The sequence below is a fragment of the Corylus avellana genome, chromosome 10 (genome assembly GCF_965113065.1).
Source record: "Corylus avellana chromosome 10, dhCorAvel1.hap1.2, whole genome shotgun sequence".
Classification (NCBI taxonomy): Eukaryota; Viridiplantae; Streptophyta; class Magnoliopsida; order Fagales; family Betulaceae; genus Corylus; species Corylus avellana.
Genome location: NC_142499.1, coordinates 22089239 through 22230069, shown reverse-complemented (window position 1 = coordinate 22230069; position 140831 = coordinate 22089239). Strand labels below are relative to the sequence as shown.

General features: G+C 35.8%; 12 protein-coding genes, 2 long non-coding RNA genes, 1 other non-coding gene and 3 pseudogenes across 22 annotated transcripts; 8 read left to right on the top strand and 10 right to left on the bottom strand.

The window, feature by feature from the left end:
- Positions 1–4539: 4539 nt before the first annotated feature.
- Positions 4540–5765, bottom strand: SDR2 (NAD(P)-binding Rossmann-fold superfamily protein). Its single transcript, XM_059572317.2, has 3 exons — positions 5635–5765; positions 5125–5522; positions 4540–5034 (listed from the first exon to the last, which is right to left on the bottom strand). The coding sequence occupies exons 1-3, from the start codon at positions 5718–5720 to the stop codon at positions 4595–4597; spliced, it is 924 nt and encodes a 307-aa protein (XP_059428300.1). The 5' UTR covers positions 5721–5765; the 3' UTR covers positions 4540–4594.
- A 21572-nt stretch (positions 5766–27337) lies between these two features.
- On the top strand, positions 27338–36872 carry SCAR2 (SCAR homolog 2). 2 transcript variants are annotated; one of them, XM_059606449.2, is made up of 9 exons: positions 27338–27665; positions 29383–29546; positions 30577–30700; positions 30829–30958; positions 31665–31726; positions 31839–35733; positions 35825–35911; positions 36033–36137; positions 36230–36872. In XM_059606449.2, exons 1-9 carry the CDS (start codon positions 27511–27513, stop codon positions 36281–36283), a joined length of 4776 nt encoding a protein of 1591 aa, XP_059462432.2. In that variant the 5' UTR covers positions 27338–27510; the 3' UTR covers positions 36284–36872. The 2 variants fall into 2 exon arrangements, with proteins under 2 accessions (XP_059462432.2, XP_059462433.2); XM_059606450.2 differs by lacking the exons at positions 27338–27665; positions 29383–29546 and having other exon boundaries at positions 30584–30700; positions 30806–30958; positions 36230–36871.
- A 1161-nt stretch (positions 36873–38033) lies between these two features.
- LOC132191952 (Sel1 repeat protein) lies at positions 38034–41814 on the top strand. 3 transcript variants are annotated; one of them, XM_059607097.2, is made up of 5 exons: positions 38034–38236; positions 38355–38626; positions 39021–39090; positions 39201–39288; positions 41013–41240. In XM_059607097.2, exons 2-4 carry the CDS (start codon positions 38444–38446, stop codon positions 39248–39250), a joined length of 303 nt encoding a protein of 100 aa, XP_059463080.2. In that variant the 5' UTR covers positions 38034–38236; positions 38355–38443; the 3' UTR covers positions 39251–39288; positions 41013–41240. The 3 variants fall into 3 exon arrangements, with proteins under 3 accessions (XP_059463080.2, XP_088367245.1, XP_088367244.1); XM_088511119.1 differs by lacking the exons at positions 38034–38236; positions 41013–41240 and adding an exon at positions 41331–41814 and having other exon boundaries at positions 38361–38626; XM_088511118.1 differs by lacking the exons at positions 38034–38236; positions 41013–41240 and adding an exon at positions 41265–41814 and having other exon boundaries at positions 38361–38626.
- A 12447-nt stretch (positions 41815–54261) lies between these two features.
- Positions 54262–58091, top strand: LOC132162631 (solute carrier family 40 member 2). The gene is made up of 8 exons (XM_059572909.2): positions 54262–54466; positions 55004–55154; positions 55809–56005; positions 56317–56793; positions 56862–57033; positions 57190–57327; positions 57498–57608; positions 57733–58091. The coding sequence occupies exons 1-8, from the start codon at positions 54348–54350 to the stop codon at positions 57853–57855; spliced, it is 1488 nt and encodes a 495-aa protein (XP_059428892.2). The 5' UTR covers positions 54262–54347; the 3' UTR covers positions 57856–58091.
- A 24-nt stretch (positions 58092–58115) lies between these two features.
- LOC132162632 (uncharacterized) lies at positions 58116–59319 on the bottom strand. The gene is made up of 3 exons (XR_009438238.2): positions 59258–59319; positions 58560–58626; positions 58116–58460 (listed from the first exon to the last, which is right to left on the bottom strand). It is a non-coding gene; the product is annotated as an uncharacterized LOC132162632 (long non-coding RNA).
- An 8235-nt stretch (positions 59320–67554) lies between these two features.
- On the top strand, positions 67555–72089 carry LOC132162034 (RNI-like superfamily protein). 2 transcript variants are annotated; one of them, XM_059572280.2, is made up of 8 exons: positions 67555–68414; positions 68842–68967; positions 69382–69486; positions 69582–69972; positions 70055–70184; positions 70384–70678; positions 70775–71026; positions 71610–72089. In XM_059572280.2, exons 1-8 carry the CDS (start codon positions 67758–67760, stop codon positions 71661–71663), a joined length of 2010 nt encoding a protein of 669 aa, XP_059428263.1. In that variant the 5' UTR covers positions 67555–67757; the 3' UTR covers positions 71664–72089. The 2 variants fall into 2 exon arrangements, with proteins under 2 accessions (XP_059428263.1, XP_059428264.1); XM_059572281.2 differs by lacking the exon at positions 69382–69486.
- Positions 72090–73530: 1441 nt separating this feature from the next.
- TRNAQ-UUG (transfer RNA glutamine (anticodon UUG)) lies at positions 73531–73602 on the bottom strand. Its single transcript has one exon. It is a non-coding gene; the product is annotated as a tRNA-Gln (tRNA).
- Positions 73603–74801: 1199 nt separating this feature from the next.
- LOC132191820 (putative WRKY transcription factor 26) lies at positions 74802–77685 on the top strand. Its single transcript, XM_059606929.2, has 5 exons — positions 74802–75154; positions 75259–75447; positions 75928–76553; positions 76663–76824; positions 76992–77685. The coding sequence occupies exons 1-5, from the start codon at positions 74897–74899 to the stop codon at positions 77455–77457; spliced, it is 1701 nt and encodes a 566-aa protein (XP_059462912.2). The 5' UTR covers positions 74802–74896; the 3' UTR covers positions 77458–77685.
- A 922-nt stretch (positions 77686–78607) lies between these two features.
- Positions 78608–79796, bottom strand: LOC132191315 (CASP-like protein 4B1; annotated as a pseudogene).
- Positions 79797–83542: 3746 nt separating this feature from the next.
- Positions 83543–84328, bottom strand: LOC132191362 (CASP-like protein 4B1; annotated as a pseudogene).
- A 1397-nt stretch (positions 84329–85725) lies between these two features.
- On the bottom strand, positions 85726–87133 carry LOC132161865 (CASP-like protein 4B1). The gene is made up of 3 exons (XM_059572071.2): positions 86683–87133; positions 86439–86574; positions 85726–86043 (listed from the first exon to the last, which is right to left on the bottom strand). The coding sequence occupies exons 1-3, from the start codon at positions 86958–86960 to the stop codon at positions 85852–85854; spliced, it is 606 nt and encodes a 201-aa protein (XP_059428054.2). The 5' UTR covers positions 86961–87133; the 3' UTR covers positions 85726–85851.
- A 9778-nt stretch (positions 87134–96911) lies between these two features.
- On the top strand, positions 96912–98991 carry LOC132162080 (methyltransferase). Its single transcript, XM_059572327.2, has one exon. The coding sequence runs from the start codon at positions 97252–97254 to the stop codon at positions 98791–98793; it is 1542 nt and encodes a 513-aa protein (XP_059428310.2). The 5' UTR covers positions 96912–97251; the 3' UTR covers positions 98794–98991.
- A 2124-nt stretch (positions 98992–101115) lies between these two features.
- LOC132161591 (putative protein phosphatase 2C 65) lies at positions 101116–103679 on the top strand. Its single transcript, XM_059571744.2, has 5 exons — positions 101116–101331; positions 102189–102557; positions 102795–102912; positions 103010–103233; positions 103331–103679. Exons 1-5 carry the CDS (start codon positions 101116–101118, stop codon positions 103628–103630), a joined length of 1227 nt encoding a protein of 408 aa, XP_059427727.2. The 3' UTR covers positions 103631–103679.
- A 134-nt stretch (positions 103680–103813) lies between these two features.
- On the bottom strand, positions 103814–105708 carry LOC132161592 (aldose reductase-like; annotated as a pseudogene). Its single transcript, XR_015909334.1, has 8 exons — positions 105519–105708; positions 105278–105328; positions 105119–105195; positions 104947–105034; positions 104634–104839; positions 104472–104543; positions 104132–104374; positions 103814–104044 (listed from the first exon to the last, which is right to left on the bottom strand). The product of XR_015909334.1 is annotated as an aldose reductase-like (transcript).
- A 4599-nt stretch (positions 105709–110307) lies between these two features.
- Positions 110308–113177, bottom strand: LOC132161941 (SEC14 cytosolic factor family protein / phosphoglyceride transfer family protein). The gene is made up of 4 exons (XM_059572165.2): positions 112128–113177; positions 111925–112049; positions 111410–111551; positions 110308–110831 (listed from the first exon to the last, which is right to left on the bottom strand). The coding sequence occupies exons 1-4, from the start codon at positions 112854–112856 to the stop codon at positions 110547–110549; spliced, it is 1281 nt and encodes a 426-aa protein (XP_059428148.2). The 5' UTR covers positions 112857–113177; the 3' UTR covers positions 110308–110546.
- Positions 113178–123378: 10201 nt separating this feature from the next.
- LOC132191396 (influenza virus NS1A-binding protein) lies at positions 123379–130303 on the top strand. Of its 3 annotated transcripts, XM_059606389.2 has the most exons (12): positions 123379–123501; positions 124749–124924; positions 125306–125487; positions 125974–126094; positions 126206–126570; positions 126680–126757; positions 127719–128046; positions 128128–128327; positions 128530–128606; positions 128970–129071; positions 129547–129733; positions 129836–130303. In XM_059606389.2, exons 2-12 carry the CDS (start codon positions 124750–124752, stop codon positions 129932–129934), a joined length of 1914 nt encoding a protein of 637 aa, XP_059462372.2. In that variant the 5' UTR covers positions 123379–123501; position 124749; the 3' UTR covers positions 129935–130303. The 3 variants fall into 3 exon arrangements, with proteins under 3 accessions (XP_059462372.2, XP_059462371.2, XP_059462373.2); XM_059606388.2 differs by having other exon boundaries at positions 125974–126570; XM_059606390.2 differs by lacking the exons at positions 123379–123501; positions 124749–124924 and adding an exon at positions 125131–125190 and having other exon boundaries at positions 125974–126570.
- A 43-nt stretch (positions 130304–130346) lies between these two features.
- Positions 130347–131316, bottom strand: LOC132191398 (uncharacterized). Its single transcript, XR_009441275.2, has 2 exons — positions 130828–131316; positions 130347–130720 (listed from the first exon to the last, which is right to left on the bottom strand). It is a non-coding gene; the product is annotated as an uncharacterized LOC132191398 (long non-coding RNA).
- A 22-nt stretch (positions 131317–131338) lies between these two features.
- On the bottom strand, positions 131339–136847 carry SIEL (ARM repeat superfamily protein). The gene is made up of 8 exons (XM_059606386.2): positions 136037–136847; positions 135596–135673; positions 134696–134929; positions 134379–134570; positions 133747–133887; positions 133555–133644; positions 132938–133476; positions 131339–132480 (listed from the first exon to the last, which is right to left on the bottom strand). Exons 1-8 carry the CDS (start codon positions 136703–136705, stop codon positions 131562–131564), a joined length of 2862 nt encoding a protein of 953 aa, XP_059462369.2. The 5' UTR covers positions 136706–136847; the 3' UTR covers positions 131339–131561.
- Positions 136848–140831: the final 3984 nt, after the last annotated feature.

Genomic DNA, 140831 nt, shown 5'->3' with positions numbered 1-140831 from the left:
CCTAGTTAAATTTCATTCATTGACTTAACGGATTCTGTTAGTGTGCCACATCACATCCAATAAAATTATGACACATGTCATATTTATTTATAACTTTTAAAAAGCTCACTTGAATTTTCCAAGTCATATTATTATGCAAACTACTCCCACCTCAGCTTTTTTCCAAGCTAAACACATCAAGTAAAATATTTAAAAAAAACCTAACTCTACCAAAGTATCGATATGTCGTCATCTTCTTTTTCTTCTTCACGGGTGTCATGCTTCTTTAGCTTCTTCACCCAAGTTTGTGCCTCCACTAGCAGGCATGGAAGGCAAATCATGACGCCGCCCCTTACTGCAAAACTTCTTTGCCGACAACCCTGATCAAGACGTAAAAATTTAATTTCCAAAATTACTAATTCTGTCAAAAAAGAAAAGAAAAACAAATTGAATAAATCAAAACAGCAATTTGAAGTTTCTATTGGTTTTCCGACGTGAACTATAAATCAAAACAGCAATCGAAAAACCAACAGAAACTTCAAATTGCTGTTTTGATTTATTCAATTCGTTTTTCTTTTCTTTTTTGATAGAATCAGTGAATTCTTTTCAATGGAGTTTGGGTTAGAAAAATTCTTATTTTGAGATTTAATTGTTGTAAATAAAAATTGCTCTAGCTTGGTTTTGTAGGAGGAGTTTTGATTATACTCGAAATGGTCTAAATCTGTCACTTTTTTCATTTCAATTCCTTAAGCATTCAATCCATTTACATCGCCATTCTCCAATTCATACAATTATATCAATTTCCATCCATTTGTTCTTACAAATCAATCTTCTTCTTTTTTTTTTTGAATTACTTACAAATCAATCTTATATCACTGGCAAGGGCCATAATCAATCTTATGGCACGACCAAACACACATTCTTATACAATACAATATTTCGTACAACAAGATCATTAGCTCTGTATCTTTCTTTGATACGCAATCCATGATTTGCTCAATTCATTACTCATATTTAATTGGATATTATGAGCTCTTTCAATTAACAATGTAGCAAATCAGATTATATTCGACATCCAAATCTTTGCTGGATATTGAAACGTACATAGGTATAAATATGAAAATATTCAGCAAATGGCTTCTTGGAATTTAGTATTACACTTCTGGGCAGTATCGAGGTTCCCCTGGATACGAGTATCTTCTGCATTTTTTGTCTGACCCATTTCTTATGTCTAGCTGTTCCAGGATGCCGGGACAGGAACCCTCTTTTTTTCTTTTTTCTTTTTTAATTTAATCGCAACCCACGCTTTGAGTTCTATTAATACTTTACAATTGGGTAATGTCATTTTATATATTTTTTTGAATATGCCAATTATAAAAATCATTAATATGACGTTCAATTATTATATTTATAATTTTAATTAAAATATAAAATGTTGATATATCATTTCGAATGCCGGGATGGCGATGGACCACCTGCAAAACAAGGAAAAATTACGGGGTCATGCCAGATGGTGAGAAACAGTTAAAAAAACCCTAATAACTAAGTCAGTTGGATATTTGAGAGAGAGAATGCAACAAAAAGAGAAAAATGTGAGTAAAATTTCATTTTTTACTGTCCTTCCCGTCAACATCTATGTTCGGTAAGTGAAATTAAGTGAATGGTAATTTAACTGTCACAAAAGAAGAGAGATTATAGTAAAACTTAATCTATAGGATCGTAAAGTCGATAAGGAAGGCGACTACCTATGATATCATAATTGAGTTTCTTTTCCTAGGGCGTCCCATGCTGCTTTTTTTGACGGATTAATTCCAAATTGGCAATGTAATGAAGAACAAATTAATCGTGTTACCTTAAACGGTCAAGATAGTTTCGAGGAATGTGTGGGGTGTCAAGGATCCAATTCGCATATATACAATGAGTTTATGAGTAATTTTAGAAGTCTCTCTTATATCACTTTTATGTCCCTAAAAAAATGAGGTGCTTTTAAAATCATAATTTGATCAAAATTCAATAATAATTAATTACAAACTAAATGATGATTTTAAGAGCTACATTATTCTTAGAGAGACATAAGAGAAACTTGTAGCATTTATAGCTTCAACTTGTAGCATTTATAGCTCCATAAAATACAAATAAAAGTTCTTATAAGTTCAATAAAAAATAGGACAAGTTTTACTTTAAACTGAATTAAAGAAATTCTTCTAAACTTGAACGCAAGAATTTGCATTTGAAAATCAAATACTTGATTAATCTTATTAAAAACGTATATAATAATCACATGCCCTAAAAGCAAATATCAATATAATAAATTAATTTTTTTTTTAAAAATATCTTCAACCCAGAAAAAACTTTGCCCAAAAATACCTAAATATTCAGTATACATATATAATACGTGCGCAAAATCCAAAAAAAAAAAAAAAAAAAACATATAATATAGCAATGTAATAAAATAGTTGCATGTCTTGCTCAAGCGTTACTTTCTTTTCGTGCAATCCGATCGATGCTTGAGCACATGACTTCTCTGACGTGGAGAAAGACTATTGGCCATCCGCTTTGGATCTTTGGTGGCTTCCACTTGGTACGGTTCAGATTAATTTAATCCAAGTTACGCAACGGATGAGGACACAAAATACCAACTCATTCTGCAGTAATATCAGACCATTGACAGCTTCCAAAGTCCAAAAGGGTTTCCGATTGTTGAATTTCAAAGCTTGATCGAGCTGTCCATGGCGACCTTTCAGAAACATATAGATATAATAAAACAGCGTCTACAGTGCTTGCCAGTAGAGAGTTGACGCAGTAATTGATCTTTTGCTTTTTTCGTGTCAAGATGTCAACTTGTCAAAATTCTTCTATATTCCATTACTTTATGATCCCCTCACTCTCTTTCCTAAACAAACTTCCAAGGGAGCTTTGGAAGGCCTATGGAAGCTAGATGCTTTCACTTATTCAAACTTCTGTTATTTTGAGTTTTATAACATCTCCAATGGCTTATGAATCAATTATAAACACATGGTGTTTGTCTACGAAAGAGGAGGATAAGATTTGAGGTATAAATATAAGATTATGTAGTAATTATTAAAAATTGTTAGTCTTTTTTCTCGTCAAGTCATGTCAATGCATACGTATATAAGACGGATTGAAATCGTCTAGAATTTTCTTTAAATTTGAGATTCTTAAATTCATAAATTTCAACCGTTTATCTCATCTAAACGTCTAGAATAAGTTACGTTTTAACATTTTATGAGCAAGCTACCCTCAAAGAATTTAATAAGTCATATTTTCTCTGACTTATTTTAGACGTTTAAATGAGATGAACAGTTAAAATTTATAAATTTAAAAATCTCAAATTTAAATAAAATTTTAAGAGATCTCAATCCATATAAAACTATATAGACACATAAATTTTAAATTTTGACCATAAAATGAATATTATAGACACTTTAATAATGGTTATATAGGACCCGCAGGATAATGAATAATATTGAATGCATTAAAACTTGCATAGTACATAGTAAAATTTATGCATCAGCCATGACGATGGAACAAGTGTTTTCTCCCTGATTTGAATAGACATCACGGAGAAAATAACAACAAGATCTTCCTCGCGATAGGTTGGACCAACACCTACCTTTTCAAAAGGGAGAGGGCAATATATATATATTTTGGCTTTAAACTGGTGAACGTGTTGGCTAGTTTTTTCAAACTATATCTTGGTAGGCTCTAAACCGGTGAATTTGTCGGCGAAAATGATGGTCACTGGTCAGAGACTCCGATTTTTCTTGAACAAGTTCTTGGACTTTGGTCTTTGTTCAACCCAACCAGGCTGCTAAATTAAAGTGCCTTTTGATTTCTCCGGCCAATTTAATTCTTTTCAAGAAAATCTCATGTTTCAAGAGATTTCCATGAGATTCATGGCATCAACCGTACACATGCAGCTCACATATTTTTAGAAGTCAAGGCCTTCCATTTCCATATGACCGTGACAGCTTTGATAACCCTTTTTGATTTGACCCATATTCTCCTCCCTCTTTGGAATAATGTATTATTCAAATCAAAAAAAGGTTGATAGTGGGCGGCTAATGCTTACTGTTTAAGCAAAGCCATAGCCCACATAAAAGGGTGCTAAGCAAAAAACTAACAAGTTCCATTAGCAGATCATTAATCATATTTATTTTGTGTTTTCGTTGTTTGAATAGTTGACGAGTCGGTGGGATTTCCAGTGAGTCGGATAGGACAGAAAAACTTTAGCTACATATGCCTTTTTTTAAGGAATATTAGGAATCCAAATTTAGACCAATAATTTTTATTGGACAACTGCCATACAAAATAAATTACCAAACTCTTTTGACTTCTAATACAATATCTTGTTTAGGTATATTCAACGGTAAATATGATGACACGTCAATTATTCTTTTTTAGAGTCATTGGCATAGGTTCGTAGAGATGAGATTTACTCCCCGAATAATGTAGATTTTACACTAGAAATTCTAAAAAATTAAATGAACAAAAAAACAATCTTGATTCAATCAAACCCAACAATTTTGGTGTCTTGAATTTGATTCTCAATCTGGCATCAATTAATTAATTAATTTACGGTACAAAGAGTTTATCACAGGTTTACACAATTTCTTGAGGCGGTAATGCCACCATCCACAACAAGATTATGGCCACTAACATATTTGGATTCATCGCTAGCAAGGTAAAGAGCAGCCTCAGCAATATCTTTAGCCCTTAGCGTTGGACCTTTCAAGTTGGCAAGCCCTCTCACAAACTCCTCCATTTTTTCAACTTCTTCATCTCTAGGCATCCCAAAATCCATGCATTGATCATCTTCTTCTTCTTCTTCCCCGCTACTCCTCCATGCATTAATTAGCATGGGCGTCGCCACTCCGAAAGGAGAAATGCAGTTTACCCTAATCCCATATCGGCCGAGTTCGCAAGCCGTGTTCTTTGTGAGCCCGACAATGGCGTGCTTCGAAGCTGTATAAGCATGCGGTCCAAGGCCTCCCATGACTCCTGCGACACTCGCCGTAGAAATGATGCACCCACCTGATAAAATATAAATAAAACGATTAGATTTATTTATTTTTTAAAAAAATAAACAATAATTTTAACATTTTAATTAAATATTTCACGCACATCCTCTCGGAATCATTACGCGAGCTGCGAGCTTGATTCCTAGCGCCATGCCTCTGACATTGATGCGCATGACACGGTCGAATTCATCGATGTCGAAGTCAACGATGCTCTTGTGCGCCTTGGACTGATTTCCGAGAACCCCGGCATTGTTGAAAAGGATGTCGAGCTGTCCGTAGCGTGAGACGGTGGATTCAATCAAATTCTCCATGTCTTCTTCCAAGCTAACATCGCAGTGAAAATAAGTCACAGAAGGAGCTAAGGAATCTGCAAGCGCAGTTCCGAGAGTGTCCTCCACATCAGCAATGACAACCTTAGCTCCATGTCTGGCAAAAAGCCGTACCGTTGCTTCTCCGATGCCTCTGGCGCCGCCGGTGACGATGGCAATCTTTCCCTCCAATCTATACAAAAAAAAAAAAAAAAAAAAAAGTGGGTTTTTGTTTAATTTCATCAACATTGCAGACAACCCATTTATGTTAATTAGATGTACAGAAACGGGAGGAATTGAAGTACCTTTTAGGAGAAGGAGGAGCACTGTTTTCCCTTCCTAAGACATTAATCCCCTGAAGGGTTGTCTCGGACATCACTTGGGCAAGCATGGTTGATCACAGTAAGAAAAATGAAGAGAGAGTGGGAGAGAGAGAAGCGAGCAAGCTCAGAAAGGATGGGCTGCTGAATGAGGTGGGGAAGGGAATTTATAGGCAGTGGCCTTTGGCAGGTAGCCTAATATATATATATATATATATGTGCATTAGGTGAGTGAGTGGGGTTGCGTGAGTGGACCGTGTTCCTTCCTTGAAGGTCTCTAAGATTTGAGAGGGATATTCTCGTCCACCCATTTATCACACCAATACGGCCCGACGACGTGTTGCATTCATTTTCTTTCAAGTGATTGGTATGAAAAATCATATATGGCACGCTAATTAATAAAATAAACATGATAAATAAACGAGAATAGTAATATTATTTAATGTGAAATTAATAAAATTCAGGCACGTTAAGAGATGGAGGTCCATTCAACTGAATCGGACGAGCGTCATAGTTCTTATCTACCTGAATTTCAATAAAATTCACCTAATTTCGAAGAATCTTCATAAATTTATGATTAGAATTTACTATTGCGAAATAATTTATAAGAAATCCAGCTGTTCAAATAAATTTTTGGGAGTTGAATCCTTCTACTGCCCAAATTAAAACAACTGATTGTTTTGAATTCCTTAAAAATAAATCTAAGCCCCATTTGCTAAATTGTAGAGTTTCGCATCAGAAATTGCTGTTTTGGGAGTATTGCTGTTGGATGGGAATCTCAAACACCAACTCATTGTTACCAATTACGTACTCCGTATGGCGTATAGATTATATTAATTAACATCCTCGTGGAACACCACGTGCTGACATATTCTTTTGTCTGAGGGATAAGATTGAACAGTTTTTTTTTTTTTTTGTAGGATGAACAAAAGTTTATTTATTTATTTTTTTAATTGAACATTGATAGTAGTTGACAAACAAATTTATATACGAAATTCGTTTACAGAGATTAAAAAAAACGAATCAATCGATTTTCGCCACGTCTTCACACTATGATTTTGGGATTCCTCTTTGAAATCTTAATCTGATTTCACGGGTGACTATTTAATTACATCTACCTGCTCTAAGATTCTTTTCATTTCAATTTTTTTTTTTTTATAAATATTTTCTAATTTAGATTAAATTTTACGTATCTAATCTAAACATTTAAAATTTTTAAATAATATAACACTATGTATGCCTTAGATGCAACAAAACAATGTAAAATAAAGGGTAAAATTCACTTAACCCCCTCAAACTATCACTCATGACAATTTACCCTTCAAACTATCAATTGCAACAATTTACCCCTCAAACTACCAAGACAATGACAATGTACCCTAAATTTTAACAAAATGACGAAATTATCCTTACTAAAATAAAAACTAAAATACTAAAATTTAATTTTTTTTCAAAATTTTTAGGATATTTTTGTTTTACTGAAAATTCTATATGGGTAATTTCGTCATTTTGCTTACATTGGGGGATAAATTGTCATTGTTTTGGTAGTTTTTGGGGTAAATTATCGTAATTGATAGTTTGGGGATAGATTGTCATTGAGCTGGTAGTTTAATGGGGTTAAGTGAACTTTATCTTAAAATAAATCCTCGATCTCCATTTTGCTTCTATTCCAAAAAAAGTGGGATAAAATAATTCTCTCCATTGCACTTTGACTGGTAGCTTTTTCACTGATTTGTGTTTTTTGTTATATATTTTTTAATGGTGATAATTTGTAATTTAACATGATATCATATTAAATTTTATAGTTTGAACTTTGACTATACAAATTTACCCATATTTAAAGTCCATTTAACTCCCTCAAACTACCACCCTAATGATAATCTATCCTCCAAACTATCAATTACGACAATTTACCTTCCAAACTACCAAAATAATGACAATGTACCTCCCTAATGCTAGCAAAATGACAAAATTACCACTATAAAATTTTCAATAAGACAACAATACCCTTAAAATTTTGAAATAAAAAATTAAAATTTAGTATTTTTATTTTAGTAAGAATAATTTCTTCATTTTTTAAAAAATTGGGGGTACATTGTCATTGTTTTGATAGTTTGTAAATTAAATTGTCGCAATTGATAGTTTAGTGGGTAGATTGTTATTGGAGTGGTAGTTTGAGGGGGTTAAATAGACTTTACCCTTAAATATTTCATGTTTTTGACCTTACTTATCCAACATGAATTTGAACTCACCTATAAAAGAGAGTGTTTAAATATTAATATTGTCAGCTCAAAAAATTATTAAAATATTAATTCACTAATTAAACTAACCCTTTTATTAGCTTTTAAGGGTACTGATGATTTAATAATGATACTTTCGGTGTTGTGGTACTAGATTAATTAATTATTCTGGATATTATTCATCAACAAAAGGATAATAATTATAGCTATTTCTAGCATAATTAAAATCATACTATATATATATATATATAAAAGTTGTACTTGGACCTTTTGCTTCACGTCATCGATTAATACATAATATGATTTGTTCTTTGATATGATTAATACATAATATGATTTTTTCTTTGATATATATATATATATATATATATATATATATATATCAAAGAAAAAATCATATTATGTATTAATCGATGACGTGAAGCAAAAGGTCCAAGTACAACTTTTTTATATATATTTATCTGAATTATTTTCCCCTTGACTGAATCAGGAGGCAGATGTTATAAGAAAAGGCATAGTTTTCACAAATCTGCCTCGTTTCTAGGCTCAAGATTCAACGATCTTTGAATATTTGGTATTATGTATATGAAAAATTCAATTATTATATTAATATTTCCTTTGGATACGTTATCTACTCGTACGTCTTTACTATATGATATATTCAACATGGTCAAGTAGCACATTCTTCCTCTTCTTCCAATTTTTCTTGTTTTTATAATTGCATTATTGCTTTACTTTCTTGCTTGCGATCATATCTTTTTAATATCTACTTAATCATTGTTTATTAGGACGATAAATCATTCCCGTTCAAACATTTTATTCATGTATAAGCCTAATGGATTTGGTTTAGTTGCTCTCAACCGTTTATATTCAATTTCATATTTACTCTTTTTAATGAAAAATTTGAAATTAAATTGTTCAAAAAATTATAAAAATATATCTTATAGTTTGTAAGATGATTATAATAAAAATTGTAATACTTTAAATATTTTTCTTTATTTTACGTATTTTATGCTTTCATCACCCCTCGGTGTAAGAGGGGGAACCAATTTGTAAGATTAATACTATTTGCATAATCACTTTGCATAAAGCACTTTATGCAAAGTGTTTATGCAAGTAGTATATATAATCTTACTATAAAGTCTCATTCATTGTCCATCTTTAATTTATAAAGGAGAGATTATGTGAATCATTTGATCGAAGGACATTATAGCAAAGTTTATACAAATAAAAAAAAAAAAAAATTTAAAAAAATCTATTTGTAAAATCTAATACAAGTCAAGTCTATGTGGTCATGGATATTAACGCAATAATCCTGCTTATTACATTCTCTAGTTTCTATTAGTGTGGCATTATAAAAAAGCAAATGATTGATATGAAAATAGTGGTATGTGTTTGGACAAAGTTTTCCTCTAAATGTGTTTAAATAATTTTTGTCCAATTCAATCTATCAAACCAAAACGTGTCCAAAGTGTCACATGCATTTTAAAATGTGCATGTGGTAATCCCTTGTTTTACTTAAAAAAAGTATGTAAAAATCACATATATTTTAGACACGTCAATTTTTTTAAAAAAAAATTCATCCAACGCATGTTAAAGTAGGGATGACAATTCATGTTCACGTGTCGAGATATGAGTATAAGACTATATAAAGTCAATCCTAACATAACCCATTTAATTTAACGGGTCAGACCTTTCAACTCTAACATGCTAATTTTATGTTAGGTTTGTGTTAAGTTCGTTAGTCGTGTCAATAAATTACCAACCATAAATATCACATGTCAGGTTTAGGTTCGGTCGTATATATAGGTCAATCATACCCTGACTCATTTGAGTTGTGAGTCGTGTAAAAAATTGACAGTTCTAATTTAGAGAAAAACTTTGTCAAAGAATAATGAAAGGCATTAACTTTTGATGGAATTAGTAGTGTTGCTAAATCAAGGGACCAAAGCATACAAGTTGCACTGTTAAATATATTGAAAACTCAAAGCACCTTCTGACTTAATTTTATCATTACCCAGGAAAACTTTTGTTGGCAGTAAATAGGACAAGATAAGATGCTTTGGGCCAATTTGTCTAGTGGCAACTCGATTTCCAAGTACAAATTGCCTTTCTTCTTTATATATAATCAATCGTTGAGACCAACAGATGCAGTGAGATGCTAAATATAATTAGGGTTTCTAAGAAAACTCACCATAAGAAGTTGGCCCATTAAAACTAGTGCAACTAAAAACTTGAATGACTTTATTTAGTGGGCATTCCATTCCATGTCAGAACTTTTAAAACTAATGGCTCCTAATCATTTGCTAATGTATTGACATCATAGACCCCATCAATGTTCCCATAGTACATAAAGAAAAATAGTTCCCCACTTAGTGCATAAAAAGAAAAAAGCAAAGAAACTATTATAAGGTCTCCTTTATCTTTAGGTTTTTGGCAATATTCACGTGGAGGAAATGAATTTGCGTGTAAATGAATAATGCTATAAATCATACTATTTGGATGGAATCTTTGACCATCGCATAAGAAAATTAACTGGCGTCTAGTGAGGGAAGCAAAGTTTTTGATGGCATGTGAAATTGCACTCTACAAGGCATGTTCTAAGAGTCATTCAAGTGAGCAGAATAGTATTGTTGCATCTCAACAATTCTTCCCTCAACATGATGCTCTTGTGACTCGAACCTATGACCCCGGTTCAAATACCATTTGTTAGATCGAACCTTTCACAATTTCATTTGAAAACCAATTGGTGTCTAATGAGGGAAGCCAAAACCTTTTATGACATTCGAAATCACACACCACAAGGCATATTCTAAGAACTGTCAAAGTTAGTAGAATGACATTGTTGCACCTCAACAACACTTTTATCCTATCAATATTCCATCTTGTTGGTGCGGCAAAAAAATAGATAAAATGACGGATTGACACTACCACATCAATAGAATAAAAATATTGTTTATAACATTATTTGCATATAAATATATACAGGCAGGATGGACCATGGGTGAATGTCTTCTTCATTTAATTTGCCCTTCAACATGGGCAATGCTGATTGTGAAAAATATGTGACATATCTATGTTTTTGTCTTCTTCACTTCCACTTGGAGCTGATTCTGCAGAACATAGGATTTGACTCGTTTACTAAGGTTTGGAACTCTAGTAGTCTTGTTGTTTCATGAAAATATTTATTGTTTTATGCAATGTCATAGAATTCCCAAGGAAAATAAGGAGCAAGATCTAAGATCTAGTCTTGTTTCTTTGTTCGTTTTCATATATGGGCTCAATTTGTTTTAAATCTTTAAAAATTGTTATGGGTTTTACAATTTTTACTATAAATATCTTACAAACTGATGTAATAATTTATGTGACACTAATCATTTTAGTTACTAAACAATTAAATTTAATTGTCAATTTACAAGTTTACGTAATACTTATCATATCAACCACAAAACAATTATATTTAATTATATTTGACGTGACAATGTCTATAAATTACCACCCCAATTTGTTAAGAAGTTATAATAAAAGGTAACGGTGGTTCCCTTGCTTTCCTATACATCACAAGATTGCAGTTTCCAAAGGACTCATGTTGGGCCAGAATGGTATCCCAGGTTTGCCGAATCTAGTTAATCATGGAGCCCAGCTCAAGAAATGGTGGGCAGTATTTGGGCCAAGTCACTATTTTCTATGGGCTACCAGCCCTGTTCTTGTGTTATTCTAATGCAATCCTGAAATGAGGAGGATTGGCACCCATTGGCTATGGCAGTTGGGCCAAAGCCCGAAAAATAACTGCTGTTGAAGACCTTGGGTTTAAGATCTTTATTAAGGCCCCAAGGTCTTGAACAAGAGTAATGTGTTAACATGTAATTGGAATCACCTTAGCTACTCACAAAATTTAATTTCCTCTAATCACATGTTGACACATGTAAAAAGGTTGTAAAAAAAAGTTATAAGTCTAGCATTGTTCTTTGAACAATTCATTAATTCCGAATAAAATACTCAAAAGTTCTAACCAACAATTAAAAAATTAGTAGAGATTGTCACGTTAATAGTTATAGATAAAGTTTCTATCGTTACTATTATACAGAATCCCCAATTATGGGTGGCCAAGAAAATAGGAGTGAAAAAAGGTTTTGCTCCACCCAATGGTGGTATTCTTCGACTAAAGCAAAAATGGCTCAATTGAAGAGTACATAATGGAAACGTGCCTAAATGCAATAAGCCGATTAATGTGATGCCCTTGATTTGGTTGCAAGCATACTACTGGCAATGCACATGAGCTCCACCTAAAACTCTTCATATGCAATCACTTTGAAAAATAATAAAAAAATAAATAAGATCTTATTATTATTATTTTTTGAGTAGAAATTAAGATCTTATTATATAATCATAGAATCACTTTGAAAATATTATTAGTGTTTAACAAGCTTAGAGTAATATTATGAGAACATCGAGGCATATAACATAAGTTCCTAAATATATATATAGTTCGATGGTATTAAGAGAAAATGCTTGAAAAGATTGAGAGAGAAAATTACATGCTTTGGAAAAAAATTATTCTAATTCAATCTATTGTATTGATTTTCGAATATGTGATTATCACGTTCATTTTTGTGAGAATCATATATTTTAATGAGAAATATTAGTTTAATATAAATAATTAAAAGAAAAATCTGCCAACTTAGTTTGCTAACCAAATACATAGCGGTATTCCCAATTGTACAATCACATTCAATGTGGTTGGTTTTGACACTAAAAAATGATTATCTTATTAGACTGTTCGAATAACACATATATTTAAATAGCCTAAGAGAAGGATGCAAAACTCACAAGCTTCACGCGAGTGAGTCCTGGAACCTTCTCTTTTAAACTGTCTGAATTTCTCTATTATTCAAACAACCTAATAATAAGAGATCCCAATCCATTGCTGACGTGTTTGGGGCAAACAAGCGGGCTTAGAAAGTTCCATAACTACACCAAACAAAATGGATGATAATGAAATTACCATAAAATAATAGACTGACTTTGCTTAGCAGTAAGAAAAATAGAGAGTATTTAATGGTGAAATTCCACTGTGAAGAATCATATTTCCTACATTAACTAACACGCTGTCCGTGGAGTTGTTGGGCTTTATATTGTTTGGAAGTGGAAACACTGTCGATTGCTGCAGCAGCTCAGATGAAAAGCACCCCACCAATGAATCAAAGCTTTAAAGCTAAGATTACATGATTATATCCACACCTCTGCTTATACAAGTCACCACACCATTATTATTTCTTTTTCTAGATGCATTGGACCTTTATTCTTTCATAACCAAATCTGTATATACTAATGTACAACATAAGAAAAATCGTCCTTTTATCTCACTTTATTGCTCTGCTTCATGGGATAAAAGTGTGATGTATATATAGTATGGCTAATAGCATAATAGTTATCATGTAACAGTGCAACTAGAGTAATGCTGCTTATTACATTCCAATCTCATTGGGGTTATTTGGCAATCCCTATCTGTCGTTGATATTTTTATTTTTTATTTTTTTAACAACGACCGATTTAATTAAGGACTAATAAGCGCTGACATATCAGCCTAGTGGAATAATGATAGAATGTGAGTGCCATATGTACTATATACCATTACTCATGTAACTATCTAATAACATCTCTTGTCAAGAAAAAAGAAATCAGACCAACTGATAATATATTGTACATGTGATGATAATGTCTTCTAAAGTGGATCGGAGGACTTCAATTGGGCCTATTAAATTAATATTTATTATTAGAACGTGTGATTATCTCATGCATTTTGAACTTACTTTCTTAATCTTATTAAAAATGCATTTAAAGATTATACATGTGAGTTAGTTTCCAAAAGTATTAAAAAGAATATGCTGAGTTAAGGATTTTAGTCCAACATAATTTAAAAAACAACAAATTTGTCCAAATTTTATTAGTCTCCGTAATAATATTTATAATTCATTTATTGTCGCATTCTTTATTTAGGACCTTTCATTTTTCAATTATTTTGTTTCCTTACAACGGTTCCAACTTCCAACAGGTGATTTGCCTGACTGGATCGTCACTAACCATAAATCCCTCCAGTTTAATAGAGCCAAATTATTAGCACCACATGTCACGGGTGTAATAAAGATAGGTTCTTTGACAACTTTTGAATCACTTTTTTTTTTTTTTTTTTTTTAAAATTTATTTAATGTTAGGGGGTGAAGGGGGAAAGAAAATAATCACTTGTGAACACATTATCCAGAAAATAGTGATTCTTAAGTTTTGCTTGTTTTGGCGTGAAATGATTTTCAGAAATCGTTTTCTGTATTTTTGAGTGTTTGGTGCGACATAAAATAATAGTTAACGAAAAATATTTTTCATTTGACCGAAAAATTATTCTTTAATTTTATGAAAATAGTTTATATTTTTGAAATTTGAACATCTCATTCTCAAATAGACAAACTTAGTTAGGACGTCATCGGGACCCTGCTGGGACTTGCTCGGAACCTGCCCGAGACCTTGTTGGGACCTGATCGGGAGCTCTCATAGACATGATTGAGACCCCGCCGCGACTTGATCGTGACCCGGTTGGGTCCCAGGCGGTGTCTCAATTGGGTTCTGGACATGTATAGGTTGGGTCTCGATAGGGTTCCGGTCGGGGTCCCGGAAGGACTCGGTTAGGACACCTCCAGTATTTAGTCGAGATATTTTCGTAATTTAGAGTTTAATATGATTGAATAAAAATATGCATATTAAAAACAAAAAAAAAACTGTGACTTTTCGTACACGCCAAACACTGTAAAATGTTTTCTAGAAAATTATTTTTTAGAAAAACATTTTTTGTTGAAATCATTTTCCGAAGAAAGACATTTTATGTCGAAACAAACAAAACCTTAATTGTGTTTGGATTGGACAAAATTTTCTTTTAAATTGCGTTGAAGGAAATGTATCTTACCTAATCTCTTAAATTAATATTAGTCCTTAGCAATATGAGAATCGTAAGTTTAATAGACTAGATCAAATCTCAGTTGTATTAAAAATGTTTGTAAAAATTACGTACTCTAAAAATATATGTCAATCTGAAAAATTAGATACCAGAAAACTTTGTTCTTTTTGATTGAGGAATATTTCTCATGCAAATGAGAGCTACATGATTCGAGATGGAGGGACCTGAGCAAAGCTGAGAAAGTATCAAGCCCTCCAAAAGGTTAGCCAACAACCTCATGAAATTTATGGAGACCGGAAAAGGAGCTAGCAGAGAAAAAAAGGGCATAACCAGAAAGCTATATACACCTAAAAAGAACAACTTCTCTTCCACTTCACTAACTACCAGACCAACCCCCCTTTGTTTTCTTCCTCACCAAAATCAAAAGAAATCAGAAGATTCCATGAGTGGGTTAAGGATTAAAAATCTCTATGAAGCTTCCTTAATCCCATTTGCTTAAAGGAAACAAATAAGAAGAAAAAAATATTCACAAGGTCTATAGTACATCCAAAAAGCATTAGAAACATCATAGAGTCATAGACAGTGATGGATGATTCTGCCTCTTCAATCTTGTTTCCCCATGTGGACCCTCTTGTATTTTGTCCCGTAGAGAAAAACACAACAGGGTCCTCGTATCATTATCATCATCGTATCGTATGAAAATTATAGTAAAAACAGTAATATTTTAAATATATATATATTTTTTATCATGTTTTAATCACTAAATAAATAAACTTGATTGTGACTAACGTGATCTAAAATTTTTACCTTAGTTTGTAAAAAAATATGATAAAAGTTATAAAATCTTTAATATTGTTGTGTACCTAAGTAATGATCATTGGATACAATGTTCTCGTTGTTATTATTATTATTATATATATATATATAAAAAAAAAACTAGGGAAACCCGATTGTGCTTGTGCGTGATGGCCATGTCCATTCATGGGCTCCACCTAGTTGGTCGATCAATTTACAATTTCATAAAAGATATATATATATATATATATATATATATATATGTTAAATAAGGTGATAGTATAATACAATATCTAAGTATGACACGTATTGCTACTAATTGGGGACCATGACAGACAGACAGAGTGAAACCAAATTCTACTGGGCTCCACATTAATTTTCTATGGCTGAACAGTCAATGTGACAAAAATTATCATCACCGCAGCTTTTGTTCCATGATCTCTTGGGTTGCAGGTCCATGTAGCAGTTAAACTATTGAAAAAGTTGACACCCATTTATTCCAATAGATAATTTTTATTAATTTTATTATTCAAATTGTTAAATAGTTTAGATAATAAATATAAGAGAGTTTAGTTTTCAAGAGGTAGTTCAATTGCCTGAGATAACGCCTAATGTAATAGGAGTCATTAGTTCGAGTCCCCTCCTCATTCTTGTGCATATATATATATATATATATATATATATATATATAAGAGTTAATGTAGTATATACTGTCAAATTATTTTCTAAAACCAAGAATAAGGGATGGCTATGCAAATCGAATATGTAATAGGTCTAGGCGTTGTTTGGGAACGGGCATGACCCAGACACTGTTCAGTGTCTGGGTCAAACGCCTTACTTTGGACCCAAAAAAACCCCCATTTTCCCCATCTCTCAAACAACATTGCAAAAGAATTCCCACGCGTCATGGTTCGGTTTCTCTCCCCCCCCCCCGCCCCCCCCCCCTGCGCTGTGTCTCAAACCTGCGCTGTGTCTCAAAAATTTCCCCCCCCCCCTGCGCTGTCTCAAAAATTCCCCCCCCTGCGCTGTCTCAAAAATTTCCCCCCCTGCGCTGTGTCTCAAAAATTCCCCCCCCCCCCCCCTCACACGCGTCTGCAGCGTGGGTAATGAAACACAGTGATGGAAGATGCCCCTCTCTCTTCCACAGTTGAAACATGCCTTCTCCCGTGAGTTTCCCACGCTGAGCAAAGGAACAGGCCGCCATCTTCCCAGCACAGTCCCCCCCACACGCGTCCGAAGCTGCCTAAGGGAAGCCATTTCTGATTTCTCTCCCCCCCCCCCCACCCCCTGCGATTTGTCTGAAAATTTTACCCCCCCCCTCACACGCGTCTGCAGCTGGGTTAGGAAATCCAGTTCTGATTTGTCGCCCCCCCCCCACCCCTGCGATTTGTTAAGAACGAAAAATTCCCCCCCTACCACGCGTCCGAAGCAGGCCCCTAAACCCAGCGATTTCTCTCGCACCCAGCCCCCCCTGCACTTTGTTTGCAGAATTTTGCCCCCTAACACGCGTCCAGCCCAAAGATTCAGGTCCCCGCACAATGCGTGGACCTGGTCAGATGTGTTCTTCGGCTATATTAGACGATTTGCCCCCCAATAATCCAAAGCACCCATTTAGAAACTCATCTGCCCGTGAAGCCAGGCGCCAATCTCGGTGGGCAAGAGCTCTAGCCACGGCTCCACGCACACGCTCACAGACTAAGGTATTGCATGTCCAGCTGTTTGTTATGGTTTTGTTCAATGTTATGTTGTTAGTTTCGTTGTGCTTATATTGTGTAGCATTTGATTTTTTGGGTTTTCTTAATTTGGATTATTGGGGTTTTCTTATATTGTGTAGCATTTTACAAGTATCTAATTTAAGGTTGCATTAGTTTAGGACTAAAGAGAGTAGTAGTACTGAAATGTCTTTAATAGGGGATTGAGAAAGAGTAGTAGTACAGACAATGGCGATAATCAGTTTAGGACTAAAAAGATTTTTGTGGTTGGTTTGTCAGCTAGTCTAACTGAGGACGAGTTTACGAATTACTTTAAGAGGTTTGGTAGGGTAACATATGTAGTGGTCATGCATGACAGCACAATTCATCGGCCTAGGGGCTTTGGCTTTATCACCTTTGATTCGGATGAATCCGTGGAGAATGTTATGCAGAATAGCTTTCATGGGCTGAATGGTCGGCTTGTGGAGGTCAAGAGGGCTGTGCCAAAAGAGGCAAATAACGGTGGTGACAGTGGTTTTAACACTTCATTTCTATTTGTTGTTGTTGTGTCGTGTTGTGCATCGAGTCCCTTATAAAAGAAAAGGAAAAAGAAAAGGAATATGGTAGAGAGCATTCATTAGCTTTTCAAAATGCATCCTCTCTTCTTGTGCTTGAGTATTATCAAGTTTGAATATGTTTCAAGTACATTATAAAGATTGTGCATGAAAAACTGCATGCTTTATGCATTTGCAATGCGTTGTTAAAATTAGAAGGGGACTTTTTCCATGGGATTTCCTCTCTATTGATCAGTGTCGAAGCTAGGAAGGGATTTGGGAGGGTGGCAGCTTTAGGAAACTACCAAAAACCCCATAGATTTTTACAAGTATCTAGTGTCTTAATTTAAGGTTGCATTTGGATGTGAGGATTTAAAATCAAGGGGTTTGAGTAGCAAATTTTAGTATAAACTGTTTGATACGAATTTTGACAGTACATGATTGTTCTGAGTTGGAGAAAAAAGTGAGTTTTGTTTCCACAAATTGTTTGTGTTATGAGTTTGAAATAGCATCTTACACCTGGTTATTTCAAATTTGTCCTTTACATACTTGGCGGGTCAACCCATTTGAATCAAAAAAATTGAAATCCAAATCATTGTCTTGAAATGCTTCTATTCAAATGAACCATAAATGAAATATTGGTATTTGCTACAAATATGTGGTACTCTGTTTATGATTTTTGCAGTCACCATATTTGCTCGCATTCTTTATCCACACATTGTCTGTTAACATTATAGCTTTATCATGCACCAATTGATTAAACCATTCCTGTTAGGTTATGGTATCAAGTTCAAATAAATGAGGGAAGAAATTTTTTCTTTACTTTTGAAATGCAAATGGTCTTTGGATCAAATGGCATTTCCTCTGTCCATAAATGATGGCGAAGGGTAAAGTCATAGGTTTAATCAATCTTGGGTGTTTGTATTTCCCTGCTTGTGTTTTCCTTCTTTCTATTTTTGTACAGTGGAGCATAGACATATTTTAACTTGTTTTTTTGAGAGTTGAATAAAACTGCAAATTGATAAGGTTAAAAATTGGCCAAGGGGTATTGGCATTCATATGGTTTTGCTAGTTCACCTTATTGGCCATGAAAAAATTTTAAACAATTATGCTAAATATGTGTATATGTGTGTTGTGTTTGGTAGTAGGGTATTTCATCAATTATGCTTAATATGCCACCACTTTCTGCTTAGTTGGCATTAATGTTGGCCTTGTTTAATTTTCAGTTCGGCGGGTATAACTTGCGTCACCGACAATCCAACAACTTCAAGGTACGTTTCTTATTTTATATCAAAGCTTCATTCATTTCCAAATTGTTTGTGCCTAACCTATTTTACTGCTTATTGTAAATATGTCATATCACACTTAACGTACTCGTATATATTAGTTCGAGTGTCTACGTAAAAGCTTAGTTTTGTGCTGACTATGGTTGGTATATAAGTATCATACATGATTTACGCACGTTCGTTTGTTGTTTTATATACTTATGCGTAGATGTCGTTCTTTACCACTCCCCGTAAGTCCCCTCGAAAGCATGGGATGCAAACCCCGTCCCCATCCCCACCGGAAGTGGCCATCCCACTGGCAAATGTGAAATGGGAAGAAAAGCACGACAATATCTTGGTGACTATCCTCTGTAACTGCCAAGATGACGGAGTTCGCCATCCCTTTGGGAAGCATATTCCGAACATCACGAAAAAATTAAACAGGCGGCTGGATGATGGCACCGCCTACACTCAAAAACAGGTGACCGACCATATTAAGCATCTTAGGGAGTTTTGGGTGCGCTTCTCGGACTTTGTCCGAGATAAGGCCGGCACGGGCTGTGGGTGGGATGATGATTTTGGGACTGTCACGGGAACTCCGGAACAATGGGAACACATTCGACTGGTACGCCACTAATATTAAGTTTAATACTTCCTTAATTATGCGAATTTCCGTACTTACTGACATTTTGTGTTTTATCTTGTGTTTTTTCGTTTGTTTGCTCTTCCTTCTCAGACATCGAACCTCAAGAAGTACTACAGATTCCGAAATGGCCCCCCGGCGAACTTCAAGTCCCTATGCTACATCTTTGAGGGCTCAACATCCACTGGAAAGTTGCGGTATGCCAGCACACAATCACCCCCGGGCAGTGATTGTGAAGAGAATGACATCGATCTCAACAACCCCGCGGCGATCATAGACCTGACGGAGCCCCAATGTGCACCATCTCACAAGGCAAAAGGAAAAGGGAAAGGGAAGTTGAAGAGGGAAGGTTCGCACTTGCAGGGATCGAACTCTAGCAAGCGTTCATCCAGGGGTGAGCAAATTTTCTCTGAGTTGCGAAGCGAGTATGATCTCTTGCGATCCGACTATTTACAGAGGTGCAAGCTTAGCGATGGCACTTCACCCGGTGATTGTGGTTCTTATAAGCCCCCTCCCAACCAGTACCCTGAGGAAGCCATCATGGATCGTATCAACTTGTTGGCAGCTGAAATGTCATTGCCCACAAAAAAAATATGTCAAAGCATGCGACAAGGTTGGCGATCTGACTAGGGCAAGGATACTGTTGAAAATGAATGACGACGGTCTACGTCAGTGGCTAAACGATATTGATCCAGACAAAGACAATTGAAGCTGATGTTTTATGTTAATATTTTATGTTGTATTTTGTGTGTTTCCATTAACTAATTTCCATTTTGTAGGGATTAAGTTAGTTTGACTGGAATATTAGAGACTCCTAAGTTATGCTATAGTATGGATGCTTATTATGTAGTAGGATAACAATTTATGGTAATTAATGATTAATGTTATTAACCCTGTTTTACTTTCCAATCTTAATTATCCGGTCGCATGTTATTAATATAGACTAAATATAGCTTGACGACGTGTACGCATGTTATGACTAGAATGTGACGTTATTCATCTCATTTAAATGTAGGCCTGTTGACATGTACGCAGCCGGCTCGTCTAATGGTAACATTGGTAATGGACGTCATTGGACGGACAGTATCGACGAATTGCCCGACTCAGATGCATCCGACACAGACGACGAGGATGAGCGTAATTTTGAGGGAATACGATTCGAGCTAGAGAATTTGCTGGTGCGCATGGCAATGATCGTGGAAGAATGTTACCATCATTTTATGCACCCGAGCGTAAGGGTTTGCATTCCACAGCGGACTTCCAAGCTGACTGGCGCAATGTGGGTACACTGGGTGCTTACCAATCCGAACCCAACTACATGCTATGAGCAATTTCGTATGTTGCCCAAAACTTTCTTAAAATTGTGCAACACACTGAAACACAACGGTTTTTTACAAAGCAGCCGGTATGTAAAGATCACAGAACAAGTTGCGGCATTTTGCCTAGTGATGGCACAGTGCCACACGCAGCGGACGGTAGCGGATAGGCTACAGCGCTCATTGCACACGGTAATCGTTTACGTTAATCGGACAGCTAAAGCGCTGTGCAGGCTTGGGAAAAATATTATACGTCCAGCTGCGATGGAGTTGCCTCACCCATACGTTGCACGCAATGGCCGCTACTATCCATGGTTCGCGGTACGCCATAGCATATCATATCGCATTACTTCACAAACACCAATGTCATGTATCTATTGTCTTTTGTGTCATATATCATTTTATGCACGCTTTCGGTAATACTGTTGTTAACAGAAATGCATTGGAGCGATTGACGGAACTCATGTTAAAGCGTGCGTTCAAGGTGAGAACATAGTGCCCTACAGAAGCAGGAAGTCCACAATAACACAAAATGTCATGTGCGTCGTTGACTTCGACCTTTGCTTCACATACGTTTATGCTGGATGGGAGGGCAGCACGCATGATGCGCGGATTTTCCAAGAGTGCATCGAGGATCCCACCGCTCTTTTCCCCATGCCGGTCGAAGGTACTGTACAGAGACATGGCTTTGTGTCAGGTTCTATTGATTTGTAATACGTTTACAATTCCTTTGCTATGTTTGAACCCTATGTGATATAATGTTGTACCTTATTATGTTCAGATTACTTCTACTTGGTTGACTCGGCCTATGGATGCTATAAGGAATTTTTACCCCCGCATCGCAATGAGCGATACCATTTGGAAGATTTCCGCCGCGCTCGACGTCGTCCGAAGAATGCAGTAGAATTGTTTAATTATAGGCATTCCTCATTACGATCAGCTGTGGAAAGAACGTTTGGAGTTTGGAAAGCCCGATTCCCTATCTTCGACAATATGCATCCATACCCGATTGAGAACCAACGACTATTTGTGGTCGCATGCTGCGCCGTACACAACTTCATTCGCAAAGACTGCGGTGCTGATGATCCACTATTTTGTGCTGCCCTAATGACGCATTATGGGCAACATTGGATCGACGTCGCGCAATTGCCTACCATGACACCTGTTCCATACGTCGCGCATGGAGCGCCACCAAACCGAACCCGCGAAAGTAAGGAAATGATGATTATAGTCCGAGAGGCAATGACCTCTCACATGTGGGAAACCGCGAATGAAGAGTAATTAATGTTATTTTGTATGGCTTCTTCGTTGTTAACAAAGAAAAATACAAGTAATGTAAAAATTGCCATTTATAAAATTGTTGAAGGTTAGGACTGTCTAATCGGAATCTTAACCGATCTCGTTTATTTAATCTTAATTGATAACCATAGGATCATATGTATACCTCTGCATCTAACTTATAGTTCTTATACTTATATTTAAAAATTAATAGTTTATTAATTAAATAGTGAATTATAAATAATCTAAATTAATATTAAAAAAGTATTTTATGTTAATATTGGAATTACTCTGGAAAAAAAGAGTATCTGTCGAAGCTCTGCACAAATAAGGTCGCTACGTTGTATATCAAGAATAAGCGGATATAAATTACAATGATTGCTTAAAAGGAGTAGCACAATTAATACAAACCAGCAAAAAATATATAATACAACGGTTAAGTATACCCTAAACTTTAGTAATACATAGTTCATTTTAACATCAACTTGCTACCACTAGATGCATTGTAACCGCTAACATAAAGGAACACTAGCAAGACAAGCAAAGCTAACACTGCTTGATACGTCATTTGTCTAAACTGGAACTTCACCGCTCTAGACTGGTTATTCGATACCAGAGATTTCCACATCTCATCCCTAGACTGAAACATGGCTTCTAGGTGTGTTCTATACTGTGCTTGTTCGGCAGCCAACAATTTTTCAAGTCTATCAATTTCTGCCCGGGTTTGCTCTTCTATATCCTTCAAGCGTTGCATGATTCTTCTTTCGTAAGCCGTCATCTCGTTGTCAGCCCAAAGAAAGAAGCCACAATCACCAACTTGCTATAACATACAAAATTTGAAAAAAGTCAATAATATACCCTAAGCCAAATAAAACTGGTCAAACAATGCAAACATGGAAAGTATGTCATCATTCAATACCTTATACTTTTCGCACCCATACCACTTTCTGCTGTAGTTATCATTTGTCCAGGAATACCTTACGAACGCTACAGCTCCACAGCGACATGATGGACGGCCACTCGATGCATCACTATTTGCAGACATACTCAACCCTGTCATATTGTGAAGAAAACAAAGATGTAACAACAGAAAAAGATCTGGTGACCCTAAACCAAAGAACTTGGATGCTCAACAACCTCTTAATTGTAAACAGTAAGTCAGAAATGAGTACTTAGAGAATCTAAAATGAGTACTTAGAGAATCTAAAATCAACAGTAAGTCAACCGCTTGTCAAAAAATTCGATGGTGATTTTTACTGCTAATTAAATGAAGAAATGAGTACTTAGAGAATCTAAAATCAATAGTAATTTTCACTACCACAACAAAGAATCAACACTTAAAAGTATATGTATCATTTATGATACAAAGTGAATTGATCATCGTCCAGGGTGGGATTCTTATCAACATAGGAACAGTGAAAGGAAAAAAGAATCACAATCGGTGCTAGGTATAGAGAACATATATACATATTCTGATCCCACTCTACACACTGAAATCCCTCGGCTTTTTACTCTTTTAACAAAGTAGTATACGTGGCCACACATTTACAAAAAGAAAATGAGAGAGAGAGAGAGAATGAATCACTAAGTCTAGGCTCAATTTCATTAATTAACTTCCAGGTTTTAAAACAAGTTCCATCTTCATTAACATAATATTCTCAATTCAACTACGATCTACTTTTAATATAATCTCCATGAAGTTTAAACTTCAAATTATAGACATCATATTCATGTTTGAGCCACCAACTTTTAGAGCCAGTAATCAGAGCAATGATACCCCAAATGGGCATAACCATATAACCATTTGCATTCTGCAATTAATCTCAAATCACCCATAATCAAAATCAATTGAAGATACAAAACCTGTTTAAGACCTCAATTCCATAGTAGCACACACATTAGGGTTAATACAAGATCAATGAGATTCCATAGTCTATGGCATACGTTGCAATGAGACATTGGAAAAACGTATAAAAACACAGACACATAATGGTTATACAATATCAATGAGATTGCATAGTCTATGTCATACGTTGCAATGAGGCATAGGTAAAACATTAAAAAAACAAAAACAAAAAAAGCCATGCAGAAGACATGAAAAAGGAAAACAAAAAACCAGACACATACCCGCCTTTGGACAACCACGTGTTGATAGAATGAGGCAATGAACTGCAGGTTGTATCAGTATGCAAATTTCAGAGAAGAAGCACGTAACATTTTTTTTTTGTTAATAAGTAAAGGACCCCAATGAAGAAGTGCATCTATGCTCGATTTTTATTTATGATGCATGACCTGTAAAGTGAAGAAGCACAGAACTTTACAAGGCACGTATCTGAAATAAAATCAACCGTAGATGCACTTAATTCCATGAAGCTTGGGAGGCATCAAGAGAATTATGTTGAATATGTATTTTGCAGGAGGTTGACCCAAAACTAATTCCATTGTGGAATATATCAAAAGGGGATCCATTCAACAACAAAAAATATATATCAAAAGGGGAACCATCGTTAGTACATTGACCCCAAGATAAAAATTGTATTGTTGTGTTGATATATTCTTCCTCAAGTTCCTATAATGTTGTATTATGCACAGACAGGGCCACAGTTGTAATATAAATTCCTCTCATGTGCACATTGAGTTGGGGTGGCAGATCGATACCCTCCCTCCACTCACATGTTGACTGGTGAATTTTAGCAGTTTATATATTCAGATGAATGGCAGCAGATCCATACCCTGCCTCAAGTCACACGTTAACCGGTATATTTTACTTTTTAGATGGCCACATGAATTAGACTGGTGGAGCAAAACATGATAAAAAGTTGTTCATATATCTACTTAGATTAGGTTGAATCCCAAACCATTTTCCCCATAAAGGACATTCAGGAATCATAGACTAAACCTTTTACCAGAATGTCATCTTAAATCCAACATAGATTCATTAAGCAATTACCCAAAATCGCAAGTAAACCCACACAAAATTGAACCGAAAATCAACAACTACAAATCATATCATAAACCAATCACAAGAAGTTGAACCCAAAATTAACAAAAAACAACACATCTGCCATTTCCAAACAAAACCCTCACCCAATGGGTCTAACCCCGTTAAACTACGATGGCAACCCAAAAAAATAAGCCCTAAAATGTTTGAACACTCACAACACACCCCACAGCCACTGAAACGCCAGAAAATGTGACGGAAATGCTGAGGAAAAACCAACCAAACCGAAAGGAATTCGCTACCAGAACAACACAGGGGGAGAAAAATAAATGGAAATTGAAGCTCTTACCTTGTGGACGCGCGATTTTCCCTCTGCTCGAAACAGAGCACACGTTGAAGCCACGGTGAAACGTTCACAACCGAGGCTGTACTTTCGGGAGCGGTGGGTGGTGAAACGGCAGCCGGTATTTTGGGAGGGGGATGGGTGATTCACCCGTTCAGGAGAAGCCAACGAGCTGGAGCGTGGGCTGAAGGACTTGGGAGATGCGGAAGCTTCAACGGGACGCTCCTTTCGACTGGTTTTGGGAGAAACAAAGCAGCAAGCGTGTAAAAAAATATTCAGGGGCAAAACTGTCATTGTCTGTTCAGATACTGCCAAGCACAGTGTCGAGGCCTCTCCCGAAGCCGTTGCCAAACGCTACCCTAAATACTATGCAAAAAAAAAAAAAGAAAAAAAAAAGGAGGGATATAAAACTCATATTCTAGTCAATTGATATCATTTTTCACCAATAATATAATGAATTAATTCCAAAAGCAAAATCAATCAATTGGCCTATGAACTTGTGATGTGAGAAAGTGTTCTCATGTGACTATTTTTTTTTTAGTAGTCATTAAACCGTGGAATTTTTTTTTTAACTCAATTATATAATAATCTTAGACATTACCCAAAAAAATATAATTTAATTAAGTCTATATATGTGCTAAACCATTCAACAATGCTAGAAGTTCTCTTTATGTTGTTTCTAAGGGGTAACTCAATCAGGTTCTCAAAGAGTAGCTCAATCAGTTGAAGATCACGCCTAATGAATAGGTAATAGGTCTAAATACAATGCAAAAAGAGAGAAAAAAAAAAGAAGGAGGGATATAAAACTCATATTCTAGTCAATTGGTATGATTTTTCACCAATAATATAATGAATTAATTCCAAAAGCAAAATCAATCAATTGGCCTATGAACTTGTGATGTGAGAAAGTGTTCTCATGTGACTAATTTTTTTAGTAGTCAAAGCTCCCACCTTTATGAATGATGTTTTGAACATTAAACCGTGGAGTTTTTTTAACTCAATTATATAATAATCTTAGACATTACCCAAAAAAATATAATTTAATTAAGTCTATATATGTGCTAAACTATTGAACAATGCTAGAAGTTCTCTTTATGTTGTCTCTAAGGGATAACTCAATCAGTTCCTCAAGAAGTAGCTCAATCAGCTAACGACCACGCCTAATAAAGTGGAGGTCACTAATTTGAATCCTCCATCCCCTATTATGTGGACATGTCCAAAAAACAAAAAAAAAAAACTCTGTCTTTTTTGTGTCCCTTTCAAAATTCAATATTAATATATCACAAATTCAATCAATTTCGAAGAAATAAAAAAAAAAAAATTACAAAGAGAATTTATAGAATTACCCTATTCATAGAATTTTGGAGAGGAACTTATTCCCTTTTTTTAAAACTAACAAATAAAAACAAAACAAATTAGCCGGGGTTTTGACTTATTTGCAACCTCGGAATGACTTCACCGTGGTCATGGAACCACCGGATTGCAACCCAGGAGGAAGGAACAAATTAACAAGTGAGATAACATGATCCAATACAACGAGCGCATCATAAGCCGCATGATACGCGCCGAACAGAAACACGCGCTTTATTAATACACACCGTTTCTTTCATTCCAAAATTCCCAGTTAAAAAAGAAGAAAAAGTTAAATAAATAATCTCTAAAACTTTGCTTAAATACTCTCACTCACATACACTCTCTCTCTCCACACGTACCTGAGGCTCTGACCACCGTATATTCATTCGTTCATTCACTCGGTGCTCAAATTCCCCAAGCCCGGGGAAAATCTCTCCTCTCTAAGCTTCGTAGAAATGCATATATCTGAGAATTAGGGTTTTGGATTTGAAGAAAAATGCCGTTGACGAGGTACCAGATACGGAACGAGTACAGCTTGGCGGATCCGGAGCTGTACAGAGCGGCGGACAAGGATGATCCGGAGGCTCTACTGGAAGGCGTGGCCATGGCCGGCCTTGTTGGAGTCCTGCGCCAGCTCGGCGACCTTGCGGAGTGAGTTTCTTTTCGTTTTGCCCTGTTTGGTTTCTGGTTTTACTTGCGCTTGCTTTGGGTTTGGGTGTGAATTGCGGTGGTGTGTGGTCCAAATGCTGGCTGTTGGGGCTTGGATTTTGGGGTTTCTGGGGTTTTTTCTTGTTTTGATGATTTGAGTGCATGTCGGATTTGGGGAGGGGGGTGGGGTGGTTTGTGTCGAATCTTGGTTTCGGATTCGAGTTTGGGACCGCGTGGAATGGAGTGAGCTTTAGTGATTGTTGAATTTCTGATTGTGGCGATTGTTGTGTGTGCTGAATTTGAAGATTGTTTGGAATTTGACTCGGAGAGTCAATGGATTGTGATTTTGTGTCGAAATTGGCATGGCTATGCGACTTCCTTGATCTATTTTTGTAGTTTCTGATTCTTGATACGGCTTGAGTTCTAAATTGTGGTGGTGACCCCGAATGGAAAATGATCATGGTTAAATTGAGATTCTTAAGATTCAATTGGAACTTAGTGATTGAGTACTTTTAGATGCTGAATTGGGAGTTTTATTTGCAATTGAGAGATTGGTGGACAGATCAACTTCGATGGTAACTAGAATTATCTTTTACTTTTGGCATAATTGATTTCAAACCTGTCGTTTGCCTTCTAATGTTTTGGCTAGTATTCATTCTTCTCTCTCTCTCTCTCTCTCTCTCTTGATTTTTTTTTTGGGGTGGGGGGAGGATTTTTAGTTGAAATGTTGTAATTGGAGAAGTATGCTGTTAGCGAGTCTGTGTAAGTCAAGACTCTGGCCTGCTTTGCCAAAATAAGGTTATATTCATGTATTGACGTGATTGGGTAGGTATGAAACCATTTAGCATGGTTTCCTCTTCTTTTTTTTTTTTTTTTTCCTTTTCTTTTTTTGCTAGTTAGAACCCAAACCTATTGTGACAAGTCTCAGACTCTTATGTAATGGTATGGAATTAGATGTTACTGCTTTGAGAGAGAACTAATATCAAGAGGAAAGCATTACAGGAACTCCGAGCCATCTCATTTTGAAGAACTTCTACAAACCGTCTTGATGTCATATACCTTTTGACAGCCATTTTTATTTTATCTTTTTTACATCATTGGGTTGATTGAATAACTCTGTCAACTAGTAGAAGCTATCCATGATACCCCTGTTTAATAAAATTATATAAACATCAGTACCATCAAAACCAATTAAGCTGGTTCAATCATAAGCATGCGCTGACTCTGGGTAATTTAAGTTTGGCTTGTTGAGTGAAGAAATTCTAATATCGGACTTGAGGTAGGCAGCCTAATTGGCATACAAGCTCTAATGAGCTGAAGCCAAAGGTGCTTTTTAGTCATAAGTATGTGGGAAATATTGATTACATAGCAAGATGTCTTGCAAATGTCATATGCACAAAAGTTAATGTCTAATAAAACATGCAATAGTTAAGGTTTATCACTTTTGACTTTAACATTATTGCATATGCTAGTTCATTGATAAATCAAATCATTCTTGAAAAAGTTGTAATATTGCATGACATTTAGAGCCATGCATATGCTTTGAGTTTGGCGTATAATGTCATCAATGCTGGTAAGGTGAAAAAAGGCCTCTTCCATTTGTCCTCTGTACTCAAACCTCGATATCAATATGATCTTATTTTGATTCTCTTCCACTTACAACTTGAAGTTCTAACTTAATAGCTACCTATAATTGTTTGTTCTTTTGTGGTTTTTATAGGTTTGCTGCTGAGATATTCCGTGACTTGCATGAAGAAGTAATGGTAACTGCTGCAAGAGGCCATGGTCTTATGGCTCGTGTTCAACAGCTCGAGGCAGAAGTTCCTTCAATTGAGAAGGCATTTTTGTCCCAAACAAGTCATTCATTATTCTTTCCCAATGCAGGTTAGATTTACTTGTCAAATGGTTATATTCATTTGTTTTTTTCCCTACTAAGCTTGTATTGAAATTTATGTGTACTTTGAACAGGTTAGTAAATACTTCACAAGTAAGTGGGCATTATTTGTTGCTCTTACTGTGATGTTGTAAACCGTTACAATATTGACAGCAAACAAATTCTATGCACTTTTTCCTCTTTTTGAAATCATTCTTTTGACCCCAATTCTTAGGTCCTGGAAAAGTCTTCCAGCTTCCCCCCTCTTCCCTCCTTTCTCGACAAACACAAAGCTTGCACAAAGTGTATTCATGTTTATATGCATTTGACTACATAGTGAAGGTGCTTATACATATTTCTTATAGGAATGAGGCACGGTTTCATATTTGCCTCTGTTTCTTGAGCGAGTATTACATTGGTCTGTTCTAAGCTATATGGGGATTGTGGAAAAGCAGCACTGTATTAGTTTTTTAACTGACACGCTTAGGTCCTAGAAGGTCAGTATTTATCAGAAAAAAAGGTCCTAGAAGGTCAGCGTATCTGCTTCTAGAAGAGAGGTAGCTGGAGTGCAGAGTTATATCTTTTCTGCCTCCAACTTCTTGTCTGTATGGCCAATTTCATCCTGAAATCCCCTTATCAGTTAGCAAAGAGAAAATATTTTTTTAATTACCTTTTTACTAAATTTTTTTTATTCAGTGTCCCTTTTATGGTAAAATTGTTCAATACAGTTTGGTATGGGGTTGGCATACTGAAGAGTGTCCATGTGATTATTCCAGTGGGACTTTGTCAGTTTGATTAAGTGATGACATGGACTCTAGCAAGTAATGACGCAAATAGATTTTATTTTGATCCTTATGCACGCATACACAGGCATTTTGTTTTTACATTTCTACCAAAGGACTCATATCCTGCCCAACTCATGCTTTTTCTCTAGTTTGTTTCTGCAAAAAAATTTAATGAGCTAGTCTTTAAATTATTCTTGTGTTTTAAAAGATTAGCTACTAGAATGCATGAACAAGATAAATACATATTCAATTGCAGGTGTTGATTGGCATCCTAATCTGCGTGCGGAACAGAATCTGGTAACTCGGGGGGACTTACCTCGCTTTGTAATGGATTCTTATGAAGAATGCCGGGGTCCTCCACGGTTATTTCTGCTGGACAAGTATGATTCCCTTTTTTGTATTGATTTTTTTTTTTTTTTTTTTTTGTGTTTTTAATGACTTGAGTGATTGTAAGAGAGTTTTGTTTTATAAATGTGGAATTTTAGTATGTTCAGATGGCTTCTAACAGGTTTGATGTTGCGGGGGCTGGGGCTTGTCTAAAGCGTTATACTGATCCATCATTCTTCAAAGTGGAAGCAGCATCCTCTACAACAGCAACAGCAGAGGTTCAGAGGGAAAAGAAAAACCGCAAAATGAAGGTATCACAATGAAAGGATCATCATTATATTACAAACTTTTCTTATGGCAATTCTTCTGACAATTGAAATTTGTGGGTTGTTTAATATGTGATACCCATCTTCTCATGGCTTTTACCTATAAAAGGCCAACCTGTTTGCTGCATATCTCTCCATGTGATTTCACTTTGTCCTAGGGGAACCCACTTGGGACATATGGGAAGGAAGGAAGTCATATAATCTTCTGCTATTTGCCGGTGTATAGCATAAAAGGAGATTAACTCCGTTATCCCATCTTGCCCTGAGTTCTTTTGAAATCACCTGCTTTTATAGAAAGGATTAATGACAACCCATGTAATGTTTTACATGTCCTCTGAGATCAAAAGTTTCAACCTGACCCTTGATTATGTTTCTGTTTAGTGATTTTCAGGCATCTTTGAAATTTGCTTTCTTTTTGATTGGACTCTTGATAAGGCCTTAAAGAGCTCTTGGACTCAACCTTTAGATTCTCCCTTTTTGAAGTGTGAGAATCTCATGAGGCTGTGCAAGACTATGATTAAGATGTTGTTTCTCAATTAATACATTATGGCTACGAAACTTCTTTTTTCATTGCCAATGCTGGCTGTTCTCATTGTGGTGCTGTGATCTGCATATTAGTTTCTTCTGTTGTTGATGGAGACTTGTCACTGTACAATACGAGCTTGTGTAATTTTATCTTATATTTCTGCAGAAAAAGGGATCACGCTGGAGGAATGGAGAAACACCTGAAGTCCACCTCCCATCACATGCCAAGTGAGGGCTCTGATCTCATATTGGTGCACTCTAGTTTGTTATTCTAGTAGTTGTTTAAGTCTCACACTTTTATTTGTTGATTGATGACTTAAATTGCTTTCGGATAGTGCAGATTGCATCAGTTGTTTCAGGAGGAGCGCATTGAGAATGGTTTTAGCAACTCTGCACGTCTTGTGAAATTGAAGAGAAGGCCATTGAATGGATCTCCATTTAACTCAAAAGCTGGGAAAAGTATCATGGAGAAATTCCTGGAGACTCCCACTCCAGAGCAGAAGGTGCTTCATGAAATTTATGTCACTTCACCCATGAATTTGACCATAGATGATTCTAGTGAATCAGGGCTTGAAATACTTGAAATCAGGACTGTGAGTCCTGGAAAGAAGTCACCTCAAGGAAAGGAAAGTGTGTGTTCCTCACCTAATGCACCTAATGCACAGGAAGTAGTTTCAAAATCATACATGGACAAGTTTAATGCACAGGAAGTAGTTTCAAAACCATACATGGACAAGTTTAACGGCAATGTCATTGGTGGAGAAATTGTGAAAGTGCCTAAACCAGCCGATGGTGGTGATATGGATGATATTTCTCCTTCCACCCTCCATAACATAGCAGTTGATGGAGAACTCAAAACAGAAGGCACTGTAGATGGGTACCATTCTGATGATTTGACAAGTGAGATAGACAATTACGTGGATGCTCTTACCACCATGGAATCAGAAATGGAAACAGAAAATGAGTATAGACCTAAGAATGAGCAAGGCTTCTTGACTGTTAAAAAACGTGGGAGAGATTCTGATGGAAATGAAGAAAATCTGGCTCAACTTTCGGATTCTCAATCATTTGGAAACTCCTCTGCATCAGATTGTGGGAATAGTTCATTCAAGAATAACAGATCCAGTTTTTCCGACTCTGATACACTAAGCAGTTTGGCCGATAATACAGCATCTGGTGGTGATGGAGCAGCTAAGGTGTCCCCTTCTGCTGAAACTTGTGCAGCTGAGAGTGCGGATATGCCACCCAGTCAGCTAATGGATGAGTCTATGGGAACCAAATCTGATGAGCTTGCAGTGCCTAACGGTACATGCATTAAGGAAGACAAGATCCCTGGTCTTGGAGAAGCATCATGTAGTTCATGTCTTACAGATTCCATACCTGTGCTACTGCCTTTGGATCATGGAGTACACTCGTCATTAGATACATTACTGGGTCCTGAAGGAAAGGAAGCAACCTTCGACTCTCTTAAGCTTGGTTCCAAGTTATCAGAAACTGATGAAATTAGTGAAAATCTAGCTTATTCTAGAGCTGTTGGCTCTGATGTTCCCACCCAACCTATGAATGATATTCAACTTATAGGTTCTGCTGAAAGCCATCTGGATGGTGAAGATCCAAATGTTGTTTCTGATGCTTCGCTGCATTTGCTGGACATTTCAGAGTTGACTCCTAAAAATAAAAGGAGTGACAATTCTCTTAATAAAGTGCTTCAAACAGAATCTGCGGATGAAGATTATTCTGAAAATTTGGTTGATGGAAGGATTGGTTCTCCGCCTTTAAGTATTACATGTACAGAAAAGCCGCTCCTTCGCTCAGTCTTGCCAGAAGTAAAAGCGGGTTCAGATGTAGTACCTACTACTTGTTCTTCAGATGTTGTAGATCAGGATGACATAGTTTCCAAAGCCGGTGGTGCTCTTATGGAGAATGGAATCAACTCGGAAGACTTAACTCCCATGGTGGAAACTCAAAAGGTACAAAACGTAGAGGAGCAGCACCTGTCAGTTTTAGTAGACAATATTGCAGAAGTTGAACTTGATTCTGCAGAATTGGGTGTTCCATATTCTGATGAGAAATCAGATGTTGATGAGATGCTAAGGGCAGAAGATGGTAAGGAAATTGGTATATCCACCTGCAGTATGGATGCAAGGGGAGGTGATGCTGTTCCTCTTGAAGTTCCATCTAATTATCAAAATTACCCGTGCCATGAGGATCACGTAAATTTAGACGCTGTAGTAACTGAGCCAGTTATAGCAGATGTATCTCTGTCTGCTGCCACTGTCACCAGCACAAATGATGACGTCAATGATGTGATTTGTCTGTCTCCAGATCTAGCTTTCTCTCCATCAGGGAATCATACAAATTTGCAAGAGTCTCATTCTGGATTTGTCGATTCTCATGAGAAAGGGACAGAATTTAATGAGGCAACTTCTCCAGAATGTCTTGCAGAAACTGAGGAACACAAAAAAGTGAATCAACTGGAAGTTGCTCCTCCAGATACCCCATGCAAACCAGTCTCTTCCGACCATTGCAATTTGAAAACATTTGATAATGATCATGAATCATCTCTAGCCAATACTTTGTCTGACAATGATGTTATAACATCCCCAACATATTCAGGACTAAGCAATCAACAACCAGAATCAAAATCTCACCATCAGAGTCATCTTTTAGAGAATAGTGAAGATGAGGTGTCTTCACCTACCGGATACCTCCCAGAGGCAGAAGCTCCTTTGGAGAAGCCGTTGCCATTTGCAGCTGATCAAGCTGATGTGGAAAGATTTCAAGAAGATGAACCAGCTTATAACTCTCCAAAAATTCAATCTGAACAGATACGATCTCTGAATCTTGTAGATCAGGAAAGGTGTGAACAGATACAATCTTCAACTCACTTACATGAAATAGGCTTTGGTTCTCCTGAATCTTGTCCAGAACACCTTCAATGCCAACCTTCAGTGTTGGAGTTCTTACCACAGTCAGCTGATCTGGAACTTGATGGTTCTAAGCAAGCAATGGATCCATTAGAGTCTGCCCTTCCTAGCTTTGGCCTGCCCCCTGAGGCAGCTCAAGTTAATCTGGAGGAGATGCCACCATTGCCACCTCTACCTCCTATGCAATGGAGGATGGGAAAGGCTCAAAATGCATCCCTAGCTTCTCAGAGTGATTTGGTTGAAGCTAGTCAGTATGCTTTCCCACTGTTGCAGCCACTCGATGATCAGAAAGCTCAATTTGGCTTTCCAACAATCAAGACAGGAATTTTGCAGCATCAGAACCCACTTTTACCCATCATGCCTGTAGAAGATGAGAAATCCCAACATGCTTCTGAACAATTAGTGAGTAATTTGGTGCGGCCGATTCCTTTCTCTTTGCAAGTGCCAACCATGGTTAGTGATGCAGATAGTCAATACAACTGCCTCTCTTTGAAGGGAACACAAAGCATGAATCCATTCTTAACGTCCCCAGCAATACTTGATGAGAGACCTGAATATGGTTTCCTTTCTTTAGAGGGAGAAAAGGCTCACTCTAGTTCAATCCCATTTTCGCCGATACCAACCACTGAATATACAACTCTTAGACATGATCCTGAATCTTCACAAGAGAAATTGATTGGGCATCTCAACCAATTTGGACCAGAAACAAGGTCAGAGGATAAAACACTTCAACCCACGCAGAAAAATTATTCTGAAGGGGAATGGCGAAATCCTTTTGACACATCTATGCCACCACCAACCTTGGAAGCAGAACGGCCTCAGCATGCTTCACTGACTTCAGATGGAGAAACCCCTCATGTACCAGGCCTAGTAGAAAAGCCAAATGTTCTTTTTGACACATCTATGCCACCACCAACCATGGAAGCAGAACAGCCTCAGCATGCTTCGCTGACTTCAGATGGAGAAACCCCTCATGTACCAGGCCTAGTAGAAAAGCCAAATGTTCTTTTCGACACATCTATGCCACCACCAACCATGGAAGCAGAACAGCCTCAGCATGCTTCACTGACTTCAGATGGAGAAACCCCTCATGTACCAGGCCTAGTAGAAAAGCCAAATGTTCTTTTCGACACATCTATGCCACCACCAACCATGGAAGCAGAACAGCCTCAGCATACTTCACTGACTTCAGATGGAGAAACCCCTCAAGTACCAGGCTTAGTACAAAAGTCAAATGGCAATCCACCGAAGCTTCCTCGTCCTCGAAATCCTCTCATTGATGCTGTTGCTGCTCATGACAAAAGCAAGGTAATGATCGTTTTCTGGTGTCCATGCTTTTCACAATTTTCTCCTTTGTTGCTTGGAGAGTACTTGATATGACATTTTGAACCTTTTGCAGTTGAGAAAGGTAGCTGAACGGGTTCGGCCTCATAATGTACCAAAGGTAGATGAAAGAGATTCATTACTAGAACAGATACGAACAAAGGTTAGATTTGATCTGTTTATTTATTTTTTAATATTTTTTGCATCATCCCCCCTCCATCTCTTCCTTTTTTTCCCCTAATGCAATTATATGAGCTGAGGAATGAGTATTTTTGCTTTCTCAGTCCTTCAACTTGAAGCCTGCAGTGGTGACAAGAGCCAGCATTCATGGTCCTAATACCAACCTGAAGGTTGCTGCTATTTTGGAGAAAGCAAAAACAATTCGCCAGGTTTCTCTCTCTCTCTCTCTCTCTCTCTCTGTGGGTGTGTATGTTTCTGTGTTTGTTGGTGCACTATATTAAAATGGCAACTCTTGAACTAGGCATTCGCTGGAAGTGATGAAGACAATGATTCTGATAGTTGGAGTGACGCTTGAAAAAAAACTAGGTCTATGGTACTGCAGCACTTGAAATGGTTTGGGAGATTTTGTTCTCTCAGCTTTAGTTAATAGAAAATTTCTGTTATCTGGTGTATTCTTTCTTTCTGCTTCACATTCATGTATAATACTCCCCTCATTCCCCCCTTCTTTCTTTCTCTCTCTCTCTCTCTCTCTCTCTCACTCACACACATTGAAGATGTATTCATTGGCTTGTAGCCGTGCTCTACCTTCAGAAAATCAGTCTGGAGTCGAATGTTTTATACAAGAATGACAGCTGAGGTTCAGTGTGCAAGTGCTGTTCCAATCAAATTCCAAGTATTATTATTTACAACCTTGGCAAGTGTAAATTGTGTTGGAGTGGCATGATTTTAATCTGTATTTTACTGATGCAATTTTGTAATCTTGTATGTAGTGCATTTCTGAGGCATATTTCCTCCATTTTTCCTTGTATTTGACCAATGTATGATTGGCCATCCATGTCCAGCTTTCTTCAGTACAGCTCAATTACGGTGTGAAATATCAAAAAATACAAACATATTTAACAGTGTCGATTATTCTATAAACAATTTATTCCAACTGTATGGTCGTTTGTAAATAGCTGTAGCCAAAGTTTTTGGAGTGGCAGTGCTTGGTTATTTCTTTGTGCACATTAAATTCCACCAAGAAACTGGGACAGGTATTAATTTCTATGTATCCTCCGAGATCCGGATACCCTACAATTGACTGTCCAGATTGGCTATAATTGGGGCAGTTAATTGAGAGAGCTCTAATGGGATTTACTTGTCCGAGTAGGTAAGCTTTGTACTGTGGGCTACTAAGGCATCTGCTTAAGTAGGTGGGTCCTATAAGGAGTCGCATTTGTAGGTCGAATAGGCAGTAATTTGGCCAGCAAATTGCAGCCAATCTCTTGCCATTATAATTAGCTCATCATAGGTTTGGCTTTTAGAGAGCTTTATGTTTTTTTTTTTGAAACTCAACTGGGGTTCATTTGATTCCTTAAAATTGTCACTGAAGATCTATATTAAAACCTGGATAGCTGCTGGACAGCATAATGAATTAATATTCTCGCCTTGTAGGTTTTGAACAATTCAGCTGAAAAAAGTTTTTATTAACGAATATTTTAATAGATGCATTCGAGTTTACTCCACACAAACAACTTGAAAATAATATATGTTTGAGTGGGTTCCTCCCCTACTTAAACAAACCATCTTCCCCCCACTTATAGTGGACGATTTGGATAATGCCAAGTGAATGTCTGGATCAAGACAGCACATCCTACGATTTTTATTAAGTGTTAAATATATCGATATCCTACTTTTATCCCAGTATTAATAAATGCTATTATTTTAACAATTTGTTAGCACATTTAGATAAAAGTGGAATACTTGTGTTGTATATAGAATTTCTCTAAATATACATTAATGCAAATGAGAATTACATAAGCATACTATTGCTATGTTCTATACAAACAAAAATATATACCAACTATATCATATATTTAAACGTGAAATAAATGTTAAAAGTAATATTATTTTAATTAAATTTAATAGTGATTAATGTGACAGTACTATATTAATCGTCACATCAATTTGTAGATTCACATCATGTTAGTCACTTAATTGTGATCAATGTATTTGTGATTAACATGATTAACGACACGCGGATGACTAGGACTGTATTATTAGTTCAAGTTTAGTGACACCTAAGAAATTGCTGTTGCCAAGGGAGTCAAGGCCAACTGGCCAAGGCAATTAAATCAAATCAAGTCTCCTTTCTTGCCCTTCAACTCCGTCTTCTCAAAGTCGCTTTGCAAAGTTGAAGTTCCCTTTACCTTCGTAAACCCTCCTTGGAACCTTCAAAATCTTCCACTTTCATATTTCCCTGAACGTATAAATACCCCAAAAATTTTCCCAGTAACCGAACACGTCCTCAACTTTGTGCTACCAATAGGTAAGCAATAAACAAACCAAAGTTTTTCTCTCTGCATATTAAAAAAAAGAAAAAGAAAAAGAAATTCAAACTTTATATAACTCTTTTCTATGGAAAAATCGTTTCCTTCTCCGATCAGGTCTCGTCTGCTCGCCAAAGCCACGTCGCAGCGTATTAAACCCCAGAAGCACACTGAAACGACGACACCTGCGGAGTAAGGAGAAGGACATGGAGAGCAGCAACAGCGATAGTAGCAGTAATAGGGTGCCGCTGTCGGAGGTAGTGTCGGAGTGCGTGAAGCGGTGGTTCAAGGACACGCTCAAGGAAGCCAAGGCTGGTGATATCAACATGCAGATCTTGGTGGGTCAGATGTATTACAGCGGTTATGGCGTTCCCAGAGATGCCCAGAAGGTTCATAATCTTTTTCTTTTGGTTTTTGGGGTTTGGTGGGTCTGGCGCTTTGTTTTTTTTAATATGAATTATGGGGATGTTGATTTGATTATACTTTTTTGTTCGTGTATTTTTGTTATTGAATTTTGTGGTTGGATGAGTAAAATTGGTTTCAAAGCAGGATTTGTTTAAATATTGGAATTTTATGTTGGGAAGAAAGTGGGGAAAAGAAGGATAGTGAAAAAGTTACGAATTTTATGTTTTTTCTTTAGTGATTTAATCTGCCAATAAGAGTTTTAGTTTGCGTCTATTGTATTGAGCCCGCACCTTTACATCTAATGTAGTCTTTGTTCTCCATAGTCTTTGTAGATTAAATTCTTTTTCCAAAACTTAGTCTGATTTCTTGGGATTTTAGGGAAGAGTTTGGATGACAAGGGCATCCAGAAATCGGTCTTCGGTTTGGAAAGTTAGTGATAAGCATCCAGGTTGAACTTCCATCTCCCATCTTCCCCCCTCCTCTTTTCCGTGTTGTTGTATTTGGTATTTGTTTTTGTTTTTAATTAAGTGTATCTGTTGGTATGGTGGCTTTTGGTAGGTTATAATGCGAGTGATTCAGATTCAGATGAATTGAAGGGTGATTCTTAAGTAGACCCTATCAGCCTCCATGTCCAAAACAATTAAATGTGAGTTGGTATTCCTATTGCTTTCAGCCTTGTTGTGCTTATTTTCTCTCGTTTCCTTCTTCTTAAATGGTATAGCAAGAATTTATACTTACAAAAGAGACCATGGATTTATCTTCATTTCGTCAGCTGTCACTTAATATGCATTTTGTTTCTAGTTTGGTGAGAATCAATGTTGTATGTGGATTCACATACAAATTTGTTCAGTAAGGCTTTGTTAAGATTTGATTAGTCTTCTTAACACCATATTTTACTAAGTTGTTTTACCTTTTTTGTGATCTCACTCTTGTTAGTTTTTGATAGATTGACATGCTTACATTTCGCCACTTCTTGTTTAATTCATCTTAGTAGTGCTCCTCCCCCTCTCTAATTGTTCACTTGTCCCATAAAATGCAATCTTTAGTTTTGTTTGCCTCTCTCTCTCTCTCTGTTCTTTTTTTTTTTTTTTTTTTTTTTTTTTGTGGGGTGGGGGGCGGGGGGAAGTGTGTGTGGTTTAAGATACTGATGGGGAAAGTTTTATTGCACTGGCTACTACATTTGGTGTTAAGACATGCACTTTCTTTCATGTTCACACAGGTAGAAGTAATTTTCCTTAAAAATGCGATTTGAAACTGATGAGACTGCAGAACATTTTGTAGGGCATTTGGATTGTTTCACTCGTTTACTTATTTGGCAACAACACTTTTTTGATAAATTGGCAACAACACTAATTTTTTATCTAACTGCAATGGGGTTTCAAGTGTTCTATAATAGAAAGTTACCTTAGTGCTTCTATTTCCTACAAATTAGATTCCTTGGGCTCTGTTTGTTAAAATTTTTGTTTATTGTCTTTTATTTTCATTTTACGAAACAAAAACATAAACAAACAACACAAACACAAAATACTTCTAAAATATAAAAAACATTTTTCACCTTAGGTCACATCAAAACACTTTTTCAAACCAAAAAACACACCCAAAGCACATTGACAAACAGAGCCTAGATTCTCTCCTGAAAAGTTTATTGTTGGATCTTATACACAAGAATTTTAGAGCCATGTTTCCTTTTACTCACTGATTCAGTCAGATGTTCTATTTATATTGTAGTGATCCCATTCAAGTTATCATTTTGTAAATGAGATTGAATGTATGTAGCTTTAAGAGAACCCCTGTTTATGGTAGAAAATACTGAGCAGTTAACAAGTAATATGTCACTGCAATGAACATAAATATAGAACAATGATTGAATTATAAAACAAATGCCTTCATGCGAAAGTCTAGATAGCGCGAACCTAGGTTGACATTAGAATTTAGAAAAGCAATGGTAGTCTATGATTTACAGAATGTGTTCGGAGTAGAACACATGAAAGACTCAAGTAGACTGCAGTTATTGAGTTTGCTCAATACTTTTTGTTTTGCATATTCAGCATTGTGTTATAGTTTTTTTTTTTTTTTTTTTTTTTTTTTTTTTCATTAAAAGCAAAGAGAGTTGTAACCTTAAGATACATAAAGTATACAGGAGAAAACCCCTTTAATGAAAAAAAAAAAAACTACAAAATTTGAAAATATCAGACAACTGCAGGTATAGTTGGTCATAACAGTCGTGGATTGTCAAATCATTGGTGGTATATATGTTTGTGTCCATGCATGTGGTTAGATAGGGGCATGAATATAACTTTGTTCAGTTGAGCATACCTGGTTTGACTAATCTTGATCCGTTTTTCATTTCTTCTTTTGCTGTTTTTGTAGGACCTGCATGTAGTTGTGCTATTCTTCGCACATCTTGAATGTGCATGTCCAGATTTTGTACTTTTTCCTGTTTAGTTGTTTTCCTTTCGAATATTTCCTAATATTGTACTGTACAATTGTTTATGATCATCAAAAAGAATAATTTGTTCATTGCGCATTCATGGGCAAGAATACTTTGAGGTTTTAAGTTGGAATTAGGAAATGAATGCTGATATTGGTTTCCTTTTCTTTCTCTCTTTTCTTTTTAATTAGCAAATGATCCAAATTGCATGGTTTGCATAATATGCTTGATACTGGAACATCATGCAAAACCTGCAGGCTGCTGCATCGGAAACATCAAGCAAGCAAGCTAGCAACATTTGCTTGACACAAATTTGTTAACCAAAAATTCCTTTGGTTCCATGGCATATTCTGTGTTGCAAGTATGGCTTGCCTCAAGTGAAACTGAAGATCCTCTTGTGAGAAAAAAAAATAATGGAAGTTGTATTTTGTGAAAAAAAACAACTGGAGTACTCTCCCAGACCGGGGTCCAGTGTACAATGCAATATTCGTTCTCATGTGAGGGAATATTTGGGCTCCACCTTGGTCGGGCAAGTGTTAGTGGTTGCCCGAACAATGTGGAATCTAGATGTCCTTTTACATTAGGCTGTCCATTGCACATTCCATCCTCTTTAGGCAATGCTATATACTATATAGCATGAGCTAATGCTCTGGTGAAAATTATATGACAAGTGCAGGAAAAAGATGAACAGATTATCATTATCAATTTTGGAAACACGATTACTGGGCCATTCAACTTTTGTTATCACAACATATTAAATCAATGTTTTGTTTATAATAGGAAGTCTCTTTTTCACGTTCTGGCTTGGAGGTAATATTGTATTCACAGGTAGTGTATTTCTTACAAAAATTTTGTACAATAATGCTTTTTAGCAAAAAAGCAGAAAATATTAACAGATTACTCAAACACTAAAAATTACTTTCACTTTTATGTGACATTTCAACTAATAACCAAAAAACACATTCTAAAAAGTATTAATAAATGAGTCCATTGTCATTCTTCTTGAAAGGTAGCAGTAGAGGAAAACGACTGGTTCATCAACCTCACAGTATTCTGCAACACCGTTACAAGCAAAAGAAATAGAGAAGGGTTAGAAACATTGTATAAAAATTTAGATTTACTACAATAGTTGTAATGACATATGGAAAGCACTAATTACATATATGCTATCATTTCAAAAAAACTAGTAAAGCTGTAACTTAAGTTCTTTATAATTGCTTATAAAGCTCAATCTCACCTAGTAAGAAATCGAAACAAATGTAAAATTCAGCACCCATTAGTGCCTTTATTATTTAGCTCTAGTACCACATGGAGTTTACTAGCTAAGTTTAAGTATTAGTCATATCTATTCTATCGCTCCAAAATGACTAAACAAGTTGAGATGAGAGCTTCTTATAATTACTTGTAAAGTCGAGTCTCACCTAAAAAGAAATCAATGTGGGACTCAACACCCGTAAATGTCTTTATAATCTACTTACTCTATAGTCTATATATATAACTTATTAATCTTTTTAACATGGGACTGAGGTGTTACCGAAGTCGTATGATTACGAAGCCGATACTCAGCACACAAAATCCTCATGCATAAGAGAACATAATTTTGCTATATGTATACAAGCACATTACACACAACACACAAGTGATGGAGCCAATCATACCCGTTGCAGTCCATAGTTGGGCTAATCTTGTAAGGAAGATTGACCCCACATTTCTCAGGAATTGTAGCACCGAGACGAACGTGGTCATTAGTGTATGGATACCCATCTAGAAATTGCTCTAGACAAGTGCAAATACCGATGCGGTCCGCTCTGGTCTTAGCCAGACGCCGGAGGGTCTTGATCGCACCGCAGCAGGTATTCGACACAGTCTCACCATACGCTATATCAATCACACATGGGCGCAGGCTATTCACCACTACCTCGTCGCATGCTATCTCTGCTTTGGCCTTGGCTGCAATTACCACCATGCACACAAGCGCCAAGCATGTCACCTTTAGGACAAAAGAGCTAACCATGAAGATAGAGGCTAATGTGTTTTGAGGGTGTTTCTTGTTTTTGGTTTTTAGAAAGTGTTCTGATGTGAGATAAAGGTAAAAACCGTTTTTTTTTTTTTGTTTTAAAGAGTATTTTGTGTTTTTGTTTTGAGAAAAGAAAATAAAACAAAGGGATGGATGCTAGCAAACAAGAATTATTCCTCGGATGGGTTTAAGAGCTCCTAGGTTGGTGTTTATGTTATTTACATGGTGATGCAAAGTCGAAAGATTTGTTATTGTTTTGTTTTGTGTTCATGGACATGGCCAAATTTGGTTGCTTTGGAAACGGGAATCTTTGGAGAAGGAAGAAGTAGGTAAGAGTCTAAAATTAGAAATTTACTGCTTTGCAGGTGAGAACCGTACCACGGTTTACACTTGTTTGGATTTGCAATTTTAAAACGTGGGATTCAAAAATAACGATTTAAAAACATGTAATTTAAAAATGCTATTTTTAAAGTACAGTTTAGTGTTTGGTTAAATCACAGTTTAGCCTTTAAAATTGTGCATTTTTAAAAACTCGAGTTTGGATTATTGAAGTTCAAGTTCATTTGTTAATTCATTCAAATGATCAAATATTAAGAATAATTAATTACATATAATTAGTATGAATTCATTAAAATAAATAAATAAAAAATCATGATATTTACTTTATATAGGTTTTGGTTCATCATTGCATAGAAATGTGAATAAGCCGCTGGAAATAATCTTAATCACCTTTCTTATGAAGTTTTGAATTTATAACAAGTACCGAAGGAAACAACGTTTGTAAGGGCCTTTTGAATAATAATGACATTTGAGAGTGTTAATTTCACCAAAATTTGTCTTGTACCTTCCTCCTTTTTTTTTTTTTAAAAAAAAAAATAATAATAATAATAATAATAATGGAACAATGGTTATAAGGGAATAAACAAACAAACTCCTCAACTACAAGACCCAAACAAAAAAATAAAATATAGAGGATGAAGCAAACAGTAAACAATGGTTCCAAAAAGGATTCGAGCCTAAGGACCGCATAAAGCGATAAACATGAACAAAAAGGCTTAGTTAGGAGCCCCAACCGGTAAAAGCAACAACTACTATCAAGAGGTTGTTGCAAGGAGAATATTACTGAGAACTGAAGAAGAACCGTTCACAAAGAACAAACGTCGTATACAAAAGTCTCTATTAAAAGATACAACCACATAAGTGTAAGGAGATAGTCTCTCACAAAATATAAAGAGAGTAGCAAAACACACGCACCAACAAAAAAAAAAAAAAAAAAAAAAAAGCTTTTGAGAAGATGCCATTCTTCTTGTGATTATCTTTTCACACGCTGTCCACCGCGTCAAAAGGGAGGATCCTACTATGAGTTGGTCAATAATTTAAATGTTCTTGAGAAATAGAGTCATGCTATACCGTTATTTTATTTTAGGGAAAAGTCTGGTCAAACTAATTTTTAATTGATAATATTCTTTTAAAACTTTTAATTAAGACAATATCCCTCCAAACTACTAAAAAATTATCACTGTCTCCTAAAGCCAACAAAAAAATAAAAATAACCTTACAAATTTTTCAATAAGACAAAATGCCCATATAAAAATAATTAATAACGAATTTTTTATTATTTATTTTTAAATTTGGTCACCTCTATTTTTTTTTTTTAAAAAAAAAAAAAATAGTTTCAGCCTTATATATATATATATATATATATATATATATATATATATATAATTTTTGTTTTTTTAGTAAGGATATTTTTGTTATTGGTGAACATTGACAATTTTTTATAGTTCGAGAATACATTGTCCCAATTAAAAGTTTGAAGGAGACATTGTTAATTGAGTGATAGTTTGAGAGGGTATGTTGATTTTTCTCTTTATTCTTTTAAAGGTGGTGTATCTTTTAAAATTATCATTGAACTTGTGGTGAATTACTATTAGATTTTGATCCAATAATAATTTTAAAATCACATCGACTTAAAAAATAATAATAATAATTTTTTTTTTTGATATGTAAAAATGATAATAATAAAACTAAAAAAAAAAAAAAAAAATTAATATATTGCAATAAAATTCCATTAATATTGAGTACATATGTAGCTTTAGAGAAGTCAAACGATGCAATAAGTAAGGATAAAGTAGCATACGTGCATGACCTTTTAGGAACAATTTTGACATTTTTACATCCACGAATTTGATCTCCAACTTTTTTTTTTTTTATAAAGAAATCGATATCTTATTCCGTTAAATCGCAAATAAAACGATACAAATCAAAGAGACGGAATAACTTCCTCTCTTATTACAATACCATGGAGACACGGGGGTATTTCGTTCCTCCACATTGTATTCATGACATGCAAAACGGCTTCCTTAGCAAGCCCATGCGCTGCAGCATTACCCTTTCTAGGTATAAAATTGAACCTGGCATTGCTGAAGTCCCGCGCCATCATCTAGATGCCTTCCACTATATGACCATAAGCACTATTACATGCCATATGAATTTATTGCCTGGACAACCTGTTTGGCATCACCCTCGAAAATTAGCCCAACATTTCTTAGTTCGCGGCCAAGAAAGACTCCCTATAAAGCTGCTAATGATTTAGCTATCACTGGGTCTACTTTTAGCATCTTTGTATAGCTATGTGCCTTGATCACCCTGCCTTGATGGTCCCGTGCAATTATCCCCAAGCCAATTCTTCCGAGTTTCTCCGACACTCTAGCATCCCAGTTAATTTTGATATGATTCTCGGGTGGTGGCTGCCAACATATCGTATTGTGCTCCCCTTGCCCCTTGGTCAAAACCTGTTGAGTTTCGTTCACTCTCCAGAATTCCTCCAAAGCTGAAATGCCATCTCGCACCAGCTGGTTGGGGGGGGTAAAATTATTTCCGTGGACCACCGAGTTCCTCCTCAGCCAAATACGTCTTGCTATGACCGAGAAGGTGTCCATATCTTTACTATCACACTATTCTTCCATCTCCATGAAAGTTTGGTGAAACTTCAAACCTCTGCCAGTTGCTTTTTGGAATCGATGCAAACTCCCACCCCACACATCCCTTGCAGCTGTGCAATCCCAATAGGGGTGGCAAAATGAGTATTTGACACGATCCGATTACGACCTGCGGGTACCCGTTACACGATTAGCCTATACCCATACACGACCCGTTTAGCTAAACAGGTAATCGGGTTTGACACGATTATAACACAAAAATAGCTGGGTAACTCGACACGACCCGTTTTACCCGTTTAAAATAACCGGGTCTAATCGGGTAGACACGACCCAATTACCCTAAACTATAAAATTAAAAAAAATAAAGATAGAAAAATAAAATAAAAATTCAAAATTGTAATAATAATACTAATATATCAATATAGTCAATGCAAAAAATTGAGTTCCAAGAGATTAAAGGCTTTAATAAAGGATAAGAAAAAAAAAATGGAAAGTGACTGTAATTGACAAATTATACTCCAAAAGAAATTACTAAACTCATAATTTCACCTAAACTTAAAAGTTAAAAGTTAAAACAAGTAAGTTCATTTATTAAAATAGTCCACTTGTTATTTAGTCCCACATGTAACAAAAGTGTTAAAAAATTAATTTAAATAATGAAAATTACAGTTTCTTGTTAGCTTGATGAATAGGATTACTCCTTTGGAGTTTTCTTGTTGGCTTTCTCTTTTGTTGGTAATTCTGTACTTAAAAAAAAAAAAAAAAAAAAAAAAACCTCCTTTGAAGTTTGATATATATGCATCTGTTTGTGCACAAATGGCCTTAAGAGTACGGAAAATATTCTCACAGTAGTACTTAACTGGTTATTAGATCTGCTTGTGGATTGAATGCCAATAACAATATTTCCAAAAATTTCTTTAGACAAAAGGTGGAGAAAACAATTAAAGAAAAAGACACCGTTTTTGACTTTTTGTTACAAACACAGTTTTTGACTTTTTGTTCAAAATGGTAAAGTAAAAAAAATGGTTTAAGTCGTCTGACTACTCAAGCGAGGCAAAAAAAACAAAAAAAAACAAAAAAGGGTCTGGCAGGTCGACCCGCACAGTAATCATGTCTGGCGAGTCGACCCGCCATGCACGAAATTACCGGGTCTTAATCTGGTAAACCCGATTACGACCCGAACCCGATAAGCCCAAACTCAATACCTGTTTTTTCTTGTCGGGTTTGCGGGTCGTGTCAAAATTGCTGATGCTAAATCTCATAAGGCATGGGAGATTGTCACCTCTTCCAATCCACAAATGGCACAAAGACTCTCCTTGATCACCCCTCTTTTGTATAAATTTGTCTTAGTAGGCAAGAGATTATTGAGCGCCCTCCATAAGAACATCTTAGTCACATTGGGAACCTTTCGTTTCCAGACATGTTGCCAAATTTCTACATCTTTTGCTAGACCTGAACCTCTACACCTTGAAAGGGCGACACGCTCCACCTCCATGAAAAGGTCAAAAGGCATTATTTAATATTTACTAAAATGCTAGACTAAAGAAGATGGGGAAAGAGTACTAGGTGGATAGAAAGGCACGCACTAGAATTTCAGTCATGAATTGAAATTATCATTAATTTATTCTGTGTCTAAAAATGGTCTTCATGCATTATTCTATGTATGCATAGTAAGGAAACTAAGAAATGCAAAGTATGGGTGTTGGAGAGAAGTCCTCCAAGTTGATATGCAAGCAAACTAATCCAGTCCACCAACCTTTTAATTATTGGAGAACAAGCCCACCGCCAGGCTTCTATCTTCCTTCAACTACTGTTCAAAATCCTAGTATTGTACCTTTTAAGGTTCTTCATTTTTACAAGTTAAACAATAGGTTTAATTGACAGCTGTGGGTTGGTTCAAATATCTTTATGTTCCAAGGATCGTTTTTGTCGTACGAGTCGTAAGAAGTAATGATTCCTCGTAGTCTACCAATTAGAGCCAATTTACCAGCCATATATAGCATATTGTTCCCTATATTGTCACGGTTACATGAAATAATATTCCTGAACACATCAATCTTATGTATTAAATTGAATGCACTCTCGTATCAATGTAAAATTGAAATATGAAACATATTTATATTGTTGTCATCAACAGTCCAAATGATCTCAGGATCATCGTTAGAATCACCTCCTACTAGTTTCTTCTTGAGATGTTAGAAAGTAGGTTGGGTGTCCACAGTTTTTGACTCATTCGACCCAATATCAACGTCATCGTTTATGGGCTCCTCTGGTCAGTATCATCATTAGAATAACCTGACACTGATTTCTTCTTCAAGGGTTGGAAAGTAGGTTGGGGGTCCACAGTTATTGACTCATTCGGCCCAATATCAGCGAGAGAAACACCTGCCAGGGGTTGGGCTCCTCTGGCCCAGTATCAGCGTCATTGGTTATGGACTCCTCTGGTCCAGTATCATCATTAGAATCACCTCCTACTGGTTTCTTCTTGAGATGTTAGAAAGTAGGCTGGGGGTCCATAGTTTTTGACCGATTCGGCCCAATATCAGCGTGAGAAACACCTCTCAGGGGGTTGGGATCCTCCGGCCCAGTATCAGTGTCATCATTTATGAGCTCCTACAGCCCAACAAAGAACTCCAATTAAGGTATGTATCTAACTATCCAATTTTTCTTTGTTTTATTTTATTTGTGTCATGCATATCATTTTAGATAATGTTCTAAATACTTATTGACTATCTTTATTTTACCATCGGTCTGTGGGTGGTAAGCAGTGCTCATTGATAAATTGGTTCCTTCAAGCTGTTTCTAACGATGATACTGGGTCGGAGGAGCCCAACTCCTGGTGGGTGTTTCTCACGCTAATAATAATAATAATTATTATTATTATTATTATCATTAACTTTGCATACTTATTACGTTCCCAATTCAATTAAATAAATCATATTTTATATTATCACATTATTATTATTATTAGCATTAACTTTGCATACTTATTACGTTCCCAATTCAATTAAATAAATCATATTTTATATTATCACATTTGAAATCTCAATAAGAGCTCATCTTCAACAAGTTCGAGATCTCAATAAAAGCTTATTTTCAATAAAATGAGGAAATCAAGCTATGCTTTTTGTATATAGTAACTATGATGACATTGTCCACATAACTATCAATCTGGTCTTAAATTCTACTATAAAATAGATGTAGACCTCTACTATCAATTTGGATTGCCAAGATTGCTGTAATAGTTGACAATACCATATTTGTGGCCATTGTCGTTCTAATAAGACCTATTTCGTCTCTTTTCCCAATAGCCAAGGGTGGATATGTATTTCGTGAAGAAATAGAGCCTGTCGCATAGCCTTTTAATTTGTAATTGACTCAAAATCTCCTGGATACTGCAATCAAGTATTTAGAGATTATCTACATTGTAATCAACCCGAATGCTAACCTAGATGCTGTTGTTGTTGGGATGCAATTCGTTGCATGCTGTAACGCATTTGTAGTGACAAAGTGAAAGTCGATGGTGGTGCCATTTTTGGCGATCAAACAATCAATTTATTGGTTAAAGTATGTATCTAAGTAGGTATCTGAATGATTTTTTTTTTTTTAGTATTTTTTTTTTGCTGTCATTTGTTATTTGATTTTTTGTTTTTATTTTTTTGTTTTTGTTTTAGGCCATGTTGAACTCCATGGCACTGTACTTGGAGTTCAATAAAGGAAAAGAAGTAATTGACGATGAACTAATTTCCTCTCTCAACAATATTATTCAAGGTGAAGGCAATTCGTCAACCGAGGTTGACTTAGCTAAAAATTTGCTCCAAACTTTTGTGAAGGTATGTATCTAATTGTCCAATTTTTCTTTGTTTTATTTTATTTGTGTCATGCATATCATCTTAGATAATGTTCTAAATACTTATTGATTATCTCTATTTTACCATCGATCTGTGGGTGATAAGTGGTGCTCATTGATAAATTGATTCTTTCAAGCTGTTTCTAACGATGATACTGGGTCGGAGGAGCCCAACCCCTGGCGGGTGTTTTTCACGCTAATAATAATAATAATATTTTTATTATTATTATTATTATTATTATTATCATTAACTTTGCATACTTATTACGCTCTCAATTCAATTAAATAAATCATATTTTATATTATCACATTTGAAATCTCAGTAAGAGCTCATCTTCAACAAATTCGAGATCTCAATAAGAGCTTATTTCCAATAATATGAGGAAATCAAGCTATGCTTTTTGTATATAGTAGCTATGATGACATTGTCCACATAACTATCAATCTGGTCTTAGATTCTACTCTAAAATAGATGTAGACCTCTACTATCAATATAGATTGCCAGCATTGCCGTTATAAGTGATAGTATCATATTTGTGGCCATTGTTGTTCTTCAAATGAGACCTATTTCGTCTCTTTTTCCAATAGCCAAGGGTGGATATGTATTTCGTGAGGAAATAGAGTCTATCACATAGCCTTTTAATTTGGAATTGACTCAAAATCTCTTGGATATTGCAATCAAGTATTTGGAAATTATCTACTTTGTAATCAACCGGAATGCCAACCTAGATTCCAACCCGAATGCCAACCCGGATGTTGTTGTTGTTGGGGATGCAATTCGTGTCATGCTGCAATGCATTTGCAGTGACAAAGTGAAAGCCGATGGCGGTGCCATTTTTGGCGATCAAACAATCAATTTATTAGTTAAAGTATGTATCTAAGTAGGTATCTGATTGATTTTTTTTTTTTAGTATTTTCTTTTTTGCTGTCATTTGTTATTTGATTTTTTGTTTTTTGTTTTAGGCCAAGTTGAACTCCATGGCACTGTACTTAGAGTTCAATAAAGGAAAAGAAGTAATTGACAATGAACTAATTTCCTCTCTCAACAAATTTATTCAAAAGAGTTTATTTCAAGGTGAAGGCAATTCATCAACCGAGGTTGACTTAGCTAAAAATATGCTCCAAACTTTTTGTGAAGGTATGTATCTAACTGTCCAATTTTTCTTTGTTATATTTTATTTGTGCCATGCATATCATCTTAGATAATGTTCTAAATACTTATTAACTATCTCCATTTTATCATCAGTCTGTGGGTGATAAGCGGTGCTCATTGATAAATTGGTTCCTTCAAGCTTGAACAATTCTTGCAAAAAGGAACTAGTGAAGATGACATCTATGTCACTAACAATTGAAACTGGCATGCCATGTAGCTTGAAAACATGATGCATAAATTGATTAGCAACCACAATTGTTGTAAAGGGATGCAAAATGGGAATAAAGTGAGCATATTTACTGAGATGGTCCACTACCACCATGACTACATTGTTACCTTGAGATAAAGGTAGCCCTTCAACAAAGTCCATGGAAATCTTGGCCCAAACTCGAGTAGGTATAGGTAGTGGCTGGAGAAGGCCTGTAGGAAGTAAAGTCTCATGCTCATTCCTTCGACAAGACTCACAATGCTTGATGTAGTGCTTAATGTCAGCCCTCATTCCAGGCTAGTAAAAATCATGCTTGGCTCGGTGTAGGGTCTTTTGGTACCCCCAGTGATACGCAATAGGGCTTTTTCATGAACCAAATGTAGTATACGAGTCTTTAGGGCTAGTAAGGGCTGTACATAAACCCACTTCGGAGACTAAACTTGGGATTAGAGTTAAGACCATTCTCCAAATCCAGGATGAGTTGCTGTAAACTAGAATCTTGTAAATAGTCATCCGTGATGTCTTGTACCCAAGTTGGGTTAGGAAATGTAAGGAGTAGCAGTGTACCCTCTGGAATAGATTCAGCCCCAGCCCCTTCTTCCATTTTTCTGGATAGAGCATCAGTTACTACATTGTCCCATCCCACCTTGTACTCAATTGTAAAATCATAGCCCAACAATTTAGTAATCCATTTCTTCTGAGGAGTACCAATTTTCTACTCTAGCAAGAATTTCAAACTCTGATGATCAGTTTTGACCTTAAAAGTTTGCCCTAGTAAATAGGGTCTCCACTTTGTAACAACTGAAATTTTCATAAGTGGAGTAATTAAGAGCTTTCCCCTTCAAAGCTTTACTGTAGAAGGCACTGGCCTAGAGTCCTGCATCAAGACAGTTCCTATTCCTACCCCTGAAGCATCACACTCAATGGTGAAAACTTTGGAAAAATCTGATAGAATCAAAACCGGAGGAGTAGTCACTGCTTCCTTAAGCTGATTAAATGAAACAGTAGCCTCATCACTCCACACAAACAATCTTTCTTCGACAACGTAGTCAATGGGGCTGCAATTTGACCATAGGCTCGAATAAATTTCCTATAGTACCATGTATGGCCTAGAAAACCCCTTAGAGACTTGAGGGACTTAGGAATTGGCCAAGATAACATTCCTTCAATCTTGGCTGGATCAACCTTGACACCTGCTGAAATCACATGACCGAGATATTCAATCTCTCCACAGCCAAATTTACACTTTACAGCCTTAGCAAACAACTGTTGGACTTTTAAAGTCTCCAAAACCAACCTCAAATGCATCAAATGATCCTTCTCATCCTTGTTGTACACTAGGATGTCATCAAAGAACACCAAAACGAACTTTCTTAGATAAGGCCGAAAAGTAGAAGGAGCATTAGTTAATCCAAAGTGCGTAACTAAGAACTCGGAATGGCCCTCATGAGTTCGAAAGGCTGTTTTAGGTATATACTTGGGTCTGACCCCAATCTGGTGATTACCAGATCTGAGATCCAGTTTAGAAAAAATCTGAGCACCGTAGAGTTCATCCAACAATTCATCCACAACCAGAATAGGAAACTTGTCCTTAGCAGTTGCCTTATTTAAAGCACAATAATCCATGCACATGCGCCAACTACCATTTGCCTTTCATACCTTGACGTCCGTAACTCTGTATTCCAATGATTGATGTACGGAGGACCCGTTGTGAATGTACCAAGAGGTTCACGATACCACTCTCCACGATATGTTATCTGATCCATTGCTTGTTCTACGCTTAAAACCTCCCATGGCCTTAATCCAGGGATGATTTTGGCCAATTGGTATCTGCCAGATATACGCAAACAAAACATCAATTTGATGACTAGCTCTAGACATGCAATACTATTTCAAATGAACACCCCTGATAAGGAGGAACAAAATTAACAGCTAGACATGCAATACTATTTCAAATGAACACACGTGATAAGGAGGAACAAAATTAACAGAACACTGATCCTCCTCCCTACGTAGGCATAGTACGTACGAAGAAGCTAAAAGAAAAATGGATTAATTACGATAAGACCCATCTTCATTAACTTCATGATTTACAACAAATTAAGACAAAGCTATAATATAGTGGACCATCAGGGGTACAAAAGCACCCTTTTTTTTCTATATATAATTTTATATATTGCCCTTTAATCAATCACAAAATGTTACATTAATAAACACTCTCGTACTTTTCCTCTAACATTTGTTCTCGTTTTAATTTACAACTTATTCATGATGTAAAACTGAAATGCAATAAATATTTTTTTTCCCACAGTTTACAGATCATATCATGTCATTCTCATGATTCATACATTTGATTTGGCTATAAAAGATCATAGCATAGGAACAAATTTATAATTAATTAATGACATAACATAATATGATCATTAATTATAGAAACTAATTGATTTTACATTTTAAACCCGGCTTGTGTCGCTACAAATTACATCGGATACTCTGTTTTCCCCTCTCTAAATTTATTATTTTTGTGCCGGAGGATGTGGGGAAGGTAGAAAAAACAGAGAATCTAAACAGCAAGTCAAGCAATATCTACCTTTCCAATTTCCATCGTCATTTGTCATTGTCTCGTTTGAAAAAATGTGTTTTGAAAATACTTTCTTCTTCAGAATAAAAAATACACTTTTTAAAAATACAAATATATATTAACAGATCATTCAAAATACAAATAATAAGGATTAGGGAGTAACTTATTATTTAAAAAAATTAAAAATAATAATAGTAATAAAGATCAGAGAAACATGGCTGCAAGCCTGCATGGCCATCCCAATCAGATAGTGGTGACTGTGCAGTCGCCCCAGCGACACAGGTATATATATATATATATATATATTTTTATAAATAAGAAGTCAATTCTATATTTTATTGTGTTTGGTGGAAATATATATATATATATATATATATATATATATATATATATAAACCAAGCAATCTTTTGTTTTTTTACATACTTGTACCACATTGTCCATGACAATAGAACGACATTAATGCACCCACCCAGAAGGTAGAAAGTAGAAAGAAATTAAGAGGCAGAGATAGAAGAAGCGATAATGAGAGAGCCACTTCTTGGCCAGCAGCAAGAACAACCTCCTTCTCAGGATGATTCAATCCCTTCATCACTTTTTACACACTTGTACGTGGCCCACTTTTTGGCCAGATGGGGTGCCAGGTTTACCTCTTATCCATTACTATTGAGTTTACATTTGTAATTTTTGCCCTTGGGATTTTTCTTTTCTCTTTCAGTTTTTGTAGGTTTAAATTTTAATTAAATTGAATTTATTTCAATGTTTTCACATATACTATTTCAATGTTTTCACATAAGTATATTTTCCCACAAGTGATCAAGATTTGGTTTCAAGTCTGAGTGGGGTTTAAAGCATTAGTCAATTGAAGCATCGAGTCTTTATGGGTTTTTTTTTCTTTCTACAGAATAGTTTATTATTTAGGTGTTAAAAATTCAAACTGGTTGAACTCTGTTATGGATTTTGATCTAGTGAGAGGCAGTTTCATAGCTGCTGAAAATTCATTCAAATTACCAATTACTGCTTGAGAATTCAACAAATGAACTACACAATAAATTACTGTTTATATTTTGCCCGCCCATCATGCCACAAATGACAAATTGGGTAGCTTCCCACCCCCAACATGCTTCCTCTAACTCTAGTGTTTGTGAGGGAGCTTTTATTCAATTCTCCCTTCTTTGCAGGATGTGGGAATTCTCTGTGGGGTTATACATGATCAGCATTTGGCCAGACTCCTTACTCTTTGCCGCTCTCTATGGTGTGGTAGAATCTGCTGCAACTGTGCTCTTTGGTCCCCTCGTTGGACAATGGGTGGATAGGTTGACATATGTAAAGGTTTGCTCACCATCTTTTATTTTGTGCATTTGACAGTGAATATCAATAGAACAAATTTTATAAAGTCTTTAAGAAGACCCAAATTATTTTGTGTATTAATTTTATTTATGACTGGCCCTTTAGCAGGCATAGTGAACAGTCTTTATGGATTCCCTTGGCCATCAGCTTAGGAGTTGGAGTTAATTTTCAACCTTTTGAATTGTTGTATGGAATGAGATCCAGAGGGGAGGGAGAAAAATGAGGTGGATCAGAGACTATCTCCAAAGTGTTAGACTTGGATATTATAACAGAATTCCTAGAGGATAAGAAGACCTTTAATAATTCTGTTCTAATATTGAATTATCAATTCATTGCATCCTTAATAGTTAATATCCACTGGTCTCTTCTGTATGCTTTGATAAATTGCTTGTTGCTTGGTAAAATTTAGAAGAATAGAGAAAGAAAGAGAAAAATTTAGTCCTCTAAGCTGTCCTCATTTTGATATGCTTAAATAAACTCGTCTTTGTGTACAGGATGAGACATGAAGAAACTAGCATATGATAATCAATACTTACTGATTTATATGGATTTGTATGAATATGCAGGTTGAACTCTCTATTAGTGACAAATCTAATCATTGATATATAAATTTGCATCTTAAATTTCTATTGGCAGGTTCTCCGAATATGGTTGGTAGCTCAGAATTTCTCTTTTATAATTGCTGGGTGCACAGTGATTGCATTACTGAGATTCTCAACCTTGAAGTCCACTAATTACGCAGCATTCCTCTCACTTGTGCTATTAACCAACATCTCCGGAGCGGTTGCAGCGCTTTCAACACTCGCGGGTACCGTCTTGATTGAAAGAGAATGGTAATTCTTTTCAAGTGTACAAGTTTGAAACATTTTCCTCCTTTTGTAATCCTCATTATCAGTTTGTGGCCTAGTATTGTTTCGTTGGCTGCTGTGACGATGAAGGAAAAAGTATAAATAAATTTAGCATCTTACATCAACCAATCCAGAAACTGGCCTTTTCCATTATAATAATCTTATTGTTGCTGTAACATCTTTGTTTTTTTCCCCTTTCTTTTCCTTTTTCTTCTTGGCTGCAATAAGAGCATACAAAATGATTCATATGTTTTGATAACTCTTAACCGATTATACTAATTATTTCCAATCTACAGGGTGGTTGTGATATCAGAAGGCCATCCTCCAGAGATGCTAACTAAGATGAATTCAATTATCAGAAGAATTGATCTAATATGCAAGCTATTTGGTCCTGTTTTAAGTGGCTTCCTTATCAGCTTTGTATCACTAACAGCATCTGCTGTGGCTTTGGCACTCTGGAATGCAATATCCATTTGGGTGGAATATTGGCTTTTTATCTCTGTATATAATGGCATACCAGCTTTAGGTGAAAGCAGTGAAAGGAGGATCTCAAGGCTTTCACCAGTCGAAGTTGTGGAAGAGAGCACATTAACTTCCCAGGAGAGAGAAAGCTTGCTTTCTCATGATGGAGGCAATTCACCATTGACTGCGAACACCTGGGAAAGCAAGATACTTCAATGGATCCCTTGTCTTGATGCATGGAGAGTATATTTTCAACAAGATGTTGTGCTCCCTGGACTAGCCCTGGCTTTGTTATATTTCACTGTCCTCAGGTAATGAACTATTAACAAGTTCTTCTGGATCCAAAATTTTGAATAAGTTGCTGATTTTATCTCTGCAGCTTTGGAACTTTGATGATTGCTGATTTAGAATGGCAAGGTATACCGGCTTACGTTATTGCTATCGCACGTGGAATAAGTGCAGTGATTGGAATATCGGCGACATTTGTGTACCCAGTCTTACAATCTCGCATTTCCACAATTAGAACAGGACTCTGGTCTATTTGGTCTCAGGTGAGAACTTAGTATGCAAGAAACAAGTCATTGGTAGCTGGAAATTAGGTTTATTATTATTACTTTTTTTGAAGTAACATGCCCATATGCAATCACCTTCAGTTCCTTTTTTCTTTACTGGTTTTATGGATCATTCTTTGTGTGTTTTCCTTGCAGTGGACCTGCCTCCTAGTATGTGTTGGTTCAATATGGGTCAAAAATAGTGTTTCAGCAGCATATATGCTGATGGCGGGTGTTGCAACATCTCGGCTTGGATTGTGGATGTTTGACTTATCTGTCATCCAACAAATGCAGGTAGGAAAAACCCAGCAATAATATAGCTCTCATAGCAAACTTCTGAAACTCTTCATCTTGATGGGTGAACAAGTTATTTTCTGCAATTTGTTTATGCTTTTTAAGATATATCTTTCTTCTCTTACCAGTAGCTTCTACTTGTCTTCTCATTCATTTTCTTTACCGGATAGGATCATGTTCCTGAAGCGGATCGTTGTGTTGTGGGAGGTGTTCAGAACTCACTGCAGTCTATTTTGGATTTGATGACTTATGTAATGGGAATAATCATCTCGAATCCACAGGTGATCTTATTTAGAATTTTGAGAAAACATATCATTTTAGAATTGCATTTTTAAAAAATTACAATTTGAAAACGTAGAAAATCTGCTTTGATAACTTTATTCCATTCATGTTATTGCTTTTCAGGATTTCTGGAAGTTGACTTTGATATCCTTTGTGCTGGTGACATTGGCTGCATTCCTCTATACTATCTATCTGTACCTTGTCCGGAAGCACCTCTTTCATTTTGAGAAGCTACACTTTAGCTGATTATCAGGGTTATAAGATCACATGAAGATGCATAATCAAGATGAAGTTTAAAGAGTAATTACTTGTAATTACTCATATTACCTGTGTTTCCTGCCGGAGATTAACTGCATATCAATCGTATTTGCTGGCCTTAAGTAGTCATTTCCATTGTCCTCTGTCCAAACATCCTTACAATTGTAAGGTAGTAGATGCTTAAAGCCCCTTGGTCCAGTTTTCTTGAGCTGAACTTTTTGGATCCTCAACGCAACAACAGAGAAAAATGGCAAACATCCAAATTCTACTAATCAAAATCCTGAATTGTTTGACTGTAGAATAAAAGAACTAAAACCCTTTTCTTTAACAACTAAAAACTTCTTTAAACACAATGAAAATAAACCTAAGATATTTGGAATCCTGCAGCGCCTGGGGGTAATGGTGGCGGCAGTGGTGTGACCGTGGGTGGCAGTGGTGCGGACCTCAGTGCCTTGCTGGCCCTCCTGGCTGTGGTGGCAGCCTGGCAGGGTATCCTTCATATTAAACGTTAGCACTTCCCCAGAATCCCGACTACGAAAAATTATCGCGTTCTTGTGCGGGCGAGGAAAAATTTTTACGATCCTCCAATCAAGCTTTTTGTAATTAACAAAAAATAAATAAATCTTAGATTAAAATTAATTTAAAAAATCATAATTAAATTAAATTTTAAGAATTGAAAGGAAGTGATATACCTGAAGCTGTTCCGGTAGCAAAGCTACGCCGTCGTGATTCATCACTGCATTCAAGTCGGCCTCCAAACTGGTCATAGACCAACCAGTGTTATGCTCATCTTGCATGTACGCATATTCAGTGGCATTGCCGTAAAATTCTCCCAACCCAACTTGTGATTGACCTACTGGGGAGACCAAAACTCTCTTGACTCCTTCCACAATTATACCATTTTCTGTTCCAACTTTAGGTATTTGCGTTGTTGATAATATGAAATAGTATGCTGTTTGGGTATGGGATATGTCTCTAGAATTTCGTTTAAACTCTGAGAAAGAAGAGAGTCATTTGGCAAGAAATGAATATAGTCGTTTGGATTATTTGGCTTATTTTCTCCGCGCATCCTGGGAAACAGATACGAACGGAGAAGCACAACATTGGATGGTAAAAATCGAAGACCGTTATCCATGGATTCAATCCTTAACAAGAACAACTAAGAAATTCAAGGGATTGGAGGGCAAAAACCCCCAAATCTGAATGGGTACTGGGAATGGAACCTAGACTACCCAATCAACATCAATATCGATCAAAGGAACCTGGGTAAGAAATGCGAGAGTGAATTGATAAATATATGAATAATCAGGTGCATGGATGACAGTAATGAAACAATGCATTGAAAATTTTCAGCGAAGTAACACGATCTTTAAAGAAAAAGGAAAATTACCATTTTCTTGGAGATTATTGCGTAGGAAAGCTGGCCTTCATCCCTCACCTCGCGCAAGCATGGCTTTATTTTCACCACTTCTTATATAGGTTTGGGTTACAATATTGTTACTTACACTTCTTTTTGGGCCGACGATGTGCACAGTAGAGATCAACGGTGGATTGTTGAATTGGGATCGCTGAGGTGTCTTTTTTTGAGCCGTTAATTTGAATGAACGGACAGCATAAAATGTATTGCATCGCTGACAACCGCGGAGATCAGAGGTTCGTTCTAGCCGTTGGATCATATAATCCGACAGCTCAAAGGGAAGCCCCAATTGGAATTAGGACTTTTTTACTTTCTCTTACACAGTTATTGTTTTTTTTTTTTTTTTTTTTTTTTTTTCGATGTCAATTGGAATTTTATTTTATGCTCCGGCTTGATATATAATTCTATAGTTATGGGTTCTGATTTATGATTTTTTTCGAGTTAAAAAGGCAGAAGGTTCTTTGTTGTGGCTATAATAGCGCATACTCGCTGCAAATCAATGACAAAATGAGCGTAAATGAAGAAATTCTATGTTTATTTTTAATGGACGGTTAAAAATGAGACATCAACAAGCATCAAAGAATAAATCAAAAGGCCAAAAAGAAATGTGTATTTTTAGAGAGATTGAGATTGGATGCAATTTGTGCCTACACGAGCCTCAAATGAGAAATAACTCTTTTGAAACCCATTTGTTTTGCAGATATCTTATTTGGAAAAATGAACCCTTTAGAACCCTCTCTCCATTCTCTGAATTAATTGCAATTTAAACCGTCGATAAATCCAGATCTAGTGACCCAATTGAGACGTTGGCTGACAATTGTTTTGAGACAACTCCTTCAGCCATGGGATCTGTCCCATTCAATATAGATAACTGCGGTCAACATAAACCTTTCATCAGATTTTGGTTGGCTGCAATTATCTATTTTCATCAGGATTTTGGTGGGTGGACAGCCCACCAACATATATCTAATACCTAATATCTATGATAAGCAATAGTAGGCATATTTGCTAGCAATTTCTCTTTTTTTTTTTTTATATATATATATATATATAACATTGTGTTTCCATGTGAGGTTGAATAAGAAAGTGTGATTATGTGATTATTAAGGATGGTATCCAATTAAAAGCCTGGGCTGTAGTGCAAATGAAATAGCTATAACTATCCCATTAAATATGAGGAATGGTGGGTGAGAGATCACTAGTCAAGGGTGTATGATTTAAATTATAAAAAGAAGAAAAAAAATTGCTTATAATAAGCATTGTAACTGCGTGGTAAGTAGGGAGTCGTTGCTCTTATTTGAAAACATGATTGAGATTGTGTAATATCTAAGATATTGAATGCGATGTAATACTTATAGTTTTTGTCAGTTCATTTTAAATGAATGACTCATATCGTTACGACACATAAGAACATTAACCTAAAAACAATTAATTCATCCCAAATGAATGATTTGACAACTTTGAAAGTAATTTAAGTGCCAATTTTAGCCCAAATAGATGGTTATGATATTTAAGGCGGTTGAATCATCCACGTGGCTAACAAGCTTAAAATAGCTGTTTTGGTCACTTTTAAAGGCTCCAACTATCGCCCTAATGGCTCAAGTGATTCGGTCAAATCAAAATTGATCTTTGAAGGTGATCGAAACACTTTTATAATATCTAAGAATGAATGAATGGCCTTCATTATCTATTGAAAGCGGCTTTAACCACCCTAAAACAACCAAAGGGTGAACGTCCACCCCATTGTCTATACACAAATATAAACAAAAAGAGAAACTTTTTTTTTTTTTTTTTTTTTTTCTATTGTCATTTTCTTATTCAATTAAAAAAAAATAAAAATAAAAACATTTGGTGGTGGTGTTGCTGTATGACGTGAGGGTGACAATGACGGTGGCATTACAGTAAATCAGTGATTATGGTAAAGATAGGGGTCGGCGGTTGGAAAAACATAAAAAAAAAAATAATAATAATAATAGTAAATAATTAAAAATAAATAAATTTTAATATGCATTTTGATGTGTTAAATTTTAGACCATTCGTTTAAAACGAATAAAAGTTATTTTAAAAACATGTAAATAAAATAAATAAATAATAAAAAAAAAAACAGTTCTCAACAAATTGTTGTGCATAAGACATGATAGGCTATATGCTATAGGCTATAAGTCACCATCAAGGAGACAACATTGTGATTCTCATATCTTGCTTCCAATATTTTGCTGGTGAAGGTAATATATATTTTCCTCTTTTGCCTATTCAACCATGACCAAAAGTCGTCATGACGGCAAGTGTCACCGTTTTTTTTTTTTTTTTTATTCAATTGAATAATGACTTATAAACAAAATTCCGACCACGGCGTGTAACAGTGTTTTATTTAGCAGGCGAATAAATTAAGAGCATCATCCCACCACGTTTCCGTACAACAACTTGACCTTCAATTTGGTCCACGTGCTTTTAGTACTTGACCTTTCAATTTGTAATATACAATTGACAGAATTAGTCCCATCTGGGTGAGCAAAGCAAGAGATTTTTAAACGAAATTGGAAGGCTATTTGAACAAATACCACTTAGATCAGCTGGGTATTACACCGGATATATGCAACATATTTTATGTGGGTCATCATTTAAAATAAACGATTTAAAAATAAAAAATAAAAGTTAACTTGAAATGCTAAGGGATGGTCGAACCATCGCCAAGCCACTTATTTAGCCTATGAGTGTTTTAGCCACTCTTAAACCAACCGATGGGGCTAGCTAAGAGAGTAGTTTCACCTCTCAACCTTTCTTTTTCTTTTTCTTTTTGTAGTTACGATCTAAGCTGTTCATTTACGTCATTTAAATGAACGATTCAAATTAAGTGTATTACAAGCTAACTTCAAGGGATTGGATCTAGTGATAACTTATTTGGCCATGTTATATCATAAAACATTAAGTTTAAAATTTGACATTTTTTAGTACAAATAATTTTTTGAGATTACGCTCACCGATAAAAAATTCAAACTTTACCCGACTCATGTAAATAGACACTTTGCACTCAGGCCGCCCTTAAAAGAAGGCACTTTTGCACTTTGTCATAGAGAGACCCCTTGGGGCCACGTATGATGTATCCAACACATTTCAATCTCATTCTGATCAAGCACCACCTAATAAAATGACCCCATCAAAAGGCCTTTCGTAATTATAGCAGACAAACTGCAATTCATTGTTTTTTTTTTTAAAAAAAAATTACCATCATTCCCGATCTGTTGTTAACAAATGTAAATACTTTTTTTTTTTTTACTAAACAAATGTAAATACTTAATTACAAAAAAAAAAAAATGTAAACAGTAAAGCTGTCCTCATTGACGACCGTGATAGATAGTATTACTATTAGCACGGAAAAGCCGCACATAATTCCTCCTCAAAAGGGAAATTTGCACACTTATCGACAAGGAATCTCACGCCGAATCATCCACACAACTCGGGGCTAAAATCAAAGGGAATCGAAAATGATAGCAAAATGACAAAACACCTAAATATCAACTTCTTTTTTTTATTTTTACATCTTATTATAGCCTCCATTAAAAGTTAATTATGTTCTAATTATATATAAATCATCATTAATAATTCCATAACCATTTTTAAATTCACAATAAAAAACTTTCAAATCTATTATAAATAAGACAATTTTTCGAACCAAATATATATATATATATATATTGATGAATATGAAACTCTTAACTCTCATTTATAGCTTGGTGGCAATTGCAGATCGATTCCAAAAAACCCAGAAAATAAGTAATAAAGATCTAAAATCTAAAAATCCGGAAATTATAAAAAAAAAAAAAAGGAACTAATAAATGATAATGGTCCCATATTCTGTCGTACACCAGCTTTTCTGTCTTTTCCAGCCCTATAATCTTCTAATGTTCTTTTACTGTACAGACCAAGTGCAATGAAAGTACTTTTGTCGTGGCATGCATCAATACCCAGCTGGGCCAAATTCCAATTGATGGTAAAATTAGGAAAACTACTGTTTTAGACTATGTAGTTTTAACTTTAATAAAATCAATTAATACTTAAGCTTTAATATTTTATTAAATCACTTCCTCTGTCCAATATCTGTTAATTTTTTTTTTTGATGGAATGTTATTGCATACTTAGTAATATTATGACACGTGTATACATTGTATAAAAATTGCCCCATAACCAAATCACTGGAATATAATGGAAATATTATTTAAATTGCATAAACAGCAGACATTTTAAAAAATAATATCCTGAATGGATATATGTTAATTTATTGATATGAGAAGTTGTTGTTTTATTAATAGATAAACAAACCCCGCAAAGAATTAGAGCTAGTAAGTAGTAAGTAGTAAGGACCTCCACCAGCGGAAGCCGAACAAAATATGACGGATTTCCCAAAGAAACACGTAACGAATCTTTACCACTCCGTGTGATCGAATCTATGTTTGCCATCGTGGATTCCACCCCCACATGGCACACGGCACACCCACAAAATATGCCCATTAACCACCCCATTGCTGCATTAATACCACAACAAATTCCTACCGAATTTTATATATATATATATATATATATATATATATGAGAAAACTTCGAATCCGGATAAGCCTTAAAAAAGCTACTTTTATAGCCCTCAATCGCAAATTACCACATAAGCAAAAACAAAAAAATTCTATATATCATACACCCTCGCACACTATATTTAAGCTTATTTTAAGCTCAAAAGAGAAAGGATGGTGGCGGGTCATGCCAAACCCATGGGCCGGGTCACGGCCAGACCCATGGGTCTGGCCATGAGTCACCTTCATTGGCGTCGGAGTTACCATTTTTCGGTTTTTAAGGTGATAAAATTCCTAAAGAGTAAATTTTCTACCTCTAGGTTTTAGTTTTTAGACATTAGAATCGAGTTGTGAGGCGGGTCATAATGGTGCTGGATTTGGCGGCAGGGGTGCAGGGGTTTTGGTCTCTTTTTTTTCTTCTTTTTTTTTCACTTTGATTTTATGTTTTTGTTTTCACTTTAGTTTTTTGCAATTTTCTTGAAATGGTGATGTGTCAAATGGAGATTAGAGGCTGCAAAACAATCCTTTTACAGATGGTCCGAATCTAAGGGGCTCTCTCTATCCATATTAGATTTTATAATATGTAACTATGTACATGGGCTATATTATTTAAACAATTTGAATAACGTGATAACGTAAGCACTATATACACGGTTAAATTCTACTAAATATAATATGAATTATAAAATAGTTTATGTCCTTTTGGTTTGAAATGGAAACCATCTTATTTTGGAGACGAGTGTTACACATCTCAAATTTATTTTCCAAATGATATGTCATTATCTCATGAGATTTATTATTTTAAAAAGTGTGTCATTAATTTATAAGATTGTGACACATCATTTAAAAACTAACTTTTAAAAAATAAATTTAAGATGTATAACATTTCTTTATTTTGAAATGGTAACTCATCCATATTTTAAATAAAATAGAGAATATCCTTATTCTATGAGTTAGGCATATCTCTAATGAGATTTTCATTGGAAATAAGCGAAACTTATGTCTTACCTGCCCCTCTCTCTCTATATATATAAAATCAAGATTGACTACAAGTCTATGCTTGAATTGTTGTAGTATTGTAAAAGAAAGAAATCACTTGTCCGAACAAGTACTTGAACTCGGGATGCGTATTCAAGTAGATAGATCTAATAAAAAAAAAAACCTCACACAATTGTAATACAAAGTATAAATAATTAAAAGACTCCCAATTAGAGGGCGGTCCAAAAAAAAAAAACCCCTGATAAAATCTAGCAGAATTAATAATAATAATAATAATAATAATAATTAAACAAAATTGGTTTGCCAGTTTGCCTCAATCACTTTTGGAATGTCCAACGACGCACCATATTGGTAATATCTCCCCCCTCCCCCCACTAAAAAGTCGGACCACTTGGGAACACACACCAATAGCATTGTCCCAGTTGGAGCTGCATGAGTCACAACCTTCCTGACCAAAATCCCTACCTTTTTTGACTCTCTCTCTCTCTCTCATAATAATTGCTTTTTTTTTTGTTTGTTTTTTTGCTTTTGCCTTTTTCTTTTTCTCTCTCTCTAGCCGTTCTTATCTGAGTAAGGCTGGTACTACGCTAGGCCACTATAAGTACGGCACTATCCCAAAGAATATATATATATATATATATTTTCTCTCGCTATTTTCATACTTTAATATCTTCATTTATTACAGATTTTTTTTTGTCTTTTTATTTTTTTAAATAAAAAATAATATAAAATGAAAAATACTTTAAAATTATTCGGATAAAGTGCATATATTCATTAAATTATCACTTAATTGATAATGTCTTTTTTAAATTTTTAATTGTAACAATATTCTCTAAAATTATCAAAATATTGTCAATATTTCCCTCTAAGACTAGTAATAAGACAAAAATGTCCTTATAAATTTATCAATAAGACAAAAATACTCATATAAAGTCAAAAAAATTAAATTTGTTAAAAAACAAAAAATTTTAATTTAAAAATAATATATATTTTATATTTTTTTAAAACGGAAATTTTTATTTAAAAAAATAAGATTTTTTTTTTATAATTTTGTTTTAAAAAACGAAAAAAAAAAATTAAAACGAAAATTTTATTTTTTTTAAACTGGAATTTTTATTTTAAAAAAAATTATAAAACGAAAATTTTCAATTTTTATAAAAAATCGAAATGTTTTAATTTTTTTCTTATAAAAAGGATTTTGTTTAAAAAAAATTTGGCCACCGCTTTTTTTTTTTTTTGGTTAGTTTTAGGTTTTTTTCTAAGAGTTGTAGTATTTTTGTTTTTATTTTACTAAGAGTAATTTTATTATTTAGAAGAATATTGACAATTTTTAGTAGTTTGAGAAGGAACATAGTCACAATTAAAAGTTTGGGTAAGACATTGTCAAATGAACTTTTCCCAAATTATTATTATTATTTTATTACCTTAGAATAATGTTATTCCTCAATAATTGACATCAATTGTAATTTCACTAAGGGTAGGAAAAAAATGTAAATAATTTGTGAGAGATAATTCTATGCCCGCGCAATGAGAGGGCCGACCGCCGACTAACCCCCTCACATTCTCTTACATTGTGCACAAGGTAAAAGAAAATTGTCGGGATCACTAATTACAATGGATCCTGATCCATTCTTTAATTTATTTATTTTTACACGGGTTGAATGAAGTGTTTTAAATGCCTAATATTTTTATTTTTAAAAAATAAAAAATAACTTAAATGTTTTTTTTTTCTTTATGTAATACTTTTTAAAATAATTTTTTTTTTTTAAAAAAAAATATTCTCTAAAAAGTAATAATAAATAAAGTTAATTTTCTCGGAATAAAAAAGTACTCAAAGTTTTTGGAAATTGATTCCCCTCTTTTTTGTCAATACGTTTCGTACGCGTCTGCACTTGAATCTGTCCTTCCTCACATAGTCCTCCACCATATGAGTAAGGCCTATGTGGGTTGCTTTCAGAGAGCGACCTCTTGCCGAAAGACAATACTGGCCCTGCGTCAACCTCCCCATTTACCAGTCGTCCTTATCGTCCTTTTTTTGCGTACGGATCATTTCTGCCGCGTCAAACGACGGAAATACCCCCATGTTTTCCAAATAGAAAAAATAATAATAGAAAACGACGGAAATACCCCCCATCTATAATAATAGAAAAATTAAAAAAAAAAAAAATAACAATAATAATAATCAACCATGCTAGCTAATAAGTAAAATGTTTAGGATATTCTTACAAAAAAAAAAAAAAAATGTTTAGGATATTAAGGTTTTTATTACAATTATCTTACAAATTATATTTATAATTGATTAAATGATTGAAGAGTGTATAGACAGACTAGTTGATAAGCCAATTATTTTTTTAAGATCACATAAAAAAGAGAAAAAAGCTTAGAATATTTTATGTGGAGATGGAAAAGTTCATAACAGCACTTCATCTTAACCTTAAAGGAATAAGTTAGCATCTTCTTAATTAAATTATTTGATTTCACTTATAAAACTAATAAAACAAACACGTACGGGATTGGATTAGTCAAACTCCAACAATACGGAATACGATTTGGTCAATTAGTCCATCGATGAAATCCATATCAGAGGGGTATTAAGGTCTTTCAAGTGGGACAGCAAATACAATCAAAGGAGGCTTTTAGGAAAGGTCCACGAAGGGTAACAAGGTAATTTGGATATATTCCTTCTTCCCCACACCCTCCCTCCCTCACGTTGCAAAGCATCACCAACTCCATACTCTCTCTGTTAACGGTTACTTCTATTCCTCCAATCCCAACTATAAACAAACATCTTCGTCTTCACCTTTTACCTCAAAAAACCCAAACAACCAAACATCATTTCTCACACCTTTCTTTCACACCCTTCTCCAAAACCCAGAACCCAGAAAACTTCCAATTCCTCGCGAAGAGCCATGAAGAAGCAAAAGCTGTCTCAAGGACTCAACTGTGGCCTCGGGGCCAACTACTTTGATCTCTTATCCGAAGAAATCGTATTTTCAATCCTCGACTTCCTTGGCCCAAACCCGCTAGACAGGAAGTCGTTTTCTTTGGTGTGTGGATCTTTCTATGCCATCGAAGCCAGGCACCGCCGAACCCTCAAGCCGCTCCGCACCGAGCACCTCCCGAAGGTCCTGACCCGTTACCAGAACGTGACCCACATGGATCTCTCCCTGTGCCCACGGGTCACCGACCGGTCGCTGGGCGTAATTGCGGGCGCGTGCGCGTCCACGCTCAGCTCCATCGACCTCTCGCGGTCGAAGTTCTTCTCGGGTGCAGGGCTGTTGAGCTTGACGGTGAGGTGTGCGAACCTGGTGGAGCTGGACCTGTCGAACGCGACGGAGCTGAGGGACGGGGCGGCAGCGACAGTGGCGGAGGCGAAGAATCTGGAGAGGCTGTGGATGGGGAGGTGCAAGCTGGTGACGGATATGGGGGTGGGGTGTATTGCGGTGGGGTGTAGGAAGCTGAAGCTGCTGAGCTTGAAATGGTGTGTGGGTGTTGGTGATCTGGGTGTGGGTTTGGTTGCTGTCAAGTGCAAGGATATTCGTACTTTGGATCTTTCTTACTTGCCGGTAATTCTTCAACAGACACTCTTCTTGTTGTGATTGCAAACTATTCTGGATGTTTTGTATTGGGTTGATTGGATTGAACTTAGGTGGTGCTGTTTATCCAAGGGGAGGAAATGAATAAATCTGGTGATTGGTGTTAATGAAATTCGCGTGTGATTAGTACTAGTGATGTCAATTTCGGGTCTTTCATTTCATTTCATTGTTTTACTGATTCCGATGGTCTGTCGAGATTGTTATTTTATACTAGAACTTTGAGCTTGGTTATGTTTTAAGTAGCTGATGTGTTGAATGTGTGCTTGATCATCCTAGCCCAAATGGGAAAAGAAATAAATAGATAAAGACCGCTAGGCTGTATGAGTTATTCTTGTACTGTTGAATTTTTTTGGGCAAAATGTTGGTTTGTATATTGATTGTTGTTCATCTTTTGCAGATCACTGATAAATGTTTACCTTCCATCTTGAATTTGCAATATCTTGAAGATTTGGTGTTGGAAGGGTGCTTTGGTATTGATGACAACAGCCTTGCAGTCCTCAAACACGGCTGCAAATCGCTAAAGGTATTGTTTCATGGTTAGGTGGTGTTCTTTTGTCGTATCCCTTTTCTTGTACTAATTGGAAAGATGAGATAAGGTGGGGCTAAAAACTATTTAATTAGGCGTATTTGGAAGGATATAAAGTTAATTCTCATTGTAGTTTTGTCCACTTTTGGTATATGGATCCGTTTTCCTTGCAATATTACAATGTGTAGTTTTAAGGTGCAGAGTCTGCAGTATCATCTACACGGTTTTGCACAAATATATATTTTTGGGTGTATCATATATATATATATATTTTTTTTTTTTCAATATTTGATCCACGTTAGTAAACATTCTGTTTAGCCATGGGTTTTTTACTTCCTACTTGTAAAAAAGTCGATTCTGTTTCTTTTCAAGCATCTATTTGACAAATTTTCTTATTTTTCCTTTGAACAGAAACTTGATATGTCAAGTTGTCAGAATGTTACTCATGTTGGCTTGTCTTCCGTATTCAGTTGCACTAGATGTTTAGAACAACTTACCTTAGCTTATGGTTCTTCTGTAAGTCGCTACAACTCTTTGGGTCTTTCTGACAGCCTAATCGAAATTTTATTATCTGGCCCCTTACTGACGATGATATGATGGTGGTGATTCAGGTTACTTTTGATCTTGCTGACAGTTTGAACAAGCTTCGCATGTTGCAATCAATCAAATTAGATGGTTGCTCAGTTACCTGTGCTGGACTAAGGGCCATTGGAGATTGGTGTGGATCGCTAAGGGAGCTGAGCTTAAGTAAATGTTCAGGGGTGACGGACGGAGGTCTGTCCTACCTTGTTATAAAGCAGAAAGATTTGAGGAAGCTAGATATAACATGCTGTCGCAAGATTACTGATGTTTCTATTTCCCACATCGCAAATTCATGCACTGCTCTTAGTTCTCTCAAGATGGAATTATGTACCCTGGTTCCTAGAGAAGCATTTGTCTTAATTGGACGGTGCCATTCTCTTGAGGAGCTTGACTTGACAGATAATGAAATTGACGATGAAGGTCTTCCCCTTTGCTTTACTCTAGTCTAAATAAGGGCTACTTTATTGAGCAAAATACTTATATAGTAATGTTCCTTTTACAGGTTTAAAATCCATCTCCACATGCTGCAAACTCTCTAGCTTAAAACTGGGACTTTGTCTAAACATAACTGATGAGGGACTTGCCCATGTTGGCATGTGCTGTGTAGGACTTAAAGAACTTGATTTGTACAGGTTTGTGACTTTTAACCCACGATTTTTGTCCTCTTTTTTTATTGTGATAATTTATCCATGTCATTTCCAGGTTATTGTTAAATCTGGTTTCAAAGAATTCTGTGTTTGTACCTAAGAAAAACCCTGGTGACAAAAAATTCTGTACAGGTGATGTGATGACAAACCTCGGTAATCAATTGAATGTATTTGCTTTGTTCAGGTGTGCAGGAATAACTGATTCAGGAATTTTAGCAATTGCTCGCGGTTGCCCTGGCCTTGAGATAATTAACTTAGCCTACTGTAAAGAAATTACTGATGATTCCTTAATATCACTCTCAAAATGCTCAAAACTAGACACGATTGAAAGCCGAGGATGTCCGCATATCACATCTTCAGGTCTAGCAGAAATTGCTGCAAGATGCAAGCAACTGACCAAGTTAGATATAAAGAAATGTTACAAAATTGATGATGCTGGGATGATTCCGCTTGCTCACTTTTCTCAGAACCTCAAGCAGGTACCCATGATCCCCCTTTCTGTCTTTGTTGTCACATAATGGATCGAGAGAAAATATTGAGATCCAGCTTCAATGATTATTTCCTTTTCCTTGTAGATAAATTTGTCATATAGCTCAGTTACAGACTTGGGGCTCTTGTCCCTTGCCAGCATCAGCTGCCTACAGAGCTTGACTATCTTGCACATGAAAGGCTTGAGTCCGTGTGGACTAGCAGCTTCCTTATTGGCATGTGGAGGTCTGACAAAAGTGAAGCTCCATGCGTCCTTTAAATCCTTGTTACCCAAACCGCTTTTTGAACATTTGGAGGCACGTGGTTGTGTGTTCCAGTGGAGAGATAAAGAGTTTCAGGTACTTCTTTTTAGGTGGTTCAGTGGTCCATGAAGAAACAAAATCCTGGTTTGGTAATGTTTTTGAAAATATTTTTAAAAAACACTATTTTCAAAACTATTGACAAACAATTCAAAAAAAAAAAAAACTTTTCAAAACACATCACTTCTTAGAGAACTTTTCACACCTTATAAGAATATTTTGAAAAAACATGTGCTTAATTTTAAAAAAGTAAGTTACTTGATCAATCATGTCTAGATCAGTTTCATTGAAATGTTTGCAACATACTCGAACATCAACATTTCTTCAACAAGCAAGAATTTTTAAGTTTTTCCTTAAGTGAAATATAATAATTTTCAAGATTGGCTGCTGCATATGTTAGATCATGTGTGGCTTTTGATATAATTAATCCAAGAGAAGTCACATTATAGTCAACAGCCGCCGATGTTTATTTGACTGTTAGGTTTAGACAACTGTGACTTGTGTGAACAACCAACAAAATGCATGCTTAACTTTAAAAGTCAGATGGAGTATAAAATTATTATTCATAGTTATTTAAATTTACTTAATTACAATATTAAAGTTATTTTGATATGATTGGCAGGCTGAATTAGATCCCAAGTGTTGGAAACTACAATTGGAAGATGTGGTGCAATAGGGTTTTCTGAAGCTCCTTGAAGTATGCAGAAATTGACGGAGTCGAATACAAATTCTTCACTTGGTTTTACCCACAAGTAGAAGCGTTGGAAACTACAGTTGGAAGATGTGGTGTGCAATAGGGTTTTCTGAAACTCCTTGAAGTCAGAGGAGGTTTTATGCACAAGTAGAAGTGTTGGAAACTACAGTTGGAAGATGTGATGCAATAGGGTTTTCTGAAGCTCCTTTAAGTCACAGGAGGTTTTATGCAGAAGTAGTATATTGGTGTTGGGACTTTTCCCCCCATAATTGTTATATTGTTTGGCAAAGTGATTAATTAGTTTAGCCTTTGGCAGCTCTTTGAAGAAAGGGCCATTTTGTAAGGACAAAATTTCCTCCAAATTATGTCATGGAAACCTAACGACAGTCGCCAAAAGGATTAGACATTTGTCTCTTTTTCCAAATTTCTGTTACTTCAATAGATCTGGGCAGCCATGGGACAATTACTAAGCTCAGTTGTCACTTGGATTCCTAGATGTGTAATTAGGATTAAAGGCCTCCCTTTTTTTCTTTTTTTTTTTTGTTTTGGCTGGATAATGAGAATCTCACTCACAATTAATCACTAGGTCAATCCTAACTGTCATCAAGCAAAGCAAAAACATGTTAGTGGTTTGGCTTGTGTCCATTTGTTGAAACTGGAACATGTGTCTCATAACACGATACGAAGGATTGTTTCAAATATCAATGAGTTCAATTTCAACGAGAATTTTTGGACAAGCAGATTCCAAATGGCGTCCTAATAACTTCACAAAAGAATATGGCAATGTTTCAAAAAAAGATAGAAGAAGAGTTGAGATTTCCGGCTGCCAAGCGTCAGACACTTCTTTTTCATTTTTTTTAAATTGAAGAAGAGAAATATTAAAGAGAAATTCAAATTTGAGATATTAGTATTAAATTTATGATGATAAAATTCATTTTAAGTGATACCATCCCTAAAGGGTTAACCTTCCACTCCTAGGTTTTAGTTTTAAATCCAAAAATAAATTTTGAGGCATTAGAAACTAAATATTAACTCATAAAAATTTAACCAAAAAAAATCTAGCAGAACTATGAAAAGAGATTTTTTTACAAATTTTTTTTTTTTTAATAAAGCCACGTCAGACTTTGACAGACACTTATTTGACTCTTGGCAGCCAAATAAGAATAATGTTATAACTATAATTTTTTTACAACTTGTAGACATGTGTCAACACACGTGCTTTTCGGGTCGTAATGGCTTCCTAATTACTACACAAACGAGAATGTGACTCAATGGGCTGTAAAGCTAGGTTCGACTGAATTTTAGATGGGCCGGTTGAATTGGTCATGACTCATGATCCATCATCTTCTTAGTGGTCCATGCAGAAAGAAAATAACAAGTAATCAATCCATTTGGGGGTTTAAGTCACAGAAAGCTACTTTTTTCTTTTATGTTTTTATTTGAAATGCTTCTTGGAATAGAATTATATGATTGTATACGAGGGAGTAATGTTATATTTTTATTTTATTAATATTGGATTAACTTTTGTTTAAAAAAAAAAAATAAGACTAATTGACACTACTACACATAAACAAATAAAATAATATGCAAATGAAAGTGTGATTTTCTAACATGTGACACAAAAAACATCATTGCTCAGGTTAGTTGGTAGTTGCTTATTAATTTTTTTTTTTTTTACATGTCCACCTAAGGGAAGGGGAAGGGAAGATTCGAATTAATGACCTCTGTTTTATGAGACGTGGTTCATAGCCGATTGAAGACGGTAGTTGCTTATGTTATGCAAATAAGGAATACATGAATAAAAAATTTCAAGCAAAGTTGGAGGGAATCGGAATTTAGAAAATTAAAAAGGTCCTACCGGGAGTCGAACCCAGGTCGCTGGATTCAAAGTCCAGAGTGCTAACCACTACACCATAGAACCGTTTTTGATAAAAGCTTTTCATTGTTTTCTTAGATATATATTGCATTTTACTCCCAAGCCCTTCATCTTTCCTTTCCTACCCCTTCCTCTTTTAAAATATTCTCTAACTTAAACATTTCTCTATTTAAGAATTATTTGGAAAACAGTAAAAAGTGCTCCCCCTTTCGCCTTTCCCCTACCCATGTATTGCTGAGAAAAAAAAAAAAAAAAGTTACTATAAAAAGTGATGACCTCTTGAAGCATCTCTCTAACTTTGTTTTATATGAACAATGTCCGGTACATAGACTTCCATATACATATACGGAAAGAAAGAGGAAGAGAAAAAGCACCAATGAAAAGACAAATCCATCTATGTTTTCTAGAAGATCCCCCTTTACCCCTTGGGAGACATTTTGATAAACCGTTTGGAAAAGAAAATGATCAACCAAACGTCCAATACGGATCAAGTGATTGTGCTACAATGCTTAAAAGACTCCTATAAATAAAAATAGCAAGTCATTGGGTTTGGACTAACAATAGGGTTAAATCTATTCTTATTCTTAGTACTCCTTTTGTTTATTTAAAAAAAAAAAAAAAAAAAACCCACTTGGGTTTTAAAATTTAAAATTGGATGAAATGATTAAATACAAAATTTAACTTGGGCCTTTTTAATTAGTTATTGGCTCACTTATCAATCATATACTAATTATGAATTGTAGTAAAAGCTGTAGTACCCCTAAAGCATACCATCTCATACTTGAAACGTCACCATATCTTGTCACGTTAGTATTTAACGTATGAATTAATTCATTCAATCTACAAGCCGAGGTTAAAGAGTAATATTAAAAATTATATTTTTATCTTGTCATTTTTTTATTATGTTGATGTAACAGTGCCAATTTAACTTTTAATTTTATTTTAGAAAAAATTAATCCAAATAAAAGTATGGTTTATAACAAGGAGGTCCAATGCTTTTTTTTTTTTTTTTTTTTTTTTTTTACTTTTAACTATGAAAATGAAGTGGCAAGCGGGCGAGTAAACAAGTGGCCAACAGTGATGGCCTCGGCCTTTGGCCGCCAAGATGGTACCAAGTCAAGTCAAAGACACAAGCTTTGACCGAAGCTTGTTTTCAACGGTCAAACTTCTTTAGTTACCTTCTCCGAAAGAGCATGGGGGAGCGGGAGCCTTATTACAACCTCACCAACAGAGCACACATTTGCCTCCAACAATTTATTCATCATCTGCTCCCTGATCCCTTGGATTCTCTTTAAATATAATCCTACAACTTCTCTTTCTTTCCCGACAACCCAAATTCATGACCTCCTTTACTGACCTTCTCGCCGGCAACGGCAACATGGACAGTAATAACCAAGACAGAACTACTCACAGCTGGGGATATTCCGACCAGAAATCCGATCGAATTGGCGTTGAACTGCCAAAATTCAAGTCACTTCAACCGCCTTCATTACCCTTCTCTCCTGCTCCGGTTTCCCCTTCTTCTTATTTCGCTATCTCACCTGGTTTTAGCCCAACTGATTTCTTCAACTCACCTTTGTTTCCCTCCCATTTCAGTGTAAGCTATATATTCTTGTCTGAGTCGTATATATATATATATTATATGCGTGTTTTTATACAAAATGATTGATGGGTATTTGTTATTTTGCTATGTTTATGCAGAATCTTGCATCTCCAACTACAGGGGCTTTTGCTGGTGAAGCATTCAAAAGGATGAGTAATTCTGCAGAAAACCAGATCGGGGTGAAGGGGGAAGAGAAATTTACTTCTGATTTCTCCTTCCAGCCTCAAACAAAGCCTGCAGCCGTATCATCAACCGCCTTTCAATCTTCTTCAATCATGGTCTCGGCGGTATGTGTCAATTCTTGCTGATTTCTGATTTCAGATTTCTGATTTCTTCTTTTTCTCTTTCATTTTCTTTTCCTTTTCCCAGATTTTTTCTAGGAAGGGAGAGAGTTGACGTTTTGGATGTGTCATATCTGTAAACAATTGAATTATCAAATATGGTTTTGTTTTGTTGTGGTCATCGTCTGGCTATTGACGCGACTTTTAGATTGTTTACATGGACTAGGTCAAAGTATTAGGTTATTATTAAGGCGGGAAGTTTCTAGCCGTGATAGGCAAGATAGGTAAAGAATTTTATCCAACACGGTCTATTAATCTGATATCTGTATGCATACGAGGATCATGTGGTAACCATTAAGATGAGTCAAATCCTGTCGGTAGGTTCAATATCAATTATGAGACTACTAAGCAACAGAATGTTTGAAATTTAGTTTTGTTTCTTCAATTTTTCTTTGAAAACTAAACATTTGTGATCTACTTGAACAGGAAGAATCGTTTAAAAGACAACAAGAAGCATGGGATTTCAATAAACCAACCGACCAAACTGAATTTTCAATGGAGAAGGTGGAAGTAAAATCAGAGTTTCCACCAATAAAGAGCTTCACTTCAGAAATGGGCACAAGTCATGCAAAAATGCAGAGCAATACTGCTTCTTTATCCGGCCACAATCAATACAGTCAACCAGCTCCATATAGTAGAGAACAGAGAAGAACAGATGATGGTTACAATTGGAGAAAATATGGACAAAAACAAGTGAAGGGAAGTGAAAATCCGCGAAGCTATTACAAGTGCTCGTACAGAAATTGCCCAATGAAGAAGAAAGTTGAGAGATCTTTGGAAGGAGAGATTACTGAAATAGTATATAAAGGAAATCATAATCATCCCAAGCCTGATCAGTCTAATAGACGATCAAATTCTCAATCATTTCACAATTCTTCATGCACCAGTTCTGGGATTTCTGATCAGTCAGGTGTAACACTTGGCAATACACAAATGGATTACTCTGCCACAATGCAGGAAGATTCTTCAGCCTCAATTGGAGAGGAAGAGTTTGATCAAATGAGTAAATCCGGAGGAGACGACGATGAAAACGAGTCTGAGGCCAAAAGATGGTAAGCCTTAAAAGACTAAAGTACTAGTCTTATAGCCTTGTGTATGTGTTTTTCTAAGATAAAATCTAGAATTTGGGTTTTGTTGATGCTAATGATTTCTATTTTACAGGAAGGGTGGAAATGAAAACGAGGGGTTTTCAGCTTCTGCAAGTAGGACTGTGAGGGAGCCTAGAGTTGTAGTTCAGACAACTAGTGAAATTGATATTCTTGATGATGGGTATAGATGGAGAAAATATGGTCAGAAAGTAGTGAAGGGAAATCCAAATGCAAGGTACTGCACTTCCTGCAACCTTCCACTACATATTTCAAAGTAGAAGACCTTTTTTTTAAAAAAAAAGCAATGCAAATATGCACCAAAAGTATGGTTTGGTTAGGTATTGGAAATCAAATGTCACTTGAAGCTTGGCTGCTAACTCTGCTATTTTCTCTTATCTGCAGGAGCTACTACAAATGTACAACGATAGGCTGTCCGGTGAGGAAACATGTCGAGCGAGCAGCCCACGACATGAGGGCTGTGATCACCACTTACGAGGGGAAACACAACCACGATGTTCCGGCAGCTCGCGGCAGTGGCGGCTATGCTGCGAGTAAGCCACAATCCAATAACGGTAACGGCAACGTTAACATACCCCAACTAATAAGGCCCTCAGCCATGGGCACCCATCCTAACCTGGCGAGCTACTCAGATTCTTTTCAAAATACAAGGTTAACAACAACAGCAGCAAGTCAAGCACCATATACCCTACAAATGTTGCAGAACCCAGCTGGGGGCGCAGGATTTTCAGGGTACAGGAACCAAAATCACTCCTACATGGATCAAACACAAATCTCAGAGGGTGTGTTCTCCATGGCCAAGGAAGAACCAAACACATTCCTTGACTCATTTCTGTCTGGGGATTACTAACAACGGAATACAGAGGAAGCAGACCGACTAATTACATGTGTTTTTTATATGTAGTTTCATAGCATAAGCTGTGTAAAATTAGGGACTTGAATAAGTGTAGGAATTAGTTGCATTTGTTTTTTCTTTATACAATTTGAAGCCATGTCAAGCTTTAGGAAATATATTTCATTTCGATTCAATTTTTAATAAAACAAGAACAGAGAAAACAAGGTGAATGTTGAATGGTCATATGAGTTCTAAATTCTAACTAGTGCCACTTTCTGCTCTTGAAGAACTCTTTTCTTTACCTTTTTTTTATGCGTATATTTTATTTTTCGTCTCTTTCTCTGCCGTTCTTTAACAATCTATCAGATTTCTGAATTTCAAATAAGATTGTCTCAATATTTGGCAAACCAGCATCAACTGTCTGCGTGAGAAACACAGAAATCAAACATTCTACTCTGCTAGCCAGAACAAAATTGTTGTTCTTGCCTTCATATATTATCCCACCAACTAGATAATGCAAACATGATCAACATTTCTTGAACTCTAGTAACCGAGACAAAGTTCAAACTCAAGACATTATGATTTTCCGTTAAATCCCCAAAAAAAATCTCAAAATACCCCCCTTATTATTATTATTTTATATATATATATATATATTTGAAATTTTTTGTAAAGATTGAGGTATGAGTATTTTTACAAATATCGTTAAATTTGGACCAACGCCTTAGTCTTTGTAATTCTTTTTTTTTTACCCCCTAAAACAAATTGGAGTATTTTAAAAAAAGTTAACGGAAGAGTGAGATTGCAAACAATCAAAAAATAAATACACTAAATTGAGAGAAATTGAACTTTATGGAAGACATTGCAAAAGTGATGACAATTCAAGGAGATTAAGTGAAGTTTTCCCTAAATTTAAATATACGTCTAATTGATATATATTTATAGATTGTCTTATTCACGAAAAATAATAAATAAATAAAACAGAGAAACATGGTAATACTAGACAACACGTAGGAGTTGTAAAACAGAATTCCATCTGCACTGGAATTATTCCATCTTCATAAAACCAAACAGTAGTTGTTCCACGCACTCCAAAACATATAGAGTAAACAACAAATTCATAGAAAAAAAAGAGGAAAAAAAAAAACTTAAAAATTAAGCCGTCTCAAATATAAGATCGAGTAGATAGTTTATATCCAGAAATCAAGGCTGAAAACGCCAGTGGGAAGAATGCAAGGAAAGCCATGCTGATGCTTGCTGCTGAAGTGTCTACAAATGCTATTGCCGAAGAGTCTAAAAATGCTAGTGCTGAAGAGTCTATTGCCTCTCTCATTAGATTTATCAAAGGAGCTCCAGAAGACGCTGCTGATATCAGCAGGTACGCCATAATCTGCAACCAATTAATTAAAGTTAATCAAAATCTCCAATGATTAACTTTTATCAAACTCCCAATGCAATCTTAGAAGAAAAGTGAAAAAAGAATGAAGATTAACCTGATCTCCAATGAAATCGAGTAAGGCAGAGGTACGCTGTTGAAACATACGCTTTCGGCTCCAAAGTTCATAAGCTTGTCGGAACGCTTTCCCGCCGGTGTACACGGTCGAGATAATTCCTATTGCCAGCACATATCTATTCATTCCAATCCAAATTCCAACACACCCCATCAAAACAAAGCTATCAAAACTGATCTGATGCCATTAACAAACAATTATTTCCTAAGTTGAAAGAAAATATATTAGATTATATTGTATGTTATTTATCTTTGTATACGAGTGATTTCAATCAAGTTTGATGGTAATCACATACTTATCTATTTTAATTCTTTTATAAATAGTAACATTTATATTATAATATCAATCAAACAATAAACAATAAGAGTATAACGTAGTATTTAGGCTTTATATATATATATATATATATATATATGACCGAACCGCGTAAAATCTCTATTTTATTATTCCTATTTTACTATTCTGCATTTAATATTCATAGCTTTATGAATTTCTTCAACAACCAGTAATTTATAAACGCATCACTCCACCTGAAGGCTTCAACTCGATTGAAGTCGATCCCGTCGCCACGATTGTTGGCGGTCATAACGATAAAAGACAGAAGAGAAAACAGTAAAGCCAGTCCTGTCAAGGCCAACGACCCACACTTCATGAAATCCTCTCTCTTCCATCGCTGTACGATCTCCGACACCTCGAACTTCGTACAGGGGCTCTTATTCTGCACGTCAGTCGCCGGAGGATCCGTGGGCTGTGTTGGGGTCGTACTACCGGAGGGGCCGTCGGCGCAGTTGGGGGGATGTTCCCCGCGTGTTGCTTCGGCGTATCGTCATCGAGATCCGACATGGTTCTTCTTGAATTCAATGAATGCCTTAGAATTAATTCAGTGAAGAACTGAACTTGTCGAGGCTTTGCTACAGTGAAATGGGAAAAGTGTTCCTTTTAAATAGAGGCTTCGGGTGGTGGTACTCCACGTGTTGTTTCGGGGTTTGGTCGTCTGAGTTTCATAGATTTAGAGGAATTTTTATAATTTAATTTGAAGAAAAAATTGGTGGACCTAAAATTATATATAGATTTTATTAAGGATGACTATTCATATTCGTGTGTCAAAATATAAACATAAAATTATATTAATTATTATAAATTAATTCATTTAATTAAATAGATTATACCAGTCGAACGTAACCCATTAAGATTTACATCAAGTTCAAGCGTGTGTCAAAAAACTTTAAATTGAGTTAAATTTTTCTAATTTTGTGCAGCCTAAAATTTTGAGTAACTTTACATTAAAACCTTTTAAATTTTAGTTATTTAATTAAAAATTATTATTATATTAAAAAAATCAAACATTACAAAGAAGGAAGGTGTAACGTGGAAAGTGACTATTGGCCTAGATGGTGGTATGAATAGTTGTCACCAACGTCTGATACGGTCTAATCGAAGTGAGACAACACGTGGGGCCCAAAGGATCAACTTGGAATTCCCGACACAGTGAAATGGACGGTTGATTTCAGTCGTTTAGATTATATTTTCTAAATAAATACGTTGTTAAAGACAAAGGCAATCACGTTGTTAATTAGGCTTATATATATATATATATATATATATATATATATATATATGTGTGTGTGTGTGTGTGGGTGGGTGTCGCCAACTGGCCCCGTGACAATGCTAAGAAACGCCTTCTAGAGATTTATTAAGGACTTGTTTGAGAGTCTGATTTTATTAAATATAATTTTAAAAATTGCGTTTTTAAAATTGTTATATTTTAAAATTACATATGTATTTGGTAAAACGTGTTAAAAAGTACTTTTTTTTATCAATTGAGTATTTAGATAACATTATCATTTAATTGCGGTTTTATGGTCAAAATTGGATACTATTCTATAAATCTCAAAAAATTGTAACATATTATTTTAAAAAATAAAATAAAATAAAAATTGGGAAGTGTATATCACTACTCCTATTCAAGCATTTGAATTACTGGGCTTTCTGGGAAAAACAGAATTCCATCTGCACTGCGTTTAAAACATAAATTTGCATACAATATAGAGTAAACAACGGCTTGAACATATAGAGTACATACGTGATACATTAACCATCGACAGAAAATAATAATAATAATTAAAAATCGACTCAAGTATAAGATTGAGTAGATAGTTTATATCCAGAAATCAAGGCTGAAAACGCCAGTGCGAAGAATGCAACAAAAGCCATGCCTATGCTTGCTGCTGAAGTCTCTACAATCACCCCATACTACCGGTGTGGGGTGGCCGAAACCACCCCCAGCCCCTTGGGGGTGGTCCGGCCACCCCCAAATGCACCCGTTCCCTTTTTTTTTTTTTTTTTTTTTTTTGGGCCAAGGTGGGCCACCCCCTTGGCCACGGGGGTGGTTCGACCACCCCCAGATCGGCCACGGGGTGGCTGGAGCCACCCCCTTGGCCAAAAATGGGGTGGTCCGGCCACCCCATTTTGGCCAAGGGGTGGATGGAACCACCCCAGCTTTTTCCTTTTTTTTATTTTTTTATTTTTTTTATTTAATATTTTGCTTAAAAAAAAAAAAAAAATTAAGCTGAAAAAGTCAGCCACATGTCAGTCCACACTGTAGCTGGAACAGTGCCGTTCCAGCTACAGTGCGGGGCTCTTCCTTTGGCAAACTATGTATGTGGCCAAGTGGCCCCTCCACATTGCTAAGAAGCGCCGCCTTGTAAAGATGTGTTAAGGTTGTTTATATTTATTAGAATATTTTATTTCGTAGATTTTTTTGTTATAGAAAAAAAAAATTGAGTGTTCGTAAGGGTTTGAAGTTTTTGAGTGTGAGAAGAGTCAGAACTACTGTGATCAAGATTGGCTAGTTAGCTCGCTTGGAGCTAAAACCAGAGACGAAACCAAGGACTTGGAGGCCATGGTTCTCTCAATTTTAAAAATTTTCTTTAAAATATTTTTATTAAAAATTTGGCTTGCCCAACGACCCCGAAGATCAGTTAGATGGGGTAAAAAAACAGTATAAGCAACAATTTTGGTGACGAAATTAAAATATTTTTGAGGACTTTTGCTTTAAAAAAAAAGCCATTTCGAGAGTAGCTAGCCAACCCCAATATTAAACTTATTAAATATAGAAGATTTAAATTATAATCAACTATACTTATAAAACCTTTATAGTAAACTTGAATTGTACCCAACTAATGGCTCATTAGGTTTTTACTACAATATGTCACTCCAGAATTCTGACCAATCTTCATTTACAACCCGAAATTTTGGTGGTTAAAGGTTTGATTTTGTGTTGTTTAAACAAATTAAGTCTATGAGAGGTTTATGACTAAAGGCATAAGGATGCTCATGTTCTATCCAAGAGTACAAAATAATGGCTTATGGATCTAATGAAAATAGTAGGTTATGATTTTTATATTAACCCCAGGAAAACAAAGACTTTAGGTGAAAGTCGGTTCCTAAAAAGCGTAGTGTGAGGTCTCAGTGTTTAAAGAATGATCACATAGGTTATTATTGTTTCAGACATTTTTTTAAAAAAAAAATTAAGAAAGAATTCGTAAGTTGTGCCAGGTTGGGCCAAATAATTGGGTCTTTTACATTTCTCATGTTTAAATGGGTTCATGACGCATTTGAACGCATGCTAGCTAGGGTTTCACGGTTTTCTAGTCTAGCAGAGTTCAAATACGATTTTCCCAAAGCCTTGTTCGTGAGTCTTTGAAAGATGTCTAAGGTGAGTCTTTGAAAAACATCACTTTCGAACATCTTGCAATCATCCTTGTGATCAAGGCTATTGGAGACAACTTGTAAGACCTTGTGAATAAGCCTTGTTCAGAATGTGATACAATCACCCTGTCGATTGGGAGAAAGATCCTTTTTATTTCATTTAAAATGAAAATGATCCATTTAGTTGTTTTAAGATGACATTTTTGTCCAAATAAAAAACAGAGAGCTCAAAAATAACAAAATTACCCCCCCTAAAAACAACTAACTTGTTCTTCTCAAGAAATGGAGGATCCAAGTCCCTTCGACTGAGTCTCTCGTGAACTGGAATTTTTACATCTTAAATACTTTCTATTGAACATCCAGCGACCGAGACTATAATCAAAACTCTCGGTAAGTGTGCGAAGATTCGGGTTTAAACAGTACTTATCAATTTGTCTACATACAATTTACTGACAAAATTGGAGCTTATCCAACCCGTGAATGAAAAGGGGATGGCTCATTTCATTACCATCAGAACGCCGAAGTTATTTACAAAAATTTCATTTATTGTCTCATGAGTCTACATATATATTATAGTTAGTGTCAGGATTTTTCTAGATTTTTTTAATGATATATTCATGGTAGAGTTCTGACACCAACGAAATAGTTGGTTTAATTGTTTGACCCAGCAGGGGAAGAATTTCAGCACTAAACAGAACAATAACAGAGAACTTAAAAGATTAAGGGAAAAGTATATATACTTCTCATTCATACTTTAAAAGGGTGTACACAGTATATATATATATGGCTTCATACTTATTCAAGATTGACGAACATAAAACAAAATCACAGAGAAAGATGATAATACTGGGCTTTCTGAGAAAAAACAGAATTCCGTCTCAAATATAAGATTGGGTAGACAGTTTATATCCTGAAACGATGGCTGAAAACGCCAGTGCGAAGAATGCAAGGAAAGCCATGCTGATGCTTGCTGCTAAAGTGTCTACAAATGCTATTGCTTCATGATACGAGGAACTCCAATCTGAATAGTGTTCTTGCCCTCTGTCTGTTGCCTCTTGTTCTATTCCCTGTCTTAAGCGCTGTGCCGTGGGAGCTGCAGAAGACGCTGCTGACATCAACAGGTACGCCATAATCTGGTCGCCAAAGAAGTCGAGCAAGGCGGAGGTACGCTGTTGAAACCATGGCTTTCCGGTCCAAAGTTCACGAACTTGTCGCAACGCTTTCCCGCCGGTGTACACGGTGGAGAGAATTGCTATTGCAAACTCATATCTATTAATTCCAATCAAAACAAAAAAAGTATAAAAAATGATGCCATTAATTAACAAACAATCACTAATTATAAACTAATTAATCACTCCACTTGTATGCTTCAAGTTGATTAAGGAAAATCCTGTTGCTTTTGCTCGGGCCAATCCTGTCAACACCAACGACCCACTCTTCATGAAATCCCTTCTCTTCCATCGCTGTACGATCGCCGACACCCCGAACATCGTACCAGGGGGGCTCGTGTTTTTCTCCACGACAGTCACCTGTGGGGTCCTGGGCCCAGTTGGGGTCTTACCGGGACTCTTGTTCTCCACGTCAGCATTCGGAGGGGCCGTCGGCACGGTTGGGGGGAAGTTCCCCGCGTCTTGTTTCGGCGTATCGTCATCGCGATTCGACATGGTTTTTCTTGAATTCGATGAATGCCTCCGAATCCAGTCAAGTATATATAAAAGAATGTAAAATATTTAACTAAAATAAGAATTTAAGAAATTTAATTATTTAGTTCAAGCGATGTATTCTGAATAAATAATGTTTTTAAGCATAATCACGTTGTTTAAGCTATATATGTGGCCAATTCACCCCTCCACATTGCTAAGAAACGCCCTGTGAAGATGTATTAAGGTTGTTTGGATTTATTAGGATATTTTCATTTGTAGATTTTTTATTTTTTTTTTTATTTTTTTATTTTTTTGTTATAGGCTAGGTTGAGGAGTCTAAGATGAGAGGAAAATTGAGTGTTCATAAGGGTTAAGAGTCGGAACCGCTTGGATTAAGATTAGCTAGTACAATTTACTGACTGAATTACAGCTTATCCCACTCATGAATAAAAGGTGACAGCTTATTTCTTTACCATCATAACACTTGCATTATTTACAAAAAAAAATAACTTTTTTTATTTTTTAAAAATGTTATTTGATAACACTATCATACAACTGGGATAGATCGGCAATAAAATTTTGTTGTTGATTTTTCTTTTTACAAAGCTCTTGGTAATCTAAATGCTAATTTTCACAACCTTGTCATCTCAGTTGAATGACAATCTACTAAATAACATCACTTTATATTTTTGACATAAATGTATATATTACTATTAAGATTTTTCTAGATTTTACTATAAAGAACCTTTACTTAATTCCTTCTCTCAACCAAGCAAGAATGCGTGTATTCTCCTTAATTTGGTCCATACAAAATACAAAAAGTTTCTTAACTCTCCGCCACCAATTCGACATATGGGTAACCTAGCCCAAAACCACCCTATCCAAATGAGCATGTTAGGTGGGTTAAGAGCCCCATAACCGAAACCAGAGACGGAACTAGGGGCTCGAGAGTTATAGTTCTCCAAATTTAAAAGTTTATTTTAAAATTTACTTGTCCTATCAAAATTAAGTTTGACCTGTCATTTTATGGTCTCTAATGAAAAAATTTGGTTCCGTCCCCGAACGAAACCAAATCCAAACAATGGTAAGTGCAAAATACCAATTGCCAAATGCCCCTTCAAGTACACTTTCTACCTGGTTGCCCTAGCTTAAGATTTCCTTAACAATTTATGCACTCACCAATTGAAATTCAAATTCGTTCAAAGACCCCGAACAACACCTAAAGGAAGGTGAATAGGTGTTTTCTAACAATCACGACCAATACAATTTTGAATCTCAACTTTAAACCCCCTCGACCGCGAACCCTAGACTTGCAATTCACCAAATTTTGACACAGAATTTGCCAACAACGTAAAACCTAACAGAAACACAACCAAAAGAATATTTCTTATTAGAAGAAGGAAAGTTCCCACCAAATGTAATTCATATACATTGTGAAATCTCATGTATAAATTTACATACAACATCCCGAAGTAACAAGAAGATGAACAAATATTACATAAAGAATCATCGATCGATGGCAAAATTAAGAAAAGGCATCGATCTCAAATATAAGGTTGAGCTGATAGTTTGTATCCCGAAATCATGGCTGACAATGCCAGCGCCAAGAATGCAAGGAAAGTCATGCTGATGGCTGCTGCTGAAGCGTCTGTAAATATGTTGTCTGTTCCCTCTCTCATGCGATTTGTCATGGGAACTGCAGAAGACGCTGCTGATATCAAGAGGTACGCCATAATCTGCAACCAAAAATTTGTCAAATCTCAATCTCAATAAGAAATCAATAGCGCCACAAAAATCGGTCAACACACAAATTCCCCAGAGCAGAGAAAGAAAGACAAATTAGACAAATGGAAACGTTCTGCAGACCAATTAATGACTTCTCGACCCAGAAAAATTAAAGAAACCTCATGAAGACAAATTGATCGACGAAATGCCGTTGAGAAATAACCATTTTGATAATGAAATGGGGTTCCCCTTAAGAGTTTCACATCAGATGAAATTGGGTATTAACATTAGAACAGAGCGGTTAACGTAAGATTATTGGGTAAAAATCTATAAGACTCGAGTTTAGTGTCCCAACAGTTCCCAGGGCAATCTTTTAGAAGAAAATTCAACAGGAATCAAGACCAACCTGATCTCCAAAGAAGTCGAGCAAGGAAGAGGTACGCTGTTGAAGCAAACGGTTTCCGGTCCAAAGTTCATGAACTTGTCGCAACGCTTGCCCGACGGCGTACAAGGTTGACAGAATTGCGATTGCCAACACATATCTATTCCAACCCAACACACCCATCACAACAAAAAGATTAAAGAAGAAAATTTCATAACCAAATCAAAATCCCAATTAACAAGAATCGCTTATAAACGAATCACTCCACCTGTATTCTTCATATTTATCAAAATCCTTCCAATCGCCGTGTTTGTTACTGGCCATAATGATAAAAGCCAGCAAAGAAAATAGCAAATCCAATCCCCTCAAGCCCAATGAGCCTCTATTTATGAAATCCTCTCTCTTCCATCTCCGTATGATGTCCGAGACCCCGTACGTCGTCCCGGGGGTCTGGTTCTCCACGTCAGGCACCGGAGGTGCCGTGGGCTCAGCTGGCGGGGACCCCACATCTTGTTTCGGCGTATGGTTGTCTTGATTCGTAGACATGTTGATTTGAAATCGATGGACTCCTCAGAATTCAGCTAAGAATTGAAAAGAACTTGTGTTGGGTGAATGATTATGAATTTATGAGACAACGCAGAAGAAGGTTTGGGAGATGCTTCTAAGGACAAGAAAATGGAAATTTGTTACTTACAAAAAAGGAAAAAAGAAAAAATGGAAATTTGTTTCTTCGAAGAAAAATATTAAAATGACAACGAAGAGTTGCTTTTATTACACGGGAGGTTGGTTGTTGGTGTGCCCACGTGGAACTTAGTCCACTTGTACAGCCGAAAAGCAAGAAATTATTAAAAATTAGAATTTTCTAAATTTTCTAGATAATTCTTATAAAAATGTTTTCATTTTAATCATTTTTTTTTTCTGAATGGCATAAATTTTATCCTCATAAAATTTCATTTAATAATAAAATTAAATAATTAATCATTTTCTAAAAATTAAAAAAATATATATAATAAAATACTGTTTTGAAAAAACATATATGGTGAAGAAGATTCTCAGTATATAATGCTACAAACAAAGGAATCTTGTAAATTGGACTTGAGAAAAATTAGTCAATCCATTCCAATCTATTAAATTAATGTTTTAACTTTAAAATATATAATTATTCTATAGAGATTTTTAGCAATTTTGCAAATTGGATTGATAGTAATCTTAGCAACAAATATGAAAAAACTCCTAAAAATTAGGGGTGAAACAAGACATTTAAGTGTAAGGGACAAAAAATAAAAATAAAAAATTGGAGGGAGTAAAAAGTTAATTTTAGAGGGAATATTTCCTTTAAAAAAAAAAAAAAAAAAAAAAAAGCATAGATTTTTGGCGGCTATTACCCTGGGACAAAAAAAATGAACACGTATCATTTTTATAAAAAAATTTCTATAGCTCAATTTGAAGGAAAACTTTGTCCTTACCCCGGGCCCTACTTAGTTATGTTCTTGCATGGGACCTACTTACTCGAATAGATTTTCACCAACAGGTTGGGAGTGAGTTTCATAAGAGTTTTGTTGTATTTATTGTTCGGATTATTAGTAATGTAAATAACAAAATTGCTAAAATTCTGTATTATTAATAAAAATAACAGAACAACGGAATAGTTGGAACTAACTTCGGGTGATACGGTCTAATCAAAGTGAGACAGCCTTTGTGGCCACATTTTGGCATTGGAAGTGGACGGGTTGACTCGGTTTGTTTTATTTCATGAATAAAAATGTTATAAAACGACATGTCAGGAATTGTCGTTCCACGTTATGGTAATGCCACTATAAACCCATTTGTGTTGGTCAAAACTGTCGTTGTAATGGAAGTCCTGGTGATAATCAACAGGCGAAGCCATTTCAGGTTCTTTTCGCTCTCTAAATGGGCACCTTTTTATTTTTTTTGGGCATGTACAACTTTATGCTATTAAAATAACGGCATGTAAGTTTCAGATCTAGTTTATATGTTGTTATTTTAATAATAGTATGTATGTTATAGTGTAAGTAACGGTCAAAATTGAATCTCAAAATTGACTTACTTTAAGAAACATTTAATAGGAGAGAGAAAATGAAGAAAGATTTTGAGATATTCAATCTTAACCGTAAACCGTTGCTTAAACTACAGCATACATGTTGTTAATAACAGCATGTAAGCCAAATCCATTCCTCCATGGATGAAGATTTTCAGGCAGCCCATAAGTTGGGTTGGTACGTGAAAGGCAAAGGGAAATAGGGCATAATCGTAAAAATAAGCTCTGTCGACGGTTCATTTGGGCAGCAAGAGTGCCGCAAAGTTTTTATGGACTACTATTGAATTTTGATTCAATAATAATTTTTAAAAGTCATATTATATTGGGAGAGATAAAAATCTTACATATCCATAAGAAAGAGAAAAGTTGGTGTCAATAATTAGCTTATATTTTTCTTATATTATTTTATAAATTCAATAGATTAACTATTAAATTTCTAGGGTCACCATTAACTAATATGTAGGTCTGCATAAGTCCACAAATCTAATGGTTGATTTGTAAAATGAGATAAAAAAAAAATATGAAGAAAAAAAAATATTAACACCAATAATTTTTCCATAAGAAATGCTACACTTTTATCCTATTATGTGGTATTGCTAATCAGCTATCAACTCAATTTTATTAAAAAATAATAATAAAAGTAAAGACAGATATCAGTAAAGTGAGAATAAAAAATATATAAATAAATAAAAAATAAAAAACGATGTATAGTCCATACAAAAAGGCGAAAACCTAATCATGTAATAGTCGGCCTGGACCAACTCCAAAGCCCAAAGGTAGATGGGCAAGCATAGCCCAAAACTCTTGGTCCATACCCATAACCATAACCAAATGCCCTTCCCCGCCCTCCCGTCCCAGCTTGGGATACCCTACACCTTTGGAGTTGTGTATATCAAGGGCAACTTGCCATGCTGTCCAGGGTATATGTGGGTCCTACATGCACATTCTATGGAGGCATCCACCCGGCACTGCCCTTTGAAAGGCCCATGGAGCAATCTCCACCGTCCAACCCATATTGGGTCAAAATCAACCGCTCCTCCCTCCAGCATTAAGAATGTTAGCTGTACTGCATGCTGCCGATAGCAACGACACCTCATCATTCACGTGGAACAATTAATTTCAGAAAGCTCCCAATAATGCTCCCTCTTACCTCATGCTCCACAGCTACAGTTAGTTTTCAAGATTCTCTCCTTTCTCAATTCCAATCTGACACGACATCATATCTACGTTCACATGTTTCTTAATCTCTATTTTTTTTTTATCTGCATTTCTGTCATTTGCAGAATAAGGATTTCTATGTCTTACCTGTTTGGGTAGGTAGGTGGATTCTGCAATTTTTTTTTGTTTGTGGTTGTTTGAGCTAGGTGCAATTCCGACAATCAATTGTAAAATGTTTTCATATTCGATCAATTTACCCGGTGATGTTTGTAAATGTTCTCTGTAATTAGTCATTATTGAACTAATTTTCTTGAATGATATGATAATTAGCCTCCACATGGATACCAGTCGGATGTAACAGTTCTATAAATGCAGTTTCGAGGTGGATATGAATAATGACATGAAATGTTCTAGGTTTAGTCTATGGCTTAAATGCACAATTAACAACTTAATAATAATCATAATAATAATAACCACAACAACATTATTTTACACTCAAGATAAATGGTAAGGAAAATGTTTGGATATTATAATTTTTACTATAATTTTTTAGAAATTCAGTCTATATTTTATGAAAATGAGTATCAAATAAAGTGTTACATAGTATATGGGCAAACATAATAAGTTTTATGTTAACTGTTACGTGACAGTCTATATTACAATGACTAAAATAGTAAGGGTTTGTTTGGACTCTCGATTTTGAAAAATGCGATTTAAAAGTTGTGATTTTAAAATATGTGATTTGAAAGAGAAATGCTAAAAGTACTAAATATTTTACTAACAAAGGCTTACTAACGAATTGTATTACTTTATAAAAAGAATTGTATTACTTTCAACCGGCACTCAAAGTGCAAAGCAAGTAAAGGTTGTAAATTCTCTTTTTCTTTTGCTTTGATTAAAATTTAAAGTTATAACGATGAAATAGATAATTAGACTATTTAAGAATCATATTCTTGAGAGTGGGCCCCTTTTTTTTTTTTGGAATGCTTTTTGGAAGCCAAGAAGAATAGAAACCTCCTTTGGACCCACAATCTCACACGGGATAGCGGATGCGCTAGCTGTTGTTTCAATGCTTCTTTCGTTTATTATATTTCCTATTTGATCATTTTTGTATTTTTAAAAAATTACTCAAATTTTATTTAAGCTTATCCTCTTGTATGATAAATTGGTCCTTGTATTTATCACAATTCACTAAATAAATGGAAAATTTTCAAATTCAATCTATTAAACCGACATGTGTAAAATGTATGTGAAAATGCATGCTTTACTGACATAAGTACTTTGAAAGAAATTTATCTACTGAATTTGCCGTATCGATCAATTTTGTTATATAAGATTAAGAATCATTTTGGTTTTGTGATTTCAAAACATGTTATAAAAAAAATAGTGACTTTAGAATATGCAATTTGAAAACATGAATTTTAAAAACACAATTAAGCTTTTAATAAAATCGTAATTTGACATTTAAAATTGTACGTTTTTAAAAAGACACCTCATTACCTGTGATTTGAAAGCATAAAATATTTTACGTTTTCAAACCATAATATTTAAAAAGGGAAAATTACACTTTAACCCCCTAAAGTTTGGGGCGATTTGCAATTCGACCTCAAAATTTTTAATTTTGGCAATCCACCCCCAAAAGTTTCAATTTTTTGCAATTTGACCAATATTATCCCAAAATTTCTATTTGCCCCTAATTTTTATTTTTTTATTAAAAAAAAAACAAATTTGAGAGTGAAAAAATGGCCAGATGGCCAAAGGGGTGGCTACGACCACCTCGAATTTTTTTTTTTATAATTTTTTATATAAAAAAAATAGGGGCAATATGGGAAGTTTTAGATACAATTGGTTAAATTGAAAAAATTTGAAACTTTGAGAGGTAAATTGCCAAAATTAAAACTTTAGAAGTCGAATTGCAAATTACCCTAAACTTTTAGAGGGTAAAATGTAATTTTCCCTTTTAAAAAAGTACACTCCCAAACGAGACACTTTCTACGATTGGCCTACAAAATCACATGACCAATCAGACTCTAAAAGAATAGTTTGAAAATTATAAAAACAATTTGACATGTAGAATTTTCATCAAGATTAACAAATTTAATATTTGCACCGTTTTTCATGTATAAAACATATACTTAAACTATTTTATTCATAACAAAATTGGTTTTAGTATGGAGAAGAGGGCTGACTTGGTTTGAGATGATAAATGATTATGATCACATGTCTCCACATGCTTCATAATGTTTTGTTCGTCTTCATTTGCATTATCAACTGGCTGGAAAGTCGGATCTCATGATTGGGTCTATCCATTACTAAGCTTATTATTAAGTGCTGTGAATAGATTATAAATAAATATATATTTTATTTATTGTTTGCTTCTTCATCTCTCTCAAAATTAGAAAAAAAAAATGAATAAATTATAATTATGGTTTATAAAAATGATCACAAATCCATATACACCCCACTTCACATGGCATGTAACCAAATCAATATTTATTATATTTTAAAAAATAAATAAATACTAGAAATATAAAAAACTAATGAGGTCATTTTATTTCAAACTTATCATTATGCTAATGACTTAAAAAAAAAATAATAATAATAAAAAGAGGAAAAAGTGGTATGATAATTGAGGATGTGGGTGGGTGGGATTAACATGATGTGCTGCTGCTAGAAAGCTCCAATGGAGACAACATGAATCTAGCGGGCCGGGTGTAAAAAGCGCCCTGTCAATAATGCCGTTGAAACCGGCTGCATTTAACGGATGTCGACGCCCTTTAATTGCTTTGGCGACTTCCTGCGTGCCCAAAAGTCGTTATTAACGGTGCTGTGGGACCATGCTTTTTCCAGTTTTGGCCTGTTCTGGGTCCCAATATGCTCTTCTTTACCCATAGTATCAATTAGTTTTTTTTTTTCTTTATTGCCCATTTATTTGATCCTTTTTTCTGTTGGGATCGAAATTGATTTGTTGTTTAAATTATTAGTGAAAGAGTTGATACGAGACTTATTTGCCCAATTAAGTCTCCCAATTAAATTTGGACAGTTAATTGTTGATGCCCATATTTTGCTGAATTGCTTTCAGCTATGGGAGTGTCTTATGTATAACGGGAGGATAATGGAGCCGATCATATGCTTGCAAAGATGGCACTCTATGTAAGAGAAGAAGCCCATCAATATGTCATTGATATTGTAATGGCTGACCTTTGATGTTAGCTTTTTTTCCTTTTAATGAATTACGAGAATGATTTCGAAAACAACAAAGGTTTAGATAGTTCAGTCACCTACTTAAATAGAAAGACGCACATAAGAGGTATGCCAAGCGGGCGGAGCGCTCGTTATCCTTACTGTTCTCTCTGCCGGGGCCCCCTCCCATTGCTCTAGCCATAAGCTATGGCAGCTCCAGCTCGCAACCACGGGGCCCGCCCTGCGAGGCCAGAGTGGGCTTAGCGGTCAGGTTAGCCCCCATTCGAATTACGTTAGGAGGTCTTTCACTTTTGCCAGATCTAGAGAGATACTATGAGTCCTCCGCCCCAGATTCCATCGCCGCGGCCGTCTAATTCGTCGGTACTACCAAAAAGTCTTATGCTTACGTTACTCTTACTGATGGTTTTATTATCTTGGACCACGAAGACTCCAGTCGTGCTCCTGGTTTCCATTCCCAGCATCATATTGATGATAAATCTCCTCATGCTCTGCTATAAGAACTTGGAATCCGTATCATGGTGAAGGTAAGGTAAGGTAACGCTGTGAGTCTCATAAAGGCTTTCTCATAATTACAGTATAAATAGCTAGCTGACAATAAGATATAAATTTTTTACAAACTGATTTGAGAGAAATTTATTTCAACCCACTATAATAAATATCAATTGTCATTTAACATGTTTGAATTCCTAAAAAATTTGTGTGCTGACAATATTCTTAAGAAACAATTTAATTCGTAGTCAACTATTAACTAAAAATTGTATAATTATTCTAATAGTAAGGCTCATTTCTTATGTTGTGTGTGGTTGATGGCATGAGTAGTGCCACATTAATATTTGGAGATGGTAACTTTTTTCTGACTTCGTATTCAGAGATACGACACAAACAATAGCCTTACTCATGGCACTATTATTAAAAGAGATGTTCTGTTTTGAGGACAAGACACTATGGATAAGCTTGTGCCGTTTTCTTAAGTGAGACTGCTTTTTTGTTTTAAGATATTGGTGAGTATTTGTCAGCACTTGGATGGGATTCCAAATGCTTCGGGTAATAAAAATGTAGTGAATTTAATTATTGTTAGAATATAAATGTAATTACTAAATTTATCAATTTTTATCAATTAAAATTTTTGAAAATAATAATAATAATAATTGAATATGGTATTAGAAAATATGTTATAAGTTTGAACTCTGTCTCTTTTAATAAGTGGAGCTCAAAACTTAAAATATTCAATTGAAATGAGAATGAAATTATAGAGACAATGTTTGAACTCATCAAATCTAAATTCAAGATCATTATTGGCCCACTATAGGGGAGAAGCTCGAATTGGTTCCATAATTTTTATTTTGTTTTTTTAAAATCATATAAATTATTTTAAAAATAGATTTTTACCTTTTCTTCTTTTTTTTTTTTTTTTTTTTTTACTTTTACTTTTACTTTATTTTAGACCCTTGAATTACCACGTGATTTGACAAGCCCCCTCAAACTTCAAAACCTCTCAATTTGAACTATTAAACTTTCAATTGCAGTCAATTTGAATCCCTCCATTAGATTTTAAACGTTAAAAGTAAGACAATAATGTTTATACCCCTAACTTTTTTATAATGTTCTAAATTTACCCTGAATTTCAAATTAAAAATAAATAATAAAAAAAAAACGAAAATCATGAATATTTTGGTCTTTTTAGGTATTTCTATTACAAGTTAACAGCTAAATCTGACGAAGGAGTTCAAATTGACTGCAATTGAGAGTTTAAGGGTTCAAATTGTCAAATTGAAAAATTGAAAAATTTTTAAGTTTAGAGGACTTGTCAAATCGTGTGGTAATTCAAGAGTCTAAAAGTGAAGTTACATTTTTTTTAAAAAAAAATTTTGTCACCTCAAACCTAAAATTTTAGTTCCACCTCAAATATGAAGCATTAAAATGGTGGAAATTGGAAGATGCATGAACAATGTGTAATGTGATTCATTTTTGTTAGTTAGCGCCAGCTGTATTAACTACCAACGAAACAAACAAGAAGTGAGGTTTGGCGTCCTCGTTTACAGCCCTTGTGTGCCCATGTGAGCGGTGGGACACTGAATTCCCCAATTGCATCGCAAGAATTTTATTCCCGCGGTGGTCCAAACTACCTGCCGTTTGGGGCTTTCCAAGAAGGGCACTATGGATATTTTCCGTGCAAAACGTTTTTCATTTTGTTTTTTTTTGGGTAACAGAACCAAAACTTATTAACGGCTACTTCGGCGTCTGGTGCGCCCACCGGGTGCGTCTATGTCGCTTTGGCGTGTTGCTATTTTCCCAAAGAAGTCCGTGGGTTGACCGACATATCCGGTGATTTTGTTTTCCTTTCACGAGACAAATTGTAAGGAAAATTATTAACCTCGCTTTCCTTAATCACTCATAAATATAAATGTCACCTCTATGTCTCTTTTATGTCATTAAAATTGATGTAGCTTTAAATTATTAATTAAATCAAAATATAATAATAATTTTAAGATAATCAAAAAGATCAACAACAAAAATAGTGTGAATGTCCCATAAATGTTATGAAGCACTGGTTTATAGGTAGAGAGCATACAAAATGTGATAATGTAAATCAGTAGTAACTGACTGTTAGAAGAGAGGCCAACACGGAGGGAGGAGAGATTTACCGTGGTGGTCATGGATGACAATGGGGAGGTGGCTGCGGGACGGAAGGAGAAAAGAGAAATGAGAAAAAGAGGAAAACGGTAAAAGAGGAGGGAAGGGAATGAAAGACGAGATGTAGGAGCGGTATTTCCTCAAGTAAAGTAACTATTAAGGAGAAGAGTAAGACTATATGGAATAATTATTAATGTTATTTTATGAAAAGAGATCAAGAGATATATAATTTTAAATGAACGGGCATACATATCTTTAATCTATTATTCGCCTTTACTTATAAAAGTAAAAACAAAAATCACAGCCGCCCGGATAATGGGAAGAAAAAAATGCCCATTACCTTTGATTGGACTTGCATTATCCCCACAATCAAGTGATAAAAAGAGGATAGAAATTGGAGTAATGGGTGGGAATCGTGTGATAGTGTCATTTGAGACTAGCATGAAGATAGAAAGATAATGACGTGGCTGACTAGTACTTGTCATGGTTTCTCCAACTCATAATCCCACTAGTCCATCAGTGGAGTATAGGCTGCGAATCTGTTATAAATGTTTTCCATAATTGGTAGTAGATTTTAGTTATGCCAACTACAACAACCTTCCATACAAAGTGGCAATTGAAATTATGGTGTTAGTTGGATTGAATACTACTTCTACTAACTAACCATTAAAACAATTATTTTCTACTGCACATTGAAATCATGTTAAGATTTTTATTTTTGTATATATATATATATATATATATATATATATATGATGCCACATTATTTTAAAAAATTAAATGACATTGCAACATATTCATCGCATAACATTATATGCATCGTTAGACAGAACAAATTACAATTTTTTATCGTGAAATAGTTAATCTCTATTTCGGTGGGACAAAGATCCACGCTAGTACTCTTGCATCCTCCTGGTTGGGCAGAAATATGTCATATGTGAGAGGGGCCTCTTTTATCAATCTCTTACAAATTTTTCAGCCCTCTCTTCTCTTGGAATAGAGAAATTGTTAAGGATCTTAATTCTTATATTTGACCCATCTCATTTAACAAATTAATCATTAGATTTGTAGACTTATGAACTTCATATAAGTCAATGGTAAACTCCACAAATCTAATGGTTGATATATTAAATTTGTAAAAAAAATATGGGTAAAATATGAAGAACTTATTGACCTATAGCATTTGTCTTTATTAAATTGATATTTGTGCTTTCATGCATATCAAAAAAATGTATATAGAATATTATTAAAAATATATATTTTTTATAGAAAATTTGAAGTCTTTCCCAATTATATTTCTAATAGGGGAAGACTTGTTAATTAGCGATAATGACATAGTCCTCAATTTTTCCACGCAACTCTATCCGCTCCTTTTACGCGTTGTAACCGGCTATTCCGGTCACCGCGCCGCGTTCAACCTTAATACACCTCCAGCTTTAGTCTCTATCTCCTCCTCATATACAACCCGTCTCGAGACTCGGTGGTGGACTGCGAGTGAAGGAAAGAGAATCATGGGTTCCGATATCGCCACCACCACCCCATAAAAAGAAACCCTCGCCTGCCCACAAAAACCCTACCATGTCTTCCCGTTTGGCCCCTCCTTTTCATCTCTATTTACCTATTTTGTGCAACTACCTCTCTCCTGGAAGTTCCTTGGTCGGAGCCAACCACACCTCCGCTCGTTTCTGCTCTCGCTAATCTCCGCCTTTCCCCCTTTCTCTCATACTACAGTTTTTTGGGTATTTTCTCAATCTTTTCAAAAGAGGGTGCAACATAACAAGCATGGAGCCTACCACAGGGAAGCCTGGCTGTTTGAGGAACGTTCTGGTACGGTTGCTTTTGTTCGGCGTTTTCGTCATCGTGGTCCGATTTGCCTACGTTGTTACGATAACCGGAGAGTCTTGCAACGTCGGGGACTTCTGTTTCTTCTCGTTGCCGGAGACTTTCAACTTCGTCATTGCCAGCGCCGGCCCCGGAGCCTCGGCCATTGTTGCGAGCGACGTCGTGAAGACGACAAACGGCGGGGATCTCTACACGAGCAAGGACTGGATCGAGGCCGTTCATTACTACTCCTCGGTGTTCCAGGATCTGATCACCGAGGACCGCCTCTCACCGGAATCGAAGGCCTTGTGCGTGGAGTCCCCGACCGGACAGGACGTCTACACCCTGAGACAGATCGGAGTGAAGGACTCGATCGGAATTTTCAAGAAGGCCTCGCGGCCTTTGGTAATCAAGGCCCTCCCGAACAAAATCCCTTTCGGCGACGACACCTTTGACTTCGTTTTCTCCGGCGGGGCCCGCCTCGACAAGGCCTCCCGGCCGGTGGATCTCGCGGCGGAGATCGAACGGACGCTGAAACCCGAAGGGTTTCTGGTGGTCCACATCGGCGCGAACGACACGTATAGCTTCAATTCCTTTCTTGAGCTGTTCAATTCCTGCGATTTAATCAAATCACGCGACATCGACGGCTTGGATTCGTCGACGCCTCAAATACGCGAAGTTGTTCTGCGAAAACGGGTGGAAACCAATAATCTTGGCAGCGAGTTTGAGAAGCCCGAACCGGATTACAATTCGGAGAACAAGTGCTTGGTTCCGGGGCATAAGCGAAAGCTGGTTCGAAACGCGGAGCCGTTGATCACGGAGGAGCCATTGAAGCCGTGGATCACGTTGAAGAGGAATATAAAGAAGATAAGGTATTTACCGTCAATGGCTGATATAAGCTTTAAGAATAGGTATGTGTACATTGATGTTGGGGCTAGGAGTTACGGGTCTAGTATAGGAAGTTGGTTCAGGAAGCAATACCCAAAGCAAAACAGAACCTTCGAAGTGTATGCGATTGAGGCGGACAAGGCTTTTCACGAGGAGTATAGGATGAAGAAGAAGGTTACACTGTTGCCTTACGCGGCGTGGGTGAGGAATGAGACATTGTTGTTTGAGGTTAATCACGATCCGGGCAAGAGCGATGTCGATGATAAAGGTCGAGGAATGGGTAGAATTCGCCATTTGAGCGGCGGGAATGGCGGTGAGGTGAATGAGATTGAGGGGTTTGATTTTGCGGAGTGGCTGAAGAACACGGTGTCGGAGAAGGACTTTGTGGTGATGAAGATGGATGTGGAAGGGACGGAGTTCGATTTGATTCCGAGGTTGTTTGAGACCGGGGCGATTTGCTTGATCGACGAGATATTTCTCGAGTGTCATTACAATCGGTGGCAGAGATGTTGCCCTGGTGAGAGGAGTCCCAAGTATGAGAAAACCTACGGCCAATGCTTGGATCTTTTCTCTTCTTTGCGGCAAAGTGGGATTCTTGTTCATCAGTGGTGGTAACAGCAACTATACACATTCTCTTGTGACATCTTTTTCTTTGTTTTTTTTTTACAGTTGAAAGGTTGTAGTTTTCTCTTGTTTTTTTTTTTTTAATTTTGATGTCAAGGGTTGTAGCTGAAAATGAAATTTTATTTGTTCATTGTTCTTCATTTGTTTAAAGCTGAACACAATTTGAAAGTGCTTTAATTTCTTCTTCAATCGAGCTTTAGATTTCCTCATTACTTCCATTCTGTTCATGTTTAGAATGCTATTATTTTCTGCATTATAGTACTCATCATAAATTCCATGTATATGTTTCTATGAAGTTAAAATTGTTTTTAGCAAGGTGGAGGGTGAGGGTGTGTAATTTACCTATTAAAAAAAAAAAAAAAAGGATTTTCTTGGCTTTAAAGTAAAATCCTGATGTTAGAATAGTATGTATGAATTTTTATGAGCAAGATCTAGTGAAGGTGGTGTAAAGCAGCTTTATTGTTTGTATTGAGGAGCATATTGGTGATTGAGATTGGTACAATCTCCAACCTATTTCACAGCAAGTCAGCAACATTGCCAATGGGCTACATAGTGGTGGGGGGGGGGGGGGGGGGGGGGGGATGTGGGGTTGTTGAGAATTGATACAGCATGATTGGCACAAAAGGCTCCCAAAATTTGGAAGTTTGATTGTGATTTTGACTTGTTGTCGTGGTGCTTTACCAATTAGAAGCGAATTGTTGTATAAACCTGAGAGAGAGAGGCGTTAATTGGGGATCCAAATGAAATGGGATGTGATGTCTCATTCATTCTCATACCATTTTTTTCTTTGTGTTCATTGGTTGTGCAATCGCCCGTGACATGACAAGGGCGGACCTTTTTCCTCGCTAGTACGTGGTATGTCAGCGCCAGACCCACTGAATCCATGGGCCTAAAACCGGGGTCTATCATCGCTCCTTGTTTTTACAGGAAAGGACGAAGAACAACAGCGCTTCGTGGGATCCGGAGCTGTGGAACTTTGACAATCTTTATCCAAAAATTCTCGAATTTGTCATGAAATTAGCGGAGAGTTAACCCAATTAAAGCAAATTAATAAACAGTATTACCCTCTGTTACTACCTATCATTGTCAGCACTTTTTGGATTAATTAAACAATGTTTCTCTCTGCTACCTAGTACCTACCCAATCCCTATCATTTTTAGCCGATTAAACATCTAAATCCTACATCCTATGCTCTGTCTATTTCCATGTTACACTTCCCTTCTTTATCCAATTTCTTTAACCATTTGCACCGCTTCTCTAATTACCACTTAATTTAAAATGTTATCTTTTAAATGCACAATTTCTTTTTTTTTTTTTTTTTTTTCCTTCCTTTAATATGGTGATATTAGTTCTCGAAGAAAATAAATAAATATCCATTCCTAAATTTTAGCCACTACATTAGAAGTTTTTTTTAATTTTTTTTTTAAAAAAATTCACTTCCAGCTAAAAGGGTAACAGGATTGACTATCTCATGGTTCTAGATCATAATGCAGCTGTATTACACCTTAAGTGAAGGTATACACTATGATTGTATATTTGTTTAACCATTACCAGAATAGGATTAGAGGATCCCATAAATGTTCTACAATAACTTTGTGGTGGATTATTACAATATTAACTACGATATGTTGCATCAGACCAACCAATTAATGCCATATAACTCTCGTTTGGCACATCATGTGTTAATATTTGTCACATAACGTGTCAAACAAGAGTCACGTGATATTAATTGGTTGGTCTTACATAACATACCGTTAATTAATTAGATGTAACTTAACTAAGAGACCTATTTAAAATCATATGAAAACATAAGGTTGTAGTTATCAAAATTGAAAAATTAGAGACTATATTGAAATTCCATGAAAAATTAGGAAGTAAATTTGATTTTTTTTTTTTTTCTATACATAAAATTCCATATAAGTGATAAATATTAAGATGATAAAAAGATTATTATAATTTTAAGAAATATAAATGTAATAAATAAAACTAAATTTAGCCTACAATAAATGAGAGGTACGGTACTCCGGTAATTGTGCAACAGGTTGTGTCTCCCTTGCATTTTGTGAGAAAAAAGCTCTCCGACTCTACATATTTTCAGAGAACAAATTACCCCAAGACACATTGAAACAGGAGTACGCCGTTTTTTACTCTTAAATTCTAATCATTTGTTGCATTATTTGTCGTTAGATATATCCTACAATTTTTTTTTTTTTGTTTCTTCCTTCATTCCCCCGCCTAATCTTTCTGGGATTTTTGCTTGGATTTTGTTGGGTTTTCTTTGTTTTGGAAATTGTCATTCGTGGAGCTCCATACATGGGGGGAGTCTGTTGCAGTAAGGATGGCATGTACAGAGAGTCGTCCATGGAGGAAGACGTGGATGAAAGGGAAGACGAAGTTGATGAAGAGGATGATATCCGGCATGGAGACGGCGGGGCTCGTATAAGGTTGCAAGGGCCTTCGAGGTTCACATCCATGTACACCCAGCAAGGAAGAAAAGGAATCAATCAAGATTCCATGACAGTTTGGGAGGTAACTTTCATTTCTATCTTTTGCATTTCTTCCACGTATTTCGGATTTGCGGTTTCAAATTCTGCTATTTTTTTTAAAAAAAATAGTGATTTGAAAATGCAATTAAATATTTAGTAAAAATAAAATTTGGCTTAAAATCACACTTCAATAATGCGTTTTTTTTTTTTTTGGTTGTAATTTTGAAAACATATATTTTTCTATCTTTTCAATCTGATATTTTTTCTCATGCGATTTTGCCAAATTGGTGAACTTAATGTTTTCATTGTAATCTAGAAGATCCTTTCCAATTGTGTTTTGTTATTCATCAGAATTTTGTTTAATTGTTATTGGCTCTATCTCTTTTATTAAATTACCAGTTATTCCAAAAGCTTAACCAGTAGTTTAATATGGTATCAAAACCAATGGTCCTATGATAACTAGTAGTTTAACATGATATCAGAACCAAAAATTCTGCAATCGAACCTCAGCTCCCTCAATTTACTCATCATTTAAATTAAATATTTTATGTGTTAGGATTCAACTATTAAAAATGAGTTTGAACCCACATGAGGGGTAATCTTCTATACGAGGACGAAATTAAGATTTCTCATAGAGGGTCCAAGTATGAATGAAGGTCCAACCCTAATTTTGACGGGGACTATTAGTCCTGTCATGCATTTATATATGTCACTTTGCTAGACAACGCATTCATTTGAACAATCTACATCAAACTGACGTCCGCCACAATAAAATTTAATTTCTTAGTTGCTGACGTGTGAAGTGCCACGTGGACTATCGGCCTAGTTCATTTTCTTTTTTCATCTAATATATTATGTTGAGTGTTATGTTATTAAACTCGTGTAAAATTAATATTTCAGGGTTTTACTGGTGATAAAGAAATGTTATTCTGCGGCGTGTTCGATGGTCATGGTCCCTCCGGGCACAAAGTTGCACGCCATGTACGCGACACTTTACCCTTAAATCTCTCCGCAGCACTTAAATTCTCAAGAATCAACCGCAGCAAATATAGTGACGTTGATTTGGTTGATGAAGACGATGATGATAATCACAACAACAATGACGATACCATACATTGCGTTAGCGATAATAACAGTAGAAATCTGTCTTTGCCTTCATGGGAGGCCAGTTTGCTTGAAACTTTCAAGGAAACTGACGAAGTACTTTGTCAAGATTCCTCCATTGATAGCTTTTGCAGTGGTAGCACAGCCGTAGCTGTAGTTAAACAGGTACTTTTAGAGACAAAGTTGAAGGAGCCTCATATTGAACGATCCAGATTATTAGCAATTCTGGCAATTCGGACATAAATGTGAGAGAATTCCTATGAACTCTCTCATATTTATAGTTCGAATTGCTAGCAATCCGAATAACAAAACTGCTGTAAACTAATTGCTAGCAATCCGAATAACAAAACTGCTGTGACTAATCTGTAGTTTTTTTATATATATTATTTTCCAAATTTTCAGGGTTGCCACTTGATAATTGCCAACTTGGGAGATTCTCGTGCGATTCTTTCCACTAGAGGAGACAATAATGAACTTCTTCCCATTCAACTCACAGCTGACATGAAACCTGATATTCTAAGTGGGTGTTTTTTTTGTCTCTCTCTTCCTCAAAGCATGAACAAACTAAACTATTAAGCCTAAATAAACATTGTTTATTAATTCTGATGTTGAATCAGGTGAAGCTGAAAGAATCAGAAATTGTAGAGGCAGAGTTTTTGCAATGCATGAAGAACCTGATGTTTATAGAATATGGATGCCTGATGAAGACTGCCCTGGTCTTGCTATGTCAAGGGCTTTCGGAGATTTCTGCCTCAAAGATCATGGCCTCATCTCAACCCCTGAAATTTCCTATAGGAAGCTTACAGACAATGATGAATTTATCGTTCTAGCAACCGATGGAGTAAGAGTTTTCGAATGCACAATTCAATTCAAAATCTGAGAATATATATATATTGAATTTGAGGAGCTGAAGATATTGGTTTGATTGCCTTTCGCAGGTGTGGGATGTATTAACAAACATTGAAGTTATAAGAATCGTTGCTTCTTCAAAGAAGCGATCCATGGCAGCCAAATTGTTGGTAAAACGTGCGGTTATAGCGTGGAGGCGTAAATACCCATGTTCCTCTGTTGACGATTGTACAGCCATATGCTTGTTCCTCACAAACCCACCAACTACGTTGACCAGGCCGGCGCCGGGGCCGGGAATAATGACGGCCTGTGATGCAAGCTGCTCACGGCCGCTAGATAGGTCTATGTCCTTCAGATGTAAACGGCAAGGCTCAAAGAAAGTGAAGTAATTAAACTCGGTTTTGACGATTGCTGTCTTCAACCCCTAGATAGGTCTATGTCCTTCAGCTTTATCAATTGAAGCACTTTTTTAGGAGTATGAAGCTCGTTAGCAGAGTGATTTTCTCGTCGGATTTGTCTTCAACCCCTGAGGTTTTGTGAGTAATTAATACTAGTTAAATAATTAAATTTACGGTTTTTTTATTAGTTTACATTTTTAAGATAATGTAATATGTTGAAAACAGAGTGAAAAACAGAGTAGAAAACTTTTATTTTCCCCAAAAGTTGGGGTCAGCTTATAAGGCCACTCATCTAATGGAAAAAAAACAGAGCAATCAGTCCTCATGGTCCCAGAGATCAGCTGCACTTTTGAATGGCCCTTCTTCCTTGTTAACAAAAAACTCTTCACCATCCAGCACTCGTTTCTGCACCCAGAACCAACAAGAAAAAGATTGTAATATAAAAGGAGAAAAAACTCTTAAGAATATAGAATAAATGGCACTATAAAGTACTTGATCCGGGAAACTGCAGAGGGCTTGGAAGTCTGGCTCTGGGATTTTCCACCCAAACACCTTGATGTTCTCTTTGATCCTATCGGGGTTGTTTGATTTGGGGATAACACTTGTCCCTCTCTGGATGGCCCACCTCACCAGCACCTGTCCTGGGCTCTTGTTCAGCTTCTTTGCTATCATTTCAACCGTCTGACCATGGAGCAGATTTCTGCCTCCTTCTGATGACCCCAGTGGTGAGTATGCCTAGCAGGGAATTTAATTCATGCACAAAAATCACCAGCAGAACCATACAACAAATATCAATAGCTCATGAGCTCATCCAGATCAGTAATAGCCTTACAGTGACATGAACACCATTCTTCTTGCATGCCTCCAGCATTTTGTCGTTTCTCCAACCAGGATGCATCTCCACCTGAGCCCCAAAACAATTTTGGTTTCTTTTTTATAATACATATACCATTTAAGTTCTGTATAAATATGTATTTTAATGTAATGTCATCACCTGACACACAGAGGGAGTGGTTTGGGCAAAGCCCAGAAGCTTATTGACTTCTTCAGACTGAAATTGGAAATGCCAATGTCCCTAACGGGATTTTCTTTGACAAGCTTCTCCATTTCTCTCCACACCCCTTCCATGTCGAAGTCCAATATCTCCCCTGCTTTAGGAGGTCTGCTGGCTCCATCCTTAACGTGGAAGGGCCAATGAATCTGCCATACAAGATTATTCGAAGTCACAAAAGCATTGACAAAGCAACCACAGCCTCACATTCAAGTGACAAGCACAAAATAAAGAGAAAATTACATATAAAGATTACCAAATAAAGATCTAGGTAGTCAAGTTGGAGCTCTTGAAGAGTATTTTTCAGAGCAGTTCGAACTCTATCAGGAGACAAGTCGGTGCACCTGAAATCACCCTCCACATAACATTAAATAAGTTTCTGATTTGCATAGTTTTACTTCATTAACTAAGATTTACCAGCTAATTACCATAGCTTAGAAGTGACAAAGAGATCCTTCCTCTCAATCCCTGCTTCCTTCATGGCAGCCTGGATTCCGCGCCCAACCTGCCAGAAGACACACACGTATCGGTCATTTTTCTTGCTGCCTATTTAGCTTTTCAGAACAGAGAGAGAGAGAGAGATATGCCTCCTGTTCAACTTCGTACATTGGAGCCGTATCTATGTGTCTATAACCAGCCTGCACAAAGGTAAAAATCCCAGTTCATATTAGTTTACAATGACAGGTTATAAGAAGCAGCATAGAGCAGAAAAAATTCGGGGGAAAAAAAAAATTGCAGAACCCTTCTAAAACCCAAGAGAGCTATTAAAGAAGAACAATTGCAAATTTACAATAGAAAAATGAAAATGTAAGCGGTAGGCTGCAGTACTTCAACAATTGCAGTGAAAACGGATTCCCTGGCCTTGGAACCAGACTTTCAAGTGCCCAATCCAACGGCTGGTATAGTGTGGCCACTCAACAGCCTGAAGGACTGTGCCTCTTGATCTTGCGGTGCAAACATTGCCTGTGGCTGTGCCTTAATTCCTTTTCTTCCCTTCAAGAAGGTTTGACTTCTGAGGATTTGGCGGTAGAGATGGATGTATCATGCATGTGTGTGTATATATATAGGGCTCCATGGTTTGGTGCATGTAAGACACATTCAAGGCCGCTAGTGCTGGCGTGTCGTTGTCTGGTTCAGCTCTTTTACACGTTTGCCTCTTCATTTTTCCTCTTTTCTGCTGTGCTGCCACTATAGTTTATGAAATGATTCTGAAGAAATTCTTTCCACTAATCTATTAAATTCATGTAATTCTCACATGCTTGTGATTCTCACTTTTAAAATGGATGTGAGATCAAGTAATAACATATATCAATTTCAGGAAATTGTTTTTTCCTGATCATAAGGGACTTCATCAACAAAATTTAAATGTTTACTCCAAGTTTACCATCACATTAGCTACATTATCCCTTAAATGGGGGGTCCAATGCTGTGGTTTTTTTTTTTTTTTTTTTTTTTGTAAAAGTTGAAGCATTCTTAGAAGGACCTGAATAAATGGGCCTCAATTGCCCATCTTCTGGGTCAATGAGGAGCGCAGGTGATGGGCAATGGCCCATCACTTGGTTGATTAGGGGAGTGCAGGTTTTAATGGGCCAACAGGTGGCCCGTGAGAAAATCGTGTCTGAAATTCGGCCTGGGACAGCTGACCGCTAACCGCCTATATATATATATGTCTACACAAGAGGGAAAGGGGGATTCGAACTAGAAATATCAATTTTATGAGACGTGGTCTCAGCTGATTGAGTTATCTCTCGAAGACATCATATATAATACATGAAACATCATTTTGGTATTTAAATATGTAAAAAATTTATAAAAATTTCAGTTGGATCCGAATTGATTGGGATTGAGATGTGTCGCATATCGATATATAATTGACACGTGTGCCAATCCTAATTGAAATTTGGCCCAAACTGAATCCAAGTTAAATAAAAAGAGAGATTCTCAACAAAGTGCAATTAAAAACCAAAATAAACTTATTTTATCTAATAATCTGTTCAATTTTCCAAATATAATCTCATATTTGCCTTGTAATTATAGGTTTAGACACTAGGGAATTCCAATTTAATATGCCGACTGGCGGAGCCTCACATGTAGACCAGAGTGGCCATGGTCTTTTTATTCTTTCTTAATTTTCATATATCTCATAATAATCTATTGATATGCACAAGCCACCCCTAATAAAATAATACTGGACCCCCAGAATCTTTTAAACTCTTATTATACTTTTATAAATGTGAGGGTGTTCATAGACAATATGTAAGTAGTTAAGTTTAACTTCCGAGAATGTCTTTTTCTTTACAGCATGTTTGCCGAAGGACTCAACTGGACTAGACGAAACCCAAAAAATTTATCTCAAAATTAACTCTAATATTTTTACTTTTTATATTATATCAATCACTTTTTATTACTATTTAAATATAAAAATCACTACAAAATAATTTTTTTTTTTTTTAACTTTTTAACACAAAATATTCTTACTATTTTTTTCACATCAATCAAATCTGCTACAGTTCTAATCAACTCCCTTTTTCAAGTCTTTTGCTAAACACACAAGTCTTTTTATATCGTTAAAATTTTTATTTTCTATTATTAAAATAAAAATATTAACAAACAACGGACCAAAAATACTATTTCACAACACAAAAATAATTTTTTATTTTTACATCACATGCCACCTTTTCAAAAAAAAATTTTAAAAAAAAATAATAAAAAAAGATGACAGTAGAAAGCGTGGTGATGGTACAAATAGAATAGGGGGGAAGAGAGACATAGTGCCACCTGATGAGCAACATAAGGTACCATAATAATTGAGGGTGTACACCACTTTCTTTGTTGCACAAGAAACCAACCAACGGCCCCCACCAGTGCCACTATTAAATAGAAAGAAATAGGTGAGAGGTACCCCCACACATTATTTAATTCTGCATTAATATGCCTAAATGGATTTATCCGGCTAACTATTTAAGCCTACATTTAGTTTGCTGTTATAGTAGTTACTTAATTTGGTGAATATTGTTGTAACTTCCTAATTATGTCTTTTTTTTTTTTTTTGGTATATATGTAAGATATGCATGTGACTTTGTAATGTTATTATACAATTGGAATAATAAAAATGAATAATTTAAATTACAAAAAAAAAAAAAAAAAATACATTATTTTATATTTGAGTTTAACTTTGGTCAGAAGCATTCTTAAAACCCCTATTTTAGAGCCCCCAATCCCTGACTGACACCTAAGCAAAAACTCAAAAATTGCACCAACATAACCTAAGCCCACATGCACTAGATTTGTTTGAGACAGAAAAAAAAAAAAGAAAAGCTAAAAGAACTTGAGAAGGGGTCTGGCTAGACCCTTTCGTGAACCACGACAGACCCATGCCGCGGGTCTGTTGTGGGTTTCGCCAGACCCATGGTGTGGGTCACCTCTCTTCGACGTCGGTTTCCGGTCTTAAGGGTAATAAAATCTCTAAAGAGTTAACCTTCTACCTTTATGTTTTAGATTTAAATAAAAAAACAAGTTTTAAGGTATTAGAAACGGATTTTGGGGCCTTAAAAACAGGTTTCGAAGCGGATTTCGTCGGGTCACGGTAGGTTTGAAAGTGCGTCATGGCCGATGAGACCCATGCCGGCTGTGGGTTTGCTGGGTTTGGCGGCCAAGGGTCTTTTTAGTATTTTTTTTTTCCAGTTTGATTTGCTGTATTTGTTCTCATTTTGGTTTTTTGTAATTTACTTTAAATGATGATGTGGCACATGCTAATTGGGTGCTGTAAAAGTGGTAGTTTGCAGATGGTCCGTACCATAGGGGCTCTCTTTATATTTTATGTTGCTTCTAAACTGGATATCAGAGTGGCCAAACTACATGGTTGTTGAAAGTGGTGGTTTGGCTACTCTTGTCCCTTGGATGGAATCATTCATTTAAAATTTGCTCATGTTAAAGCTATTACATAGCACACAATGTGCTACATATTGCACGCAATTATGGTTCAATACAATAAGGTAGGGCTGGCAAAACGGGTTCATATGTCGGGTTCATGTCAACCCGGTTAATCTGCCAACCCAAACACGACACATTTATTGTATGATCTGAACCCGCTTAACCTAAATCATAATTCTAAAATTACATGTTGTGTTCGTGGGTTAAATTGTCAGCCCTACATTAAGCTTAAGGTTTCATTTAACATTAGCAAATAACTCAAATACAAAACATTTTTAAAAATACAAATTCACTTTTATTTCATCATTATTCCACACTATCAACAACTCAAGGTAACTACTAATTAGCTTGGAGACAGAGATAAAAATAAAATTTCTAACATTACTCTTATGTCACCTTAAAATATTTTTCAATTAAAAAAAAAAAAAAAAACTTCTTCCAAAACACATGACAAACCCACCCAAAACGTTTGGGTCAATTTTGTGCTGAGGATTGGTGATGGGGTATTAAAATTTCCTCAACCAAGTAAATAGATTGCATTTAAATCTAAGCAAAAGGTCCAACAGAAAGAAATGAAGACGAAAACAAATTTCATAAGAAAGTCATCAACAAAATTCGACAACACACCACAATTTTCGAACCCTGCGCTTTCTAAAACGTGAGACCGTGACCCATCATCTTCATGGTAATTTCCATCATAGATTTGCAGAAAAATCATTTCATTTCATTTTGGATGTAGCATCATTTCATGTCAAACAAAACCTTCAAAAGCAGCAACCCCTATGGTGCAGTCAATATCTCATCCCCACTTTTGATTACCCCAACAACAACAACAACAACATCCTGATTGAATGAAAGAGACCATAGAGAATGACTTATAATGGAGTGATCAATTTTGACAAAACGGGAAATAAATTAGAGTCGAAGAGTTTAATTTATCTAATTAAGTAGATTTGATTACAATTAATACATATAATTTTATTCTTATATCGGGACACCGACAGGCTACGACCAGTCTTCTTCATTGAAATTTCCAACATTGTAATCGGAGAATATCATTTGTTATCTTTTGGATGGTAGTTCTCATATCATGTCAAAAACCTTCAAAAGCAGCAACCCCAGAGTGCAGGGCAGTCAATATCTCTTCCCCGCTTTTTCCAACTTTTGATTACCCCAACAACGCCACCCCTCAATGAAAGAGACAATTGAGAACCAGAGAAAGCATGGCGACCATTAAGCAATCCCTTTCCAAGGGCCAGACACAAAGCAAATTTCACTCTGTTTACTGTCACCACCAACCGATCCTCTTTTATCATAACACAACCCACCCCCCCCCCCCCCCCCTTTTTGTAAGACAGTTTTTAAGGTGAATTCTGCTCAAAATTTATATCATTTACAGCATAGACTGAATTTAGGCTATGAGATCCAGTGTCTAGAGAGAAGGAATTAAGAATTTAAGATCCTTTTTAGTGCGCATTTAAACTGAATAATATCAAATTAGTTATATTGTAAAAATATTTTTATCTCCTCAAAAATTGAAAAGACAAATTTTTTTTTTCTTCAATATAACTAACTAAATATTCAGTTCAAATGAAATAAAAAAGATTCTATTCTAGAGAGAGCTACATGTCGTTAGAGTGGACCGCCGCCGTGAAACAAAAGACACCAACCAAACACCAAGACAAAGCAAAACTGTGTCTCTGGCACAAACAGATGCAATGTACTGACATAAGCAAAGTTGAACTGCTTTTCTTCTACACTAAGCAAAATATATAATGCCACCAATTTTTATACATTACACTAGTACTATCAAGTAGAGTTTTTTAAGGTAAAGTTCAGAGCAGTAACAGCATTGATTTAAACCCCTCAAAAAGAACATAAACAAGAATTTTTTTTAAAAAAAAAAACACCCTTTTGATTTAATTAAGCATAGTTGTAGGTAGATGGTACTATGGCTGTGGATTTGCGCACAATGTAACGATATGCAGCAACTTTTTTCCTCCTGGAGGCAGTGTTATCTACTGAGAGCACCATTTTGCCAGCTTCACGCGGTGTGAAGGAGTTGTGAATTGCTTCTTCCGAGGCGGCCATCTTCCTCGGCTTCTCCACTGCAATTATGTAGCTGCCTTCTGCACTTGGCACGAACTCTGCACTGTACTCCAACTCCCAGCCCCCCACCACTATGTCCCATGTGATCGTTGCTCCAGCCTAATCAACCCAATACCATTACAATTAAACCATTATTTTCTTTGCCATTATTTTGGGAAAATATATATTATAGAGAGCTTTGACCATGATCCAAAACTAAAGTTGTAAACAAATGATACCCAGCTCATTTCCCATCAACCAGTGTTGTTACAAATCTCCTCACAAGATATCTCGTCAGTCCAATTTATAATTGATAAAATGATTAAATAAAAAATTCAATTTTAAGGAAATTATAGTAAAAGTTGAAGACGGGTAATTGATTGTTCGAATCGATAGTAATAGAGTCCACTTGCCCAAATAGGAGGGCGGGTTGCTGAGAACTGCTCAGCAAATAGACCCATAAGAGTTCACTTACACTAACAATTCAGGGGGCAAAATTAATGGAGATATCTGTATCTATTTATTAATGTGTTTTTTAATTATATTTTTACAAGTTTGTTAATGTTTTTATTTTGAGAAGAATAAATAGAAGATAAGAAGCAAAAATATTAAGGAGTCTGCAATAGATATTTAAGTTTAGTACTAATATAATAAAAAGGACCATAAATAAAATAAATAAATAGAGATAATAAAGGAACCTCAATCCCCTCGATCTGTATATTAACTTTCTCGCCGCCTTTAACGGTGAAGTCGGAGGCCGGTTTCGGGGGACCGTTCTGGAGATCACTGGGTCGACTCAGTCCGCCATACTGAACCGGAACATCCTCAGGCCTAATAAACCTGTCCAGAAAAGCAAAACCCAGCTTAGCAAACAAGCTCCAAGTAGGCACAATGTGAAGGTGAAAGATGAAGATTACCGCGCAAAAGAGTACGAAGGAAAAGACTACAGAGTTGTTGTACAGAGACAGCAAAAAATCAAAGCAGCTTGTCTTGACCAAAAGAAACAAAAACCCAAAACCAGAAATGTCAAAAAGTAGACTGGGAAATCATAGGGCGTCTCGGAACCATAAACATATTTGCAGAAAACGTTGAAATGAAGAAGATTCTCAATCAAATTACTCAGTGCAGAGCAGGAACTAGACAAAGAACGCCGCGGGTAATAGTAATTATTTGACAGTAGTAAAAGAAGCAGCAAGATAAGAGAGAACTTTACTTGTAGAGTGTCTCGGCCACATTCCCTTCCTTAGAAATCACGAACTTGCTCTTGGTTCGCTGAGTTAGAAACGGGCTGAACATTGAATACAGCATGCTGAAGTACCACGGAACATTGATGAAAATCTGAACCCACCAACAAAAAAAAAAAAAGATTAGAGAAGAAAAGTAAACAAAGATCATGAAATGAAATAGGAATTTTACCTTGCGAGCGACCAGTTCGGGGTAGTTATCTTGAAACAGTGAGAGGATGTGATTAGAAGCGACCCTGAGCTCTCTTTTGGGCATGTCTTTGAGATCGGTGACCTGAATCATGGAATTAACACCACCGGGCTTAAAATGCAGAAGCTTGATTCCTCTCTCAAGCACCTGAACTCTCCACCTCAAGAACTTTTGGAGCTTCTCCTCGTCGCCGAAGATCCTCTCGTACATGTCTCTGTCTCTGAAGAGCCCATAGGCATTATAGCAAACAGGGTGACCCTCTCTGTCATAGCCATGCATATAGGCTACCACACCCTCAAGCTCCTTGAAACCCAGTTCCTCTTCAACGACATTATCAGCTCCAAAATCACTCCTCCATGACAAACACTTGAGCAACATGTTGAGCGAGTCCGAGACTCTGAAGTCCCTTGCTCGCAGAAACTTCAAAAGCACCACATCCGCCTTCTCGTCGTCGCCCAAGAGAGGAATGCCCCACATGGAGGCATCAGCGGCTTCAGAGGCCGACAGCTTGTCCTTGAGCTCCTTGAGAGCTTTCTTCTCAGAGGACTTGAGGTTGGACACGAAGTATGTGTCCTCCTTGAAGGAAGGAGAGCGGAGCGTGGCGGCCTCCATCAGCGTCGTCACCAAGCTTTTCTTGTACGGCTTCGGCGACGCCTCTGGGAGGTCTTGCAGTGGGCTCTTCTGGATGGAGATGGGCGATGCGGCTTCCATTAATGGGTTTTTCGAGTGAGACCCAAATGGTATCTCTGTGTGAAAAATTGCAAAAGAGTTTAGAGAGAAAGGAGGAGACAATGTATGCAACGAAGCTCTGCTCTGGATTCTCTGCGAAAAGCTCTGAGCCCAGGGCTCTCTCTATCCAGAGAAAGAGGTGGGGACAGACACACACAAGCAGAAACAGAGAGATTTGAGCCGCGATTCTGGTTTGAACATTCAAAAACAGCTTAAAAGCATAGGATTTTGAATGTGAGAGGGTGTGACCACACGCGCTGTGGTGGTGCGAATAGGTTTTCAAAATCGAGCCACCGGCCGAGCCGAGCCGGTTTTCAGTTTACTCGTACGGAAGGAAGAGAGCGGTCGGAGTGGGACTGTGGAGTGGGAGTGGGAGGTGGGAGTGTAGAGAGGGCAATAATAATTGAGGACTCGGCGCACGAGTAAGCCGTGCAGAGAGCACGGGTTTTATTGCGTCAAAAGTGGGACCCACAAGCCTTAAAATTAAAAACCGAATTGCCGTTTTTGCCCATCAGCTCTTTTTTCCCCCCCTTTTTTTTTTTCTCGCCACGTGTGGGGCCCTCTCACTGTGACACGCCTCCCGAGCTCGAATTTCGGGCTACACAAACAGTAAAACAGTGTTGTCTTTTCTGAAAATCTTCCAAACAAACGAACGGTCCAAAGAAAACAAAAGAAAACACCGAAAAAGAAAATTGACTGTGTTTTGCCCTCCACTTTGGGGCAGGGTTTACTTTATTTTAACCAATTAACACATAATTGTTCTCTAATTAAGCTGAAATGCTGGGATAACCCATCTCTTTAAACAAAATTTCTTTGCTCGATACGTGTATACTCATGTGCAATTGGATGGATACAATTCACAACCAATCACGGATTCACACATAGCATAGCTAAATCACATAATTATTTTATAAGTAAGTAGTTTCTATTGAGGCGGTATTCTCTTGTTTAAAGTTTTATAATTGGTTGGATACAATTCACAACCAATCACGGATTCACACATAGTATAGCTAAGTCACATAATTATTTTATAATTAAGTAGTTTTTATTGAGGTGGTTGTTTTGTTGTTTAAAGTCTTAGAAGCAAGACCATGCTAAAATGATTGGATAAGCTATTTATTTAAAATAGTATTTATCGTCAATCGTTAGACAAAAATTGTTAGATGCATACGTCTACACACGTGCAATTTGTAAACAATCAATCGTCGATTCACATGTAACATAGCATAAACACGTAATTGTTCTCTAATTAAGTGGTTTTTAGTGAGGTAATTGTTCTATTGACAGGATACATTATATGTTATGTTTTATACGTGTATATACATGTGCACCCATTCACACATAACATAGCTGAATTAGTCAATTTATTGTAAAATTATAATAATTTTATATAAGTTTGTAATATGAAAGGGGGTTTATAGTAAGTACGTAGACAAAGTGAAAGCAGAAAACAGTAATCATGCTTCTACTGATCTAATGTTTCTTTCTTGTAGTTTACTCTGATAGTGGGATCTGTTATCAAGTGAATTAATTAACAATAATGTTGCCCAGAAGATAAGGGACGTAATTAATAATACCCATCACATTATACATACTTTTATGTTGGTTTTTTCTTTTGTTTTGCCAATTTTATACTGGTTATTTTTGTTGTATAGATATTCCATATCAACTATAATTTCCAATTTAAATTCTCATTAAGGGCCCGTTTGGGAATACGATTTTTATAAGTGCGTTTTTAAAAATTGTGTTTTTGAAATTGCTACTTTTTTAAAATCGCATAAGCGTTTGATAAAACATGTTAAGAAGTACTTTTTTTTTTTTTTTATCAATCGAGTGTTTAAATAACATTAGCATATAATTGTTGTTTCATGGCCAAATAGGTAAATATTGAGCCAAATATTGTTTTAAGCGAAATCGTGATTTTAGTTTAAATTCGTATTTTTTAAAATAAACACCCCTAGTCAGCTTATAAAAAGGGAAATACTAGGTGCATGTTCATTTAGTGTTCTCCTGGTGTCCTCCCAACTGTGACGTGTCTTTTAAAATGACCAATAAATTAAAAGTCAATAATAATAATCTCAAATTCAACGATAATTTTAAAAGCTCCATCACAGTTGAGATAACACCAATAGAACATTAGAAGAACACCTAGCATTTCCCTTATAAAAATTGTGAATTTTTTCACGATTTTAAAATCGTAATTTTAAATACTCCAAAATTGCAATTTGGTTTAAAAATGCACTTCCAAACGGACCCTAATTCAAGTAAGTAATTTTGATAATAATTTCATCCTATTTTGGAGATTATCATGCCATGTTTTCTCATTTTTTTTTTAAAAAAAACCACTAAAATTATAACTATAGCCATAGACGCAACAATTTATTTATTTTTTAAAATAAAAATAAAAAGAAAACAAAAGAACCCATGTCCCCAACATATGACGAAAGCTCAACCTACTCAATAAATAAATTAAAAATAATATGTACTTAAAAGGATAAATATGAGGTTAACCCATAAAAATAAAGAAAAAATAAATAAATAAAATTCAACTTTGAGTTGAGGGTGCCCGCGGAATTGGGGCAAAATGGACAGACGGCCTTTACAGCTTGCTTTACTAGTTGTTTTAATGAGAGTATGAAAACATGGAGATAGGGGTTAGGGATGTTGAAAATGGAAGGGGACCTTTCGGCCCCACTTTTGAGGGAAAGCTGGAATATTTGCATTGGATTCTAAAAAGAAGGAAAGAAAAAAACCAAACAGATAGTTTTTTGTGTGGGGAAGGGGAAGAGGCTTAATAAGAGAAAGAGAATTTCTGGGGATCCGACTAAAGCCAATTAGGCATGGTGGTCATGCTTAACCATTGGACCCCATTAAAATCATTTTCCCCACCTCTCTCCTCTCTACCTTTTCACCACTAAACAAATGTGGGTCTATTGGAATAACCAAGCTTGGCCAGCAATCGTAAAGAATGTGAAATTGGGGGGGAAATATCTCAATTAATTAATTAATTAACCTTATTAGAACACCTTTATTTGTCAAATAATCGATGTGTTTAAAAACGCACAATTTTAAAAACCAAACTAAGTTTTTTTAAAGGGTATAAATTTCCTTAAAATAGGTTTGGGAATTTTTCTTCATCCCAATCTATAAAACTGTCATATCTCAGTCAAGCATGCAAGAAGCACGTGTTTTTTTAATAATTATATTAAAAAATTACATGCTTCTATTAAATTAAAGGCAGCTCAATTGGTTAGGACCACGCCCAATAAAACGGAGGTCACTAATTCGAATCTCCATCTCTTTCTTTTGCGGTCATGTAAAAAAAAAATTAAAAAAATAAACAAAAGGAGAATTTGATGTTTCTTTTTCTTTTTGGCACAAGGCTTTTATCCATTTGTCCTATGGATGGATCATGTTTAGGGGCTTTTGGAGGGAACTGGTATCTAGAAAGGGCAGGATAATATTATATAAAGTACAGTTTTAGATTTCACATACGCATGGGAACTCGTAAAAAAAGTTTGGAGTTCAAAACTATATGATACAAAATTATCAAACTAAATTCTTTCTTTCTTTTTTAACTTTTCTCGGTTTTAACCAAAATCACTTTTGACTCTAAAAACCAAACCTCACTGATTAAATCCCCTTTAATCATCACTCTTTCTAAAGGTCTCAAGCGTCCTAATTATACCACCTTCTTCTTTTTTGTGTGCAGAACATTCTAACTTCAGACAAAAACAACCTAACATGTTGTACTTTACTTCTATGTTTTCCAAAAGCTGTGGTCCTTAGTAGATTTAATAGATTTATAAGTATTATGAAATTGTTATAAGATAAAAATATAGTTCATAGTATTACTTTATGGGAATGCATATCTCGATTTCAACAGGTTCAGTTATAATTAAAACCGACCAAAACTTAAGTCGAAACATATTACCTATGTGAGAATGTCTTGTTAAGAGGAAATGAGATGTAAATGCTAGACCCCCCATTTGCTGCAAGAAGAAGCGTAAGTGCAAATGGTTCATCAAAGTGCTGCTCCATCTTTCTCATTATTCCAGAATAAGGTTATGGCTAAGTTCTGGTGCTAGAATAGGTAGCTTCATTACCCACCAGACCAACAAAAGGCTATGCATGCAATGCCATATAGTCACACATGAATTAATTGTCCCAAATAAATGTTTAGAAAAGACAGAAAAAAAAAAGTAAATAAACATATTATTGGTTCTTGCTTCTTCCACAACATAATGTAACAGTCTTAATCAATTTTTGAACAAATCATTGTTAAAAAAATAAACAAAATTCAATAAAAATGTAATATATAACATTACTCTTTCTTGATTATAATTTGCCTATGCAAGGTTATAATATTTTCATTTTCTTATGATTTTGCTGTTTTCAGTTGCCATACGACAATTAATTGAGAGAGGCATCCAATAGCCCGTGTGTTTGAACAAATTTTGAATGTCCAAATACTTGCTCCGACAAATAAACCCCATAAAAGGCCTCTCATACTACAATCTAGTCTATCTAGACACCAAATTGCACTCAATCCAATCTAACAAACAAAAAACAAAGCTTACGTACAATTGCTATTTGCAAAAACAGACGCCAACAGATTCCAATAAAATACAATTTGTCAAATGCAGCCGCTGCAATTCGATCGAAATTTTTTACAAATCAATTTTTAGCAACTTCTAAAAGTGACATCCAATGTGAGAAATACCTTCTTTTTCTTCATTATTATTATTTATTTAAATGACTTAAAAAACACTCATTGCTTTAAAAGCAAATTTGTATCAATTGTAGTTGCAGGGGAAAATTAAAGCAGGCCAGTTTAAGATTCTTCCATGAATATCATTGACCATTGTAACTCTATATGCCCCCACGATAACGACTAAACCCCACAGTAGTGCATAATAAGGACTACAGCTCACATAGGATCGAAAATATTGCTATTAAAGCTATCGATTTCGGGACATAGAAACAAAAAAAAGTAAACATCATTTTCCTCGCTACCTTTCTTAATTTACGCTTCTTTGTTGGAGAACATCATCGTACCACTTCAAGCATGGGAACGAGGAGGACAGAAGAAGGAAGACCCGATTGGGTTAAATCTACCCATTTGGGATAAATGCTCATTAAGCAAAGGATAGAGTTTTCCTCCAAATTTGGTTGGAGGAACTTTCTTCAACTCAGTTTATAAAAATGACATGTGTATATTTTTTTAATAACATATAAAATGCACATGAGTTTTTAATATTATTTATTCCAACTTTATCCCTATGATAAAAAAAACATGTACATCTCACATGTTTAAATGATACGTGTTATTTTTATAGACCGAGTTGGAGAAAGTTCCTCCAATCTAATTTGAAGGAAAACTCTGTCCTTAAGCAAATATCAAAGGTTGGTAGACCAGAAGATAAATAAAATAAAATAAAATAAAAAACCTTAAAAATTTTCTGCAACTACTTTCAATCATTCTTAGTCTTGACCCATGCCATGCCCAAACAAAGCAAATTAACCCACCTTTGCCGAAGGTGTTACCCTACCTTTGAATCTCTTTATTTATGTCTGAACCGTGTCCAAAGTTTCATGTTATCTTGCATGTTCTTTCTTTATATGATTGGGATTCGGTGCAATACCTATTGAATGCAATATCTTTTATTTGAACGGTTTATTTTATCTAGAGTACATTTTATATGAACGGTTCATTGCATCAATATTCTTATTTTGTTTCACAAAAAGACAAAAATACTGTTATAAATTCAAAAAGAACAAATTGGGTCTGGTGAGTGCGGTGACCCTCAATTTTACTTTTTAAATTTTTTTTATTAAGAGTATTTATTTGGACGGTTTATTTTATCTAGAGTACATTTTATATGAACGGTTCATTCATAAAAGACAAAAATATTTTTGTAAATTCAAAAAGAAAAAATTGGGTCTGTGAGTGCAGTGACCCTCAATTTTACTTTTTTAATTTTTTTTATTAAGAGTATTTTTGTTATTGAGAGTACATTAATATTTTTATTTTGGAGTTTGGAAGACATTGACACAATTCAAATGAAGAATATTGACAATCTCATAGTAATTTAAGGATATATGGGGTTTTTTTTCCTAGAATGTATGATATTTCTTCATCTCTTCTTTGTGAGTAATGGTAGAGGCCATCTTTTTATTCTCTTAAAGTTGATGTGACTTTCAAAATTAGCATTGAATTATTTATTTTTCATCTATCTTATTTTCAAATCAATTATTACATATGTAGAATCCAAAAATACAATTATTAATTTTGAAGAAAAACAAAAAAAAGAATAGACGATAAATAGAGATGGAGAAATAGCAGCTCTCAAAATGTATTTAATCGGTTAATCGGTTCTACCTATTATCTTGACACAACTTGTTTGTCCACAATTTTTTCCGAGAAAAACGAAACAAGTAAAACTTTTAGAATTTAGCTCATGTGCCTAAAAATAACTACAATATGTGTCCTATAATTTTTTTTTAAAAGGTTGAAATAGAAAGTGAAATTAAACACGAACAATTGATTGAAAAAAATGTTTTTGTTAAATTATTATTTATTCTAATAGTTTAAGCCAGTAGGAAGAAGTAAATTTAATTACTTAATTATTTATTTAATATTTTTTTTACGTGTGGATTCAAACTCCTTTTTAATAAGTGAGACTCAACACGTAAAATATTTAATTAAATGGAAGGTGAATTGATAGAGTCAAAGTTTGATTAAGATCTTTAGTTCTAATATCATGTTAAGGTACCATTCATTCTACAAGCTTAAGCTGGTAAAAAAAAAGTAAATTTAATTACTTAACAATTTATTTTAACAGTTTTTACATTTGATGTCTAAACCTTGAGCTTCAAATCGTTAAATATTCTTTCAAATTGCTAAGCTAAATACAACAGTTTTTTTTTTTTTTTTTTTTTTTTTTTTTTTTTTCATTTTAGCATAAAAGCCTAATAAAGATGCTATTTTTGAACCAAAAATGTAAAATTGCTGGCGAGAGCGTCAGAGTTGCAGAAAGAGCAGGAGCGGCACTGTGCAACAATTATATATGGAGAGTTGAACAAGTAAGCTCATGAATTAATGAGTCTGTTGACTTGGAGGCCTTGAGCTTTGAATGAATATGGTCGGTCCTGGGGGGTTTGTCTTCAGAACCATGTTGCCATGGAGGACACGACAGCCAACTAATTAAGGAAATAGGATTCTCTTCTTATCAAATTGAATTGAATGATATCAAATTATATTGAATAGATATTATTAAAATAAAAAAATATATATATTTTTTTATTATAATTAATAGAATATTATTTAATTTAAATAAATTAAAAAATTATGTTTCCAATTAGAAGGGATTTGCCTCAACTTCCTTGTGTGAACAGTTTACGGATCCACTCCTCTACCAATTTATTGCAATTACTAATAAATATGATTTTTTTTTTAATGAAGTTTATTTGTTTAAATAGGTAAAATAAGCGAATTTCATAGAAGTTTTCATATATTTACTATTTATTTGATTTATTCCGGTTAATTATTCTAAGAGGGCAAACTTGTCATTTTATGGATGACTGACCAGTTCGTGGATCCTATTGCCTTGAGACAACATTTCATCAAGTAGGCATTAATGGATTAAAAAACAACTAATACTAATAAAATGAAAAGTTAATCATGTGTTTTTGGAGTCGAACCAGTCCACTTGTGGTAACAGTTGTTTCTACATGTGACATGATAAACACACATCATATTACGTAGAAATTTCAATTCTAAAGCAAAGCAAAGCAATCGATTGATGTGCTTGATTTGATTGATTGATGGGTGTTGGGAAACCCCTGCGATTACCCAACGACAACGTCTTCCAAGTCCCTATACGCTTACATCCACTGCATGTCTCCAATACCAGTCCTTGATCAGTGGCTAAATGCACGTTGCACCCTTCAATGAACATTTGGGTTCAAAAGGGTTCCGTTCAGTTCGGCTGAGATCAAAAGTTAGCCCAAATTCAGGTTGACCCATCAATTCGTTTGGGCAGCTACACAATAATTACAATAACAGCTCTTATTTTACCCGATCTTTCTCCTTACTTGAAAAGAAAAAATACTCGTATCTAAAGGTAGTTCAATCAGTTAAGAATTATGTTTTATAAAACGAAAGTTACTGGTTTGAATTTTCTTCATCCTCTATGTGAATTTGTCAAAAAAAAAAAAAAAAAACCCCGACATGTCAGCAAACGTTTTTAGAAGCCCACGATGAATATATCCCGTTAGTTATAGACTTATAGTATAGGAATATTTTTATCTTTTTATTTTTTAAGATGGTAAAAATATATTTTCATTATAACTAACCAGATATAATTCCTTGAAACATCTCTTGTTGGAGCCATTGAACTACCCCTGATTTCATTACACATCATCCAACTTAAGGACGACTTGTAATATAATGGTACGAGGAAGGCATGGTCTTCGACTAGGAGAAACAAGGTTCAAGAGGAACGATAAGTGCCTCATTCATTCGAAACATACACTAGATGAAACTTTCATCTTCTTGAGAAAGAAAAGTTTTTTCCCAAAATCTCATATTAACTTAAGCATCAAAAGTATTCCCCGGCTCATCTATACAAGCCTTTGAGCCTTTCTTCTTGGTATTTGCAAGTCCCTCTACCGAAAAAGTAGTTGTGCAAAATTCGACTTCCTCTGTTGAATTAAAGTAATTTTATCCAAACACTTTCCTTTATTATAGGGCACAAATCTTGAACCTTTTTCTTTTCTTGGGTTGAGCATTTTATCAACGGCTGCTCTGTAAGGGTAAAATTCCAATTCTGGCCATCCAATCTTCTTACAACTATTCTCCGGAACCGTCTTGTGGCAACCCACAAAGCGTTTTCTAGGCCCATCAACAGTAACAGAATCCAGGCCTTGAACTCTGACTGGGGTTATTGATGACCCAAAAGAGAAGCCCACTTTTTCTCCTATCTTCAGGCCTTGTCCCTCTCTCTTTATTGACCCATATGGGCCTAGCCATATTGGTTATTTTTCCCTAATAGTTTATTATTGTTTTCAAGTAATACAAACAATTATAATTTTATCGTACAATTATTTCATAATACTGGCACGTGGCATTGTAACAACTCTAACTAACCACTAGGTTAATTTTTATTAAAAAAAATATAAATTTAGAAAAAAATTGTAATAAAAACTATAATATCTCAATAAATTTTATACCAAGAAAATCCCTTAATTGTTAATTCAAAATCATAAGCCCTTATCTTTATTCTTTAAGTACATCACTTGCCGACCATAAATCCGTCCATACCATATACTTCTATCTTTATTTAATCCACGAGTAATACTATATATTATATTTTTATCTTACGTTTTATTTTATTTTACTATAATGTCAATCACTCTTTAGATATTTTTTTTTAAAAAGAATTAAAGGCTGATAAATGGACTGATCGACAATAATACATCTATAAAATAAAATAAAAATATATTGTATAATATTTCTCTTAATAGTACAGTGGCTGCCCTTTTTCTAGTTGAGATTCTTGCAAAATGTAAACCATGTGATCTGCAATAAAGGCATTAACCCATGGCGAAGAAAACATTCTGTACAAAAAGGTAAACACGCAGACCGCATTTCTGTACTATTGAAACGCATTATAAGTTTTTGGAATTCTTTATTATATATATATATTTTTTCTTCAATTTTTGCCTTTTAGATTTCAATTTTTAATTTTATCAATTTAAAATTTGGGTTTACAAAAATTTAAAATCAATAAATTTTATCAATTTTTTTTCTCAAATAAATAATAAAATAACAGCAAATACTATTATGTCATTCTCATTAGAAAATTACAATAATAAAACAAAAAAAATTAAAAAATGATCATCTCTAGCTAGTCTGTATTAGTGGTTGGAAACTTAGAGCCGAGTAATGCTATAAGTCTTTATAGAATTCTCTTAGAGTCATCACAAATCTGATGTGGCTTTTAAAATTACCGTTGTTAAATTTAAAATGTGATTGATTGACTTTTGATCTATTGGTGATTTTAAAAGCTACATCACATTTGTGATGACTCTATGAGGACTCTAAAAAAACTTATAGCATTATTCATTGGAGCTGAGCCACCATTTTGTTTCAAGGGTGGCACCTCATTGGATTTTTTTTTTTTAAAAAAATAAAACTTTTAATAAGAATGATATAATAGTTTTTTTTTTGTTTTTTTTTTAATCTCATTTCTGTTATTTATTCAAATAAAAAGATAGATTTTTTTTTTTTTTTGAGAAATTTCACATATTATAAATCTTTGTAAACTCAAGTCTAAAATTGACCAAATAATAAAATGAGACCTAAAAAGAAAAATCCCAAAATAAAAAAGCAAGGTTTCTTTCATTACTTGTGGAGAAAGTGCATAAAAAATGTGGATTACTGAATGAGAAACCCAATTCCAAAGTTTCCATTTTGAGTAATGACGTGTCAACCTGCCTCTGCAGCTCTGCTCCACTACTCTGTGTCTTTGCTTGTCATATAAGTTGCTCTCGTTGTCGTTCCATTTCGCGCTTCGCGTGAGTTTCCTCGAAGGTTTTGGTGCCCAAAAACCCCACTCTCAGAGTACGTCTCTCTCTCTCTCTCTGAAAATCCGTTCGCTTTATGTTTCTGAACGAGTAAGGCAAACAATGCGAGGAGTTTTGTGAATGGATTGATTTGATTTAGACGATCAACTTTTTTGTCTTTTCTTTTTACTTTTCTTTTTCTTTTTTCTTTTTTTTTTGGATTTTTTTTGGCCGCGGAGTTTATGGGTTTTAGGGTCTTGGTCGATTGGGTTATTAGAATAAGAGAACTGGGTTTGTGCGATTTTCTTGTTTTCTTTCCTTTTCTTTATGCTGTTCTTTCATTTCTTGCGTTTTTGATGAGTCCTTTTAGATTTTGATGAACCATACCATTATAGCCATTTGGTACTTCTGGGGTCTATTCAATGGGTATTGAATGCTATTTGCCTATTTCGCATTTCGTTTGTTTATTTTCTATGTGGTTTCTTTGGAATTATATTTCTGTAGTGTGCTTGTGCTATATTTAATATATTACTATTGATTTCTTCGCTTTAATATGTTACTAATTGTCGATATGATAATTTTTTGTTCATTTATTTCAAAGTATTATGCTTTTGTATTTCTGTTGGCTGATATTTTAGAGCAATAATGGGATTCACAGTGTTCAAGATCTTCTTCTTCTTCTTCTTTATTTATTTTTTGGTGAATGATATTTGAATTTATGCTTCTTGTGGTATTGCCCGAGGAATGAACCTTTAAGCTCATAATATGTTCTCTGCTCCGAAATATTATTGATTGATGTTCATGAGCTACATAAGTTGCATTCAATGGTGTCTCAGGCTTGTGCTTCATGCACTCAGTTAAACTGAGCTCAATACCTCAAAAGCCTTATCATAATTGATCGAGATAACTCACACAACCCCATATTGTAAATTGTCATGCAATTGTCAAAATTGCATTTTTGATGCCTTTTAATGTGGTTTAGTGACAACTTGCCTTGGGAGGAAGTCAATGACTTCATTTCAACTTTTGTCCCCTATAGTTTTTTCACCAGTGATCTCACTATCTTCAATTAAATATGCTTAATTAATAGCTTTCTTCTTTCATAGTTGTCTAGCCATGGGTACATTCCTAAGAGTGATTAGTCTTAGATGTGTTTCATGATCCTTCATGGTTGACCAATATCTCTTTAATTCCTTCCCACCCTTTTCCATGCTTGTGGTGTATCACGCGTATGGCTCTTGTGGCAGCATAAGTATTCATTTATTATCTGGGTTTCTGATATGGTTTTGCCTCTTTGAATTACAGAATGGTTCCAGGGAGGAAAACACTGACGTTTATTATTAATGAAAGTGCATCTTCTTCTCCAAATCCATTGAGTAGCTCTGTCTCCACCAGAAATTTGGGGAAGAGTCAGCTGGGTGGGGTCATTTTTGGTTGCACGAACAGCACCATAAAAGAATGTTTCTTTAAACAACTCTTTGGTCAGTCATCTACCCTCGTTGCTCGTTGCGTGTCTAGCAACTTACTTTTGATTTTGTCTTTCTCTTTGGGGTTTCAATTCTCGTTTTGTATTGTGAAGCTTTCTTAGTAATTAAAAAAATGCTTCCTATAGCAAATTATGTCAAGATTATACTGAATTTCTTCCTATTAATTGTACTCTAATCGTAACTGCTAGCTGTACCTTGAACTCCCTTCTATAAGCGCTAAAGCATCATGATCAGAAGAACAAGTGAAGCGCATTATTTCTGTACATTACAAACTATAAATCTTATTTTGTGAGCAACATGTTTGCTGCTGATTTGTCATTTTCTTCATATATTTGGCTCCAACAGAATATGAAATATATTTTTCAACTTTGACAGGCTTACCAGCTCAACACTTTTCATATGTGAAGAATATTGATCCTGGCTTGCCCCTGTTCCTATTCAACTACAGTGATAGAAAACTCCATGGAATCTTTGAGGCTGCTAGCACTGGCCAAATGAATATTAACCCTTATGGCTGGACCACTGATGGTTCAGAGAAAACATTATATCCTGCACAGGTATCATATGAAATTTTCTTGTACGTTGGGGGAAACTACATTTACTCACCTCTCTAACTATCGTCTTTTTTGCAATGTCTTCCTAATGTTTCAATTTTTGCAATGCCTACCCCACACGCCTCCCCCCCCCCCCCCCCCCCCCCCCCCCCCCCCTTCAATCTATCATTGGGGTTGCAATGTCCTCCCTTCTGTGACCCAAAATGACAAATATCCTCTATAAGATACAAGAAAAAGAGAAAAAAAGAAAAAAGAAAAAAGAAATGGTAAGTTTTTTTTATCTTATTGAGGGTATTTCATTTTGATTCACAGAAGGGGGACATTGCAACCCCAATGGTAGATTAGGGGATAAATTGCAAAAATTGAAACATTTGAGGACATTGTAGAAAGGATGGTTGTTAGAGGGGGGTAAATGTACTTGACGCTATATGTTGCATTTTGTTCAACAGATGGGTCTGATACTCATTTTGTGCTGCTTTCTACAAAAAGGTTCAAATCCGTGTCCGCCTGCAGTGCCAACCACTTCTTGAAAATCAGTTTAAACCTATAATTGCCGACAACTACTACTCTCAGACCCATTTCAGATTTGAGCTAGACCATGCTCAAACAAGTAGGCTCATTTCCTTATTAGCATCTTTAGCAGTTGCTCCAGGTACTTCTGTAGCACAGAGTGCTGCAAAGTGGAGAACTATTTTTCAAGCTCTTCCCCCGAATGATGCAGGAAGGAAAGGTAAAGGGTTTAAGGCACTTGCTTTGGAAATTGAGCATTCTGATCACTCGAGTCAGAAATCGGATTCTACAGATGTTGCTTCTTCATTTGATGAAGACAACCGGCCATTGGAAGCTGAATTAGATGCAAAGTTAGTCGAACAAGATGAGAAAAATGTCATATTAATGAAACTGAAAGAATTGGCTCTTCGCTGTGAACATCAAGACATGCCTGTGTTGGGTTTTGTAGACGATACTGCTGTTATGAATGGTATTCAATTGGAAGACAAAACATTTCTAGGGAAGCCAACAGGTGTAGAAGAGAAAAAAGAAGAGAGCCCCCATTCATCAGCTGAGTGTCAGTCAACCATAGCTCAGGTAATTGAGGATGTCAGTTGTCCACATTCAATGACTTCTAAACATGGCGTCCCTTTTAGGTCTGGTATTGTTTACAATCATTCTCATATGTTCTTATGTGTATATGTAGTTGAGTCAAGAGGTACAAGAGCTAAAGGCTTTTACTGAAGAACAAACTCAGAAGATGCGTATTTTGGAGCAGAAGCTGGTATTCCTTGCTACGCTCTTAATGTTTGAAGTTTTCCATTTTCTATAACTGTTTTTAGACCCTTATATCTTGGATAGTTAAATAAGCAAAGTAGCTTTGCCCTTTTCTTTCAATAAAATTATCAATCACAAAAAAAAGTTAAATAAGCAAAGTAAAAAGCTTGCACTTGGGTTTGTTTGATCATCCCTTGGGAATTTAGTGGCTTGATCTTATTCTGATTGGCATATGAAGGAATGCACATGCGGCCATTTGAAAACCGCAGTTAGCAGTAGAATTGATGGTATGAATTCAGTTTGAACTTTTTATGAAATGTTGCCCAATCAAATTTGTAATCTTTTTGATGTTGATGATTGATTTTTCAGTAAATTCCCATTTAGTATCATAGATTTCTGCAAGTTATAAATAAATGATGTACCTTTCTTTTGTTATATACAATGATTTTGATGTATATTTTGACTTACTAAAAAAAAAACGGAAGAGGAACAAAAGGTGTTGGACAAAGAAAAATGATACCTTGAATGGATTTTGTCATAAATTAGGATTATTGAATTTAAGGTTTATTAAAGTTGAAAAAACCTCGTGCAGATGTTACTCCTACTGGATTGTGGAAAATGAGGACACAGAGTTGCTCTGATTGGTTGATTAGGTAATTAATTGAAAATTTCAGGCCCATGAACATGGAAGAAGCTTGGAGGAGAAATTAAAAATAAAGTTTATTTCAATATCTAGGTATTAAATAAATGATAACGGCAAGTAACTTACAGTTCATATGTCCAACCTTTTCATTTCAAATTAGAATTACAATCGATACGCCAGAGGCTTCATGCTTATGCTATGCCTCTTTTTTGTTGGAACTTGCTACTGCACGCCTATAAATTGTTTGTGGGACGTGTACACTCAATTTTCTATTTTGCTCCTGTACTTCATGTTTGGATGAACACCATTTACCCTGGTTGTGCAGATGGAGGCTGAAATAGAAATTCAGCAGTTGAAAGATCATTGTTGTGTGACGTTGGAACCTGTGTCCAGTCCTACTGAGGCACTTGTTAATGAGATGGTTATTGAGGAAGTTGATGAGCTGCATTTGGATCCTAATGAGTCAATATTTCTAGTAGGAGGATATGATAGTGAATCGTGGTTGTCAGCATTGGATACTTACTATCCTTCTCAGGATGTGATAAAATCTCTTAGGCCAATGAGCTCTGTCCGTTCATATGCTTCAGTTGCACAGTTGAATGATGAGCTTTACGTATTTGGTGGTGGAGACGGTTATATGTGGTATGACACAGGTATGAACTCCTAACGACTTTTCAAAAATGTTTTTACTGGAGTCCAAGATTTGCTAACATTTCTATCAACTTCCTGTGAAGTTGAGTCATACAGACCAGCTAATGATCAGTGGACCTTGCGCCCTTCACTGAGTCAGAAAAAGGGAAGTTTAGCTGGAGCTACTCTAGATAACAAAATATTTTCCATTGGTGGGGGGAATGGTGTCGAAAGTTTTTCAGATGTTGAAATGCTTGATTTAGACATTGGAAGATGGATCCCAACGCAGTCAATGTTACAAAAGGTAATATATATTGGTTAGTTTAAAAGGTAATATATATTGCTTAGCTCAAGGTACAAGTTACTTGTGTTTCATAACTCATGCCTCATTCATTATCTTATGTGTTTCTGGCCCTTAAGGTACATCCTCCTGTTTCTCAAATACTTTATGTTTGTGCAAATTGATTAAAACTTAGTCCTCAAGCGTGTTTCTTTCATTTTCCCAGCGGTTCGCTCTTGCTGCAGCGGAACTGAATGGGGTGCTTTATGCTACTGGTGGATATGATGGGAACGATTACTTGAAGTAAGACATCACTTCTTTGTTTCTCAGTTTCTCTCTAAACCTGTGTTTATATATATATCCATGTGTTCACATCAACATGCATGGACTCAGAGATACATTGAGAAGAACATATCTATGTGTTTTTTGGCCCAACAAAATACGTGTGAATACAAACCCACATACACATAAGCAGCATGCACACACAGGAAAAAAGGGGTATGTACACACTCATACACTACACAAATGAGGCACATAATAGTTTAAGAGAGCTTAATACATTTAGAACGAAGGAAAACTGTAGAATTACTGCATCTTGAAGATTGTCTTTTTGTATTTTTAAATGCCTCTGTATCAAGGGCTGACTGGAATTTTCTTCTGCCTCAGGTCTGCTGAGAGATTTGACCCCAGAGAACATTCTTGGACCAGAATTGCGAGTATGGGTACAAAGAGGGGCTCCCATTCCCTGGTTGTTTTGAATGAAAAACTGTAAGTTTTTCATTTGTACTCTATCAATGACCTTGCACATGAGTGTCCAAGGAAATATATGATGGTGCACTAGATTATTAGATATGTCTTGGGCATATAGATACGTATCATTCTGTCCAAACTTGAGCTGTTTTGAAAGCTATAGTTTTTCATTTTCAACAGAGGAAAGCATAATATTAAGTTTTTTATTTGTTAATATTTTTTTTAGCAAGGACGAGAAATTTCACATAGAAATTAATAAAGAGAAAAAAAGTTTGACCTTTATTAAATATGAAACTGTATACTGTTTCCAAATAATCCGCAACAATCAGACACCTAATTTGTAGATTGATGTGTTCATGAATGGGGGCTGCTCTGAACAGAATTATTTTGACATTGATTGTGTGAAATTATGCTCTTTACTTTTCTCTTTTCGAATTTTGATATTTAAATTTCGGTGCATTCACGTCTCACTATCAATGTTTACTTTTTACAGATATGCTCTGGGTGGATATGATGGAAGTGCTATGGTTCCAAGTGTGGAAATATTTGATCCACGTCTCGAATCATGGATGACTGGGGAACCAATGAAAAAACCTAGGGGGTATTCTGCGGTTGGTGTTGTCAATGAATCTATCTATGTAATTGGAGGGGTTCAAGTTGGCCAAAACCTTGTTGACACAGTGAGTTACATTTTGCCATGGTTTCTCTGATGCTCAATTTTTTTTTTTTTGTTTGGTCTCATCAATTTCAACTGCTGATTTTCCTTTGTGATATAATGACAGATTGAAACTTACAAGGATGGCCAGGGTTGGCAAGAAACCTCCACAAGGGCCATTGGGAAAAGGTGCTTCCTGTCAGCTTTTGTTTATAATCAGATATGAAGGGAGGCTTCACGTAGTTGATATTACTCAAGTGTATAGAAGAAGAAGAAGCTAATTGATATGATGGCCATTGAAATAGGCAACTTAGCCTCAGTCTTTTGTTAGTAAGGTGTTATGGGATGGAAATGCGCATGCCGAAGAAATGTTGTGGCTTGCATACGAGTGTCTTTATATATAGCGGCCATCAGTTTTTGCTGCTTCTAAGATTTTTGAATATTGATGCCCTATTATATCTTGAAGTTTAGTAAGAAATACCATCAATTTGTTCTGGGTATAGTCACGCTTGTGATGAGAAACGATTGAGTGGTGCGCCCATGATGGGCTAAAATCACCAATAGTTGAAAAGAATAGTAATGGATGTGGTTTGGTGTCATGCTTCTTCTTTAGCAGTCATGGCTGGTTGCTCATTACCAAAGCAAGAATTCAATCTTTGATAGATCCTTCAAAAGAATTTGAAGGGCCGCTAAAAGTATACATAGAGGAATGGGTCCTGACAAAAATACAATCAATGTTACTTGCAAATGTCCTTATCAACAATCTCCGTTAATGGGACGGGGGAGGGGGAGAGGGAAGAAGGCAGCGACTGTGTGAGCTTTACAGACTTCCCATAAGTTTATGGGACGGGGGGAAGGGAAGGAGGCAGTGACTGTGTGAGCTTTACAGACTTCCCATAAATTTATCCTCGAGTCTGACGTTAAATAAAATCGATACTCCCATCTTCGTTCAATTAACAAAAACCTCTTATACAGCGTGTGCACAAGTATAGCCACTCTGGCTGCTTTATCCCTTCACAATAATCCAACCCAGCATACATGCAAACATAAATTAAAAATAAATAAATAAAATAAAAATAAAAAGAAAATGGTGAAAAAATTTGAGGGGTCAAAACTTACCATTACAGGATTTGAGCATTTGATCCAGAAGTGTCTACAGCTTCCACATTCAACAAAAATGCAGAGACAGGCATCTTTAAAAGGGTTAGATATTAAATAAGATTTCAGAACAACGTCAGCTCAAAAGCTATCAGCTCATTCATCTTCTCAAAAGCTATCAGCTAATTCATCTTCTCAATTCTTTCGCCATTTTTACCCTTTAGTAGCGCAAGAACCCAGAAAACCACACTGCAGATATGGAGGTTGGGGAAGAACGGGAATCAAAATAAAAAGGCTCAAAACTTTAGGGCTGAAACATACCTTCAGAAAAGATAAACAGAATATATAAGTGTGTGCAATTCAAAAGCTTCCAAGTCATCCAACTTAGAGGAAATTGCCAAGCAAACTACTTGAAAGAGGAGAGTGGTAACCAGAAGGGATTCTTTGGTACAATGTTGGAGGAGCAGAAATGAGCTGGTTCCTCTAGTCTTGTACTTGAAAATCAATGTACCTACCCCCATAACTTAAAAATAAGTCTATACTTATTCAAGACTAGCATATAAAGCTGGTCTACACCCTCTTCAGGCTGATGAATGCCATTTTCCACGACCGTCCAGATGAGTGAAATACTTAATAGGGTCTACCATCATTGATTCATTCAATCCATTTGATTCTTCGATGGAAGAAATCTTATATGCAAAGATAAAGAGTAATGCTTTGAACTGCCATAATAGACTAAAACAAACAATTCAGTCTTAAATAATCGTGGAGAGACAAACTTCCTTTTCTTTGCAAAGATACGTTAGCTCACGTTCTGGACCCCCATATTTTTCGACACGTGAAACATCCTCAAACAAGCATTCCATACCTAGACAGACCCTCAATGTGAAACAAATTGCATTGGGGGTTCTGTAAAAGGGCACCACGTACGTAAATTTTCTGACCTCGGCACTGCTTCCAAAGAGGTTCAAATCCAAAAACACAAACTGAGTTGACTCATCATCCATAGTCATTCTCAGCCACAACTTATTCTCACTCGATATATTATGAAGAGTAATCTTGCACGGTATACCAACAGGTAGTCGTGGAACAAAATGAAGAGGATTTTCAGAGTCATTATCAGGAACAACAAGTTCTGCCCTAACCTGATCGAGCCTTCCACAAAGCACAAACTGCTTAAGGGAGAAATGTTGAAGCAATTCCTTAAACAGAAATGGACTGCAGGAAGTTCCACTGCTAGAGGTTCCAATTAGGCACAATAATTTTCCAACTTCACTAACAAAATTAGATGGCTCAATAGATCCTGATTTGAGAATAGAATTTACATCTGACAGTGTAGCAGATAGCTTTTTCAAAGTAGAAAAATGGCAGCAGATTTCAACTTTACACAACCTGAGAGTACGAGTCAGAAGTATCAGCTCTAAGATTTGCGACTCCTGTTCTAAAGACAAACCTGTAAACGTACTCCTCATTTCTCTAAGCCCAATGCCTAGTTTTCCCAATACAAGGTCCAATTCTCCCATTCCAGAAGAACAAAGCTTTTTTGCAGGCAGGAAGTGTTCCCAAACCTTTGCAAGATGTTTCATTACCCGGAGATACTGCAATGTAAATGCTACAGCGCCAACAGATCCAAGTGACTCAGAGGTGAATGCTGCCAGCTCTTCCTTAAAACTCCTGCATTAGAGAGTGAGAAAAAGGGTCTTATACAGGGAAGTTGTAAACAAATCTGGCAATTCAAAACATGCAGAATATTGGGTTATGAGGGACATTCAATTTTTTCTTTTTTTTTTTAAAAGGAATCCATGTACTTAATAATTCATATTGTTGAACATGCAGTCCCCTGTGATGACAGATGTCACTCAATCCCAGGAGCCAGCTGGGGTTTCTTCCTTAATAAAGCACCCTAAGCTCAGAGAATCATAACAGATGGATCTACATTTATGGCTGAGAGTCTCCCATGTTGTCTCCTTTACCATCGGTCCATATAGACTAAGAATGGTATACAGCCCAAAACATGAAGGCTAAACAGACTTTTAAAAGGAGGCTTGAAGGGTTAGGACACATATATAAAACCAAACTCCATAAATAGAAATAGAAAACATGTCAATGGAAAAGAATACAATATTACAACCTTAGAGTCCTTAGTACTTCTTTCGTAAATCCTGATAGTATTAATGGCCAAATATCTTTGACCTTTGAAAGGATAAGATTCATGGCCTTCATTTCTTCCTGATGAACCTGCAGCTGGAATCCTACAAGCGGAGCTGCTACTTCCATTGTCTCCGTCATTGTCCAAGGCTGAAGTTTGGAGGTCCCATGCTCTTCTAGCTGCAATGGTGTCCCAACATTATCACTGATCTCATTGCTAGTGCTATTTGGAATATCAATTACAGGCAAATCTGGCTCCATCTCTCTGAAATTTAACTCTGTTGTAGAGAATCTTGTCGATCTACTGCATTGAGTCAAGTAAGTCAAAAGAGCATCTTGACTCATTACATCAGTCAAAGCAGCAGAGATCCTTCCCAGCAATGTAACTGCATAAGAAAATATTCTAGGTGGAATACTGCAAGCACGCTGCTTATGTGATAGTGGAGCTGAAATGGCCAAAACTAGCAATGCAGCCACTCTTGCACTATCAAAGCCCAGCTTGCCCTCAGAAGCCGGCTCTACCTGAAGTAAACGAAAAGGCAGAGAAAACGATCAATAGTTGAATTAGATCTCATGATTACCCTTTAAAAGCATACTAACCTCCTCAGAAACCTCGTTGATAATGGACACCACAAATTTCCCATGATTTCGGCCAATGTGAAACAAAGCAGAGAATATCTCAGCTTCATCCTGGAAAGAAGTAATATGAATCAGCCAAAGAAGTAACAGAATAAAGAAGAAATTTACAAGCATACATACATATATAGACACACTGGGTCCAACAAAACAAACCTGTGGATGTTTTTCCAAACTTCCAATGAGGCCATCAACAAATAATCTAAATAACTCTATATTTGGCAGCTTCACTAATTTAAGTATTTTCCACGTAGTAGATCTGATGATTGTATTACCATCCGATAGAGTGCCAAGAAACTGCAAGATCAAACCATGTACATAATCAGAAAACAAGTATAAATGGACCACTTACAATGAGCAAGTTGAAATTGTTAAAGAATGCCAACCAAACAAATGTTAAACAGAATATACCAAAAGAGGGAATATAATCACGATTTATTTGGACAAAAAAATTGGAAGAACAACCTTAGGAGGAATACCCAAAGGAGAAAAAAAATATCCCTATTAGTTAGGAGTTCAGAATACTGAAGAACTTTATCTGAAGCAATTCCATCGATATTCCACACTCAAATTTCAGTCACACAGTCACTCCATGGAATCCAATCCTGTGAGATAACCTTCGCTAGGTAGATTTGAATTAAACACTAAAAATATCTATTATACAGAACTATCTAAATGATCCGCATCTTGCATTCATAGACAGTATGCAAAGCGAAATTCATCAAACACTTAATATACAGTATAATTGGAAATCTAGTCAGGGTCATCCTGAAGGATCAGAAATTTACCATATGCATGTGTGTTCCTTGCACGTTTAGATGGCCACAGGTTGCCATATGCAGCATAGTCTCCAAAGCTTGTAATCGGACAAATATTGAATCATCATTTAGTACATCCATTAACAAATCTAATGCTTTCCCAGAGAACTCAGCAGAGATGATGGTGAGTGTACGGAAGGAATGACAGGCAGACTTTCTAACCTTCAGATTTAGCACAAACACCAGCATATAATCACGGAGAATGTGTATGAGAAAGTGGATCTAATCCATATAGAACTGTGTTCAATGTAATAGAAAGAACGGGAATGACGGGCAACAAAAGTTACCTCATAGAATTCATCCTCAAGTCCATGCACTAAAACTCCAGCCATGCTCGATGCCAATATTTCAAATTGTTCAGCAGGGAACTGACCACGAGATGTCATCTTTTTTGTGATCCCTAGTACTCTCTTAGATAAGGTTTGTAAAAGAATATCCTCAGACACCATTTCTATCTTCCCAAGGGCATTGAAAACTTCAACTCGGACCTCCATGCTCATATCTCTTCCCATAGAACAGAGCTGCAAGTGTACACAATGCATGAGATATCATGGTAAGAACCCCACAAAATGCTTAAAATAGTCAGATGAAATAACATACATTGAGACAATATGATAGGAAGGGAATGTCCTACCATACACCTGATGCAAGGTAAGGGTGATGATTTATTTCCTCGAAGAGCCCCTAGACAATATTTGACTCAATCAGATTAGCGCACCTATCCAAAATTGCAAGGATGTGGATACTTATTAAGAACATCGCAGAGGGGAAAGAGAGAGTATATTTACTATATTAATGCCAGAATACAATAACAGTTGAACTCATGACATGCCTAACACAAAAATTACAGGAACCTATGCGAGAAAATTGGGTCAAATTTATAACCAAGCACCACAGATAGTTCCTTCCCGTCTACTGCCTGAACAAAAGTACTCTTTATTTATTCTAATTTTTATAAGGTTACTTGATGGAGACAAAATTCTTAAAGATGCATGATAAAACTACAACAGCATCATAAACAAGCATAGTCAAGCTAATTCCACAGAACATAATTGACAATAAAGTTACGTAAGCATTCATCTGTTGATGCGCCAGGAACAATAACACGATCAAATTTGATGCATACAGTAGAAATAAGAGAGGACAACAATGTCACATAAATTACAAAGAAAAGTCTTAAGCAATACCTTGATGAATAAGTCATCTGACCAATACAGTTTTGCCTCTGGGTTGGATGCTACAAGGATCAGACCCCATGCACTCACCTAAATTCACAGCACAGAGAAAGTCCATTAGCATCAATCCCTTCCGCAAGGTTTACATACTACAACGTGAAAACCAACCGTCTTGTTGATCCCATGCAACACATAACAAAAAAACTATAATTAAATGGGGAAGTAAAATAAATTGTTATCATCATCTTATCCTTTGCACTCTACTTCTCATTGGTAGAACTCAAGCAATATTGTTTCAATAAATGATATAGCAATATAATATATAAACCATTAAATCTATAAAATCTAATATGGACGATGAAATGGTTTCCACAAAATGGAGAGATACTAAATTATAGATACAATTACAATGACAAAGAAAAGGAAAATGCATTTTAGAGACAAATATCTTACGGCGCGAACCGCAGCGGATCTTACGCAATCTTCCATGTCACAAAGAAGCTCAACGGCACGGCAATAACAGCCCTGAATCATACCAGGGTCCTCGATAACACCGGGCTTGCTCAATCGAACGAGCCCATCCAGAGCGATCTTCCTCACGTTCGGGTAGGGGTCCTTGGTAAACCCTAGAAACAGAGTGAGCAACACGTACGGCCCAATGCAGAACCGCTCGGCATTTCTGAGAAGCCATGACCGTACGGACACGGAGGGACCGAAGCACAAAGAGACGAATGACCGGTCGTCGAGCTCCACTAGGGTTCCGTCGCTGTCCGCGATCGAGGCGAGCACGTCGAGCGACTCGGCGGTGAGGCGGGTCGACTCGGAAGAGAGGGGCGAGTGGGAGCGGACCGAGTCGGAGACGAGGCGAGAGAGGTTGGGGCGTTGGGATGCAATGTCGGAGAGGAGCTTTAGGGTTTGGTGAAGGACGACCGGGTCGCGACTGAGTTCAAGCGAGCGATTTAGGGCTTCGAAAATTGAGGAAATCGTGGATTCGGGAGTGGAGGGTGCGATGATGAGGGATCTGAAAGTAGCTAGGGTTTTGGGAGAGAGAGGTTGGTGGGGGAGGTTTGCTGAGAGGCTGCTAAGAGGTTGTTCGCACGTGCGGAGCACGTGTTGCGCCATTGAAGCAGAGCGAAGGTTTGGTCTGACAGTGGTTAGGGCTTTACAGGAAGAGTATCTCACTGCAGAGAAACAGCGTCGTAGTCATGTCGTCTGGTGAAAAGAAAACACACGTGTACTACATGTCGTTTGATTAAATACCATGACTGTGCTGTGAAAACTTTAGGGAGGTTTGCTGAGAGGCTGCTAAAAGTCCTATACTTAAACCTTTTTACCATTTGTTTTTATAACCTCATGATATGTATACTTATGTGATCAATTAATTATTTTAGTGGCTATTTATTTATCTTATTGTTCTTATGTGTCACTGTAAATTAATTCTTATATCTTCTTTTTTTTTTTAAAAAAAAAAAAACAAAAACAAAAAAAAACGACTAGTATAAAGATTAATTACCAGTGCCACATAACTGAGATAAAAGAATAGTGCGTAACATTACTCTTTAGTCACATATTGACCGATCGAAGTTGAAAAAAAGTTGTAAATGTAGTATTACTCTTTAAAATTTTCAAATAATATAAATTTCTTACAAATTGGGCTGTAGGAATTTTTCAAACCATCTATAAAAGTATTATGTATCCCTTAAGCACGTGAGAAGTACATGTTTATTTATTTATTTATTAATGCTATTACAAAGTATTTAAGAAGCCCATGCTACTAAAAAAAATATGTGTTTCTCCCATACCAAGGAACGTATGATACTTTTAGAAATCTGTTCATTATAAATGACATAACAACATATTAGATTTATATAATTTAAATTTAATCTTCTAATGATGGTTTTTACTCCTTTTCATAATGAGATTAACTGGATCTATTTCGTTAAAACTAATTATTAAGATTTTAATTAGGAGAGAGGACATAGAAAAGCAAAAACAAAATTATGTTGTCAAAAGTACCTATCAAAGAGTTGGTAGAGCAGACAAGAGAAAATGGGACAAGTCTTTGTGATCGGAAATTTCCACCCAACAGGAGAGAGGTGGGCTTTCCCGTGAAGTGGTAGGGATGGAAAGCACCCAAATCCAAATCAGGCTGGGTTGTAAAAGCAAAGAATATGTAACAATAGATTGATGGACCACGACTACCACTAATGAATTGCAAATGGTCTAATAATAGGATCCATTCAATCATCCACTTAGGATTTGTATATTCAAAATTACATGTAATTGGGTTCATTTGGTGGAGCGGTTAAATGTACAGAGATCGGAAACAACACCAACAATAAAAGTACTTTTTTGGGCCGATACCGACATTGATATTGAGATTAGATGTCTTGTTGATAAATCTAATCATAAACGATGGATACTAGGTGTTGTGCGTGTCAGCCCATACGGTGCTTTAGCTTTTCACCATCGGTGTAAATCTTTTTCTTTTTTCTAGTGGTGAGTGTTAGAGAAGTTATTAGAGATTCAAACTCTTTACCTAAGAACAATCATATCATTACGATATTAATCTAGAAATCCTGAAAGGCCCGCAACTCAAGGATGTGAATGCGCTCTCTCAACAAATATTAAGTCATAGCTTAACTTCAATCTCATCAAGGATATAGTGATTGACGGGTAGTGGACATGGATTAATGGACATTAGTTTCATTCCCCGTGCAATAGTCTAACTATAATCTTGATGTGGGTAGAAAATAAGCTTAGAGTCAAGTCCAAAACCAATGAAGGACCCATCCTCTCCCAAAGTGCATGCCTCCTCTTTCAGAGGAATTCCCTCCACCCCATTTTCTTTTCTTGAGGCAAAGATGCTGACTTGATCGTTATAAGCTCCTCTCTTTGTGCCGATGCCACTTTGGTAGTTCGCTTCAAGAGTATAATGATAAAGAATTAGCGAACATGGATTAATGGATATGAGTCTCATTCCTTTACCATCGAGCCACATAAAGACTCGAACTCGTATACTATCCTTACCAAACCATACCACTAAACCAACCACTCCAATGATATCATCACATATTGCTTTTCTTTATACTATTGCATCTTATGATGTCCCGTTGCTCACCTAATACTGGCATATAGTTGCTAAAATATATGTAGTGTTAATATATCATTTTTCTATTGAGGTAATTACCAAAAACACATCACCAAGACAATGAAGTGAGTGATCGACTTTGACGTAGTCACAAAACAAAAGGTCCAGATTCTTATCTATGCAGATCTCCACCTTTTAATCAAAGCCCTTTTTATATGCATGACTGTTAAATTTATTATTTACTTTTTTGGAGTGGTGCTATATATCACACCAGCATGAGTGAACAGTATTCATGTCGGCCGTCAAGTGATGTAGTATCCACGATTTAAAATGAAAAGATTAAAAAAATAAATAATAAATTTTAAAAAATTATGCATATTGTTCACCCGACATGAATACTGTTGACCTACGCCAATGTGGTGTATAATACTACTATACTTTTATAAAGAAAAAATTTCTTGCTTCAATTGCAAACAGTTCATACTTGTCTGCTTCACATCTATCATTTGTTCCCACACATTTGAAGTTGATAGATGACCCCACAAAATATGTTTTCCATAAGTCTCCTCTTCTAGGCCACAAAATTGTAATGCAAGTATGGTGGGGGCAGGTAGCCACTTACCCTTCCATATTTGCATCACCTATCCTCCATATTAGGCTACTAGCCCTTCTTTGAGTAGACCCTCTCTCACCAAATGCTTTTCCATTATTCATTTTTTTTTTATTTAAAAAAATAAATAAAGAATGTGGTGATAAACATGAATTCCTTATAAGGTGTTATATATTTAAATCTTAATTTGTCTTCTCTCTTTCTTTCTTCTATAAAATATTTGTACACGTATTTCTTTCTTTATTTTATTTATATTTTCTATCTTTTTTTTCTTTCTTCTCCATAAATTGATAAGAGAAATTTAACAAAGTGCTGTAATATTCCATCTATATGATAGGAATGAAAAAATAAATAAAGCATTTGGGGTTAGGCTTCCTATAACAGGGCCCACGACCATTAATTGTAGTGGGTACGTTCCTCATAATTTGGTCGGTGCCTATTCCAAATCGGTCCAGTGGAACGAAATCTATGACATGTCGAATTAATTGATTAAAAAATTTCTCCCACCTGTCCACTAAAGAATTGGCCTTTTTATTTTCTACCCAAAAAATAAATAAAATAGGCCTTTTGTGGCAGTTCTATGCATCTAACTCCTAAATTTTCTAAGGCGGACAAGAATTTTTTATGGAGGGCGTGTCATAAAATCTTTTTGATAAAAGCTAGTTTTTATAAGCGAAACGTCATTACGAATACATTGTGCCCTATTTGTATTCTTGCAGTGGAGACATATTTCCACATCTTGTGGGGCTATCTTTCAGTTAGAGACATGTGGAGTGGGAGTTTAAAGAAGTTTCATAAAAGTTCTTTATGTGGACCAACATTTGGGCAAGTGGTGGAGGCGATGTTTCATACGTGTGACTATGAGGAGCTCTGTCTTTTTGCCGGGATTGCACATAGAGTGTGGTTCCGGATAAATAAAATTGTCCATGGGGGTTCCTTCACCCACCCGAATGTGCTGGTCCAGCAGGCAAATGATGCTCTAGTTGAGTTTTGTGCAGCAAATGACCTAATCCGGTCTCGAAGAACCTAATGGGGGCAGTTGGTTAGGTAGCCTTTGAGGTGGCCTATCCTACTGTCTGTAGTCCATTAGGGAGAGATTGGTACATGGAATATGATGTTTGCTAGAATGACGTCATGAGTTGTAATGAAGGAGTCCTTATGCACTCCTTCTTTCTTTGACAATCCCTTTCTTCTTTCTTTTTTTTTTTTTTTTTTTTTTTTTAAGCAAATAAGGAATAAAAATTCAAAAAATGGCGGGACTCTCCAACAATAAATTAAAAACAAAAATACAATACAAAATAAATAAATAAATAGAAAATGGGTAAAAAATGGATCTTGATCAACAAACCAATAAATGTCACCAACAAAGGGTGTTTGAAGCAAATCAAAGAGTTTACCCAGCTTTGAAACAACAACCACCAAAAGGAGGTTGTTGAATAAGAGAGACATTAAATTTTCATCTCAATCCGTTGAAAGGGAATAATGATCACTCGATGAAACAATCTCCACAACATAATCAAACAAGAATAGCTAACAGTGATTTCAAA

What these genes read in the sequence shown, in the direction of transcription:
- LOC132162080 (XM_059572327.2), top strand. Translation starts at nt 97,252, where the DNA reads ATGGAGCCTACCACAGGGAAGCCTGGCTGTTTGAGGAACGTTCTGGTA.
- LOC132162631 (XM_059572909.2), top strand. Translation starts at nt 54,348, where the DNA reads ATGAGAGAGCCACTTCTTGGCCAGCAGCAAGAACAACCTCCTTCTCAG. An exon ending in GTCTTGATTGAAAGAGAATG is followed by an intron (nt 56,006 to 56,316) that starts GTAATTCTTTTC and finishes TCCAATCTACAG; the next exon opens with GGTGGTTGTGATATCAGAAG. An exon ending in CTGTCATCCAACAAATGCAG is followed by an intron (nt 57,328 to 57,497) that starts GTAGGAAAAACC and finishes TTTACCGGATAG; the next exon opens with GATCATGTTCCTGAAGCGGA.
- SIEL (XM_059606386.2), bottom strand. Translation starts at nt 136,705, where the DNA reads ATGGCGCAACACGTGCTCCGCACGTGCGAACAACCTCTTAGCAGCCTC. An exon ending in GTTTGGAAAAACATCCACAG is followed by an intron (nt 133,645 to 133,746) that starts GTTTGTTTTGTT and finishes ACTTCTTTCCAG; the next exon opens with GATGAAGCTGAGATATTCTC. An exon ending in GAAGTACTAAGGACTCTAAG is followed by an intron (nt 132,481 to 132,937) that starts GTTGTAATATTG and finishes TCTCTAATGCAG; the next exon opens with GAGTTTTAAGGAAGAGCTGG.
- SCAR2 (XM_059606449.2), top strand. Translation starts at nt 27,511, where the DNA reads ATGCCGTTGACGAGGTACCAGATACGGAACGAGTACAGCTTGGCGGAT. An exon ending in ATTATTCTTTCCCAATGCAG is followed by an intron (nt 29,547 to 30,576) that starts GTTAGATTTACT and finishes ATTCAATTGCAG; the next exon opens with GTGTTGATTGGCATCCTAAT. An exon ending in AAGCAAAAACAATTCGCCAG is followed by an intron (nt 36,138 to 36,229) that starts GTTTCTCTCTCT and finishes CTCTTGAACTAG; the next exon opens with GCATTCGCTGGAAGTGATGA.
- LOC132161591 (XM_059571744.2), top strand. Translation starts at nt 101,116, where the DNA reads ATGGGGGGAGTCTGTTGCAGTAAGGATGGCATGTACAGAGAGTCGTCC. An exon ending in ATTCCATGACAGTTTGGGAG is followed by an intron (nt 101,332 to 102,188) that starts GTAACTTTCATT and finishes TTAATATTTCAG; the next exon opens with GGTTTTACTGGTGATAAAGA. An exon ending in CATGAAACCTGATATTCTAA is followed by an intron (nt 102,913 to 103,009) that starts GTGGGTGTTTTT and finishes ATGTTGAATCAG; the next exon opens with GTGAAGCTGAAAGAATCAGA.
- LOC132161941 (XM_059572165.2), bottom strand. Translation starts at nt 112,856, where the DNA reads ATGGAAGCCGCATCGCCCATCTCCATCCAGAAGAGCCCACTGCAAGAC. An exon ending in CCGAACTGGTCGCTCGCAAG is followed by an intron (nt 112,050 to 112,127) that starts GTAAAATTCCTA and finishes TGGTGGGTTCAG; the next exon opens with ATTTTCATCAATGTTCCGTG. An exon ending in TACAGATCGAGGGGATTGAG is followed by an intron (nt 110,832 to 111,409) that starts GTTCCTTTATTA and finishes TGGGTTGATTAG; the next exon opens with GCTGGAGCAACGATCACATG.
- LOC132162034 (XM_059572280.2), top strand. Translation starts at nt 67,758, where the DNA reads ATGAAGAAGCAAAAGCTGTCTCAAGGACTCAACTGTGGCCTCGGGGCC. An exon ending in TTTCTCAGAACCTCAAGCAG is followed by an intron (nt 70,679 to 70,774) that starts GTACCCATGATC and finishes TTTTCCTTGTAG; the next exon opens with ATAAATTTGTCATATAGCTC. An exon ending in GGAGAGATAAAGAGTTTCAG is followed by an intron (nt 71,027 to 71,609) that starts GTACTTCTTTTT and finishes TATGATTGGCAG; the next exon opens with GCTGAATTAGATCCCAAGTG.
- SDR2 (XM_059572317.2), bottom strand. Translation starts at nt 5,720, where the DNA reads ATGCTTGCCCAAGTGATGTCCGAGACAACCCTTCAGGGGATTAATGTC. An exon ending in GCTCCTCCTTCTCCTAAAAG is followed by an intron (nt 5,523 to 5,634) that starts GTACTTCAATTC and finishes TTTTTTGTATAG; the next exon opens with ATTGGAGGGAAAGATTGCCA. An exon ending in CGTAATGATTCCGAGAGGAT is followed by an intron (nt 5,035 to 5,124) that starts GTGCGTGAAATA and finishes ATATTTTATCAG; the next exon opens with GTGGGTGCATCATTTCTACG.
- LOC132191396 (XM_059606388.2), top strand. Translation starts at nt 124,750, where the DNA reads ATGGTTCCAGGGAGGAAAACACTGACGTTTATTATTAATGAAAGTGCA. An exon ending in TTTCTTTAAACAACTCTTTG is followed by an intron (nt 124,925 to 125,305) that starts GTCAGTCATCTA and finishes CAACTTTGACAG; the next exon opens with GCTTACCAGCTCAACACTTT. An exon ending in GTATTTTGGAGCAGAAGCTG is followed by an intron (nt 126,758 to 127,718) that starts GTATTCCTTGCT and finishes CTGGTTGTGCAG; the next exon opens with ATGGAGGCTGAAATAGAAAT.
- LOC132191820 (XM_059606929.2), top strand. Translation starts at nt 74,897, where the DNA reads ATGACCTCCTTTACTGACCTTCTCGCCGGCAACGGCAACATGGACAGT. An exon ending in CTTCAATCATGGTCTCGGCG is followed by an intron (nt 75,448 to 75,927) that starts GTATGTGTCAAT and finishes CTACTTGAACAG; the next exon opens with GAAGAATCGTTTAAAAGACA. An exon ending in AAGGGAAATCCAAATGCAAG is followed by an intron (nt 76,825 to 76,991) that starts GTACTGCACTTC and finishes TCTTATCTGCAG; the next exon opens with GAGCTACTACAAATGTACAA.
- LOC132191952 (XM_088511119.1), top strand. Translation starts at nt 38,444, where the DNA reads ATGGAGAGCAGCAACAGCGATAGTAGCAGTAATAGGGTGCCGCTGTCG. An exon ending in TTCCCAGAGATGCCCAGAAG is followed by an intron (nt 38,627 to 39,020) that starts GTTCATAATCTT and finishes TTGGGATTTTAG; the next exon opens with GGAAGAGTTTGGATGACAAG. An exon ending in AGTTAGTGATAAGCATCCAG is followed by an intron (nt 39,091 to 39,200) that starts GTTGAACTTCCA and finishes GGCTTTTGGTAG; the next exon opens with GTTATAATGCGAGTGATTCA.
- LOC132161865 (XM_059572071.2), bottom strand. Translation starts at nt 86,960, where the DNA reads ATGTCTACGAATCAAGACAACCATACGCCGAAACAAGATGTGGGGTCC. An exon ending in GATAAATATGAAGAATACAG is followed by an intron (nt 86,575 to 86,682) that starts GTGGAGTGATTC and finishes GGGTTGGAATAG; the next exon opens with ATATGTGTTGGCAATCGCAA. An exon ending in TCGACTTCTTTGGAGATCAG is followed by an intron (nt 86,044 to 86,438) that starts GTTGGTCTTGAT and finishes TTTTGGTTGCAG; the next exon opens with ATTATGGCGTACCTCTTGAT.